This window comes from Schistocerca americana, chromosome 2 (assembly GCF_021461395.2).
Source record: "Schistocerca americana isolate TAMUIC-IGC-003095 chromosome 2, iqSchAmer2.1, whole genome shotgun sequence".
NCBI classification, from domain to species: domain Eukaryota; kingdom Metazoa; phylum Arthropoda; class Insecta; order Orthoptera; family Acrididae; genus Schistocerca; species Schistocerca americana.
The window spans coordinates 137883715-138027893 of record NC_060120.1 but is presented as its reverse complement, the minus strand read 5'-3'; the positions used below and the strand labels follow the sequence as shown (position 1 = coordinate 138027893).

Genomic DNA, 144179 nt, shown 5'->3' with positions numbered 1-144179 from the left:
TTATTGCATTTGGATGTACATCTTCCTCAACTGCCTGTGAGGAGCTTTACAATGAAGAGAACACCAGGATATGGATCAATACATCCAGAGCTCGGGAAAATTTGTTCCAATGAAATTCTTGGAGATACTATTATAGGAAATAGGATTCCGAGCAGGAACATCAGTAATGGATAACGTCTTCCCAAGAAAACTAATGTGTGAAAAGCGCTCAAAGGCTGGAATGGAGACACATGTGGCTTTGATTGACCTAACGAAAGCATATAATAATGTACCCACCAACAAACTGTGACAAAAGTTGAAACAGATAAAGATGAATCAAAGATGGCCAAAGGCTCTTATGAAATTGTGTGAAAATAACAGTGCGCTTAAGACTGGGAGTACTTGGACAGAGTTAGAGGTGAATAAGGGTCTGTGTCAAGGATTTGGGTTGTCAGCGACCCTTTCTGATCTGTATCTAGCAGCGATACTGCAGATTTTGCGTAGAAAACGCCAGGTTGTAGGAACTGATAGTGTTTACACGTGTGTTAATAATTCAGCAAGGGACTGATTAACAGCATTGCTGGTTCTAAGGACAATTCCAAACACTTTGTGCGTGCACGAGTGGTGGTTTATGGACTTGCTATATTCTCCGCAAGACTCTTCGATGGTGATTGTGCACCTGCACAGTCGCAACAGCTGGCTGCTGGCCGTCTCTACAAGGACTACAGTGGGTCTGCATCTATGATGGCCCACCAATACCATTATTTCTACAAGGACTAAAGTGGGTCTGCACCTCTGGTGGCCCACCAATACCATACTCTCTACCAGGACTACAGTGGGACTGCTCTGTGATGACCTACCCACCAATATTCTTCAAAACTTCGAATGACTCTGCAGTGGGTTTGCTCTATTGTGGCCCATTACCTGTCTGCATGTCAAGAGTCAGCACTGTCTTTCCGTTGGAAGGACAACACGACTTCTTCAAGACTGCATGGAAATCCACTACTTCCGTGTGCATTTTCTTTTACTGCTCAGACTTTGAGAAAAACACTGCAATTTTACTGTGATGAATGATCAGAACTGTCTTTATGGACTGTGAGAAAATTTTAGCTTTTGACCAACATTGCATCGATAAGTGTGTGCATTTGATTTCTTTGTTATTGTAATTATGAAATTTTTTTCAAATCTGTATTGGCCACTGCCCAAAACAATTTGTAAAATTAATTGTGGGGAGCATGGGGGCTATGTAAGTAGGCTGTTTAGGTTTTCTTATTGGTAACGCCACGTAGAGCTGTGTATGAAAATCACTGGCTGTGCTGTGTGCAGTCTGTGGCTGGTTTGCATTGTCGTTTGCCATTGTAGTGTTGGGCTGTTGGCTGTTAACAGCGCGTAGCGTTGCGCAGTTGGAGGTGAGCCACCAGGAGTGGTGTATGTGGGGAGAGAGATGGTGGAGTTGTGAGAGCGGATGATCTGGACAGAGATAGTAAATTTGTAAGACTGGATGTCATGAACTGATAAATATAATATGACTTTTATTTATTTTTTATTTATTTATTTATTTATTGTTCCGTGGGACCACATTTAGGAGAAGTCTCCATGGTCATGGAACGAGTCAATACATGAAATTATAACGCGACTGTAGAAACAGAATAAAATGAAATATAAGAAACATATTCAGGTGACAAGTCGTTAGTTTAAATAAAGAAAATCAAGAATGTAACACTGGAATTTGCTTAATTTTTTAGCTCTTCCAGGAGCTCCTCGACAGAATAGAAGGAGTGAGCCATGAGGAAACTCTTCAGTTTAGACTTAAAAGTGTTTGGGCTACTGCTAAGATTTTTGAGTTCTTGTGGTAGATTATTCAAAATGGATGCAGCAGAATACTGCACTCCTTTCTGCACAAGAGTCAAGGAAGTGCATTCCACATGCAGATTTGATTTCTGCCTAGTATTAACTGAGTGAAAGCTGCTAACTCTTGGGAATAAGCTAATATTGCTAACAACAAACGACATTAAAGAAAATACATACTGAGAGGGCAATGTCAAAATTCCCAGACTATTGAATAGGGGTCGACAAGAGGTTTTCGAACTTACACCATACATAGCTCGAACAGCCCGTTTTTGAGCCAAAAATACCCTTTTTGAATCAGAAGAATTACCCCAAAAAATAATACCATATGACATAAGCGTATGAAAATATGCGAAGTATACTACTTTTCGTGTTGAAATGTCACTTATTTCAGATACTGTTCTAATGGTAAATAAAGCGGCATATAGTTTCTGAACAAGATCCTGATCATGGGCTTTCCACAACAGCTTACTATCTATCCGTACGCCTAGGAACTTGAACTGTTCCGTCTCGCTTATAACATGCCCATTCTGTCTGATTAAAATGTCAGTTCTTGTTGAATTGTGGGTTAGAAACTGTAAAAACTGAGTCTTACTGTTATTTAGCATCAAATTATTTTCCACAAGCCACGAACTTACATCATGAACTACATTATTTGATAATGTTTCAATATTACACACAAGATCCGTCACTACCAAGGTGGTGTCATCAGCAAACAGAAATATTTTTGAATCACCTGTAATACTAGAAGGCATATCATTTACATAAATAAGAAACAGCAGTGGCCCCAGCACCGACCCTTGGGGAACGCCCCATTTGACAGTGCCCCATTGGGACTGAACATCATTACCACTCTCAATATTGCGGAGGATTACCTTCTGCTTTCTGTTCTTAAAGTAGGAGGCGAACCAATTGTAAGCTACTCCCCTTACTCCATAATGTTCCAACTTCTGCAGTAATATTTTGTGGTCAACACAGTCAAAAGCCTTCGTTAAATCGAAGAAAACACCTAACGTTTGCAACCTTTTATTTAATCCGTCCAAAACCTCACAGAGAAAAGAGACCATAGCATTTTCAGTTGTTAAGCCATTTCTAAAACCAAACTGTACATTTGACAGCAAATTATGTGAATTTAAATGCTGCAGTAACCTTGTATATACAACCCTCTCGATAACTTTAGCAAACACCGATGGCATAGAAATAGGTCTATAATTGTCAACATTATCCCTGTCTCCCTTTTTATAAAGTGGCTTCACTACCGAGTACTTTAATCGGTCAGGAAACCGACCACTTCTAAAGGAAAAGTTACAGATATGGCTAAGTACTGAGCTAACATACATGGAACAATACTTCAGTATTCTGCTAGATACCCCGTCATATCCATGAGAGTTCTTGGTCTTTAGTGATTTAATTATTAACTCAATCTCCCTCTTGTCAGTATCATGGAGGAGCATTTCAAGCAACAGGCTCGGAACACTTTTTTCTAAGAGCGCTATATGATTCCCGGTTGGGACTAGGTTTCTATTTAGTTCACCTGCTATATTCAGAAAGTGATTATTAAGTACTGTACATATTGGCGACTTATCAGTAACACGGACATCCCCACTACGCACTGTTTCTATATTTTTGACCTGTCTCTGCAGACCAGCCACTTCCTTTACGACTGACCATATGGTTTTAATTTTATCCTGAGACTTAGCTATTCTATCTGCATACCACATATTTTTTGCCTTCCTAATAACTTTTTTGAGCACCTTACAATACTGTTTGTAATGGGCTGCTGCATTTAGATTTTGACTGTTTCTAACGTTTTGATATAATTGCCACTTTGTTCTACAAGATATTCTTATGCCTTTAGTCAGCCACCCAGGCTGCCTGTTTGTGCTAGTACCCTGTTTTGAACGTTCTAACGGAAAGAAACTTTCAAAGAGCACGAGAAAAGTCTTGAGGAAAGCGTTATATTTATCGTCTACTGTATCAGCACTATAAACATCTTGCCACTCTTGTTCCATGATAAGGTTTACAAAAGTCTGTACAGCAACTGGATCAGCTTTCCTAAAAAGTTGGTAACTATATTTAACATGTGTTGCAGCACAAAAATCTTTTAGACTTAAAATTTGTGCATCATGATCTGAAAGGCCATTCACCTTTTTGCTAACAGAATGCCCTTCTAATAATGACGAATGAACAAAAATATTGTCTGTGGTTGTTCTACTGTTCCCTTGCACTCTCGTTGGAAAGAATACGGTTTGCATAAGATTATATGAATTAAGGAGGTCTACCAGCATCCTTTTCCTTGCACAATCACTTATACAATTAATATTGAAGTCACCACATATAACTAACTTTTTGTATTTCCTATAAAGTGAACCAAGAACCTCCTCTAGCTTTAGCAAAAGTGTTGTGAAATCGGAGTCTGGGGATCTATAAATAACAACAGTAAGAAGTTTAGCTCCACTAAATTTAACCACACCTGCACAACATTCAAACACCTTTTCAGTGCAGTACTTTGAAACATCAATTGACTCAAATGGGATACCGTTTTTCACATACATGGCTACTCCCCCAAACCGCAAAGAGCTCCTAGAAAGGCTGCCAGCCAACCTGTATCCTGGTAAAGGAAGCCTCTGAATTATCTCCTTATTTAAGAAGTGTTCAGATATACCAATAATTTCAGAGTCAACATCTATTAGCAGTTCACTAACTTTATCTCTAATACCTTGTATATTTTGATGAAATATACTAATTCCCTCATTAATCGGATACCCAAGCTATGTAGAAAGTGGTTTCTTTGTTAGAGAGACTTCCCTTAAGCAGGAATACCTATCAGCTGACTTCAATCTAAAAACAACATTGAACAACATTGAACAATATTAAGGTAAATACATTGTTTTTCTCTATCAAAATCTTTCATTAGCTAACTGTGCCTATCAGTAGTTAGTGCCTTCAGTAATTTGGATCTTTCATTCAGCTGGCAGTAGTGGCGCCCGCTGTATCGCAGTAGTTCGAGTAACGAAGATTTTTCTGAGGTAAGTGATTCATGAAAGGTATAGGTTAATGTTAGTCAGGGCCATTCTTTTGTAGGGATTATTGAAAGTCAGATTCCGTTGCGCTAAAAATATTGTGTGTCAGTTTAAGCACAGTCATGTATAATTTATCTAAGGGGATGTTTCATATTATTACTGACTGCATTTGTTGCTATAGGTACACTTTTCTTCCTAAGTAAGAGAGATTCATCGATGAATTTTTCATAGTATACAAACAGTAGTTACTGGTGTATGAAACTCTAGAATTTTCCAATTCTATTAAAAACTGTGGAAAATATTGAGATAATTAACTATAAAACTTGAGGTTTTTCTAAACATGAAGTTTAAAATGTAACAGCTCATTCATTTTTTCATAAATTAAATACCTTCTAGAGTTTCATACACCCGTGACTATGGTTTGTATGCTGTGCAAAAGTCATCGAAGAATCTGTCTTACTTAGGAAGTAAAGTGTGCCTATAGCAACAAATGCAGCCAGTAGTAAGTGGAAAAATGATGAAATTTCACATGTAAAAAAATGTGTTTTGTTACGTTTTTGAGCTTCCACTGCTGTGAGTATGATTCCTGAATCCTTCCCAGTAATGCTAATAAGGTTTTATTAATTTACTTGTAAAAGTATAGACAGTGGAGATTAAAATGTCCTGTGGTGCCTCTCCTGCTCCAAGTCGGCCCGTTTGACGGCCTATCCCCCTTAATAAACAGGTCACAAGCAAATGAAATCATTAGTAGGATAAATAAAGGACGAGTTGAAGTAAGAAGAAAATGAAAAGGAGGACATTAAGCTCAAGCTGTACTTGCTGTAACTATATGGACGTAATGGATGAAAATGGATGGAAAAATCTGTGACGACATTCTACAAAAACAGGTGATTTTGTTTGGCCATATTAATAGGGTGAATGAAGAAAGGATACCAATAGGATACTATGATGGATACCATCCCAGCTGAAGAAAAGAGGTCGCCCACGGCGCAACTGGCAAAATGATGTTTAGGAGGCAATGGAAGCCAGGAATATGTAACGTCGGAAGACAAGGGGTCGCTACGAAACAACTGGCAAAATGATGTGCAGGAGGCAATGGAAGCAAGGGATATGAACGTTGAAGAAATTCAAGACATAAAAAGATGGCGTCTGGGAAGGAGAAGCTGCACCAGCCGTAGTTAATCCGGAAGAAGAAGAAAAACTCATCCGAAACAGGTTCCTGCCAAGTCCAAGTGCGCACTGTGCAACATTAATTTTTGCACGCTGCCTGTTGACGATCTCCAGCCTGAGAAAGGTGGAATACCCATGTCGTACAGTTGACAACACTTCCATATGATCACGGAACTCTATAGTACCAAACCTAAAGATTAGCCGTGTTATACCTCGGACAGTTGGCAACACTTCCATATATTCATGAAACTGTATAGTTCCAAACCTACAAATTAACTGTGTTGTCCCTGATGATACCAAATCATTATTTCCCTTTCCACTTAATGTATACCTTGGAGTCCCTAGTCTTCTACCAACGACGTCTAATCAGAGGTATATGTGCACCAGTATCGACTAAATCTTACATTCTTTACCAGTTAAAAGCGCAATTGGTGTCTGTACACTGACGCCCTGGGAAAATTGTCCGACGGGCGAAACATTTCTGTTTAATGAAACTTCCTGGCAGATTAAAACTGTGTGCCGTACCGAGACTCGAACTCGGGACCTTTGCCTTTCGCGGGCAAGTGCCCGAGTTCGAGTCTCGGTCCGGCACACAGTTTTAATCTGCCAGGAAGTTTCATATCAGCGCACACTCCGCTGCAGAGTGAAAATTTCATTCTGGAATCATCCCCACAGGTGGCTAAGCCACCGCAATATCCTTTCTTCCAGGAGTGCTAATACTGCAGGGTTCGCAGGAGAGCTTCTGTAAAGTCTGGTAGGTAGGAGACGAGATACTGGCAGAAGTAAAGCTGTGAGGTTGGGGCGTGAGTCGTGCTTGGGTAGCTCAGTTGGTAGAGCACTTACCCGCGAAAGGCAAAGGTCCCGAGTTCGAATCTCGGTCCGGCACACAGTTTTAATCCGCCAGGAAGTTTCATATCAGCGCACACTCCGCTGCAGAGTGATAATTTCATTCTGGAATCATCCCCACGTGGCTAAGCCACCGCAATATTCTTTCTTCCAGGAGTGCTAGTACTGCAGGGTTCGCAGGAGAGCTTCTGTAAAGTCTGGTAGGTAGGAGACGAGATACTGGCAGAAGTAAAGCTGTGAGGTCGGGGCGTGAGTCGTGCCTGGGTAGCTCAGTTGGTAGAGCACATTCCCGCGTAAGGCAAAGATCCCGAGTTCGAGTCTCGGTCCGGCACACAGTTCTAATCTGCTAGGAAGTTTCATATCAGCGCACACTCCGCTTCAGAGTGAAAATCTCATTCACTTCTGTTTAAGTGTAACGTATTCCGTTGTTTATTATTTTACCTTGATTTCTATTCCCACACTTGTCTGCCTTATGGCCAAATCGTCCACATCTGCAACATTCAGCTTGATGCCCTTTCCGCTCGCATGATAACAATTCCTTTCAGAATCAAGAATTCGCTTTTCACTAATTACTCGAGTAGGAATATCTGTTTATTGCAAATGTTTGGCAACATTTAGTTCAGCAGCCTAATCCTACGGGTTTTCTATTTGAATTCTTCGTGGAAACTCCGCAGGAATTCCTCGCAAAATCACATAGAGCCCTGTTTTCTGCCTGTGATACACTTCTCGATTCCCTGTTAAGTCGATGCTTGCGCATTTGCGCTACAGATTCTATCCAAAAGAGTCTCCACAGCTTCATTTGTCTTCTGTGTGAAACCACTCAACATTTCTCTAAAAAAAAGTCTAGCACTGATCTGTTTACGATCTCTCCGAAGCAGACCTCCCACTAAATTTTCAAATGTACTTGCCTAGCTCAGCGTTTCGTGATACATCTCGTATGTCTTGGCTTCATCCGTTGGCAATTGACACCAACAGTGTAAGTTAATCCGACCAACTACTCATTCCTGCTGTAGCCAATATGTTATTATAGAACACCGTTACGGAGTCTTTCATTTTGCCGGAGAAGGGTGTGATTAGGGTTAGTTACTGAAGAATCTACTGAAAAGTGGGGCACTGCAACTGACGACTTAAACTCACTAGAATCTGACTGTGACTCTAACGCAACCTGCAAAGATTGTAACTGATCCATTAATACATCGTGGCGTACATCTAGTTGAGCTATTTCAGCTAACAATTGTGACACTCGCTCCATTAGAGCGGTTCTACCATTACTACTAGAAGCTGACCTTGCGCCTAGCATTGTTGTGGAAGTTTCCATTGTCTTATAATGAAACTTTCTTCAAACAAAGTAATACATAAAAAAACGGGAAAATACTGTTTCCAATGTACGAAACTAAACTTAGTTACTTCTTTTGCCTGATCTTCGCACAGCGACACTCATTACACTCGTATGGTGCATGATCACAGGTCTACAAGTATAGAACAAGTTATTGGTACAAACTAAGTGCATTACATATATTACATCTGACCAGTACCAAATATGTCTCTTTACAATTTCTTCAAAAATCTGATAGATCAACAAGTTTCACTATAGATTCTTAAGATTTAGCACGCCCATAAATACGCCTAAACTCCGCCATATCTGAGAGTTGTTCCTTATGTCGACATGGTTACCCATCTGGTTTCTTGTATTACCTGTGGTTTTTGTTCCTCTTGCCTTTTCCTTTTCATCTTTTCTTTCTGGCGTTTTTGGTCATCACTTGCAGTTTGGCTTCTACATTTTTTCTGCATCTGGGGAAGATTTCCCTCCGTAGCATCTATGGCATGGATGGGGTTGAACTTCCATCGCCAGGTATCAGAAGAGCAATCACTGTGCTGGCAGGGGCTAAGCGAGATGGGTAAGTGGCTGAGTTCCCTGGCAACACATTGATTGCATTTCTGATACCTGAGCTGTTGCATCCCTGCATGTGAACAGAATTAGTTGCTTCTAATTTTGATGCATCTGAACTCCCAGCAATGACCACCTTCACAGATGATAGTTGCTGTGCTGGGAGGAGCCAACAGGGAGAGTTTCCGATCGGGATGGATGGTATCAGGATGGATGCCTTGCATACGAAATGTATTACACTTCAAGACACTGGCTATTCTTCTACAGAAGTCTCTTGCGTTGACAATGGATCAGTTAATGGTGCTTCTTATCACTCTACAGCATTCCCTTCCCTCGCTACACCCTGGCAGGACTACCACTTGCCAGCTTGGGATGAAACACTTTCCCTGCTGTTTAGATTGATCCAGGACTCAAGGGGACAATTTCACCGTCACCAAACCATCGTATTTTGTGGAAGATACAGAAGGTAAGTTTGACAAAGTGGAGTCTCTCGATAAGATGTGTCAGGGTCGCTGTTGATCAGTGCGCCTTTCATACTTGTGACTGTCTTGGCGACCACCCCAGTGTCCATTACTCCTCACCAGTCTTTCAATATGCTTCAGAGAGTAATTTTTCATGGGGACATAATTCTTAAAACTGACGAGGAGTTCTATCCTAATCTTAATCAGGTGGGCATTCATTCTGTTCGGTGTGTTCAGAAAGATCATAAGGACAGTCACATCGATACTGGCACCTGTATTTTGGCATTAGAGGGAGATGGCCTTCCAGGTGCCCTCCCTATCCTAGTGATGCCCTCCTCTCCTCTCTCACTCAACTGCAGTTCCCATGCACTCCGCTCTGTGTGCTGTTCCCCTCCACAGACAGAGAAGTGTTCCTCTTTTCATTGTCTGCCTGTGATAGGGCTCCCTTTTGGTACATGCCCACCTGGGATCTCCCAGGCTAGAGTTCTGCCGTGACAACTCGGCCATGGGACCCACAGTTTGTGCGCCCTGATGCTGACCCTCTCAGCTTTGGATATTTCAGAAGCCTGCTCTCTTTTCATCATCTGCTCTCCTTGGTATAGAAAAGATGAGAAGAAGAAATGTATCTTCCAGGACAAGACCACTCCAGTGCACCTGGAGGTGCCATTTCCCTCTCACAATCTCAGTCTGACTTTGTATTTATGGATGTCATCCCATCTGCATTGGCTCAGCACCATGATTGGCTGCAGCACATTCTTCTCATTCTAGATTCTACATCCCATGCTCATTCAATGGAATCATAATGGATACTACCATCACATCCTGGAATTGCACTCCCTCATGTCCTTTTACTCAGCAGCATGTATCGTTCACCAGGAGGCTCATATTACCCATGCTCACTCACTGGACCTTCATGGGTTTCATGTTTTCTGTTGGAACCTAGTGGACCTTCGAGGGCTTCTGTTGGTATTTGCACATTGGGCCCTACAGACGTTGTTAATACATGGATCTGTCTTCATCTGGGTCCATTTTTACTCTGTGGTCACAGCTTCCCTCCCGACACCCCATCTACCCCCACTGCCCCAGCTGCCCCCTTTTCAGCAACTCCCCTCTTCCTTCCTCGTCCTTGGGGATTTTAATGCCAATCACTCTTTTTGGGACAGTCCTTTCTCGACTAACAGGTGCCCCTACATTGATCATTTTTTTGTGGATCACAATATGTGTCTCCTTAATGATGGTTCCCCTACTCATTTTTGTAGTGCCAATGGCACTTACTCTGCCAGTGATCTTTTACTCACTTCCTCTCCCCTGCTTTCTCCTTACACTGGTCGCCACATGATGATCTCTACGATGATACCCACTTCCCATTCATTCTGTCATTACCGTCTCGCCTCCCAATGCCCAGGATACCCCAGTGGGCTTTCCATCATGTTTATTGGTCTCAATATACCTCCCAGGTCTTTGTCAGATTGTGTTGATTAAGTTGTTTGAGATCTGTCACCTAAGTTGATTTACGCTAATGGCATTGCTGTTCCCAACTCAACAGCCTTCATTCCCCTTCAGCCACTTCCATGGTATAGTACGGCCATTTCCACAACCATCTGTAATCGGAAACGCACCTTGCAACACCTTACGTGGCACTCATCCTCTACCAGTCTTATTACCTTTAACCGTCTTCACGCCAAGGCCCTTTACTCACTCAAACGGAGCAGTAGGGTATGTTGGGAACACTTTGTCCTCCCCAGGTTTTTCTGTCTCTTCGTGACAAGTGTGGACTACAATCTGCATCTCCAAAGCTGTCAACAGCAATCCTCCATTCTCACCCTGCCATTACAGGTGGTTTTGTACTGTTCCATCAGTTCTCAAGGAAAACGGCGAGACAGATGTGGCCACAGCATTGGCATCAGCTTGTAATCAGCTGCTTGCTTCCTCCAGACACCGTGGGCTGAAGTTTACCACTTACGTTTTACCTCTTGTCCGGCGGAATCACAAAGTGAACCTTTTACTAAATGGGAACTTCTTCTGGATCTCCCTTCTTCCTACGACTTAGTGCCTGGGCCTGATCCCAACTATATGCAGCTACTTTAACATCTCAGTCCTCCACATAAACTGCAGGTGTATTACCATATTTGGCTCCAACGCATTTACCCTTCTTAATGGAGAGACAGTCTTGTGCTTCCAGTCCTTAAGCCTAGCAAGCAACTAACATCCCTTGATAGTTACATGCCAGTCAGTCTAACCAATGTCCTCCCATGAGTGCAGCTTTCAGTCGCTCGTCTGACTCAAATTGAAACCACAGTTAGGCAGCCTTTTTCTGAACACCGCTATGAGTTTTCTTCGAACTCAGTAAGGTCTGCTAGACAGCTTCGCACCATCGCAGCCTACTTATATTCCACGAGTGGGGTCTTTTTTTTATCTTATTCGCCAGGTCCTGTCACACCAGTCATTCAGAGAATGATCCAAGAGAATGGTGTTCCACAGGGCTCTGTATTAAGTGTCCATCTTTTCCTCACAGCTATTACAGGAATTGTGGCCTCTGCCGGAGCACTGGTCACATCTGCTTTGTATGTGGATGATTTCTGTGATTGGGCTAGCTCCCACTCGGTGGTCTCTGCGGAGTAACAGTTCCTGTGGGTCATCCAGCCTTTTTAGATGTGAACATTCTCACACAGTTTTCATTTCTCTCCCATTAAGCAACCATTCTACAGACCACCCTGATTTGGAGCTTTACCTCAACGTCCAAATCCGACTATGGTCCTCCAGTTCCTTTTCTTGGGTCTTCATTTTGATAACAATTTCATTTGTTGCTCCATTCTGCCTTCTGAAAGTTTTCTGTTTTCGTAAATTCAATGTCCTTCGTATCCATGTCTGCACCTCGTGAGATGAGGACCGTTCGACTCTTCTGCTCTTTCAGGCAGTTTCTGGAAGCTATTGTTTTTTACACTGATGGGCTCTAATTCCGCCAATCACTTGAGAAATGTCTCTGTATATTCTGTGGGCACGGAACGACATTTCTAGCCTGCCACATGTGGAGTTTAACGTGGAAATGATGGTCATTTATTAGGCCCTCTGATTTGTTAAATGGTTCTCCCTAACCCGAGTTTTGCTATTTACTGACTCAATTAGTGGTCTTTAGGCTATTGCTTGGTGTTTTTCCATGCCACCCCTTCGTGTCTGCCATCCATGACTTCCTTCTCGATCTTGATGATGCTGGTTGCCCAGTTGATTTCCTTTGAATTCCTGGCTGTGTGAGTATCCTGCGTAATGAATTTGCTGATAATTTGGCTGTGGTGGTGGCTAGCTACCTCTAATTCGCCAAGACCTCCTTTGAGGGAGGATTTGCGGGTCTACATCAAATCCCTTTTTGCTCAAACGTGGGCCTAGATCTGGCTCTTGTAATGGGAGTCTACCACCCTTTGCTGTCTCTGTATCAGTCTTACTAGTTTCACCCACTGTTTTTTGCTCCACAATTGCTGCAGTTGTGGGGCCCTTCACAGTCATCCATATTTTGTTGGACTGGCCATGCCTATTCGCCATTCACATAAAATGGAGCCTCTCACCTTCCTTGTCCTAGGTGTTAGAGTATGACTCTTGCATGTTCATGTTTGTCCTCACGAAAGTGGTTTGTTCTTGCAGGTTTAAGTTCCTGAATTACCCTCTGGAATTTGGATCCTATGGTCAGCGCTGGCATTGGTTATGAAAGCCATGGCCATGTCTCCACGACAGACAGCTCAGCTTCTTCCCCCATCTCTCTGTTATCTGGTCTCTTATGCCATTTTGTGTCCCCTTTTCTTGTGTCTTCTTCCCCAGGTGTTATTCCTACTGTGTCATGATCATTGTACGGTATGGGACTAAGAATGTTCAGCGAAGGTGCTTGAGCCCAAAGCTTGCAGCTTCTCTGGGGCGCCCTGCTCTCTCCATTTCCCTCCGGTTCGTTGCTCTTCCTGCTGCCCCAAAGTTCCTTTAACCTCTTTGTCTGCCTTTTCCCCTTCCCCTTGACTGCTCTGAGTTGTTTGTGTTGTATCTCACTTAGTTTATGCCACCTTAGGTCAAGGATCATTGATTTCATTGTTTAGTCCCTTCCACTAATCAACGAATCGACCAACCAATACCTTTGGCTAGATAATAGACTATGCTGGAGCATCTAGGATCTAGGACACAGATGCACTAGAGTAAGGTAATCACTATCAATGCCATCAATCCCTATGATCAACTCATGGGGGAAGCTGGAGCGATACAGTATTTCAAGACAGATAGCGTGAGGTTATGACATTAGGCTCAGTCCATAATGGCAGCACGTGCCCTCCTCATTCTGCTAATTCTCTTAACAAGCTGTACGCTCTTGTGAAACAGATAGAGTTTCTTGTATCATGCCTTAGAAGCTAGCAAATATACTTGTCAGGCTTCTTCGTCATTATACAGTTAAATATTTGAGAAAAAAGGCATGGAACGTGTGAATGGTTGTGATAAATACAGTTTCATCCCTACTATCAAGTAATTATCACATGTAGTAAGATCAGGTAGGAGACGAGGTACTGGCAGAAGTGAAGCTGTGAGTACCGGGCGTGAGTCGTGCTTCGGTAGCTCAGTTGGTAGAGCACTTACCCGTGAAAGGCAAAGGTCTTGAGTTCGAGTCTCGGTCGGGCACATGGTTTTAATCTGCCAGGAAGTTTCATATCAGCGCACGCTCCGCTGCAGAGTAAAAATCTCATTCTGGAATGCTAACATAGGCGGAGAAGACATTCCTCCCAAATGTAGTCTACTAGTACGAAACATACGACTTCAATTGAGCAATAAATTTATCAGGATTTACGTTTTGAGAAAAGGATCGTATGGAAGTGTGTCATGAACTGTGGGAAACAATAACTGGTGGGAAACGAAGCGTCAGAGATGTGGCGCTACAGACGGATATTAGGTTAGATATTATGACAGAAAGAAAATTAGATGGACTCTTAACAGTACGGTAAGAAATGAGGAGGTTATATGATGAATATACGAGAAAAACAACGTACGGAGAACACTGAGAAGGAAGGACATCATGACAGGATATCTCTTAAGACGTCAGGATTAATATCCGAGGTACTAGTGGAAGCTGTAAGGGGTAAAAGTAGTAGGGGAAGGCAGAGATTGGAATACATCCAACAAATAATTGAGGCTTAGGTGGAAGCGGTAGTGTGAAGGAGAATGTTTGGGTAAGAGAGGAAACCCTGGCGGGCGCCATCAAATCTGCTCACCCAATACAGACAAATGTTTACTTACAGAAGCAATGCCAAAGTCAGGTATTCCATAGTTGCTACGTACCATTAACAAGCATAAGTTGGTCACCTTAGCAGACATTGCGCTGACAACGTGTAACACCTTTGCTATCCTTGATAAAGGCATTAATTCGGCGAGGAAGAAGGTGCAGAAGTTACTTTCGGTATTACACATGCAGTTGAGGCAACGATAATTGGAACTCAAAGAGCCACCAGATTTCGGGACTTTGGCTGTTATGTTTACCCGCTGTTCCAAAAAATTTTCAGTGCGGCCAAGGTCGGATGATTTATCGGGCCTGTTGAGCTGCGATCAGTGTTTGAATGTTGGTGAAACGAATCGTTTATTTTAGAAACCAGTCATGTACCAACTTTGTCCATTTTGGACAAACACAGAAAACCATCTACCATATGTTTCCGTAGTGACTTCAATATTTTCTTCTGAAAGTAGTATATATTGCAAATAATTGTGTGAAAGAAAAAATATTTTGGGTTATATAGAGCAAACGTAGTTTTACGGCATAATCCTCCATATTCTTAGGATTTACAAATAAAACTCTTATATTTGGAAATGGACAGAATTTTTAATGATATTGAGACTACGTTATTAATACACAGATGAAATAATCAACTACTTCAATCATCACGGTAGGAGCTACTCAATTCTCATAAACAAATTCCACAGCCCATTCTGCCTCTGTAGTAGGCCATTGTAAAATGCTGTTGTAAAATGCTTCATCCCGTACCAGGTAATGTCTTACGGTATTTAGGTCTCGCAGCTTCTGGATATTGATAGGAACCTAAAACAATAACGAAGGAATTTGGGCTCAGACCTAAACACGAATGGAGAATGGCCAAAAAGTGTATTATTTCAGACTGCTCTACAATATTTTAGGTAAACATTTGAATGGAAGAAAATAGTTACACCTAACAGTAATTTTTGTGGAATTTGCCTAATAATTATATTATTTATAAACTGACTTCCTGAAGGGTAGGTAAAATTGGTGCGTAAGTCAGGAGCAGGTTGTGTTTTCAGCAGTGTGAAAGTTGACTGAATGATTCCATGAATATGTGGCTTTACTGCCACTTTTCCAGGTGTATTACTGTTGTCATAATATTGTCATCTCTACCAGAAGTTTCGTCTGAGTTTCTAAACGTTTTGTATGCATGAGGCCACCATGTTTTGAAACTTCTGATACCTAGGAAGGAAACTTTGTGTACAGTAAAACGATTTGTTTTACTGGCTTTCGGTAAACGCTCCATATATTGCTCTGGTGCTTAAATTCGATCCACTTTTTACACGATAGGCTTTATAGCCCCACAGTCTCTGTCAGATGGTGAGTATGACTGACCACGAACAAGAAAGTTGTGGGTGATACTGCCAAATCGCCCTATGTCACAGAGGTTCATCAAAACCTAACAACTATGTGGTTCTTCTTTTTTCCTGATGGACCATCACTATGAAGAGTCAGTCTCTTTACAGTACTGGATATTTCAGTCTCTATGTAATTCAATAAAAAACTGCACACCTCATCTGGAGACTTGTTACCTTCACCCTCACGATAAAGGCAGATTTTGGACTCGTTGTTTTCCAAGTCATGGAAACCTAAAACGTTAACCCATAACTGCCGCATGTAAAAAATTTCCTGAACAGGAATATTCTGGAGCGGCAAGTTCTGCATATAAAGAAAACACAAAGGGCGGTTCCTTCGTCATCATTTTGAGACGTTCCTTTCATACTCATAAAAAACTTTTGGCCCTCTTCGTGTGAACAATGAGTTCTGCAGGTGCCGTACTTTTAGCATTATCATTCAAGGATTCATCCCTCAATTTTGCGTTTATGCTTTCTCATTGACGGCATACATCAACCTGTGGTCGACCCAACGAGCACCCAAAGTTTTCATGAAAATAAAAATATTAACAAATGGCACTTGGCAGTTTCTTTTAAGTCAGAATTGTCATTAATGAACATCTCATGAAGTTTTGTGACATTTAAACGCGATCCAATTACTTTTTGTGTGGCCCACCATAATGGGTCTATTTAACTTCATGTATTTCAGTATGACAGTGGATACGTACACAAATATAGCCAGGAAGAGCTTTGCCACTCCTGCTCTGTCCCATCATGTCTTTAGAGGAAGTATTTTGAAGTAATAATTGGCAAATTCTGCCTAATCTGCCACTTGATATACCATGGATTTTCATAAACACATTTACATTCTTGCAAACATGTTTCAGTACACCGACAATCTTTACATTATGTCAGTAAAAGTGATTCCTTTTAAAACTGCCTTCAATATGCATACCACTTTCTTTGCCTGACCTTTTGTCTGGACCCTGTTTTCCCCGTCTACGCTTAACTTCATTAACCTCAATCAAAGTCTGAATATAGATATCTTCACAGTTTTTATTTGCAAGAGAATGAAAATATCTCCATGTTTCATTAATGACGTCCTGGTTAGTGTTTCAATAACAATTTTCATTGCTCCTACAAATGATGCTGCTGGGTTTCTTTTTCGTAGGTGCTTCTTTGCCAGAGTAAGAAACATATCCTTGTCCTTTCACCCTTGAATTCCTAATACGATTACGTTTGTATGAGTCATCGTTTACTACTCCTCGTTTCCTTTTGTGTTGAGGTTCGTCTTCTGAACTTGGAGACATCTCACTTTGATAATGGCTTACTGTTATCACAAACCTATGAACACTGGAAAACAGACCAGACTTATTCGAAAAGCTCAAGGTAGCTGATCAGTGACGACAGTGAAACCTTTTGAATATCTGACTATTGTTGATCCAGAACGCGAGTACCAACTGACAAAAAGAAACATAAAGTGTCCCCACAGTTTACTGCCACGCAAGCAAACGGCAACAAAAGTTGATATTTGATTGCTTTCTGTACAGAAATGTGCAGTTACCATCAAAGACAAATATGGTGCCATTACTTTATTTTTTCTTGTTTTGGAGCTTGATTGGTTTCTGAAATAAACCTTTCAAACATGGAACACTTGTAAATAAGGCTGTTGAAACCTAGGAAGACGAGCTGGTCCATAGTATACTCATCACGAAGATTTAGAGGGAACGTTAGTTCTTGACTACCGAGTACGATAAACTAAAAATTCTATTTCATGTTCACGCTACCCTGAATGAGTGGGCCGAAATCATGGTGCAAAAAAAAAAAAAAAAAAAAAAAAAAGTCAGGAAACGTCTCTGGACGCCTGTGGTCTTATGTAGAACGTCAAATTCGGATTAAATGCTCCCTTTGGCTATCGCTGCATTCGAAATTTTGCATCTTTCCGTAAGATGCCATATCTACTCGCCACACCAAACTACTGTGTAGCGACTGTGTTGAATTGCCGATTGAAGGGGTGCAGCTTTATGTGACGCTTTGAGCAATGACCTTTGAGATATCCCACTCCCTAAACAATACACAGATCGAAATATTGCAGCACTTTTGAAACCTCATTATGGAGACGTGGAAACTCTACCTGAGGAAAGCAATGTCAACGCGCTCGACAGTTATAACGTAAACGGATTTGTCATTAAAACGGCAATTCCATTGCTGGTCAATCTGTTACATCTGCACACACACAGGGGCACTTTCAATTGGATCGGCAAGCAGTCTCGAAAACAGTTGCAAAACATATGTCCGACTGACACTATCCTCAGAACGTTTAGGAAAAATCTTCTTAATTCTTTAAAGGCCACAATGAATTCTTCAAACCTCGCAAGCTTAGGGAACTGGGCTGTAGTTCTCAAAATTTGTTCCTTGTACAAAGCGATTTGTTTTTAAACGCATCCGCGGCACATCAGAGAGAAGTTCTTTCTCACCTAGCAGTGTCTTACTGTGAGCAATGTGCAGTCAAATCCACTAAAAATGCGAGGTCTACAATCCACTCCGGATGTTCTAATTTTCATTCATGCACTTCTTTTTCCGTCATAAATTCAACAAAAACCCAGTTCATACGTACAGTTCGTTCCAAGCTTGTCCCTTGACTTAACTAACGTGCTTTGCAAAAAAAAAAAAAAAAAAAAAAAAAAAAAAAAAAATGGCTCAGGGCACTATGGGACTTAACTTCTAAGGTCATCAGTCCACTAGAACTACTTAAACCTAACTAACCTAAGGACATCACACACATCCATGACCGAGGCAGGATTCGAGCCTGGGACCATAGCGGTCGCGCGGGTCCATATTGTAGCGCCTAGAACCGCTCGGCCACCCCGGCCGGCCGTGCTTTGCAGTTTTGTATGAAGTCTTCTACTGTTCTTTCCATTCTATTGAAAACAGTTGCAACTGACAGTGGAACAATGCGTGCGACATCAGAGATTTTAGTGTTCACACCACCAGTGCTGGCCGGTGTGGCCGAGCGGTTCTTGGCGCTTCAGTCTGGAACCGCGCGACCGCTACAGTCGCAGGTTCGAATCCTGTCTCGGGCATGCATGTGTGTGATGTCCTTAGCTTAGTTAGGTTTAAGCAGTTCTAAGTTCTAGGGGACTGATGACCTCAGATGTTAAGACCCATAGTGCTCAGAGCCATTTGAACCAACCAGCACCACCAGTATCTTAACGCCTTGCATGGCCGCAAATTTAGCATACAATGCTTCCTGATGTGGTGAACAGTGAATCCCTTCTGTCGATCGTCCTGTTTCTTTACTCTTTTATGTCAACTAAATCTTGAAAGTCTCTCAGCATGGTATTGTAATATCGTTCGCTGGCAACTTTGCAGTCGGTGTCACATATGCGACTACATAATATATATTGAGAATTCTCATCCCTCTCATCTGTCATTGTCCTTCATTCTTAAAGGCTTGTGACGATAGACTGCCTCTTTTTGAACAAACATCCACGGGACCTGTGAACTTCTTCATACCACGAACGAATAGCGGTGGGTAAACAACGCCGACATCACGAATCTTTCGAAGTGAAGAAAGTGGTGCAGACTAAAATACTACATGAAATGGCGCACTGTACCGACTACTTCCGGGAAGGAACGAGGAACGGCGATACAGGTGGATCCTCGGTCGGCCCGTGGCCCGCACACTCGACACGCACTAAGTTATGAAGCCGTGGCTGGCCATGACGTAGGGGACTGAAGTGCATAATTGACGAATACTTCCATAGAAAAATCTTCTTGAGTCGGACACGCGTCACTTTATACAGTATTTGTGAAAATTCCTTCTGATTTAAGTAACTGATAAAATATTGCTTCAGGCTGTGAAACAATATGGAAGGCAATCTGTATCACTTGTAGTGCAAGACAGAGTTCATTTAAAAGAAACAAAAGCAGTTGCTGAGGAGATACTGAAATCCCTTATATAAAGTATCGAATCTCCCGACTGCCTAACACCGATACGTCAAATCATGTAACAGTGAAAGAAATCTACGTCATACTTGCCACAACTACCCGCCATTCTAAGGTTCGTACGAGCAGTTGCCAGCGGGCTTGTGCGCATGCGCAGAGCTGAATTCGCGTATGAGCGGTGCCTTCCTCCCGCTTCTTGCTACCTGAAACGTGGCTGTTTGCTGTATGAGCTGTAGCGGCAAGAAGCCAGATGCTACCTGGAAAAATTTTTCCGGCGCGCCCAAGCTGCCAGTTTCGCGCATGTGCAGAGCAAGCTGAGTTATATTGGGGGGTGGGAGGGTGGGGGGGGGGGGGGTCCTTCCCAACGTGACCCGCCTATGTGTTTCGTGTCTTCGTAATATTGTAATATTGCTGGTACCTTCGTTTACAGCTCCCACGTCAAATTAAATCAAAACAGATTTCTGTGGTCGGGAGCCATCAAGTGAATTAATATACATTCTCATAACCATGAAAGACCAAAATAAGTTTGTACTTTCAATTTTCTGATTTCATATTATTTCCACGTTATTAGCAATCAACCATTAATGTCTTAATGACGCTATTTCTACCTGTTTTATAGGGAAATTTGTTTCTATTATTTTTTTTCCGCTGAGGCAGTTAGTTTGTTTGAAAGGAAGTGTTTCATTCCGCACTATCGGCTACTTTAAATTTCTTCCAATTTCAAGGCAAATTTTCATCTTCTGGGACAAACGCCATTATACCATAATAGAGAACCAAACATTAGAATACAGTACTGGACCTCAAAGAAAATTAGTATCACGAAAACCACATTAAAAGCTGAATATCAGGTACTTCAGAGTGCATCTTGACATAGAAATGTGCAGTTAGAGTGGAATGAAGCACTTTAGTACGGTTTATGAAATTCCGATGCTGCTGGCGTAGTCGTTGATGTTCTGTTCCTTTTATGACACTGTAAGATCTACACTCCTGGAAATTGAAATAAGAACACCGTGAATTCATTGTCCCAGGAAGGGGAAACTTTATTGACACATTCCTGGGGTCAGATACATCACATGATCACACTGACAGAACCACACGCACATAGACACAGGCAACAGAGCATGCACAATGTCGGCACTAGTACAGTGTATATCCACCTTTCGCAGCAATGCAGGCTGCTATTCTCCCATGGAGACGATCGTAGAGATGCTGGATGTAGCCCTGTGGAACGGCTTGCCATGCCATTTCCACCTGGCGCCTCAGTTGGACCAGCGTTCGTGCTGGACGTGCAGACCGCGTGAGACGACGCTTCATCCAGTCCCAAACATGCTCAATGGGGGACAGATCCGGAGATCTTGCTGGCCAGGGTAGTTGACTTACACCTTCTAGAGCACGTTGGGTGGCACGGGATACATGCGGACGTGCATTGTCCTGTTGGAACAGCAAGTTCCCTTGCCGGTCTAGGAATGGTTGAACGATGGGTTCGATGACGGTTTGGATGTACCGTGCACTATTCAGTGTCCCCTCGACGATCACCAGTGGTGTACGGCCAGTGTAGGAGATCGCTCCCCACACCATGATGCCGGGTGTTGGCCCTGTGTGCCTCGGTCGTATGCAGTCCTGATTGTGGCGCTCACCTGCACGGCCATCATTGGCACCAAGGCAGAAGCGACTCTCATCGCTGAAGACGACACGTCTCCATTCGTCCCTCCATTCACGCCTGTCGCGACACAACTGGAGGCGGGCTGCACGATGTTGGGGCGTGAGCGGAAGACGGCCTAACGGTGTGCGGGACCGTAGCCCAGCTTCATGGAGACGGTTGCGAATGGTCCTCGCCGATACCCCAGGAGCAACAGTGTCCCTAATTTGCTGGGAAGTGGCGGTGCGGTCCCCTACGGCACTGCGTAGGATCCTACGGTCTTGGCGTGCATCCGTGCGTCGCTGCGGTCCGGTCCCAGGTCGACGGGCACGTGCACCTTCCGCCGACCACTGGCGACAACATCCATGTACTGTGGAGACCTCACGCCCCACGTGTTGAGCAATTCGGCGGTACGTCCACCCGGCCTCCCGCATGCCCACTATACGCCCTCGCTCAAAGTCCGTCAACTGCACATACGGTTCACGTCCACGCTGTCGCGGCATGCTACCAGTGTTAAAGACTGCGATGGAGCTCCGTATGCCACGGCAAACTGGCTGACACTGACGGCGGCGGTGCACAAATGCTGCGCAGCTAGCGCCATTCGACCGCCAACACCGCGGTTCCTGGTGTGTCCGCTGTGCCGTGCGTGTGATCATTGCTTCTACAGCCCTCTCGCAGTGTCCGGAGCAAGTATGGTGGGTCTGACACACCGGTATCAATGTGTTCTTTTTTCCATTTCCAGGAGTGTATTAATGCTATGTATGTACGATCATACGTAAACATTTACTTGAAGCTGACTAAGTAGGCAAATTTGGTCAGTAGTTTTGAACAAAATATTTTGTTTCAAATTTAATGACAGCTTTAGCACAAATTTACAAATCTGCCTTCTGTGAAAGTGTTTTTTGAAAACAAGCCGCTTGTCTTATACTTCCTCTAGGCCTGAAGATATTTCTTAATTTGTGTTTACCTCTTACATTTATAGAATGCCATTCTATGCTAAATTGTAGACTGGCAGCATACCGTGTTTCATTGTTTTAACTCTCCACATGGCTTCATATTTATTCCTAGAGTAGAATATAAATTGTCAGTTGGACAGTTTTTTTGCCTCACAGACAACCTTGTTAATTTTTTACACATTTTGAAACAGTCATGAAATTTATTGTCCTTTATTCCGGTGTAAGCTACACAAGAAGATGCTTTCTTTTTTTTCTTTTTTGCAAGAAATTTGTATTCCATCCTACTAGCTTTTTGCAGTGCTGTGTACCTGTAAACCTGTTGGAAAAGCTACATAACAACATTGCAGAGTACGAATTAAAAAAAAAGAATCTGTCAAAGTCACCCATTAGCAAAATGTTATGGTACTTCGAGCTGTGGAGTCTTAATTTTGAAATGATATTTTGCCGAGAACTGCTTCCTTATTTGCATCCTTTATCTGGGTGGGATGTGATAAAACAATTGCTCTAAGTACAACTCTGTATGTCCTCTCAACAACATGCCGCAGAGCTGCACATGGTCACGTGATGCCCCACCACGCACGAAATTCCACCAGAAATGCGACGAAAAGCGAATGAGCGGAACAAGCACCAAGCACGGGCTGCCTACGTCATCGTAGCTGCACATGCGCAGTATAGCCTGTTGTCTGGCCCTGTCTGGCAACTGCTCAAACGAACCACTAGCCACTAGGAAGTCGGGGACAAGGTCGATGCTGCGGAGAGCGAATACCACCGACACGTTAATATGTGGAAACTGAGCTGCCGGCAAGAACCAGTAAACGACAGTTGACTCAGGTGATGGCCAGTACGGGTGCCTTAAGGAACGCGTCTACACCAGCTACGGCAATCCCCTGCAGTTGGTGTCCTGGGCGTGCACTAAAGGTGCTGCACAGAAACGTGTCTACCGGCCAGCGACACTCGTCCTGTTGTGGTTAAAAACGGATCTAAGGAACCCTCTGGAACGTCTGACAACACTACCATACATTTGTAACTGCCAAATTCCCTCAAGAGGATTCTGGACCCCATTTCACACATGAAACAATCAGAAGAGATGAGGTTCTCTTTCTGTAGTAGCGGATGTCTTTCGCAAAGCGAAATTCCTAACATAGTCACCATCAGTGAAGAATGCATTGCCTGCAATTTCAGAGAAAATTTATTCTCGTAAAAATGCCTCTGAATAACTTAATACTCTTTTCCGCTATGGGTGTACCCCCATCACCGAGGAACCAGTATCTGATTCTATTCTGTGTCTAGGCCGTACGGTGCACTTAACGCCGTCCGAATGCCTGATATTGACAGCAGATACGCCCTGAAAAATTTAAATCGCCATCTCGACGTAATTCGAAGTACTTTTCTTTCACCTTTCACGCAACAAATGAATTCTCAGTTTTCTTTTCGGTGCTCAAATAATATTTTGCACTCTGTACACATAGATCAAAAGTCTCCCCCTGAAACGTAAGTAAAGACTTCAGTCAGAAAATCACCCGACGTCGTTTTAAAGTATTACCTTCTCCGCTACTTACCCAACGCCCCACACAGATGATGCATTTTTAATTCAGCTCTGAATCGGTGATCAAAGTAAGTTACGGCTTTCAATCTAGATAATAACTTCAAAGAACTATGGAGAAGGTTGGTTTTAAACGTAAATTAAATATATGAAGCCCTTTATCCTGGTCAACGGCCTTTTCTATGTTTCACGAAGTCTGTTCTCTAACTCGGAAAGCTTTATTCTACTCCGAGCTACTATTTACTACATTGGCAATACCATTTTTAAAAAGTATTATGAATCAGCATTTAAGAAACATTTATTAACATTATGTACTACATCATATGATCTCGTGTCTAATTTCTAGCTACGGTATTTCACATTCACCATGATAACAGGCCATGTACCATCCCGTCTAGGGAAAATATATTTTTCTTTTGATAAAAGGAGTAAAACCGGAAATCAGCTAAAATTTTTCGTTAAAATTTTCCCATATAGCTTCTGTTGTATAACGATAACTTTTATTTCATCCTTTCTATACGCTGCAAATGAACATTCTACTCATTTCATTAATCCTTAGGAAATAAACATATCGATCCTTTGGTCACTGACGTGGAAAGAAACTTATAAAGTGTTTCACTAAAATCAGAGTAATCATGCACATTAGAATGGTCAACAGCAGTGTATAGGCTACGACATAACACGAAGGGTGCGTTTCACTCCCAGTGAGCTGACGTCTGCATCTCGTCCCCTGTCAGAGTCGACTCGGATTTTGTTACATGCCGTCATGGGCGACGCCTCACCACAACCATTGCCCTCCAATACGTCATGGGAGGACGATACTGAAGCAGCTGAGGTGTCGACAGCCGAGGATAAAACGCATGAGGATGCCCACCGTGCATCACAGGAACATCGACTGCAATAACAGGCAGCGGTGGTTGCGCCACAGCTAACACGTCACCTTCGCACCTTAGTGGCTAATGGCGACGTCGAATTCAGGTAGATAGAGGTCATCGTAGCAGCCTTCCGCAATGCATATTGTTACATTGCGGTTACGCTCAACATTTCACTCACCAACAAAAGCATCACAGTACTCCTCAAGGAGGGATTACAGGCTTATGACGTGTTCTACCTTCCCAATGGCTCACAGTGGTGTGACTTATCAATTTCTGCGCTCCGGCAGGTTGCACACACCGCCGACACCACATGCGATCCCTTCCGAAAGACGTGGTTCCTCTTTTTCAGGGCAGAAATGACTAGATCGTTCTTGTCAGAGAGTTTAACAGCGTCCTAGTGCCAAACTACCAGCTACCGCTACGTTCTCCGTGTACGAAGCTAGGAGCTCTTTTTTGTGGCCTTAAACTGGTGGGTACTGAGGACCATCTAAGCGATCTTCCCAGATACACCCAATATACAAGCCATTTACCTAGTGGCATTCAAAGGATACATGTCTCGTCTCCTTACACCCACGTTGCGAGATTCAGAGCTGTGACCAATTGCCTTTTTTGACCAAATCGTTTGCATACCAGCGTTTGTCCTCCGCCACCAGCAGGTGTGGCAAGATCATGCCCCTGGAAGCTTAACACTGCTCGTCTGACTTCCTACTGACAGTAAACTCCTCATCGACCTAGCCTGGCACTGATGTGTCAACCGTATATGAGCATAACCCGCGACACTAGAGTGGTGGATTGCTTGTGTCAAACTAATTAATTGAATTGTGGTAAGGACTGTGAGACGAAACTGCTGAGGTCAATGGTCCCTAGGCTTACACATTAAGTATTCTAAACTAACCTAACTTACACTGAGGACAACACACACCCATGCCCGAGGGAGGATTAGAAACTGTGAAGGGGGGGTTGGGGAGGGGGCGAACCCTGCAGGACGGCCTGGACCGCGCGGCTATCCCGGGCGGCAACTGATTATTCCGGACACGATGATTGTGTACAGTCCTGACGCCGCTGCATGGAACTAGTGGTGACTCCAGTTCTTTTACAACATCTTACGAGACTACACTTCAATGCCACCCTCACTAGAGAGACAGATTGTGGTAAACCGGGCCAAATAACAGATCATGGTACACGTCAACGACAGTTAGGAGGCGAGGTCGTTTGATCTCTGACCCCTGATAGGCTTACGATCGAAAGGCCATTTGCGTGTCATGTTGGCAGAGAACGCAGATGTGAACGCCTACTGTGCCAATGAGCACTGACCAATCTCTCTGATGCGGACGACGGGCGGTGCTTTGCTACACAGCGTGCCACCAGTGCAGCCTTCCACGAACTTTACATTACTCTCTACTCCTGTCAAGACGCTGACCAGTACCAGCCACGACTGCGCGACGTAAGTTAGCAGTCTTCGAATCTCTCGTCAACATATGTTAAACTCTACGATTGTTATGAAAGGGAGAGTAAATACTAGAATGGCATGGTAACAAATGTCATGCCAAAGTCTACTTTTACTTTGAGGGTGCAAGACTTTAATTCTTTCAGAACGCGGGAAAAGTCAAGAGTTGGAAAAGTTTCAGGCAGAAATATATAAAAACAAACTTTTGGCAAAAACGCAAAAACGAGCAGCAGGTCCTCAACTCTGAAGAACATATGTAGAGCAGAGCCCGACGGAAAGGAAGAGGTGACACAGTTCTAGATACGGAGTGATTTTGCTCTGTGTCACACAATGAAACCAAATATAATGGAGGGGGAGAAAATTTCAGACCTAATAAGGGGATTATCACAGTAAATCTTCAATAGTCTTGTTTTGAAAGATATCACCACAGCTGAGAGTCTTAACAGGTGGTGCCAACTCATAGAGGCAGTGGACGAGAAGCAACCCCGCCGGAAAACCTTCCTCAGACTTCCGGTTATCCTACGGATGACATTTCTGGAAGACCATCAGAGTCCGCACCACTAATACCGCAAATTGTCAAATAAGTAGGAGGGTTAATGACGCCTATTTACATTGAACCTAAATAGCGGGAAGTAGCACCGATTAATGAGGAATGCAGTCGGGAAACAATAGCACAGCTTCCTGAAGATGAAGTTCGCCGATCTTTTGCACCTATCCCAAAAAGGTGGAACAATCAGGTATAAAACCTTGGTCAGATTCCGTAACCGTCACACAAAATCCAAGTTTCGCAATGACGCTAATACTATCGCCGCACAAAGAAAGGGACGTTTTGAGAACAGAGGGCCGACCTAGGTATGGAGTAAACTACTTTAATCAAAGAAGAGTACTGTTCGACGGCTTATACGCTATTAGATGTAAAATAGCTGGGTATTCCATGCTTTCCGGGCAACCGCAAATGAGTAGATCCGACCTGCTGTGTCAACGCCGTACTCTGATAGACGTCGCTCTCCCACGTCTCCGTGATCAGACGAACTAAACGATGCGACTGTGGCCGCCAGAGATAAAAATCCTCGACGACACACTGTTCCTAAGACATCAAGAAATCACAACGATATCATCATCATCAACCAACATGTCTCGTCACTAGGGTCCGCGCTACCGTTTTCTTTCGTAGTGGATGCTTATCATCGCCAGCTGAAGGAGGTAATGTTCAGAGACTCCACTGCTATTGTAATGAAAACTGGCAATTAAATATATATATATATATATATATATATATATATATATATATACATATATATATATATATATATATATATATATATATATATATATATATATCCAGCCGCGTCGAACACGTGTCGTGAGAGCACCTGTCAAGGGTGAATACAACAGTTCGAACTTAAATTTTACCAGAACTCCCCATAATGCTATTGGACTTCTTTCAGGCATCACAAGAAACCACAGATGGTGGAATATTTGACCATCAGGCTGATGAAACTATTTTCACAAGTTCACGCAACAATGACTATTCTTTCCAGAAAGGAATTGTCACTCTGCAGTGGAGTGTGCTCTGATATGAAACTTCCTGGTAGATTAAAACTGTGCGCCGGATCGAGACTCCAACTCGTGACCTTTGCCTTTCGCGGGCAAGTGCTCTACCGTCTGAGCTACCCAAACACGACTCATAGTCCGTCTTCACAGCTATACTTCCGTCGGTACCTCGACCCCTACCTTCCAAATTTCACAAAACCTCTCTTCCGATGCTGCAGAACTAGCACTCCTGGAAGAAAGGATATTGTGGAGACATGGCTTGCCGCAGCCTGGGGGAAGTTTCCAGAATGAAACTTTCACTCTACAGCGGAGTGTTCGCTGATATGAAACTTCCTGGCAAATTAAAACCGTGTGCCGAACCGAGAAGTAGAACTGTGAATACGTTCCGTGAGTCGTGCTTGGGTAGCTCAGACGGTAGAGCACTTGCCTGCAAAAGGCAAACATCCCGAGGTCGAATCTCGGTCCTGGACACAGCTTTAATCTGCCAGGAAGTTTCAAGTTTCAATAACTATTTTTATCCAGTGTCTAGCGCTAAAGAAGCTCTTATTCCATCGACGTTAGTGAGACAAGTTATAGCGAACAATTCAGATACATTGTTAAACTGTAAAGTTTTAGTCCAGAGCCAAATGTTAGGCACCTAAGAACACATAGCATACTTCATAATCATCACAGTGGAACAAGGAGATCTCAGGGTCCCCAGCTCCCTTGAAAAGCTGCATCATATTACATGAGCCTATTTGCAGAGGTCTAACCAAACGAGGCTTTGATAACATCTAGTATTATTGAAAATGAAGAACAAAGGTTGCAAGCAACATAATTAAACCATCAGAATACTCTTGGTTCACCTCGTGGTGTTCGTGAAGAAGAAATATTCCGGAGTGCGTTTCTACATCGATCACCAAAATATATTTATACTCATTTTTGCGAATTTATAACACCTAAGAAACAGATCACAATTTACTACCGATAAAGAGCAGGCTGATGTTCAAGACATCAGTCAGGAAGAATTAAAGAGTAAAGAAGCGAAACACTGAAGTCCTAAGGAATAAACAGACGTGCTTGAAGTTCTCTGAAGCAATAGATACTGCGGTAGTAAATAGGTCAGCAGGGACTGCAGCTGCATAGGAATGGACATGTTCAAAAAGGGCAATCACAGGAGTATTAGATGTTTAAAAATTCTTCTTTCTCGGAAATGCTTTCCCTGTTATTTCCAGTCTATATTTTGTATGCTCTCTACGTCAGCCATCATCAGTTAATATAGTTCCCAAATACTCAACCTCGTCTCATATTTCTTTTTTCCTAATCTACTTCGCTCGACATTACCTGATTTACTGTCTATTACACTTCATAACTCTGGGTCTACTTCTTTATGATATTCTTATAATCCCATTTCTAGTCATTATCTAGCCTGTGAAACTGTTCTTCAAATTCTTACCGTCACTGACAAAGTGACATCGTCAAACCGCAAAAATATTCACGGAATACTCAATGTACAGAGTTAATAACATCAGGGGTAGATTACAAACGTATCGCGTTCTCTTCTCCACTACGGCTTCCCTTTTCATGTCCTTCGAATCTTATAACTTCAGTTGGTTTTGGTACAAGTTTTATATAACTTTTCGATCCCTGTATTTTATCACCAATTTTTTCACAGTTTCAATGAGTGTAGTCTAGTTAACATTGACAAAAGCCTTCTCTAAATCTACAAATGCAATAAACGTTGGCTTGCGTTTCTTCAACATATTTTCTACAATAAGTCGTAGGGTCAATACAACCTTGAGCTTTCCTACACTTCTCCTACGTTTTCATCTTTCTCTAGGATGGTTTCCATCCTTTTCCATTCTTCTGTAAATAACATGTTTCAATTTTTTGCCACCAAGACTTATTGACCTGACGATTTTGTCGTATTCATACCTGTCGGCAGCCACCTCTTTGGTACCGAATTATTACATCCTTCCAGAAGTCTGCGGATATTTCGCCTGTCTCAATTGTCTTGCACACTTGGTGGAATAATTTAATTTTCTCATGGCCGGTTGTCTCAAGGATCTCAGCAACTCTGTGGGATTATCGACTACTGCAGAGATCTTGTTACCACTTAGGTGTTTCAGTGCTCTTTAAAATTCTTCTCGTTCATATCTCCCCTCTCATCTTCATCAGCTTCACCTTGTGTTTCTGTAACCCATGTCGCAGATACAGGTATCAGATTTTGAAGCTGGTTATTTATAATGAATTCCAACCTGCACAGTAAAACGGAGTAACTTTGTAATCGATGAAACGTATCAGGCTTTACTACAGCAGGTGCTTTCGGTCAGTTTCGTCAACGTCGATGTGCCAGTAGGCCCGTGGTATGCCCGTAGCGGATTATTCACTCCCTTAAGACAGTACACTTTTTATTCACTTTTTTATTTTGGATTATCAGTGTTCTAACTGATTTGATGCGGTCCGTCACGAATTCCTCTTCCGTGACAAAAAAAAAAAAAAAAAGAGTTCAAATGTGTGCGATGTCTTATGGGACTTAACTGCTAAGGTCATCAGTCTCTAAGCTTACACACTACTTAGCCTAAACTATCCGAAGGAGAAACACACACACCAATGCCCGAGGGGGGACTCGAACCTCCGGCGGGACCAGCCGCACAATCCATGACTGCAGCGTCCAAGACCGTTCGGCTAATCCCCCTCTTCTGTGACAAAACATTTCAACCAAGAGTAGTAGTTCCAGCCTACGTCCTCAATTATTTTCTGGATGTATTCCACCCTCTGTTCTCTTCTACAGTTGTTACGCTTTACAGTTCTTGCCCTCTAGTACCTTGGAAATTATTCCGTCATATCTCCTTAGATATCCTATCATTCTGTCCTTTCTTCTTGCTAGTGTTTCCTACATATTCCTTTCTTGATTCCTTACCGTCTCTGTCCACAGAATTTTCGATATTCTTCTGTAGCACGAAATCTCTAATGCTTCGATTCTCTTCTGTTCCGGTTTTCTCACAATCCGTGTTCACTGCCATACAATGCTGTGCTCCAAGTGTACGTCTTCAGAGCTTTCTTCGTCAAATTAAGTCCTATGTTTGATACTAGTAGACTTGTCTTGGCCAGGAATACCCTTTTTGCCAGTAACAGCCCACATTTTGTATCTTCCTTACTTTGCTCGTCATGGGTTATTCTGACTGCCTAGGAACAAATTCCTTAACTTAATGTGCTAGGTGATCCATAATTCTAATTTAAGTTTTTCACTGTTCTCTTTTCCATTACTTCATATTACTTTCGTCTTTCTTTGGTTTTCTCTCAGTCTACATTCTGTACTGTTCATTCCGTTCAGCACATCCTGTAATTCTTGTTCATTTTGCCTCAGAATTGGAATGTCATCAGCAGATCTTATCGCTGATATCTTTTCATCGATTTGCAGACTGAACATTTTTTTTTTACTTTATTGTTATTTTCAAACCCGTACAAACAGGCAGGCTGTCAGCAGCATGTTACGCCGCTCTTCAGCCATAGAATAGATAAAAAAACAACAGAAAGAATACACATAAGTGACATAAAAGTGGGTAAAAAAAACAGTAGACACGTAAAGACAAACACGGAGCCGTTCACACTCGACAATAATCCACACTACAAACTGTTGACACGACGCACAAACATTGAAGATGGCGATGGCACATGTGAACGATGGAGTGCGACGGTGAACACTGAACACTAAACACGACGGCACACACGAGACACTGACGGCGATGATCTCCGGCGCGCGAATGTCCACGTAGCGTGTGTGAGTCTGGGCAACTGCCAAGAGGGGAAGAAGGGTGAGGGGGAGAGGAGGGGAGAATAAAGATGCCAATGGTGGAGGAGATGGGGGGAGGAGTAGAGGGACAGGGGAGGGGAAGCACAGGGGAGGAGTGGGGAGAAATTGAGGAGGGAGGGAAGAGGGAGATAAGGGAGGGAGGGTGCCCAAAGGAGCAAACACAGGAAGAGGGAGGGAGGATCAAAGTTGGTAGGAGGGGTAGATGGCGGGGAGGAGGGCATCATCAGGGAGAGGGAGCTGGCGGAAGCCACCTTGGGAGAGGGTAAGGGAGGTGGAGAGATGGAGACTGGGTGGGACGTGGGAATACAGGCATGGCAGTGGGCCGGGGTGGGAGAGGATGGGGGAGACAAGCGGGTGAGGAAGATCGAGTTTTTGGGAGGTGTACAGGATCTGTATCCGTTCAAGGAAAAGGAGGAGGTGGGGGAACGGAATGAGGTCGTACAGGATCTGCCTGGGGGAGGGGAGACGGATGCGATAGGCGAGGTGGAGAGTATGACGTTCAAGGATCTGAAGGGATTTGTAAAAAGGAGGGGGGGCGGAGATCCAGGCAGGATGAGCGTAACAGAGGATAGGTCGGATGAGGGATTTATAGGTGTGGAGTATGGTGGAGGCATCCAGACCCCACGTACGGATTGAGGAGACGGAGTCGGGAGCGTGCCTTGGCTTGGATTGTCCAGAGATGCCGGGTCCAGGAGAGGCGACGGTCGAGGGTGACGCCAAGGTACTTAAGGGTGGGGATGAGGGCGATAGGACGGCCACAGATGGTGGGATAGAAATCAAGGAGGCGGAAGGAAGGGGTGGTTTTGCCTACAATGATCGCCTGGGTTTTGGAGGGACTGACCTTGTGGAACCACTGGCTGCACCAAGCGGTGAACAGGTCAAGATAGGATTGGAGAAGGTGTTGGGAACGCTGCAGGGTGGGGGCGAGGGCAAGGAAGGCGATGTCATCGGCAAACTGGAGAAGGTGGACGGGTGGTGACGGCGGCGGCATGTCCGCCGTATACAAATGGTTCAGAAGGTGGGAGAGGACAGAGCATTGGGGCACACCGGCAAACTTAACAGTAAGGACGGTGGTTAAATTACTGTTTTACGCCTTTTCTCCATCCGAGCACTTCATCCTTGGTCGTCCAGTGCAATTATTTCACATGTTCAAAATATTCAAATGTGTGTGGGAATTCCTAATGGACCAAACAGCTGAGGTCATCGGTCCCTAGGCTCACACGCTACTTAAACTAAATTATGCTAAGAACAACACACACGCCCATGCCCGAGGGAGGACTCGAACCTCTGCCGGGAGAGGCCGCGCAATCCGTGAAACAGCGCCTCCAACCACGTGGCCACTCGGAGCGGCTCAAGTGTTTCCTCTTGTTTGTTATGCATATTGTATATTACAGATCATTCCCTGTAGATTATCCCAATTAATTTTCATTCTTCTTCTGTAGTACTATGTCTCTAATGCATCGATTTTCTTCTGTACCTTAGGTGCGTTTCCCTTGTACAGAGCCTCTATTTACTCCTTCCATCTTTCTCCTCTCTCTTACAGCTAACCATCTGATCTCTTAATTTTCTGACTTGTGCTTTTGTTTTCTGCGAAAGTCTTGTTTACGTTGACTGGAAAGACTAAAGGATGCTTCAGAATAATTGGCAAACAAAGTCTCAGTGCTGTACAGAGATTATTGCAAACACAATGACGCTGCCTTTCTCAGAATTCAAAAGAGAATAAATTCAGCACTCTTCATACCCCAGTCGTTCCCCTTCTTGAAAAAACACAGCTGAACAACGGGGAGATCCACAGTACTGAAGATCAGGGGAGACTTTCACACCTGCTGCTCAATCTATACGTCAAAGAGGCAATGACGGAAACATAAAAAGGTTTCAAAAGTGGGACTAATATTCAGGTCGTTGTCATACGAAGTATAAGATTCGCTGGAGACGTTGCTACTCTCAGTATGAGTGAGCAACGGTTGCAGGATCAATTGAATGGAATGAACAGTCTAAGAGCACTAACGGTGCATTCGGGTTAAACCAAGGGAAGATGTGTAGTAAAATTTAAATTAGCGACGAACTTAGAAAAAACAGTTGAAGACCATGAAGTACAGAAACTGAAGGAATACTGCTACATTTTTTTCAATGGTTCTGAAGGACGTAACAGACTGTTCAGTTGGCAGCTGTGTGTCGAAAGACAAGGTACCGAGGATTTTCTTGGGATTCCCAATTTCCAACAGAAGAGTGAATCAGGAGTTCTTAGGAAACGGACAGGTTCGCATGATGGGGCTCAGGGGAAACGTGTTAGGACACAGCAACTTTTCTGTAGGACCATGAGTTATACCAGGAAGAATGGGATAGTCGTGAGAGATAAGAAAGATGACAGTTAATACAGTAGAGAATAATGCTAAAAATAAACGGAGCGAATGACTCGATCAGCTGGAATCTATGTGGTCACTACCCATAAATAATAAGTTTAGGAATTCCGGACAAGGATATTAGGTTCACTGCCAAAACAATACGACAATTTCAGCGAGATAAAGTCTGAGAAAGCAGGTCTTGATAATAATCCATACCGTTGCTTGGAACACGGATCATACCTGAGGGGTGAAAAAAGTAGAAATTCGTTGGGAAATAGTGTGTTCAGCTCTTGAAGTTTCTACAGAATTTACAGCTGAGGATGGTGTCAAATGACAATGGTGTGGCCTTAGCCTGTCAAAATGTGTGATTACAGTGCGAGTAGCTAACTGCAACTCAGCATTCATATGTGATGTGAGCTGTAACACCTGGTATGGTCGCTTATAAAACAAGGAGAATGTATTCATTATCGCCTTTCTCAGTAGAACCCACACACTTTCTGATAAGATGAGTAAATGGCATCTTTTTTATTCACCTTTATCTGCTTCGTGATTCCCCAAGAGTTATTCTGCTGTCCTTTCATCCAAATAGCTTGAACTCTTCCGACCATTCCTTCAACCTCATTGACTCATTATATGCTGGTAAGATTTTAATTCGAAAGTGGAACTCATTCTCCTTCCATACGCAACCTCATAATGAGAGTGCTCAGTTGTCTATTATAGGCTGATATACACTGACAAGCTAGAACATTATGACCACTTAACTAATGGCAAATATGTCAACCTTTGGCATGGATAACAGTGGCGAAACGTCGCGGCTTAGAAACAATGAGGCCTTGGTAGGTCGCCGGAGGGAGCTGGCACCACATATGCACACACAAATTACCTAATTACCGTAAATTATGGGGAGAGGGACGATGAGTCCTGACGCCACGTTCGAACATATCCCAGATGTGGTCGATCGAGTGCGGATCTGGCAAGTTTGGGGACAACTCTCCACTGTGTTCCTCGAACCATTCCATCAGAATGCTAGCCTTGTGGCATGGCCATTTATCTTGTTGAAAAAGGCCACTGGCGTCGGGAAACATGATGGTCATGAGAGGGATGTACATGGCCGTCATGGTCCTACCACGAGCTCCGTTAGACCCACGTATACCAATGCGAATGTTCCATAGAGCATACTGGAGTCACCGTCAGCTTACCTCCAACCCGAAGTATAGATGTCAAGGAGCTGTTACACTGGAAGACGGATTTGCACTTTCCCTTCGGCATGATGAAGAATGTATCGGGATTCATCAGACCATGCAATACTCTGCAACTGCGTCGACATCCACTGCCGACGGTCATGTGCCCATTTCCGTCTTATTTTCTGATGTCAGCACTCCTTGAACACTCGGCAAAACGTGCAGTTTCCGAAACACTCGTGGATTTCGAAACTTTCATTGTCTTAAGACATTTCCAGAACGTTAAGACATTTTGAGGCCTTCAGCCTTCTGATAACATCTTTGTTATTTGTAGTGATACGACCTACCGGTTAGGGTATTTACTTATTTATTGCAAATTTAAGACCTGTTAACTTAAATTTTAAAACAGCTGATACATACTACCGATTTCGTTTCTCATTTTGTTTGCATACTTTGTCTTGCTTTCATCTGCAATATTTGGCAAAGATCAAACCTTTTTTGGAATACAGTAATTTAATGTTGAAATATAAATAAAATTCTGTTGTTTTAAGAAGAAAAAGAAAGATGTTAGGATGGTGGAGGCATTTCTTAGTGCCATCACCGATTGTGGCTGATAGTGAATACTTGAGCATGGTTTCTTCGAGCTGTTGACCACCAATATAAAAAAATAATTTAAATTTTGTAGCAGAGAAACTATGAACTATTTTGTGCGACTGGCGGTCATCAGCTCGAAGACACCATTCCGAGATATTAACCGCCAGTCACAAAAGGTGATGGCACTAACAAATCTCTCTTCTACGATATCTGGTGTCCTTGTTAGAATAAGTGCATTGTAAGATCAGTAGTGCATATTTATATTGCGCGACTATCTCTGTTTATAGTATCGACACGCCTATGAAGATCGCAAGCCACTTACATCCGAATAAATTCATCTACGTAATCAGTTCTTTGTGAAAACACAGTTTAAATATCGTCAGTTACACATGTGTGGGGTTTTTCAGTTTCAATTCCGTCCGCTGCTGTAATCCTGTTCACCCTGTTGCCACAGGTACCAAAGATCATTGGTAATTCAGGTAACTTAATATGCCATATTCTCGGCAAACCTCAATGCCTTTACATATTTCAAATCAATCTCAGACTATCTTCGAACGTAATCAGAAAAATTACTCACTTATCTTCGGTATTCAGTCATTGGCGATAATTTAAATGTTAATTTCTTTAAGGAGTATTTTCATCTCTGTTTTCGACTATATTAACTGAAAAAGACTTCCACATAGTTCATAATTGCTACTAGACAACTAAATACTATTATGCGAGTCACAACTTTTGACTTTCAAGGAATGTTTAAAAGGCAACACAAAATTTAAAAACTCACATCAAAATTGTATTAAAATTTCCAGTTCAGAGTTAATTCGTAACAGCACTTACAGATTAACCTTTTCTTACTAACATAGGTTATTCCACTACAAGTTGATTTCTCATGGCGTAGTTTTATAAAACCAGAGATTAATTTATTTGCCAATTTTCTTAAAATTAAACTTGACTTTAAATGCAATATTCCTAACTTGAAATTAATTATACCGTTTCATATAATTTAGATAATTCTTCGTTTCACATACTTGCAGCAAACGTAAATCAGAGTCTTCAACTAGATTTTAAAAAAATACAGGACATTTTATTGTATTCTTGTTGTACACATTGATGTCACATACTACTTTAAGGCAGTGATATGTAGTGACTGCTAATACAGCACTATACAATTAATCCCAGTTTACCGTTCCAGTTCGTAAAACCGATTTTGCTCTACCTAATACAAAAATAGAAGTGTTTATTCTTCAGAAATTGGCGGGAATTTTATTTTCCCAAGATCTTCTTTGTGCCTGTACCTGTTAAACATGATGCGAATATGATCAGTGCCTGCAGTGGTTTAGGAGGCGGCCGAAGACTGTCGTAGTTGCTAATTTCTTTCTGTACCGCTCGTTAAACAGAAGAAAAACTCCGTTAGCAGTTACATTGCATTAGTACTCAATACGCTAAATGTTAACAAATATTAACTGTAATAATCGCAGCTTTTAAGAACCAGAATCACTGTCGCTGGATAGGCAGGTGATGGCTCCATGAAACCTTTTGCGTCACTACAGTTAATAACCGCAAATTTTACGAACCAAGTATTGTTGTCGCTGGGTAGGCAGGTGATGACTTCATGAAACCAATTGTGTCACTGCATCTTTCAGCATCCAAGAAGTGTCTTACCCCCGCTGGAGAGGATTCCTTATATGTGGTACAATAAACGTACTTATTAAAAACGTGTGTACTTTTCCTGTGCCGCCTTCGGCGGACACATCATAAACATCATTTTAAAGCCTGGTGCACACTGTGTGAAGACCTCTCGTCGTGGAAAACTTTGTCACTCCAGACTAGCATCAGAGGTAACAGCTTGTTGCGACATCACGCTCCTACCACCCAAATTGAAAAAAATTATGAAGTTGAAGTGCCTTAATAGTGTTATTTGTACACATCCTGAACGGCCGTTGTCGACAGATAACAAGCTGAGTTTGAAAACAAGATCTGAATGTACTTTAATGTCGAAAAGAGATTGCGGATGCTGTTCTGCCCATCATGTAACACAGCGAAACAAGACTATATAGCTGGCCTGGCAAGGAGTTATGCTCCTGGAGAATGCTCGAGATAAGCAAGCCAGCTGAATCTGCACTGCTCTCCGGCTTCTCCCACCACTGTGTTACTCCAAGAAGGGGTGTGATTGGGAGGGGTATATTACGTTATTTACTATTTTAATTTTTCTGCTGAGCAATAGCTTAAATAAGTAGTAACTTAAATATATACTTCAGATAGTGCTAATATGGCGAGAAGAACTACAAACCCTTTACATACAGGCATTCATCATTAAGTTGTGATATTTTTCTATTTAAACGTATTTCGACTTCAGAATATGAGATATGTCTGGAACTATGTTTCGTGATACAAACATATGGAGGTAAACAGATTAAAATCTCCTAACCCGAACTTTGGTGGGACGTTGTGAATTTCACAATAGGAAAAAACACAATATTTGCACACATGTGTTGAACCAAACACTGAAATTACTTTATCAGATTGTCTATACAGTCTAGTATATTACTCTTGGGGTGACATTTGGTTTGGATTGGACAAACAGATCGTTGACTTGGGTGCTACACTGTACCTATAACACTCCAAGTTGGAAGTAATGAAGTACATCAGCAGCCTAAAGCGACAACGGTCTCACAAATAAATCGACATCTGTCTCCAGTCATTCAAATCCTTGAATATAATATAATGAAATGTTTTAATTACTGAAACGTAGTTAATGATACGTGGTTCGCAAATGAACTTTAAGCTGCTTTTTTCCACAAGAGTACTATTGGTACTTCACATTTATCACCAAATGATTTTCTCCTTACGTTAATAAACTCAATGAATTCAAATAGTAAATTGTTGGTATCTACCACAAAAGATTTGGTCACCACTCTACTAACCTTTAACTCAGTCGTGTACCTGATGGCCGCTTACAGTTCAGATATCATTCATTGTCGTTCGTGAGAAGACAAGTGCGTCTCATCATCTTAAGACACATCTGAACAATGCTGTCTACGAAATGGTGGTGAGAAGAATAATTGTTTTTGAGCAAAGGTACGATATTGAAATGTTTTATCTGGCACCCGCAGCTACCTATTACGTTTCTAGAAGTGCTAAGTTATTATGGGCTTTTTATTTTTGTATTTATTGTCTTGCTTAATGAATGTAAGTTCGTAGACTTTCGTTTTCAGAGTCAACTTACTCGTACGTAAAATTATTCACGCTAGTAGGCCTCGTCTTGTTATACAACAGTGTATTGAAATTAAAGCGCCATAATAGTTTTATTTGTGTACATCCTGAACGGCCGTTGTCGACAGATGCCGTAAAATTTCTAAACATCTCATCTTACAACGTAACGCCGTCAACAACCCAGAAGAACTTTTGTATTATTAAGTATTATGTTAATCCTCTCCGTCACCTAAAAGCTTCAGTCTTAACTACAATTAGGTTTACACATATGTTACTTGTTAAGTGTTGGGTATTGTGTGAACACTGTCCTGTGCTTTCACTGTACACATATTTAGGTATAATATATTCATTAGCATTGATTAAATAATATATCTGAACAGCATTGACTGTACCTGGTCTACCTGGTAGAAGGGGTATGTGAAAATTCCACAAGATCTTCAGTGCAGCTGCATATGGCGACTTCTGAGATGAAATCTGATGTACTAGAATGAGGCATTAACATTCTGTCATTATATGCTGTAATAGTCGGTAGTGTGGAAAGTTAATTAGTATTGTTGACCATGATTTGTAATATTTGGCTTACAGTCATAGACCATGCAGATCTTTCAATACAATCAAATCAGTAAGTGGCGTAGGCCTTTTTGGCAACTCATCCTTTTATTAACGAATATTCTCACATCATCATTTATACTGCAAAAACTTTGAAAATCTGGTTTTTTGGCCTTCGTGTTTCAGATCTTATATACCAAGATAAAACCATTCAATCATTTTACAAGCGATCGTGAAAGGCCACTCAATCCACGACGATTGATGTATTGCGATTTGCTAGTCACATTCATCAAACTCCACACTTCAAATATTTGGCAAACATTTCCCATTCTTACGTAGGCGCCAATCGGTAATATTCACACAGCTAACATTACGTTATGCTCACACTGCGAACCACATGTTATGCTGTTATGTACCCTTACTGACCAATAAATATACTTCTTTAATTTGGCCGAAAGTATTATTTCAAATGTGGCTTTGTGATGCACTGAAGCTAATAAGTATTCTATAACGAGATATTTCAGAGCAGACTGTACAAGTGTATGTCTAATGCTGTCTGCTCAGATCTGTCAATTGGTTGTTGTCTGCTCTAGTTTTGTATCCCGTAAGTAGAACTGAAGTTTTCAACATACAGCGAAAATCCTTACGAAAGTTATTTCATTTACTTTCAGCTTGCTGTTTCATAGTTTTCAAAGTTCCTTCTTGAACACTTATATCTCTACTTGCCTTTAGACTGAATAAAGTTTCTTTCCATATTTCATTAATCGACATTTGGAAGTACTACACTGCCAAGAAGCATATAGAAAACGGATTTTTGCCAGTTTAATGCGATTGTCAGAATAAATTGAGAGAGAAACATTTTTTCATGCCTTGAAATGCTTCACCTAAGACAAAATTTCTGTTAGGTTTTAACTATGGGAACCGGATGTAAAGACCCCTCATTTGCTTATGATACAACAGTTTTCCAACTTTTGTGTATTACATAATAATGCTTTTAAGAGATGCATTTCAAGACTTCGAGGTAAATACCTTATTTCATGCACATCTGTAATAAACTGAATACTTAGCATCATGACATACGCTTTCTGAATATGTTCTACAGTTATGTAATAAATAGCTCAATGTTTGATACATTTATGTAAGCGCCTTTGCACTCTAACACAAATGTTAATCTTCCTGATACTTACTATCAGATCATGGATGGTCGTCTGTATAGCGTTTTCTCCAATTCATTCCACTAACTGAAAACCCTATGTCACTGTTCGCATTTAAAAAATGACGACCAAAATAATTAATGGTAGGCGATTTATTTATATCTTCTTTGACCGATTCCTTGTTGAGCTAAAATAATAAGTCGCACATATTGTCATGTATGTCAACTATATGTACACATATGTTTCTATGAATGAGCCCAGTCGGCTGCAACATTGGGACGCAGCGTCTTCAATAAAGGTGCTTGGGTATCATCCTTTCAAATCATTTTTGAAGCAATAACAATGGAAAATTAGAGATGCCCTCCGTGAAACGTTTTCAACTCCATGAAGACTTACAGAGATTTCTTCTCATTACATAAAATTTGCTTGTACATAAAAATTCTTGCGAAAAGTTGACAACGTAATACAAACATAAATGCTGGGAAGATCTTTCTCGGGTGCTATCACAATGTTGCTTCTATAGTTACAGACACTATAAAGAATTCAGCGTGATTCAGCTGCCCCAGCATTAATGCAATCCTCAACACCTTCAAAAACCATCCAAAACATTTTTATATTTTCTCACTCGTCACGTGAAAGATATCAGTCCAATAGGAAAAATGAATGGGAACTTTTGGTAGAAACTTTAATGTAGTTAAATCTTGTACTGTTCTACTTTTCTACCAGTTGCCACAGTTGCAGAGTTATTCAAAAAAGACACATCTGAAGAATACTGTTGTACGTTTGTCTTGAATAATTCGAAAACTGCGGACTCCAGACAATACGTAGCACAATACAAAATTTAACTACATCACATTTCCTACAAAAATTTCCTGGTCAAATTTTCTGTAGGACTAGTAGTTTGCATGTATCAAGTGAAGGAATATGAAAATCTTGTGCATGCAATTTTAGAGTGCTGTGTATTCCATAAAACCCACAGGTAGGTACAACTGAATCACACTATAGATGAGTTACACTTCCCTTAAATTCTACAAATAAACTGAAGTCAACCATTTGGCTTTCCTACACATAGTTCAAGGCCTACTTTACGTCAGATCGCCACCCCATTAACTGCAATGTGGATATAATGAATTTATTTATACCTTAACCGTAATATGTTTGTTCTCCTTCGTATTGATTTGTAACATGACTAATACATATTCAATCCATGTGTATGGCTCAAGAAACACACTACTAATACAGTTTCTCAAATATTAGAGGTTTGTTTTTGCTACCCACTAGCATTAACTTAAACTGGTCCACATTTAGAGGAAGCTGCCTATTAGATATCCCATGTAGGCCATATACTATACTCCCACAGTCCGCCGGCGATGACATCTTTCCGTTCACCACAGAGGCGTCAGCAAACAGTCGGAGAGTGCTCTTTACCCTTATTCACCAGATCGTTTATGTATGTAGAGAACAAGATCACTCTTACCAAACCTTCGTGGGGATTTACTGCCATGATCTTCATTTCTGATGAACATTCATCATCCAGGGTAGCGTGGTTGCTTCTGTTTCTTTGGATGACTGAAATTAGGTACCTACGTCAGTTATAGAGGCACCTACACTAATAGCCTAGAAGTAACTGGATGTGATTTCGGCTGCAGATGCCTCTGCAATGATTCTACCCCTTCCGCTTATGGTATAAATAAATCCGTGATCCCTTCATTGTAGTTGACGGCACGGCGATGTAACAGAAACCAGACCTCGATCCACAAAGGCGAGGAGACTTCCGATCGTCAAGCATTTGTGTGTCTGAAAGGATACTCTCTGTGACGTAAAAGATACGTTCTAGACAAAGTTGGCGTCGGGACCGGTAATTATTTTGCAATCTCCGATATCCTATGAGCCAGGGGCCTTGCAACGATAACGATCGCACGCTGGAAGAAGGTTGACTCGTGACATACTGCCACATTCATTGTTCACATCTCTGGATCAAACTGCTCGGATATTGTGTTTATATTCAGTTCCTACGCGTCATCAATCTGCTTCAGTCGGGCGTTATATAGATTATGGACTGTGCTGTCCATCCCGTGATATTCGATTACCCAGTTCATTTGATTCCACATGATTCATGACGGATTAATGATATTAATTATTCTGTATGCACTTAGCAAACACATATACTGCATTAATTATATACGTATGACATCGTTTCTCAAATTAAACAAGTATCCTCTCGGTGAGAACCACTTCTGCCGTAAAATGAAACATAGTTAATAAGGTATATTAAAAGGTCATCTATGTATGTCCGACACCGCACAGAAGGCGAAACAAAGAGGCTAAATGGCGTCGCAGTGTCATACGAGCTTTGATCTCTGGATCCATTGTTGTTGTTCCTGCGCGCAGGACACTAACTGGAAGGAACGAACTGCGCAAATTCTGGGCCAGGACATCCATGTGTATAGAAATAATCCAACCACATTATTATTTTCGCTTAATTCTGATGGAAACTGAGGTAAAGCACTTTCCTGCAAGAGGAAGATTTTTAATATAGTGTTAAGGTTTGCGAAGTACGGTTTTGAAGAGACTGCAGACTGAACAAAGGCGCTCAAGCTCAACATAAACCAACACCCACGTTCCAGAAGAAAGGGCCGATTTTGGATTCAGGCGGGCTTGCCACGCGTGTCATGACATACCGGTGCAGGTGTTATCGCCAAAAACCTCCACTTTAAGGTCGGGCGATAACATGGCACGTCCTTACCATTCGCTTCTAATGAATGACAGAATGCATATGTTGGTCATACTTTCCCTAATATAGCGAGAGCGCTCAGAGAAAGTAAACGATGGCGAACTGGTTTCGTAAGATTGAGCGCACTGGAAAAGCGGATATTTTCCAAGCCATTCATAGTGATTTAATGCTACTGTTACATAAATTCCTAATAGTGTGGGCACATTTCAGAATTCGTTGTGTAGCCAATTCCTTTCTTCTACAACCCAGCAGAAAGGAGTCACTAAGGACAGATGATGGAGGCACCTACCTACCGGGGGCCGCTAGTTCCAATAACGTGTAGCGGACTGCCATAGAGCGACGTAGCCACGGAAGACGTTTTGTTGGCCTCAGTCACCAAGAGTGACTCACTCTACCCTCGACACAATAAAGGTTCTTTAGTAAATTGTAACGTTCTTATAGTGTGCCTGGCAAGAGAATCCTCTGGGTAAACTCCGAGAGTTTAACAAGCAGTCCATGAGTGTATACCTGTACAGAAGAAGCTAACAGTGTGACCAAACTAGTTGACTTCCTCTCTCACGCCAAAATGACTGAATGACTGAAAAGTAATGTATGCCCTAGAAACCTAAAAGATAAAGTGTACTATGAAAGTCTTTTCGGGTTTGCTGCCGGATCCTAAAATCAACTTGACTCGATATTTCGGCGATCCAACTGTTCGCCATCTTCAGGAAATGCTGCTTCTGCTGATGAGTCCCGCTGAGAACTGACGCAAGATTGCAATTCAACGTCCTATATAGGCCACCGTTCAGTACAAGGCGCATGCGCCGCCCATCACGGTTTCTGACTTCCAAAACAGGGAGGTGGCGCCGCCCTTAGTGAAACACTGCTGGCAACGATATATCGCAATCAAGGCCGCATCGAAGAACGTTCAGTTTTGATGCGAGATAATACAGGATTCCACGTTTTGCTAAGAGGAAACCCATTGTCCCTGTTGATTAAATTATCAGCCAACCTAATTTCGATCGCCTCTTTATACACACAATTCCAAAAACCGGAAATGTTGGCAATTATAACAGTTTCCTCAAATTTCATTTTATGTCTCTCATTCCGGCAGTGTTCTGCTACGGTCGATTTTTCCGGCTGTTGAAACCTCGTGTGACGGCGATGTTCCACACACCTGTCATTCACTGTGCGAATAGAGCGGCCAACGTAAGCTTTCCCACATTGACACAGGATTTTGTACACCCCGGGTTTCCTAAGTCCCAAATCATCCTTCACAGAGCCGAGCAGAGCCCTAATCTTAGAGGGTGGACGGAACACAGTCTTAATGTTAAAACTCCTTAAAATTCGTCCAATTTTAAACGATAAGCCTCCAGCATGAGAAAACTGTTATAATTGCCAACATTTCCGGTTTTTGGAATAGTGTGTATAAAGAGGCGATCGAAATTAGGTTGGCTGATAATTTAATCAACAGGGACAATGGGTTTCCTCTTAGCAAAACGTGGAATCCTGTATTGTCTCGCATCAAAACTGAACGTTCTTCGATGCGGCCTTGATTGCGATATATCGTTGCTAGCAGTGTTTCACTAAGGGCGGCGCCACCTCCCTGTTTTGGAAGTCAGAAACCGTGATGGGCGGCGCATGCGCCTTGTACTGAACGGTGGCCTATATAGGACGTCGAATTGCAATCTTGCGTCAGTTCTCAGCGGGACTCATCAGCAGAAGCAGCATTTCCTGAAGATGGCGAACAGTTGGATCGCCGAAATATCGAGTCAAGTTGATTTTAGGATCCGGCAGCAAACCCGAAAAGACTTTCAAGACTTATTACGCCGGGACAGCCTACGTAGTCACATAAAGTGTACTATATTTATAAAGTTATTTTCAATCAGAAGAAAACCATACATTAGCTCATAGAAACTTGATGCTGTCTTTTCCCTGATGTCTGTGTTAGTCTAATAACATGATATCAAAATTGTGACGTGACAAATTTTAATTTGCATATTTATTCGTGTCTCCATTACTACAGTATTTCAGTGCGAACATCTTAAACTTACAACTGTTAGCTTTTACATTTCTTCGAGGCTTTATTACATGAATGTTTCTACGCCAGCATCTTGGTCTTACAAATGTTAACTTGTACAATTATTTGTATCCTTATGATAACGACATTTCTATGCTAACACTTCGCCTTACAAGGGTCAATGTTACATTCATTCGTGATTCAGTTCCAACAATGCTTCTATGCCAAAATCCTGGCCTTACAACAAAAATTTTGAGAACCTTACAGTCGAGCTATTTCACTGTAACGTTCTTTCTGGCTTCAACTGAGATAGCAACCTTCTTTCACTATTGTTGCAACAACTATATTTTTAAACATCTCTCCTTTCACTCCCTTTGCATAATTTTACAGAACAGGAAGTAAGTAACTAGCTGTTTTTCGTGTACAGTCTAGCAGCTCATGACATTATGTGTGATGTAATCGCCTTATGTCTTTGCACATTCACGTTTCTAAGTAGGAACGCTCGGCTTACAGAGAGGATCAAACATACCAATAGCATGCGATCATGTTATGAGCTGAATCATTTAAACATTGTTAATGTTAAGCCATGTGCCTATCAGTAATGAATATGTTCATGTAATTCAGTAAAGTTTCCATTTTGTGCCTACTATTGGCATATGCTATGATGTACCATTTGCCTGTTTTCGCATTATACGTTCTTGGTGGATATAGTGAGATAAAGTTATCATACGTTTTCGTGCTTCTAAATTTTATACTTATTACGGCATCATTGCATACAAGACATATTTCGGGATACGCCATTGCATGTAATTCGAAAATGAAACGAGATAGCAGCTTATAAACCCTTCATCCTATGATTACTTTTTAACTGCTGTCTACATTACTGGCCAATAACACATAAAAAATTATTTATTATTCTATACAATTAATATTGAAGTTTCCAGTAGGTAAAATTTTTCCTTAGAAAGTCGATAACATAACAGACGCCAAGTAATTAATATGGAATTAGTATGTAACAATATCTGAATAGTTAATATCGTGAATGCTGCTAGCTGAATTTAAGATGTATATATAATATAACCTGCGTTTTGCTAAACCTGTAGTTACTGTGCGTTCATGTTGACAGCAATCTTGATCAACGTATTTACCCATGACACTGTTATATGATGTCCACAAAAACCAATTTCGAAGAGTAAAAGTGTCATATTCATTCATCGAAGATTTCTAAGACGTATTAGTTGTAAGATATGTGGTGGAATCTGCCGGATCTATGGTTACAAATAGTATTTACAGTGAAAGGTTGATACTTCTGCGGACAATAGGCAATTAAAATGAAGGACAAAAGATGGATATTAAACAGAATACCACCCAAGCTGCCTCATTAAGTACAGAAATTTTCTTCACACACAACGTGGCATGTAAGTACCACACATGGCGTTACTTCACATCCTCTACTTACAGAGCCAGTATCCTGCACCACGATACGAAAATGTAATTCAAGTTCTACATTTCACTTCTTAAGATGAGCCTGAGGAGTTGGTTACGGAAAAAATTAATATTTCATCTAACTTATCTCAATGATGCTATTTACATTCGATTACCAAGCAGGCACTTTATCTGAAACATCTACAATGAATAAGCTTAACCCAACCTGTATTCGAACTAGCTGGATTGAGTGCAGAATATATAGAAGTGGGAGAGTGCGGCTAGGAAAATCTTAAACAGTGGCGTTAATATAAAGATGATAATCGTGGTTGTCATGTACTGATGGATGATGCCATGACTGTCAGTGTCAATCTCGACTAAGACCCCTGCGACGAGGAGGATGGAACATCGACCGTGCTGAGAAAGGACCATCCAGAGAGGAAGCTTTTCGCTCCCTTGAGACTTCTATGACGCGGCTTGAAACATAAGAAGCCTGCTTTCCAATTGCTGCATGTGCGTTGTTTGCGAAAGTAGCAAAATAAGGAGTCTGACATTTTAAGAAACATTTTATTGTGCTCTCCTTCTCTTAAACTTTCCGGAAAGTTTTGTGAAAATTTGTGGTAAGATCTTATCGGACCAAACTGCTTAGGTCATCGGTCCCTAAGTTTACACACCATTTAATCTAGCTTAAAGTAACTTATGGTAAGGATACACACATACACACACACACACACACACACACACACACACACACACACACACTCATGCCCGATGGAGGACTCGAACCTCCGACGAGGGAAGCCGCATGAACTGTGGAAGGCGCCCTAGACCGCGCACCTACTCCACGCAGCTCTCTTAAACTGTAGACCTACTTGAATAGCTATTTTGAACTTCTCAAACTAGACTATGCAAAGTAGTGTGAAAACTTTGGGAAGACTGTAACAAAGGAAATTAACAAATACATACTCGGGATGACGAATATGGCTTATTTCAAAGTTTAAAAACTAATCAGCAAGAATATTGGAAAACCATCAATGGCAAATTGATTTTACGTAAACGTACGTGAAAAGTAGTATAATGCAGCAGTGATTAAAGCTATTTTAACGAAACATGGTTACAGAAGAGTACCTGTCTGTTACTACAAATTATTGCGTAATAACAGATATATAAGCCAACATTTAACAATTATATATAGCCTACAATAAATGGTCTATAGAATGCTTACGGACCAGCAAAGTGAAAGATACGTTGTATGCAACCCTACCTCCAACGAACTCCATACAAATAAAACAATATTTGAAACGATGGGCAATTTCTTTGTCCCAATATCTTAATTCTGCGAGAGCCTAAGGAGAACCTGTGCCGCTATATAAAGAGAATGGATCACAAATGAAGATTACGGAACGTATCTGTAAATGGTGACCACTTCTAACCAACTTAGTGAACTTAATGACGATCCACCTGCATTGGATTTGCCCTCTTATTGCCACTGCATTGCGACGGGACCTCAGAGCATACTAGTACAAACAGTACAGTGCATTCGCTAGTTCTCCGTGTTGTTTCTAAAATGTGTTACGCCAAATATACATTCAGACATTCTGAGTAGTGTTTGTTTGTTCTAAGTCGTGTCTCCTTACCACTTTCGCGCAATGACGCTCTGAGCGTGTTTTTTAAGGAATTGACTAGTTTGAACCTGGGACCTGTTGCTGGTAAAGAGACGCCAGACCACACATGACATGTAGAGTTCAGAAGAGTTCAGTGAGACTAGCGATGATATAACCAAATACTTAATGATTTCCGCGTCAACTCCACTGCAATCCCTGTAACAGAATCTTAATACCAACTAAATTTAGTGGAAGGGGTTCAAGGCTTTCCTATTTTTAGTTTGCTGGTAAACTAACGTCGAAAAAGTAGTTAAGTTTACCATTGGAATTTTTATTCTACTCACAAAACATTGTTTATAAATTGCACTATTGATAAAAGGAAATATTTTATTACAGGGTGATAAAAACCAACTGCATTCAACAAAAATGTGAACGAATATTCCCTGAATGGGTTTCCAAGTTCTACAATGGATCGAAGGATGACCTATGCCATATCACATCTATAATCTAGATTTAAGTTAAGTTTCATAAAAGAGGAAACTATCAAAATGGTCCACAGTGGCCCTCAATTATCTTTAATTACTTATTTAACTTGTCGTAAATTACAGTGGCTGATGTGGCTTCTCAATAATTATATAACAGAAAATCATTGTGTTTCAGATTTTAACTTCTAGTAGCAAATGTGAATACCACGAAGTTTAATTGATGATCGACACTAGTATTGCGTAAAAAGGGGATGTAACAGATGAGAATTCTGCAGTTCTGAGTGAAGCCTTATGGAGGCACCGCGTGTGTTCATTACCTTGTTGGTGTTTAGGCAGCGTCAGGAGGCAGCGGGCGACGCAGCTCCACGCACCACGCCGTCTCGGAAGCAACTCTCTCCAAACTTCTTCTTACTACAATTTTCCGAAGTTGCTTTAAAAAAAAAGGTATCTCGCTGTGTTTTCAGCTGATCAATCAGGGTCTCAATGTTAACCATAAGCTCTGCCTGCAAAACTTTTGTCTATCCAATGAGAAACGTTATACTTTTCGTGGTGGGGCAATGTTTTTAATGTTTGCAACGTAACAGAGATGCGTATAATCTCACGCTAAAACTTTCAGCTGGTGTGGTCCTTTTAGTGTTATCGTAAGATCTATACTGTTCTTCTGGAGGGCTCTATCTTGTAACATGGGCTGGGGGGGGGTGGTCCTGGCGGTCGGCTGGCTACGTGGGTGTCCGTCCCTTATCGTAGGGCCTCCTAGCTTACACGACTCTGCTCTCGGCTTCTGTTCTCGTTTCTTCCCTCAGAATTGCGTCTGTTTCACGGTGGGAAGGTATGACATGCATTTAGGCGTTCTTGTGTTAGTCTGTGGTATTCCATTTGCTCACTTGTTGATCGTATTACTTTGGTTAATTTAATGTCAGGATTTACTCGGAGCTGTGTGACATACTGCCGGATTGGCTATCATGTCAGGGATTTCATGCAATGTGTTGAATTTGCCTGACACCTTACAACATGTACACTTTTGCGTTTAAATGGAGGTTTCTTTATTTTATACCTGTCAACACTATGAAGATAAATTTTTAGAAACGATTGACCAATAAAGTGATTATCTGACCATTCTACTCCCGTTCACAATTGTTTGAAAAACGATATTCTACGATACTCACACTGATTGGATTACATGAACTAGGAGATTAATGTGGTAGCACAATGGAATATTGAATAACAAGTGACACATTAGTAGATGAAGTCGGTAACGCCTCCGCTGTTTCGCCGACGACCGTGTGCTCGTGACGCTGTTGACTGAACCCCCTTTTCCAGCCGGGCTGCTGAACGGCACACCTCCAGCGTCACTGTAATCGAGGATCTAAATTCCAGCTGTGTGGTATCGTTGGTCTTCCAGTGAACGGCAGTTTCCAGCACGAAGACGACCAGCGACACGCAGAGTCCGAGCACCAGTAGAGCGAACTCTCCCTGCACGTGCGTCAGCTGCAGCTTCACCGGGCCATCCGGCGCCTGGGCGTACGACCGCATCCCTACTTGGGCGGCCAGCTGCACTCGTGGGACCAGCCACTTGCGAGCCACCTGCGGAAAACATTCGCAGCACTCAGAGCCTGCCTACGTATTACCAACCTAACAAGTACATTTCTGGGAATTAAAATTGCGAGACTTGGAAGGGTAGCAAATAATTTACGTGGACAGTTTAGCGGGAAGTATAGATGATTTGGGGATACACAGGGTAATGCAGCTGCCCCTATCGATGTCATTCTATGCAACCCGCAGTGTTATATCTGCTCTTCACAAAACACGCATGAGAGCTTCATATTCTCTGATTCTTTACGTGCAAACTATTAGGCCTACAGTAAAAATGAACGGGAGCTCTTTGTAGGAAATGTAATGCACTGAAATATTGTACTGGGGTACTGCTTCGCTAGAGACCGTATTTTCGAGTTATTGAAGAAAAACGTATAAAAGTGACTTTCAAAAGAAACCCCATTCTCTGACTCAGCCCCCATCAATCAGGATTTCTAGTATTTTATCTACGGCTCTCAGTCCTATCACAAAAAAATTGCGACAGCACGTATTATTTCCCACGTTCGACCTTTTTTGATCTTCATTGACTGGCCGTCTTACACCACCGGTTTGGTCGAGGCAGTTAAAAATTGTAAAATTGTTGTTTGACTAAACTTTAACTAGCCCGCCGGGATGGCCATGCGGTCTAACGGGGGGCTGAATCGCAGAATAACCCTGGGGGGTCCATTGGGGGGCTGAACCGCAGAATAACCCTGGGTTCGGTGAGGGCGGCGGAGCGATGAAGTGGACTGCGGTAGTCGTCTTGGGTTTGCGGACCACTGCGGCTGCGGCGTGGACGGAGCCTCTCCGTCGTTTCTAGGTCCCCGGTTTACATAACATAACATAAACTTAAACTATCGGTTTTGTAAACTTTAACAGCATATAGTAAACAACTACATCGTTACATTAGTCCGGCCTTCTGACTGCGAAACAACTGTACTTGTAAATAATAAGTCTGGATCGAACTATCTACGTAATTAGTTTTAGCGGAACATTTTAGAAAGTAGCTTTTAATTAATTACGGGCACTTTTAAATTATCATTGTTAAGAAGTAGCCTACTATGCTGGTGGCGTAACATCCCAACCAATACAGACTGAAAAAGATCGAATATCGGGAACAGTTCGTGCAGTCCCAAATTTATGTACAGTGGTAGGAAGGAGCTCCACGGATTACATACGCGAAATCCTGGCTGGTGAGAGATGCCTGTCGGGATGGAGGTGCGACTGAAGGTTACTTTTGTACTTTTTATTGAATAAACCGAAAACCGTGGCCTCTAGCAAAAACGTATCCCAGTACAAACATTAACTCTTAATAGTGGACTCTGGTCTCCTCCTAGAGCCTAAGATCAATGTGATTCGAAATTTCGGAGATTCATGTCCGCCATCTTCAGATGAACGCTGCAGCTGAGGCCCAATGAAAACTGATGATGGTGGACAGATGGAGACTACACTAAATTACAACACCGGGAAAGCCTACGAAGTCACATAAAATTTAAGTACACTACATTTTCCACAAAAATGTCCTCTCCATTTTTTCTGTAGGTCTAATAGTTTGCATGTAGCGAGCGAGAGGTCGGAAATCTCGCGCATAGTTTATGAAGGTGTACTATTTCTCTTGGGTTGACTTGGGTTTAAAGAAAATGTAAACTAAATATTACGACAGATTTTATAAATAATCGACAAGTACGTCAAAGAAGAAGAGATAGAACTACAATGGACATGTTATTCCATGGAGTCTTGCGCTTCTATGCATGAGCTATCTTTCCTTTGTCATTCGCTTATTTTATCTGCTTGGATTCGGATCTAAGAAGACGTGCTTGTGTAAAACCCATCTCGCTGTACCAGCTGATAATGTAAGACGTACTAAAAACCCGAAAAATTTAATGGTTATTTTGTCAAAAGAATTTGTGTATGTGGTCAGTCTGTTGTGAATCTGACACCTTTATTGTCTTAAGTACATATGGACCTTAACAAAGAATTTTCATTGTTAGGCGCCATCTTAGAAAAATCTTTACCATTTTTCTTTTAGCTCATCTAGGAGACGTGCCGTCGGTTAGGACAGTTAACTTTATTTCAGATCCCACGCGACCGGAGGCAGCTACTAATAATTTAACAATTTTATTTACAGATTTTCTTTATATAACGAGATAAAATCCCAGGCAGAAAAGGTCTGGTCACAGGATTCCAGTTCCATTATAGGATTTCGTTTGTAGATGCTACTCTTGTTATCTTATATTGGGGAATCGAGACGAAACCACGACATTAACTTACGTACTACAGTAGTGTACATGGAACGATCCTAGTGTTGGATAAATAAGAAAAGGAAAATTATTTATAGATGATTACGTAACTACCCTGAGAACTGAACTAGTTTACTGAGTGCTGATACACGTCGGGCAAAATTAAACAACATATTACACTGCTAATAATATTCCCACATTAGTTATTTCTCTTTTATGCTGAGCCATTGCATTAATGTGTGTTTGTTCTTTGTATAAGTCACGGTTGATTTTATTTTATTAGATTGCGTTAATAGTCACAAAACAAATATTTTTTTTATTTTATTACATTACAAAGGCCAGATATAACATTGCGGATTGAATAAAACGATTTTGATAGGGGCAGCTAAATCACCCTGTCTAGTGTGGCAAACTCGGTATACTGAACTGCAGATACACTCGCTCTAACCGGGCCGCTATCGAGTCAAACTGAGACTGGGTAACAGATAGGGGTACTTCATCACAATACTGCTTCCGTACCAGAGTACATCACTAGTAATTGCTGAAGAGCAGTGGCATTTCAGTCTGCTGGTAGCCCGTGACTACGTCTGTTCACTGGGTGAGAGATCTGGAGAGTGTACTGGAATGTTCAGTACTCCCAGTATCGAGGTTGATCAGGACGTAACAGGCATCACGATCTCTCCCTATAAATGTCATAAGTCAATGATCACGCGATATTGTTTGTGGTTAAGAGATTTCTGAGACTTCTGCAATTAGCAACAGTCCTATGGAACATGAAGAAACATACAAAACTACATTAGTCAACATTAGAGAATCAATAAATCAAATAAGGATTTAACAATCTGTATAGATAAATATATATATGTCCGTTTCCTTCAAAATCTTGCGTCTCCAAATGTTCTTATGTGCTAGATAATACGCACTTAAATATAAAACTACCTGTAAGAATGAAACTGTCGAACAAAGTAAGTGAAATCTTCACTGAACTTTACCTAAACTCACCTTTTAAACAATTTTTAAATGCAGTGTTTAACTGTATTATATTACTATAATGTATTACGTACAAGTGGCCCTAACTAATTAGCTTGGCTTACCTGTGGCAATGGAGACGAGTTATTGCTCGAAGTGTTGAACATAAAAATACAGCGCAGTGGCATATCAGCTCAATATCAGGAAGCTTTGCGAAGTGCAATTCAAGGACGTGCCACTATTGTTAGCAGATCATGCTTCAGTTTTAACCACTGTGTTCCGCAAAGTACAGTGTGTCCATTCACACATCAAATTATTAGACGGTGGTGGATACTGAGTTTGCTGATTGAGGCAAAGGGGCTAGCATTCAAAAACTATATTGAAACTCAAATATCCTCCTTTGCAGTTGTAACGTTTCTTACAAAACTTACTTATTTTTACAGATATGACTCTGTCATGAAATTAATTAATGAAAAGGTAACGGAGTGATAATTCTAAACCTCTGAGTGCAGTCCATGAGAATAGGTTATTCAGATCTGTACAATGAAACTACTAACCCGAACCTAGAAAGAGAAATCCCAGTAAAACTTTCGGTTTTCCAAACTCATCGTAAATTACAGATAAGCAGGCAGTGCTCAGCAATGTGTCCATCACACGACTCATTCACTTCTCACAGAATGCCACTGGCAACAAAATATCACAGTGATTGTATTCATAATCTCTGCGGCATAACATATCGGCTGTTGAAGACTAGTGTTTGAGAAATGTCCACCCTACAAATATCGAGTACGAGACATCGAATGAAAACATTTAGTCTATATCACATTTCTTGAATACCAAAGATAAACTACAGGTATTACACATCGTGAGTGGAGATCGAGATGTGGATGATGGATCGAGAATGATGAGGAATATATTTGTGGAAAGTGAGTGAAACCTGGGATTTAAGTGTTAGGATAGGGGTGGGATGACAGCTGGACAAGGAAAGAGAGGGTTAGAGCCTTTCTTTGTCGTGATTTGGGCACAGTAGGTTACTGTTGGTTGGTAGAGTGATGGATCCCGAAAATGAGTTAATGGTCTAGGAGGGAAAAGCGATTGAAATTCCTTTGGTGAGTAAATGGAATGCGTGGAGATGAAGGGGAGGTGCGGCCTGTTAATAGAGGTGCGGTAGCAGGGAGGGTTCTCAAGGATGCAGAGGGGGGGGGGGGGATTATCGTGACTATTGGGCGTCGAGTCTCACGTTTACAGACGATGTGTAAATGTGATTAACTGGTACAGGAGGTGGGTGTGAATGTGTAAGCAGATGGAGAAGGCAAGGCCGAATAAACGACGTTCTAGGTTTGTGTGGGATTCGTAGTATTTAGGATGGGGATGAGGTCCACGCAACACTGGCATAGGTAGGATGGGACAGATGAGGGTTTTGTAGGTTTCGTAGAATGTTAAGGAAATTAATCCCTGTGTCCATCCTGTTAGCAGTTTTAGTCTATTGTGGACTTTCTTTTGTCTGGTGAATAGTTTTGGATTTTAGGCTGCTTTCCGATCGAGTCGAAAGTATATTATCTGATCAAAAGTATCTGGACAGGAATTAGTGGGTATTAATGTGTGGCCTACATGCCCTTCGCCCTTATGACAGCTTGAATTCTGGTGGGGATACTTTCAGTGAGGTGTCTGAGTGTTTGTGGAGGAATGGTAGCTCATTATTTCTCAAGTGGCGAAATCTGAAAGAATATAATGTAGGTCCCTGTGGTCTGAACTGTTGTCGATGTTGTAACTCATCCCAAATGTGCTCCTTTGGGTTCAAGTTGGGACTCCTGTGGGACAGTCCATTTCAGAATTGTGATTGTGCACGAACCATTGCCTCACAGTTGCAGCTTTATGACAATCTATTATCATAATCATGCAATCATTGTCTCCTAACTGTTTCTTTACAGTACACAGAACGTAGTGCTGGAGAATGTGTTCATACCGTTCCATATTTACATTTCATTAAGAGCAGTAAAGGGACCAAACCTTAAATACGAAAACCATACCCATACAGTGACTTTCGTACTTCACTGTTGGCTTTAAAAATGATGAGAGGTACCGTTCTCCCATTCATTCGCCAAACTCAGACCTCAGACCGCAGACCTCCCGCAAGGTATATGTCGATTCTTCACTCCATAACACACTCTTCCAGCCACTCACTGTCCAGTGCCAAGTCCGCACTACGTAGGACGTCCCGCTGTTTTTGGTCCGAAACGTATTATAGTGTTTTAGGTAGGATGACTAGGTAACTGTGGACTGTGATATAAATGTCACGGGGATGAGTGGTGGTTATAGCCGGTGGAAGCCATTATATAGATGTCTCTATAAGCAAATACAATTTCATATGTATGCCAGATCAGAATTAGGTTGACTTAAACTGAAGTACAAGAGTACGTTATATTATTAAATTACTGACGCGAATTATAAAAAATTAAAAAAGATATTACTAAATAACATCGCCACATGTACTCGTATGATTGACTGCAGTCAATAGCGTGTAATAAGTTGTGATTTCGGAGATAACAAGGGTGTGAAAGACGTTATCGACGTAATAAGCGAACGCAGATACACACGCTAGACATATAATAGATTTGTGGCATAGTGTTAAGAAGCAATTTTTGATATTGCAGACAATCCAGTGACGGGACGTCGATTGCAAATAATGTATTGCCGAAGTTACAGTTTGAGTTCATTGAGGATTCTGACCTAGAGAAAGCTATTAACACGAACAGTGAGAATGTACTTAATTCATTAGGTAACAGATTTGAAGCTACTGGCATTTTCTGCGACCCCTTAAAATCCGCCGGCCGCAGTGGCCGAGCGGTTCTAGGCGCTACAGTCTGGAACCGCGCGACCGCTACGGTCGCAGGTTCGAATCCTGCCTCGGTCATGGATGTGTGTGATGTCCTTAGGTTAGTTAGGTTTAAGTAGTTATAAGTTCAAGGGGACTCATGACCACGGCAGTTATCTCCCATAGTGCTCTGAGCCATTTTTTGAACCTTAAAATCCTTTGAGTGGATGAATCGCAGCGTTCTGTTCAGTAATATTATGTTGCTACCGGCACTGCTGTGAAACAGTACGAATCTTACCTAACTAACACTAAACACATGATGTCGTTGCGAAATTCCTGTAGAGTAAGTAATCACTCTTCATCCGATTGGTAATTAATTACCTGTGGTATTCCTCAGGGTTCGATCGGGGTCCTGCTACTTTTCTTGAATCTATTAATATATCTCTCGTCTATTACATTGCCAGACTTGTTTCGTGTGCAGATCATACAAACATTTCAATAAATAGCAAGTCAAGTACATATTTGTGAATGTCTGGTAATCAAATTTCTCTAACATTCGTAAATGCTTTAAAGCTAATGCACTGTCACTAAACGTTGAAAACACCATCTATATTGAACTCAGAACCTGGAAGACATTTTCTTCCAGCATGTGTATAACACGTGAAGACATGCAGATCGAAGAGGTTGACTGTGTTAAATTTCTGGGATTATAACTCGATATTAAATTCTGTTGGGGAGGGCATACTACAAAGTAGATGAAGCGTCTAAATAAATATGTACACTCCTGGAAATTTAAATAAGAACACCGTGAATTCATTGTCCCAGGAAGGGGAAACTTTATTGACACATTCCTGGGGTCAGATACATCACATGATCACACTGACAGAACCACAGGCACATAGACACAGGCAACAGAGCATGCACAATGTCGGCACTAGTACAGTGTATATCCACATTTCGCAGCAATGCAGGCTGCTATTCTCCCATGGAGACGATCGTAGAGATGCTGGATGTAGTCCTGTGGAACGGCTTGCCATGCCATTTCCACCTGGCGCCTCAGTTGGACCAGCGTTCGTGCTGGACGTGCAGACCGCGTGAGACGACGCTTCATCCAGTCCCAAACATGCTCAATGGGGGACAGATCCGGGGATCTTGCTGGCCAGGGTACTTGACTTACACCTTCTAGAGCACGTTGGGTGGCACGGGATACATGAGGACGTGCATTGTCCAGTTGGAACAGCAAGTTCCCTTTCCGGTCTAGGAATGGTAGAACGATGGGTTCGATGACGGTTTGGATGTACCGTACACTATTCAGTGTCCCCTCGACGATCACCAGTGGTGTACGGCCAGTGTAGGGGATCGCTCCCCACACCATGATGCCGGGTGTTGGCCCTGTGTGCCTCGGTCGTATGCAGTCCTGATTGTGGCGCTCACCTGCACGGCGCCAAACACGCATACGACTACATTGGCACCAAGGCAGAAGCGACTCTCATCGCTGAAGACGACACGTCTCCATTCGTCCCTCCATTCACGCCTGTCGCGACACCACAGGAGGCGGGCTGCACGATTTTGGGGCGTGAGCGGAAGACGGCCTAACGGTGTGTGGGACCGTAGCCCAGCTTCATGGAGACGGTTGCGAATGGTCCTCGCCGATACCCCAGGAGCAACAGTGTCCCTAATTTGCTGGGAAGTGGCGGTGCGGTCCCCTACGGCACTGCGTAGGATCCTACGGTCTTGGCGTGCATCCGTGCGTCACTGCGGTCCGGTCCCAGGTCGACGGGCACGTGCACCTTCCGCCGACCACTGGCGACAACATGGATGTACTGTGGAGACCTCACTCCCCACGTGTTGAGCAATTCGGCGGTACGTCCACCCGGCCTCCCGCTTGCCCACTATACGCCCTCGCTCAAAGTCCGTCAACTGCACATACGGTTCACGTCCACGCTGTCGCGGCATGCTACCAGTGTTAAAGACTGCGATGGAGCTCCGTATGCCACGGCAAACTGGCTGACACTGACGGCGGCGGTGCACAAATGCTGCGCAGCTAGCGCCATTCGACGGCCAACACCGCGGTTCCTGGTGTGTCCGCTGTGCCGTGCGTGTGATCATTGCTTGTACAGCCCTCTCGCAGTGTCCGGAGCAAGTATGGTGGGTCTGACACACCGGTGTCAATGTGTTCTTTTTTCCATTTCCAGGAGTGTATATTAGGAATAAGAATTATGTCAGATGGAGGAATACAAATTTAAAATATTGCATGCTTTGCTTTTTTTCATTCCATTATTTCATATGGGATCACAATCTGGGGCAACTCATCAAACTAAGCAAAAGCGTTTAAAGTGCAAAATCGTGTAATAAGACTTATTTGTGGTGTAAATGCAAGAACATCATGTAGAAAGCTGTTAAAGGAACTGCGTATTGTAACCACTGCTTCTCAGTATATTCAATCCTTAATGACGTTTGTTGCAAGCAATGTGTCTCTATTTCCACCCAATAGCTCCATATATAGCATAAGTATTAGGAATATGAACAATCTATATAAACGCCTAAAATCACTTTCCTTTGACCAAATAGGGCTCTAATATGCAGGAACACACATTTTCAATAAATTGTCAGAAACGGTTAAAAACTTGGTTTCAGATAAAGCACAGTTTGAAAGACTTTTCGATACGCTACTACTTTTACTTTGAAGATAAATATCTTAACAGTAGTCTTAGAACAGTTTCAGTATAAATATCTTTTAGTTACTAGTTTTGATAGCACTTGGTCACAACAGTGAAGATTAGCTGTTTTGTGTGTTTATGAATTTATTAAAAATGCATAACTACGTTGCATTCTGAAAGTGCATAAATTCTGTAAATATTAGCAGTTACAAATTGCTATATTTATTCACATACTTCGACAATCTATTGACAAATTATGAGAAAGGTGAGTATCATATTTAAATGTTCTATGTTTTTCATGTTATACTTTCTGATATATCCCACACTCACGAGAATCATCTCATTTTTGGTCTATGCAACGAAAACTAAATCTAAACTAATCTAAAACAATTAGCAATTTTTAATAACTGGGAAATGGCTTGGGTTTTTAAAAACAAAATGATAGTCACAGGCATACATCATCAATTCGAGATCGAAGATCCACAATTGAATACATAACTGTTAACCAAAAAGAATCATTGTGGGTAACTGACATAAGATTACATTAAGGAAGTGACATCTTTTCCTACGAATATTTCTCAGTTTCTAAAAATAATATTCTGGACAATGGAGAAGAAATAATAACACTGATAGAAATAAAAATACGACACTTAAAGTACACTTACTAAAATGTAAAGGCATACAACCATTATATGCAAAAAGAGGAAATGAATAAATGCTAATGAAAGTTGCTACCGCAAATATTAATGAAGAATGAGAGAATATAAGTAGTAGCTTACAGAATCCTACTTTCGAAGCACTGGGAAAAAGATTTAAAACATGTGATAACAAGAGGTTAGGAGGGAATTAAGAGCAGAATATTATTAACAAAGAGAAATTGCTAAATAGAAACAAAAGAAAGCACCTAGTGCAATTTGTGCCAAATATATAAGTAAACCAGAAAATTACATTTAGGGCAAAAAGGAATTGCCTGTACGGAAATGAAACATTTGAACAGACAAGAAAAAGATGTATCAATCATTAACATAGTCAAAAATAAACAATGTGAAGAAATTTATAAGAACTTTTCTTATGACCACAACTTGATGGAACAAACAGAAATGTATGTAGGTGGGAGAGAAATAGATTTGCTAATATTAACAGAATTTGAAGAATCTTTAAAACGAATGAAGAAACAAATGTGGCTAATATAAATGACATTAACAGTGATTTATTAAAATATAGCAGATTCTCCTACAACTACGAAATTTCGGATTTCCTAAGTATTTTCTTGGAGAATACGGGATATAGTCGAAACAATTTTAACTAGAAACCAGAGTGATTTCAAATTATGACGAACAACAATGGACCATACATTTATAAATAGAAGAAGAGAGCTTAACAATGAGACATACATAGCTTCTAGCAACTATGTCAAGGCGTTAGATAGAGTTTAATTTTAAACGAAAATGAAATTCCACAACACTTAATCCAGAATATAAAAATCTGTACAACGAAAGTAATTTGTTATAGAAACTGCTAACAAAATAAGTAAGAACTGGATTGTAACCAACCATGGAGTTAGGCAAGGTTTGCAGTCTTTCCCCAATCAAATCCAGTTTATATATAAATTATATTATTAAAATGTGGAATTAGGAAAGAAAATAACCACGAAGAAACAGAATGAGATGAGAACCATTATACAAAACCATTAATGTATGCTGTCTGTCAGTTTTCAATATCCACCTCAGAAGAAGAAATAAAGAGAGATATTTTCAAATTAATCCAAACTGATAAAAATTGTAAGTTAATGGCATTAAAAAGATGCGATCATTAAATGGTGGTAGAAGAATAAATAATCAAGAATTACGTCCTTCTAACTACATGACCAGCCACGATTCTTTGCACTATGATGAAGTTATAAAGAATGAAACACCAAAATTATGGGGTGTCTGTACGACAAATAAAATGGGATTATACGTAACAAATGTAAAGATATGCTAAAGAAATTTTATAAAATACAAACTCTCCCATTGAGGTTTCATGGGTCTGAATCATAGACCGCAAATAAGAAAAATGTAAATTTGTAGTGACGTCATAAATACAATTCCTCAGATCAGTTAAAGGATTTAAACTAGAAGACGAATTAAGAAACGAAGATATTAAAAATGAGATTAAACAACTTACAATAACAGATGAAATCGACTCATATAAGTAGAAATGGAACACATAAACAGTACGCAATACGGCAGATATCCTATAAAAACTTTGAAACATATACCAAAGGGTTAGAAAACGTAATTCAGCCCAGGGAACTATGGAGCTAAGAAAACTCAAACTGGAACGCGTTCCTTGAACCAAACCCATGAACTTAAATGATCATGGTGATGATCATGACAATGATAATCACCTGATTATCGAATAAAGAGCACTGTGTAAAGTACGGCACGTTATATCAATATTTGGCAGTAACAATCCGTAGAGGTATGAAGTGGAACGAGAATGTAGGCCCAGTTGTAGGTGAAGCAAACGACAGGCTACGACGGATGGATAGGACATTGGGAATATGTTATTTGTTATTTTTTTCAACACTTCTCACATCTCCGATATAGGCATTTCGCTTTAATTGCTAAAAACGCTGATTCCAAGAGCAATTTCGAATCCAAGATCGTTATTAAATGGCTAATTTTATGTAGAGTGTAACAAAAAGATACGACCAATCTTTCGGGCAACATTCCTCGCACATAGAGAAATAAAATGTGTTACTCTGACGTGGGTCTGCTAACACTATACTTATATTCTATAGCTCATTTTCTACTTCCCTTCATAATGACAGTAATCACGGGAAAACACACAGAAACAGAACGTTCCACGTTACATGAAATGTTACAGTACGCTTTTCGTTATGTTTCGTTAGAAGATGTAGTAATTTGTAACCCTTCGGTTCACCGCCAGTATTTGCTGTTGCTATAGAACTAAGGTAATGTTATCATGTGACTCGCTACATTGCTCGTGTTATAATGTGTTAGTTGCCCACATGTTTTGACAAGCAACTAAATTCATTGTTGACATGCTGGTAATTTCATTGCTCTATTAGCATGTATCACTTTGCATAAACTGCTTAGAGTTCGTCACGGATTGTCTAAGCACGTAGCATGAACTGTTGGCTGTGCATCAGAGACTGTGCACACACATAGACTCAAGCCTTTAGTGTTTACCACTGATTCACCACTGACTTGGTTTCCAGTACAGTTCAATGGACGTGTACTCAGATGTGGAGTTGGCAGATGCCCATTTGCTGTAGGAATCTGCAGATGCTAATGATCCTAGCGCTACGAGAGGAGTTCGTTGGAAGCAATTGATCGTCTTCTTAGGGAGCATGGGACGTTTGAGCCTGCTATTCGCTTCTCGGGGAGGCCATAAAGGACTGGGACACATCAACTGGAGAGGGAACTTCTTCGTGCTGTTGGGAGGCGTACAAGGAAATATCAGCTGGAGGAGGAACGTCTTCGGGCAGTTGACGAAAACCATAGTGTCAGCGTAAGACAGTTAGCGACAATAAGCAGCGTTCACCACATGACTGCCCTCAAGAATGATACATAAGAAACTCGTCTATGTGAACGAAGTACAAGGTTTTCAGGCAATACACTGTAGCTGATGTTTCTGCGCGGCTGCATTTCAGCGAATGGTTCATTCAGCAATGTCAGCCCTCATTTTATCGTAAATTTGCTCTTCACAGATGAGTCTCAGTATTAACCTGATCAGATTGTAAATGTTCTCATTTAGCACACTTGCGCCATCGAGAATCCTCACGAAATTGTGCAATCACGTCATCAAGAAAGATTTTTTGTCGGCGTTTGGCCCGTCACTACTGGTGGCCGTTTGTTAGGGCCTTATATACTTCCAATCAGGCACAATGGAGAAAGTTTCAAGGGAGGAACCATTCTTTCTCGTAGAAAGACTTCACAACAGCGGCAAAACCTGTACTTCGTGACTGATGGAGCTCCTCCTCATTTAAGTGATAAGGTTCTTGGGCTTCTAATAACAGATTCCGTGAACGACGGGTAAGAAGAGATAGACTAATTACTTAGCCTCCACGCCCTACTACCCTAAAATCACCAGAATTTTATTTGCGAGAGCATTCGAAAACTTCTTCATAAAAAAACCCGATACTGCACGTACAGAGTCTTTGAGTCCGTATTGTGGAATGCTGTGAAACTCTACGCAATTCTCTACGGATGCATCATCCAATAAGTCATTAATTGCTTGTATCATTGCTAACGGAAAGTATTTTAAACATTTCATTTAGGAAATAGTTTCATACTGTGCGGAAACGTTCTTTTCCTGTTTGTTTCCCAAGATTAATGTATTGAAGACTTGTAGAAAGTGAGCTACAACATGGAAATAAAGCATTTCTGTAGACTGGTTTATATAACATATTTTCTCTTCTACGTGATTGAAATGTTTCTTGAAAATTTGGACATCCCTTTTTTTTGCATACTCTGTATAACAGCTGGAGTTGTGTGAATCCATGAGTGCATAGGACTAACGTGCATTAGAATCAAATCAGGACACCTGATGTCACATGTAACTGGACACCTGATAACAGCCTGGGGGTAACCACAATATTACAGGGGCAGGCCAAGATTATGGAGAGACATTACGATGCCTAATACGATGTAGGGAAACCGTTAGCATTCAAAAGACCGCGGATGCAAACCAAATGGGTCCTGCTATGAAAAGAAAAGGCATCCCAGACCATCACACACGGTTGTCGGCCATAGTATGGCCGACAGTCAGGTTGGTATCCTAACACTCTCCAGGACCCCTCCGGACATGTACTCGGCCTGAAATCCCATTGACTGGAGTAGAATCGTCTCCATTGATGAGTCACAGTTCTAACTTATTTCCGATTACCAGTGAAGTTACCTGGAGACACCCTGGACAGTGGTGAAATACGGATCTGAATGTCCCTAACTTTTCTGCTTGATAACCAGTACTGCCATTCCTTTTCATAACAAAACCCCTTCGGTGATCTTCCGTGGCACCCTAACAGCAGAGTGGTATATCGACGATATTCTAGGCACCGTTTTATTCTCCTTCAAGGGAAGGCAGCCTGGGCTTACATTTCGGCAAGATAATGTCCGCCTGCAAAAGGCGAGAGTTTCTAATGCTCGTTCCGTGCTCACCAAACCCCACCTTAGCCAGAAACTTCCCCGCATCTCCCCCAAATTAACAACGTTTGTAGAATTATGGACAGGGCCCCCCAACCAGCTCCAGATATTCACAGTCTAACCCGCCATTGGGCATAATTCGGCCCGATATCTCTCAAGAGGAAACCCACTATCTCTGTCAATGAACGACAAGCTTAATAGCTCCTCGCATAACGGCTATAGATGCAGCAACTAATTAATAACTTGCAAGATTTGTAAAGCTCTTTCTCGTCAATCAACCAGCCAAGTTTTCTGAAACTGTGAACGTTTGTTAGTCTGTACACATACATCATATCTGTACCAACTCGGATAATTCTACCGTGGTCCATTCCAATTTATTTAGTCTTAAGAGTGCATTTTAGGACAAGACGTAACCATGGCTTCTCAGAGGAAGGATGCTGATGGAGGAACTCAGTTAGGGTCATTAATATGCCTGTAATGAGAGATCTTTGACAAGTACATGCCAGTAAGAGCTACTGTAACTAATGAAATTAATATTTTGACATAAATTAATATTACTTTGGAATGATCTATAACTTTTAGGCATCTGACATCAGCAGAAGCTGGTTTGTAAACACACCTGTCCCTCCCACGTGCTTATTATCCCAGCCTCGAAGAGTCTGTCGATGATATCATTGAGCTGTTCAAGGTAAGGCCAACCTTTGCGGACCGCAAACACCACGTTCTCCCAGTAGATATCCTCGCGCATTGGTCGCAACCATTTGCTCAGCGCTTCCTCGTCCATGTAGTCACCAATGGCGAAGTACTCTGTGGGCAAAGAAGGGATCACTTCACACCAAACTAGCCTTTACACTAGCTATCAGTGCAGTTCTATGATACTTTCAAACTTATCTAGCCGGAGAATAAAATTTATTACAACCTGTTGCATTAAATAATACGAACACGGACGTTAATCTGCAAAATAAATTCGGAAGTTTTGTATTTCTGTGAAGGTGCTAAGGTAAATTCACATATCAAATAAGAGAATAATATTGTTTTTGTTAGCTGTGCCTCGAACATTTAGAATATACACATACATGGCACATTAGTTTTGTAGGTGACTATCAGCTCTTCTCATTGCTGCTATCCGGATTTATGTAACTAATGGAATTTGAGCTATGGACGAAAATCTGAAAAACTGTAATTATGTATTTACAATCGCTAGTATTACATACTGCAGAAAACTTAGGATCTAAATTTTGTTTGTGATGTGTGATAATGTTTACTGACATCTTCCACCATGCGGTCCATGTCTCTGTCCTGCGTAATAATTACGCTAAGTTCAATTAAGTACCTTATTCTGTCGCCTTACTTTAACTCATTAAGTACAGGGAAACATTATTCAACTGTATGAGAAAAAGTAAATTAGTTACAAACTACGACGTGCACACACTTTATTGACCATGCAAAGTCACTACAGGTATACGAATTTAGGTTATGACATGTTCGATATGCCTGCCGTCATTGGCTGTGATGTGGCGCAAACGATATTCTGCATGACGCGCTGAAGTGTTGGAACATCGATGCTGTCGATGACCTACTAAAAAGCAGTTTTCAGCTCACCAATGGCTTTGGGGCTATTGCTGAACACCTTGTCTTTAATATAGCCCCAGGAAAAGGAGTCACTTATGTTCAGATCAGGAGAATATGCGAGCCGATCGAGGTCCATGCCAGTGGCTTCTAGGTACCCCAGAGCCAGAATGCGGTCCACAAAGTTCTCCAGGACATCAAACACCCTCCTGCTTACAAATGGTCGAGCTCCGTCTTGTCACTTGGATAATTGGTATGAAATTATTTCTCGAGACCTCCAATACCGTTGGGCAGTCACCGTGCCATCAAGGAATATCGCACGGATAATTCCGTGACTGGACATTGTACACCACACAGTCACCCGTTAAGGGTGAAGAGACTTCTCGATTGCGAAATGCCGAATCTCAGTCCTACCAAGTGCTCCAATTTTGCTTATTGACTGACCTATCCTAATGAAAGTGGACTTCGTCGCTAAACCAAACCAGGCATGCGCAAACTTATTCCCATCATGACCCGCTGGGCCAACGATGCAGTTTGAATGTCCTAATGTAAACCGTTCAGAAATATGACGATTTTATATCATATAGTTCAATAATTGTCACCCTGTACGCAAATAAAAGTTATAGTCGACCGTTTGCGTATCTCGATCAGTGCCTTCTATCTTTTTGTAGTTTACTTGTTACAGTTTTTATTAGGGATATGGTCAGGATCCGCTGCAAATATGTCATTGGCTCAATAACAAATTAAATTCATTTCATTTGCGTAGTCAGTCTATACATCAATCGGAGCATCTCGTTTTGCCATTAAATCTGTGTGCAGTACGCTGCTGTAATTTCAGATGTCTACATCCACATACCCAAAAACGTACAGAGCTATCTAGTGTACTGCGGGTGCTGCAGCAGGTGACGTGACGTCAAGTCCAGACCAGACCGAGTTTAACAGAAGGACATCAGTGACCGGCTCCCGCATGGGTCATCCTGCCAAGTGTCAGCACTGCGTGATGTTCAAAACAAAACTACCTCCGATTTCTTTAATATCTGTCGTGTTACAGTACCTCCACCTACCCTGTTTTTCGCACTGTGGTTCAGACAAGGAAATTTGCACTAAATCTCATCGTCCCACCAAAGAGAGCCATAGATTTGTTGAGAAAAAAGTTAACAAGAGCATTAATTTGGGCAGTTGTAAAATCAGCATGTGCGGCACGTTTCTTATGCCTTAAAATCCTAACATACATTAAATCTTGCGTGTGACTCTTCATACCAAAACATGTACAAAGTAAACCATTAACCTTGTGTGCATCTGTGTATATGCCAGTGCGACACTTTCTAAACAAGAAAGAAAAATATTTAATTATTGGAACTCTATCCCAATCAGAGCCAGTGCTCAAAACTGTACAAACTGAGCTTCTGCTCAAAAGAATAAACAGAATAATCTTCTGAAACCATAACAGTTTTCGGCCTCAAATACCCCTTCCAGATTGATTTGCATATCATTTACCAACGGTTTGCATGTTGCTATCATACACATTTTGACTTTACACATGCTACGAAGCACTAAAGTGACATTTCTCTTAAGCCACGTAGCAAATGATGCAATCCGAATTGCACGCACTACGTCTGACGTTAGCGCACGTTTTGTTCAGATATCAGGAGGCTCAGTGCAGCCAACAGCACTGCAAGTGCAGCGAACATCGCTGCGTCAACCTTCAGGCCCGCCAGCCCTTTTCTGTGTGACCGTTCTCTTCACACTGAAAGAACACCGACCATAGCCTGCATTCGTTAGAGAACATATTCTCACACCTAGCAAACGCGATCGCAAAGAAGATATTACTCAGAAACCAACACATCAGCCGTCACATCACTGCAACGAATTAAAAGAAAATGTAAACCTGATTTACATCTGACACTTACACAAAGAAAGAAGTACATTAAATCTAGTGCCACCTCCACACAACAAAATAAGTTTGTCGACTAATCAAAACATTATACATAACAAGTCATTAATACCTGTGGTGTCACCGCCAGACACCACACTTGCTACCTCCACACAACAAAATAAGTTTGTCAACCAAACAAAACATTATACACAACAAGTCATTAATACCTGTGGTGTCACCGCCAGACACCACACTTGCTAGGTCGTAGCCTTTAAATCGGCCGCGGTCTGGTAGTATACATTGGACCCTCGTGTCGCCACTGTCAGTGATTGCAGACCGAGCGCCGCCACACGGCAGGTCTAGAGAGACTTCCTAGCACTCGCCCCAGTTGTACAGCCGACTTTGCTAGCGATGGTTCACTGACAAATTACGCTCTCATTTGCCAAGACGATAGTTAGCATAGCCTTCAGCTACGTCATTTGCTACGACCTATCAAGGCGCCATTATCATTTGCTATTTATCTTGTGATGCATGTACTGTCAAGAGCTATGTTCACCACTTATGGATTAAAGTTAAGTATTCCAACAGCTACGTACTTTATTTGATAGACTCAAATCCTTTAACTGTTCCAGACCTCACGCTAGCCTGCGTGAGCTTAAACGCGTGCCTTTCGGCTTCCTCTCATAGTGACTTGACTGTCTTGCCAAGTCACAACAAATGACGACGTGGATTTTGCGTTACTTGTGTAATGGCTTCGCCACAATCTCCAGATGTACTGTCCGAATTTTATCGCTTACAGAATCAGCAGAAGCAGGCCTTGCTGGATGCCCTTGGACAGCTCGTCCAGGGTCAACGTCCAATGCAAAACGATGCGGCAGCCGCCGCTCCACCACTACCGCAGCCACAACACGCAGTTGCACCACCTTTTCGTCCTTTTGATGCTGGACTGGAAAGCTGGAAGGAGTGGTCACGCCAATTTGTATTCCATCTCGCCGCCTACAGAATTCAAGGTAATGAGCGGCAGCCTTTTCTCCTTTACGCCGTAGGCGTCCAGACGTACCGTGTGATAGTGAAATTATTTCCCCGAAGCGACGTAGCAACTCTGTACTAAGACGAAATTTTGTCAGCATTAGATGCTTATTTCAAAGAATCAGTCAATGTGATTGCAAAAAGGTATACGTTCTTTCGTACAAAACGTACAGCTGGTCAAACTAATCAGGAGTGGGTTGCAACTTTGCAAGGTCTTACTAGGATTTTTCTTTTGAGTGTCAATGTGGACTCCCTTATTCAGATACTATGATACGTGATGCAATTGCACAGAACGTTTCTGATGTTCGCATACGGGAACAGATTTTGAAACTAGTCAATCCCTCCCTTCAACAAGTGATGGACATATTGGATCGGCAGGACACACTTGACTTTGCTCAGGAATCATTTGAAACTTCGGCAGCCGTGTGTCAGGTTAACTGGCCCGCCGCGCGCGCTGCACAGAACAGTAAACAGCCCTCGCACCCGTCCGTGCAGCTGCCGCCAAGCTCTCATCCACGTGTGCCGCGCAAGCAAGCAAATGCAGTGCTAAAATCATGCCCGCAGTGTGGTACTAGACATTCGCGTGAAAATTGCCCGTCACGCCAGGCTATTTGCTTTTTCTGCAATAAAAATGGACATGTTCAGAGTGTTTGCCAGAAAAAGCTCCGATCGGACACTCACAACCATTCCAAGCCCTCTGCTTCGCGCCGGAATCGGAATCGAACCCAGAATACTCAGGCTCGTGAACCTTTGCCCATGGAAATTCATGTCGTTCATTCCACTCCGCCCAGTGCCAATCTCTCTAACAGTGACTGTGTTCGTCCCACAAATAGTGTGCGTCGACGTCGCCGGACATCACGTCAAGTCGCAAGTGATTCTGTACCAGTGTCAGTTCACGTTGCATGAGACAGTCGCTCTTGTCGTCAGCAGGACAACAAACTTTTTGTAGACTTGGACATTACTGGCAATGTGATACCATTCCAGCTCGATACCAGAGCTGCCGGTTCCTTGATCAATCACGACACGTACAAACAGCTGGGCACACCTCCGTTGCGTGCCGCAAATGTTAAGCTAACTACATATTCAAGTCACGGGCTCCCTGTGTTAGGACAGTGCAGCGTTCTTGAAACATACAAGGTACAAACTAAACTTGTGTAATTTTAGGTCCTTCATTCTTCTTCTGCAGTGAACTTGTTTGGTTTAGATTTATTTCAGTTGTTTAACTTGTCTATGGTCAATCAGGTCCTATCAGTGAACCAGACTGTGACTTCAGACAGTGTTTCTTGTCTATGTGAAGAGTTTGCAGACATTTTTGCTCCGGGCCTTGGTTGCACTAAGAACTATAAAGCACATTTGGAACTGAAAGTAAAGGCGCAACCAAAATTTTTCAGAGCGCGCAATGTTCCCCATGCATTGTGTGATGAGGTCGCAAGAACATTATACGATTTGGAATCACAAGGTGTAATTGAACGTGTGCAGGCTTCTCTCTGGGCATCACCCTTAGTAATTTTGCCAAAACCTTCTGGAGAATTGAGACTTTGTGTGGACTTCAAGGCAACAGTGAATCCACAACTAGTGACTGCAACTTTTCCTTTACCCCGCCCGGGAGATCTTTTTGACAAACTGTGCCCGGGTAAATATTTTTCGAAGTTGGACCTAGCAGATGCATACTTGCAAATACCGGTGGACGAAGAATCCCAGCGCGTTTTGGTGGTTAACACGCATCTTGGTTTGTACCATTTCAAACGACTGCCATTCGGGTGTGCATCCGCCCCTGCATTGTTTCAGCAATATTTACAAACTGTTTGTGCGTCGGTCCCTACTGCAGCAATCTATCTGGACGATATTGGGATCTCCGGAAAAACAGAAGAAGAACATTTAGCCAATCTCAAAACATTATTTCAGGTCTCGCGACAAAATGGTCTCCGCTTGCAGAAGGACAAATGTGTGTCTTTGGCTCATGACTTACCCTATCTGGGCCATGTAATCAATGCCCAAGGCATACATCCTAGTCCCGAGCAGCTCCGTGCCATACAAGACTTGCCTTCGCCGCAGAATTTGAAGCAGCTACAGAGTGTGCTGGGAAAAATCAATTACTATCATAAATGTGTGGGCCACGCCTCTACCATTTCAGCTCCGCTTCATCGCTTACGCCGTAAAGGTGTTCCGTTCGCCTGGACGACGGAATGCGAACGCGCCTTTCGCCAGTTGAAATCGGCATTGCTTTCCAATACTTGCCTTACGCCATTCGATCCCCAAAAACCCCTTTTGTTGATGGTGGATGCATCGGATTTCGGGATCGGTGCTGTGCTTGCACACAAAGATGGATCGCATGATCGCCCTATTGCCTTTGCGTCCAAATTGCTCTCGTCTGCGCAAAGAAATTATTCAAGGATCAAGAAAGAAGCTTTGGCTCTCGTATTTGGTGTTACTAAGTTTCATGATTTCTTGTATGGTCGTCACTTAATCATCGTCACAGACCACAAACCTTTGACATCCCTTTTTCACCCGAACAAGCCTGTACCTCCACGTACAGCGCAGAAATTCATTCGCTGGTCAATTTTCCTCTCGCAGTACCGCTACGATATCTTGTATCGGTCCACTGCTAAGCACGGAAACGCCGATGCGTTGTCCCGTTTGCCTGTTCCTGAGGATAGAGCATTCGATTCCTCCGAACTTGCTGATTCGGAAACCGATGACGTGGTTGAATCGTTTCCGATTGATTTGCGTCGTGTAGCTAGAGCCACAGCTGCAGACCCTGTCCTTGCTACTGTTTTGCGTTTTATTGCCACGCAATGGCCTTCGTCCAAGTCTCGGATCGAGGATCCGTTGGTTCGCCGATTTTTTGCTCTCAAGGAGAGACTTTTTGTTCGACGTGGTGTTTTGTTGTTGCGTTCTGATAATGATCAGTCCCAAGTCGTGGTCCCACGTTCGTTACAGTCCTCTGTCTTGTGGCTTCCCCACCAAGGACATTGGGGTATAGAGCGAACGAAACATCTTGCTCGTCAGCACTGTACTTCGTTCGGAATCGATGCTGCGATTACGAATATGTGCTCTTCTTGCATGGCGTGTGCCGAACAACAATCCGCACCACCGCGGAAATTCTTTCCATGGCCAACAGCCACTTCCCCTTGGCAACGCTTACACATCGATTTTGCTGGTCCATTCTGGAATGCTCAATGGTTGGTTGTTGTAGATTCATTCAGTAATATTCCTTTTGTTGTCCGGAAGTCTTCCACGGCGTCTTCTGCCACCATCCAAGCGTTATCTGCTATCTTTTGCGTTTCCGACAATGGTCCACAATTCATGTCCGCAGAATTTCAGTCTTTCTGCAAGGCCAATGGTATTCAACATCTGACGTCCGCGCCGTTTTCGCCGCAGTCAAACGGTGCCGCTGAACGTTTGGTCAGGACTTTCAAGTCACAGATGTTGAAGTTGAGAGAGTCTCATTCTCGGGAGAACGCGTTATTGCTCTTTTTGTCCACGTATCGCTCTCAGCCCCGAGATAGTCGCTCTCCGGCTGAGTTGTTGCACGGTCGCCATCATCGCACCTTGATGTCTTTGCTACATCCGCCGCATCAGGTTCCTGTGCAGCGGCAGACACCTGCTTTTGCCCCACGCGACGTTGTATACTATCGTAACTATCGAGGTTCACGGCGTTGGCTCGCAGGGCGCATTCTTCGCTGCCTCGGCCGCGCTATGTATCTGGTTTTGGGGGCCTCTGGTGAGGTGCGTCGGCATCTCAATCAGCTGCGCCTCTGTCGTCGCACGGGTTCTGCCGCTCCCCGCCTGCTTTCAGCGACGGTGCCGTCCGGTCAGCGCCCTGGGGACCCATCTACTGCCTCGCCTCATCCCCAGGTGTTACCGACATTGCCTTCCATTTTGCCCCATGGCCGCCGCCTGTTCTCCCGCCGGCGACGCCCGCAGTGGACCAGTGGACGCGTCGCTGCAACCGCCGGGCGCCTCCCTGGGTCACGCGCCGCCGATCGCTTCCCGTGACCCGTTGCCCTCCGCCAAGGACTTCTTGCCCGCTCCGGACCACATGGCGTCTTCGCCGGTCGGGTGCCCCGACCCGATGGAGGTCGACCCTTCGGCCGCTCCTGTCTCTCTACGGGCGCATACACCGCATGTTGGCGTGCACCCTGGACTAGGTTTTCAGGCGTTTCCTAGCTCCCCTCGGGCCGAATGGCAGGTTGCGGGTGGCACGCCTCGCCTGTTGTTAGACTCCCCACCTCGTCGCATACGTCAACATGGGGTCCTCCCAACGGCGGGCGGAAGCCTTATAACACAACCGTACGCCGATTTGTGGGGGAGGAATGTGGTGTCACCGCCAGACACCACACTTGCTAGGTGGTAGCCTTTAAATCGGCCGCGGTCCGGTAGTATACGTTGGACCCTCGTGTCGCCACTGTCAGTGATTGCAGACCGAGCGCCGCCACACGGCAGGTCTAGAGAGACTTCCTAGCACTCGCCCCAGTTGTACAGCCGACTTTGCTAGCGATGGTTCACTGACAAATTACGCTCTCATTTGCCGAGACGATAGTTAGCATAGCCTTCAGCTACGTCATTTGCTACGACCTATCAAAGCGCCTTTATCATTAGCTATTTATCTTGTGATGCATGTACCGTCAAGAGCTATGTTCACCACTTATGGATTAAAGTTAAGTATTCCAACAGCTACGTACTTTATTTGATAGACTCAAATCCTTTAACTGTTCCAGACCTCACGCCAGCCTGCGTGAGCTTAAACGCGTGCCTTTCGGCTTCCTCTCAGTGACTTGGCTGTCTTGCCAAGTCACAACAATACCTATTACCCAAACAGATACTTGGCACCATTTTCAGTCCTGAAGGTGCAGCCTTAAAATTGACGCGCTTGCGATTGGAGACAGGATTCAACTTAATAAACTTGTTTGTAACTGATATATGCCCCTTGCTTATAAAATCTATTCCCAACAAAAGTTTGCTGCACAGATTTGGAATGATGATCATTTCTTCGCGGATAACCACAATCTGTAATGGACTTACATGGCTCTGAGTTGGAGATTTAATTCCGAATCTTGTCGCAGTACCAACAACACTTTCCCTATTTCTAATACGATTAAAAAGGATTTGAACACACATAACACATTACTATCTTTGTCGACCAAACCGTCTATTTTAATACCGTTTCCTGTAAAATTCATGATAGGTTGAAATTTTACTTCTGGCTCCCTTTTCAATTCTGTCTCTTCAGGCAGAACACTCTCAGTTCTGCTAAAAGTATCAACAGCCACTGCATTTACTCAGCTATCACTGAGAGCCTAAGTTTCACTGTCGTCATAAAGCTCTTTCTAAATTTGATCAGAATTTTTCCGATACCTCACAACTTTCTGGTTATTTTGAATTTTTCCGTTGCCCATTACAAAGGTACCAACCCTTTCACCATCTCGTCTTGTACAAGGTAAACTTTAGGACAGTAATCACAGTCATACATTTATCTTCACCAAGCCAAAATCCAGTGTATGGATCGTTGTCAATAACATACTGTTCTCTGTCATCTCTAATGAGGAATGTTTACATTTGTTACGTAACGGGGAAATTACAGTGTTCCAGTCAGTGAATCTGCAATAAGGTTGATTGCAACAACCTGCTGCACAGTGTTATTTAAGTCAGCACACGCAAACTACATTGCGTGCCCATCCTCCGTAACTGATGCCATAGGTTCCACATCCTGTTTGTCAGTAGTTAGAAACTGTGACTCTGAAACAATCTTTATCTCTGCCATCAGAATAACGGTTTACTATACCCTCTTTTGTTGTCCACGTATCGTGCTGTCAACATTAGCAAATCATAATCGTTATTAAATAGATATTTTAAATTTACGTCCACTAAGGTTCAACTTCGATTACACTTTTTATTGACTCAATGATAGTTGTCTCCAAACCACCATAATATCTCGCTGCTCATCACAATCTCGATAGCAAATATATGTGCCTTCTTCCTTCCTTCTAATCGTCACTGCTACCTTTTTTTCTCATCACTTATCTGGTCCTATTCTTTGCAAAGTTTAACCTACTTCATTCTTTCTCCGCAGGTGGCAGAAAAGTTAGCTTCCTGGTTTCTGCCCGCCCATTACCATTATACCAACCATCATCCATATTTCTAGTAACTCATGATTGCCAGAGTTCCCAGAATCTGGGTGAAATTTATACACGTCCCACTAAAATCGCTTCCTATACGAATCTTACACATCCCGCCACTTCCGTGCTCCCCGATTGTTACCATTATTCATTCGACAACTGTTTCCGTTGTCACTGTAGCATACTACATTACGCATGTCCTCCGTGGAATCAAGAAATTCGTTCATCGATACTGTAGGGCCATGGACTAAAGCCCGCAGCAGACATTCCGGTAAGCGGCAGTTCGGAGTAGATGTCTCTGACAGCGTTCCCAACGGGTTACCTAAATGTACTAGTATCTGCAACTGCGGCCTGACAGAACTCGCTCACATTTCCCCTATCATTGTGATAGCACAGCCCATTTAGAAGAGGGTTCTGCAATAGCAGCTGTTTTCTTATCCCGCAGTAGGTATTTAACAGTTGCTCCTCGAATGTTTCGTCATCAGAAAACCGCGGAGAGTTCTGATTCGCCCATGTTTGTGCGCTGCCACGACGCTGGAGATCGATGAACTTCATTTGGTTAATTACTGTGGTAGCCTGCCCTCTCGTGTAATATAAGATGCCTAGGATGCTGCTTTCTCGGACAGCTAAACAATTAAAGCAAATCACATTAATGGTCCTCATTACGATAAAGTAGATTGACAATACTTAAATTGGCGTCTTTACAAAGACTGGTCGCATGCAATTGGCGACATGCAGATGATCAATGGCCTTCAATGAATACAATTTCCATGCAAGTATATGACACTGTTCACAAGTCACGGCTCGTCTTCCTGTGCAGCTCTTCTAGTGCGGCCGCGGTTTTTTTTCTGTGTTGTGTTTCAGTGCCCCATATGGGGTGTGCTGGCAGCAGCATAGGCGCCGCTTTTCAGCCGAGAGACAGACAGTAAGTACAGAACATGGAGACACTTAAAACAAGATAAAGGAGAACATACGGCAAAACAGACACATAATAGGGGAAACATAGTGGAAGATAGCGTAAAAAAGGGGGTGACTGTAAAAATGGTGATACAAATCTAAAAACTGTACACCAGAAACCACACACTGTGACGATTAAAAGAAACACAAGGCGAAGTACGGCCGGAGCATAAAAGTAGCGATGGGTGGCGTAGCACATAACAGTCACTGACAGCAACAACATGTGCAAGTCCAGCATACGATTACAATCACAGATCTTGATTTCACTGGAGAACAGCACCAAACACAACACTGACGTAGCAGCCGCGGCTAGGCGGCGCGCCGCTTTTACTCTGTTCGTGTAGAGGCCGCTCCCGTCGTGGTGACGTCTAGTTTGCGTGCTACTGGCTGACGTCATCTCACAGCTCACAGCCCTCTCTGCTGTATCGTTCTTGATATTTGTGCCGGCGCTTGTCGTTACTCCGGAACAATTACTATCTTACTTAATTTAGTTTTTACTGAATTTTTCTCCCTCCTTACAGCTGTGTGCAGTACTGTTCTCATTACTGCCTCGCACTGTATCACCTGTCCTTCACTTTTACCAGTTCCGATAAGAGCTTAGGTTTGTTCCCATACTCCGCCTGCACAGCATTTATTCTCTACGCCAAGTCCTTCACTGTCTCGGTTATCTGCTCTACCACCTCCTTTTAAATATGAGTATCTCGAGAGCTGTCCGGTCCGGCAGCAGCCTCTACCTGCCTGCGATCCAGAGGCTAGACACAGGGGGCGCTTCCACGACGTCATCGGCGAACTGATATTTGAACTTTTAACCTTTATGAAACACCACCATAAAAGACATTTTCTACCTCAGATGCAATTAACGGAAGTATAAAATTAGCGTTTTCAACACATTACTCGTTGTCTTCATGTCAAGCCTGATAATTAAGAGTAGGTAACTGTAATTTCTTGAAGCCCCTTGGACGGTTTTATTCCCGGTTCCCGGTTTTCCGAGTCCAGTGAACCTAAATTGCGGGGGGGGGGGGGGGGGGGTTAAGTTACTCCGAGAAGTATCCGCTGCTTTTTCCGACACTGTACAGTTACTGAAGCGATTTAAATACTCAACTCAACACTATTTGTGTCATGTATAAAACAATATTGTATCTGAATATTTCCATCATGAGAACAATGAACCTTCATGGATATGGTGGTCTGATAAAAAAATACAATATACAAACTATTATTTTTCTCAGTCCAAGCGGCAATGTAATATCCACGACACTCTGTTCTAGCTACAACATATTAAAATGAACTAAGTGTACAAATTTCAACAAATATTGTAGATACTACGTATAAAAAGACAGTATCGTGTGAAAACGACGATAATTATTTCATTATTTCTGTAATAATTTAATTTCAGTGTGAATTAAAACTACTATCAGAGAAATACATTCATAGAGAACGACAATTATAATCTTTTCTTGTTATCTGTGATAATTGTGGTTCAGTTGTTCTTCCTGTGCTAACCGATGAAGTGTTCGGACGTGAAACGTGTGAGGTCTGTAAAGAGAAAACCTGTAACTATATATATTGTTAATTACTATTTGATAAATAGAGTCGCTATTGTCTAGACGTGGATTTGTATTTATTTCAATTGTAATCCAATCTAATGAATGTTTTTAAGTGTTAATTTTCAGCTCCGCAATTAGGAGCGCAGCCATTACAGCTAGTAATTTACAGTGGAATTTACTAGTAGCTGGTATAAAAATTGTTAGTATTAATCATTGAAAATGATTTTAAATGCTAAAGAATAGCGATAAAAGGCTTAAAGAGTTATATCGAAATATATTACCTTGATAACATAAATCGACAATAACAACAGACAAATTAACCATCGTCTGTCTGCCGCCATCTTAGCAAAGATATCTCCGCATAAGTTTTGAGTCGAGAATTTTAACAAACATAAATTTTGTTAGAAATAAATGAATGGAAATAAATGTGCACCGGTGGTCCCGAATCTACTTTAAAAGACAGAATTCAATTTAGATTGAATGTTTAAAATTAGTGTTCACAGCACATTACGTAGTATCAATTTCTTATTTGCTGATTTATGAAGCCTAATTATTTCTCACGATTTACATGAAATATTTTAATAGGAGACATGCGTCAGTGTTGTGCGCGGGTAGTATTTTGTGACTAAATGTTCCCTTTGCTAGAGAAAAGAGCTTTCATGTTAAGTAACAGTTGTGTAAAATCTGATAAATGATATGCAATTTAGTGCCACTCACACGACCTCACAGACAACATTTCTACATAACGTCAAGTGAAGACTTCTTTAACAGAGTGACAAATATTAGCCGGGATAATCATTTTTGAGATCAAACGAATTATTACGCTGACAGTAGGTAACTGGTTTTATATTTTCTTGATCTACCTGAAATATCATTTATAAGCAATGAAAGTCACCTAAATACTGTAAACCGGTTTCGCCACACCCTGTAATACAGGCTGGGTTTGTTCGATCTGATCATTGATGTCATTTCCTGCCCACTTCACCCTAGAGAGAGGGCTCTGGTGTATTTTACGATGGGTGCGAGAACAGTAAGTAGTCTGATATTTTATATACCACAGTTTTTACTTTTTCAGACACCAATATGGTCCGCTTCAAAGCAGTTTCCTACGGCGGACTCGTTGCTCCCAGTCTGGGTAGCACAGCTGATAGCCTTCAACTAGTAGGGCCTTAAACAAGTCGGTCATATCTTTTTGGATATTCTCCAGAGTCTAAAAATGATGTCCTCTTAAAACATTTTTCAATTTCGCGTACAGAAAAAAATCACAAAGACCCAAATGAAGTGAACAGTGGTGGGACGAAGGGTTGGGGCTGTGGGCCAACAGGTATGCCTTTTGAGACCTAAGATTCCGCGATGAAAGTGCCGTTGTTATAATGCAGCAGCCACTTGTTTGCAGTGTCCGATCTCATTCGATTCGCCATTTCCCTTAGCCTTCCAAGGACATCTTTGTAAAATATTTGGTTGACAGTTCGGTCTGGATGAACAAATTCTTCATGCACGACAACCCTACTTTCGTAAAAACAAACCAGGATTATTTTACCTTTGATTTACAAATCAGGTCAGGATATGTCCCCGTGTGCCAGTCTTCTCTTTGCTGCGTTGTCTCAGGATCGTACTCAACAATTTGGAATTCCGATCACAAGGCTGAACCATTCACGCTCATTGGAAATACTCTGAAGAAGATCAATGCACACTTTGTCTCCCCTAGTTAATGAGTTTTTCGGCACCATTTCGGCACAAACTCTTCACATCTCCCAAACTTCTGTCAAAATTAGATGTACTGTGAAAGTGTTTAACAGTTCACACATCATCCATATTGTTAAACGTCGGTCTAATGCCACAAGAGCACGCACACGTTCGACGTGTCACCGGTTTTTGTAGTTGAAGGTCTCCCTGAACGAGGCTGATCTTCAAGGTGTTCTTGGACTTTCAATAATTATTTGTGCCAGCGAAAACTGTGTGCTCTTCATAACGAATGTTCACCCATAGGCCTGTTTCAACTTCTCAAAGTTCACACACAAAGTGATTAAATAACCTTCCTCTAAATTGCGTTCTTCCACTTTCGTAACATACCACAAAACCCCAGCTTCACTAATGGCACTCTAAAAAACCACTTGGAGGCTGTACGGAGCTGAAACTTGGAGTGAATATCTGGAAGGGATGAACACACTGGTATATACAAGTAGAACAACACATCGGCGCCAGATCTCTCGCAATGACACCAGTCAGTCTCATTACTTTTCTCACACATCTGGTATACGTCAGAGAAAACGCCAAGCCTTATTTGCCATCCTATTGTTGACATCTTTCAAGTGGCCGCCTGAGGTGGACGAGCGGTTCTAGGCGCTACAGTCTGGAACCGCGCGACCGCTACGGCCGCAGATTCGAATCCAGCCTCGGCCATGGATGTGTGTGACGTCCTTAGGTTATTTAGGTTTAAGTAGTTCTAAGATCTAGGTGACAGATGACCTTAGGAGCTAAGTCCAATAGAGCTCAGAGCCATTTGAACCATTTTAACCTTTCGAGTCATTGTTTAAGCTTAAGTTTAGTTATGACAGAGCGATTGTAGGATCAACAAGTCAAGGGTAACGATAAGCTTTTCCCAGAACCATGCTCCAGGTCTTGTAAGTACTATTTCACTTCCTACGTCATCTCTTGCATATTTACACGGAGCGGTGTGCTTAAGAGCAGTGTTTTGGAGGCGTCCGTTATTAAACTTCAATTACTGCTAACAGTGGTTCATGTCTCCAAATTTAGGACCAAATAGAACTAGACCCAGAAGGAATTACAGCAGACTCTTCTAGACGTACGTGTGGAAGAAGACCACTGAGGAGATACTGATGTTTACTTGGTAATATTCCTCTCTGTCAGCAAACAATTATGTTAGTCACTCTGAATTGAGTGTGACAAAGGTTTGCCTTCCTTTGATACAGAAGACGATGTATTTATTGGTGGGGAAAAACCAACAAAATGAATGAAAACTGACCTGTAAAAAAAGACATCCCACGTAGCAGCAAAAAATATTATCAAGACTTCTCTAAGCCGTACAATGATATCATGAGGCATTGTAAAGAAAACTGATTCGCTCCATAAAATTATTAGTACTGGTATGATGGTTGAAACTGTGAATTTAGAGACGTATACATGCAGAGAAAAAGGCTAGATTAAAATTGTGCTAGAGTTATGGATGCTAAGTTGACCTATCGAAATGATATGTGGGCACTATTAGATGTTTTTGTTTTGTTGACGTTAGAAGTGAAAACTACACAAATCCATTGAAACTTTGCCCAGATGACGGAATGTTAATGATTATTTTGAGATCGTACATGAGGTACAAGAGCTTCTTGTTACTTTTAAGGTGTATTAGAATTGATGATTAAAAACTAGGGATATAAGACATAAAACGGATAGGTTACCAGCTATTAGGAGATTTCTTTATGCATTTGTGAAAGACTGCGTGGCTAGGTACACTCTTGTAGAATTTGTTACTATGTACGAGAAATTAGAAGCATTCAGAGGCCATTAAAATGTATTCCTAAGAAACCAGATAAATATGGCATAAAAATGTTTGCTCTGTGACACGCTGTTATTCTACACTGGTTTCTTGGTAGCATACTATGGATATCAGTCATAAGGACCAATTTGTGTTTCTAATAACCCATTTGAAATTGTATATAGGCTAGAAATGTGGCAGTGGTTAACTGATATACTAGCTACCCTCTACAGTGTCTCTCTGCCACAAAACTAAGTCGCTTGTGTAGGAACCCTAAGAATGGATACCACAATGGATACCACGAAGGCATTACTATGGCACACGTAACAAATCTGCTGTACTCCTTTCCAGTATGCACAATGAATGAGCAGTAAATGAGGCCACTAAAAAACTTAACATAACATTAAATAAACTGTAGTAAGACAAAGCGTGGGTTTGAAGCTGTTGACCAAACGTGCCATAAAAAGAATAACATTAAGATGGAAATAATACGCAGGCTTCGTTTCAAGCAAATTGAAAGGGGAAATACATCCATGTAGAGTTTTTATAAAGAGCCTTTCTTTTCAACGCACGAAGCCACATTTTATTTTTGGTGTAATAATGTATCTGCGTCGTTACATAGTTCAAGAGACGCATATATAAGAGCAACTAATGTAGAAAAATTTTGATGTGGAATTTGTAGAAGGGCCAAGAATAACTCCGAAATGATAAGACTTACACTGCTGGCCACCGTAAATGCAACACCAAGAAAGACAAGAGGTAGCACATCAAAATTTATTTTGTAGATAACATGTTGACCAAGTATCAAATGATTACGTTTACAGACGTCTGTGACATGTAGTTCCTGCCAGAATCAGTAGCCAGAGTAGCCGCCATTGTTGGAGATCACCGCTGCCACACGTCTCGGCATTGAGTCAAAGAGACGTTGGATGTGTTCCTGGGGTACAGCAGCCCAAGCAGCTTCCACACGTTGCCAAAGATCATCCGGTGTGGCAGCTGGGGATGTAATCTGGGTCACTCGTTGAGCAACCATGGACCACGTGTTTTCTATCGGCGAAAGATCCGGAGAGCGAGCCGGCCAGGGAAGCAATTCAATCTGGTTATTGAGGAATAACCTTTGGACAATGCGTGCCACGTGTGGTCGCGCATTATCCTGTTGAAATATGGCTGTGGCCGAGCCCTGAAGGTAAGGAAGGACAACTGGCTCCAGCACCTCGGATATGTAGCGCCGGCTATTTAAAGTACCGGCAATGCGTACTAGAGGCGTGCGAGAGTAATATCCAATACCGCCCCATACCATAATACCCGGTGCAAGACCAGTGTGGCGGTGCATAATGCAGCTGTCCAGCATCCTCTCTCCACGGTGTCTCCACACTCGAATCCGACCATCGTGGTGCTGCAGACAGAAGCGTGCCTCGTCAGTAAAGACAACGTCATTCCATTCTGCCGTCCACATCCGTCTGTCATCACACCATTGGCGACGGAGACGTCTATGGTTCTGCGTCAATGGTAGACGAAGCAATGGACGTCTTGCGGACAGACCACTCTGCTGTAAACGGCGTCGAATGGTACGCGCAGACACTGGATGATGAGTTACAGACGCAATGTGCTGTGCTATGGTTCGGGATGTCACTGAGCGATCCGTCACTGCCATGCGCACAATTTGCCTATCAGCACGTGCAGTGGTGCACCGAGGTGAATGCGATCGACCACGTCGGTCCGTCGTACCCTCCTGCATCCAACGGTCACATATCCGCATTACAGTTGTTAGGTTTCGTCCAACACGACTAGCGATTTCTCTGTATGATAATCCACAATCTCGGTAAGCCACTATCCTTCCTCTGTCGAACTCGGATACTTAATCAAAAGATGTTCGCTGTTGTCTACGAGGCATAACTGATCGTCTTGTGAAACAACCACAAGGTAAACACACGTGCCGAACGTACACTCGTCGAAATTGCCAAGCCTTAAATGGCGCTATGAGGTGGCGCCACAGGCGCGCGTGATGTGCGTCTGCGCTGAAATTCTAATCAGATGCATATCTCATCGCTGCAAACTCATGGTGTAAATTTCACTTGATTCGGATGCTTCCTTCAGGTTGTTGCATTTACGGTGGCCAGCAGTGTAGTTCTTGTGATTAATTTGTTTGCAAAAATTATTCTCAAACAACCGTTCGCTGCCAAAAATGCAGTGTGCGTTAACCCAAGTTTAGAGACAATCAACTTAGTTATTCCAATGGAGCAAATTAGAATTTATAACATGAATGATACTATTTTTAACAATAAGCTTAAGTGTTACTTGTAATTATTGTAAATTACTGCAATAACTGTTAAATCAATGACAATAAATAGCCACTTATCATCATTGGGTACGAAATACACCAGACGCTTGCTACTGAAATACTGAAATATTAAAGAGAGCCCTCGGCTGACTGTTCATCGGCTCCTTTAAACTCTCTATAGCTGTCAGTTTCTCCATGATATATCTCCATCGTGCTTAAACATTATCTTTAACAGAAATGTGTTTCCTTCCCCTGCATAACTATGTGAACTCCAAACATCACGATCTTCTGCGCAATCGGAAGCAAACCCGCTGGGCGACTGATTAGTAGCCCGGAAAGGCTAGCATTCAGCAAAGGCAATACTAAAACAATAACAACTGCCGCTGGGACTTTACTAGCGTATGCCCCCACCGATTAGTGCTAGTGTAGTGGCGGTGATTGCAAGCTCTGCATGGCCGCTACTATGGTGCACTGCAGTCCCGGACCATCTGCCTATGCATGGTCATTTTGTGCTGCCATGGTGACTGCTGCTTCTCACTGCTATTGTGCCGGCAACATTCGTGAGTGCAGCATGACAGTTTCTGCTACTGATGGTGCCAGATCTCTGCGTGTTTGTGATTCGTAATACAGTAACAAAGTGGCTCTCTCGTGGCTAGGCATATGGGTGTCTCTAATGAACATCTCACTACAAGACTACTCCTATTATCTCGCACTTAAGTAAATGTAATCGTTGAATGTGGTCAAGGTATCTAGTGAACTTAAATGAAAGAACGAATTACATATCACGACAGATTTATTCATAGAAAATACCTGTAAAAAGCGGGTTGTAAGTCAACATAACTTCTTGATTATGCACTGTCTAATATTCATACAGTAGAATGCTCTCGTTGCCAGATGGCAAAGTAAACCAAGGGTGATGACTCAACTTTAATTTCGAATTGAAAAGAATAAAGCTACTTATCTTTAGTTAATACGACTGACAGATGTGTAAGCTGAGCTTAGAGGCAAACTTCTACAATGCACAACAACAACTACTGCTTCTGTGGGCGAGACTTCACTCCCAAGTTTAGTAGTGCCAGTGCTGTGCATTGCTGACCGTACACGTAGTAAAATCGAGATGCGATGCATTGTGCGCCTCGGCGTTAGGTAAGACTGTGGACCTTTCGTCTGCATTTTCGTCGGAGAAAGACCGAATCTTCCTCTTCCATTCTCTCACCAGTATTGAACGAATATCCTGTCGCCCGTAGTCCCCCGCGGACCCCAGACCGAATTGTCTTCTTCCACATCCTCCGGCTGGGGCAATCTCGACGTGCATTTTTCACCAACAAACTAAGCTGATGATCGAAAGCTCGGAAAACACTCGTGCGTCAATTGCGTATCAGTTCGAATACTGTGCAGCCTCCCCTCCGGCTAAAGACTGTTCCTCCTTTCCTAGTACAGGGACATGTCTCCACTGTGACGATTTCTTGCGTCGGGGACTGCAGTCCGATCAACAGACTATTCTTTTTGACACATGGGGAACAGCGAGGACCAGAGCACGTACGTGACCTTGAAGGAACGCAACAGCCTTCTCGGCCACCCAGTTTCCGGCTACCAGTAGTGTCTCTGAGAAATATTTGTACCAGCAAGTGGATACCGTTCTAGTGGAAACAAGAGACAATATGAGACCCCCTCAGAAAATGCTGACTACGACTCTCTTAGCGGGGGAATAACTACCGCTCTCTCATTCCTACGCAACCTCTGTGAAAGAGGTTGGGCATTTCTCCTCTGGTTATAGGTACAACACAGCCAAGCACCTACTGCAGCGTCTCCACTATGTGTGACCAGCGACTCCGTATGACTCGGACTGTGTCCTCTTGTGACAGCCACTGTTGCGTCGAAACGCTAGCCAGCTATCTTTCACATAACTGCGACCTACTCTTCTCACAACTCGCGCTGTTCAGTCTGACCTGCTACATCTGTGCGATGGAAAACAATCATTCGTCTCATCCATTTGAAGTGACTTGCATGCATATAGGTACGATGGAATTCAGCGTTACCACCACTGTCTCAATAAACATAGAACAACACCAAATAAATTAGAAGAAAGGCGTGTCGAAAGGACCTGCCGTTTACCACAGTGTCATGAAAACTGCTGCCTCTCGCTGCTGATGTACCAATGACATCTGTGAGTATTGCGCGACCATAGTTACGATGCAATGGAGCTGAACCTATGAATGTGTGTGATCAGAGACGCACTGTCTCGAAAACCGAAAAAGATATTGGTACGTGCTGCTCCTGACGTGCAGGCAACGTTAATGCATTTGCGGCGGAAGCAATGAAACTTGTGCCCCACTTCAGTTACATCTTACGTGCGATGTGCAGCTAATTCAGATTAACCCTCAGGTGTAGTTGCAGGGCATGCTAAATCCCCGATGAGAACCCACAATTGCGACAGTACATTAATAATATATATGGGTATTTTGAATGTTTTTCCCTCCTCTCATGTCGTAGGGGTTGTTGCTCGTACTGATAACTTTATCTAAAATAAAAATGTAAATGAACTACTGAGACACAAATCCAGAATATAAAATATTGGATTGGGTTATGAGGTACGGCAAGTAAATAATGTTCGCCACCAACGGCTTTAAAGTCAAATATCATTCACAGTTTATTCCATTCTTGCACAAAGTAGATAGCAGACTGGTGAAAACCTAATTACCATGTCTATTTGAGATCTAAAAAGGCTTTAGACTCATATTGTAAATATATCTGGTATCATTACTTAATTTATTAAAACGGCAGAGTTCACAACTCCGAAATATTCTTTGTCCAGGCCAGCATTAGTCATTGGGAACAAAAGTCCATTCCACAAACAATGTAATGTAATGTAATGTCAATGTGTCGAGTCGAGTGAAAATATCCAGCTTGTTTAAGAATATCTCTTTTTAATTGCGAGTCAGACCCGTTGTCAGTATTTTGTAGGTCTCTTACAGAAATAGATGTATGCTCTCTTCTTATAGTTCAGACCTTATCAAACCTGTAATTTATTAAAAAAAGTTTGTATTTGTCAGGTTTTTCTTGGAATATGGATACAGTCTGTTAAGGAAGAGTGCGGTTGGCATTAAGCATAGATGGAAAAAGATACCGCCTTAGTTCTTTCGCAGTCCTACAGAGGGAGCCTTTGTCCTTCATGGAATGTACATAATGCATTAGTTTAATTCGAATTCTTTACGAAGATACTCATGAAGAGACATAAGTGACGCTTGCGCGTCGCTTTTTTCAAAGCTGTTTGATGACGACTGCCAATAGCTGGTTTATCGACAGAAATAAAGATTTGATACTGCAGGAAGACAGTGATCCGTAGCACCGCAACAGGATTTGAAGCGACTGGAGAAAGAAGGAAGCTGTATAAGTACTGGACTGGCCCCAGAGTCGCCTGACGCTGATGTAGTGAAAATGTATGGTCTTGCATCAAAACGAAGTTGCAGGGAAGAAAGATCTTTACTTTGAAAAGCTTGTTAACACAAATTCGACGAATTTGGAGGCCCCTTCCACGTGGATCATTGGACAATTTTGTTTCAAAAATGTCACGGAGATGCCAAGCAATTATTGACACTGCATGTGAGTGGACGCATTATTAAGCGTAACTGCACATTTCTTCCGTTAATGTACACTGAATTCTAGGGCCCCACCACACGCAGAAGTGCAGCAACACAACATGGCACGGACTCGACTAATGTCTGAAGCAGTGCTGGAGGGAATTGGCACCAAGAACCCTGTAGGGCTGTCCATAAATCCGTCAGCGTACGAGGAGCTGGAGACATATTCTGAACAGCAATTTGCAAGGCAATCCCGGATATGCTCAATAATGTTAATGTCTGGAGGGTTTGGTGGCCAGCGGATGTGTTTACAGTCAGAACGGTGTTCCTGGAGCCACTCTATAGCAATTCTGGACGTGTTCGGTGTCGTATTGTCCTGCTGGAATTGCCAAAGTCCGTCGGAATGCACAATGGACATGAATAGATGCAGGTGATTAGACAGGATGCTTACGTACGTGTCACCTGTGAGAGTCGGATCTGGACGTATCAGGAGTGCTGTATCGCTCCAACTGCACACGCTCCACACAATTAGAAAGCCTGCACAGCTTGAACAGTCTCCTACTGACATGAGACGCCCATGGATTCATGAGTTTGTCTCCATACTGGTACACGTCCATCCGCTCGATACAGTAGGAGACGAAACTCGTCCGACTAGGCAACATGTTTCCAATCATCAACATTCCATTGTCGGTATTGACGGGTCCATGCAAAGCGTAAAGCTTTGCTTCGAGCAGTGATCAAGTGTACACGAGCGGGCATTTGGCTCTGAAATCCCTTACCGATGATGTTTCGTTGAATGGTCCGCACGATAACACTTGTTGATGGCCCAGCATTGCAATTTTCAGCAATTTGCTGATGGGATGCACTACTATCACGTTGAACGATTCCCTCCAGACGTCGTTGGTCTCATTCTTGCAGGATCGCAGAGGTGTCGGAAATTTGATGTTTTACCGGATTCCTGATATTCACGGTACACTCGTGAAATGGTCGTACGGGAAAATCCCCACTTCATAGCTTCCTCAGACATGCTGTGTCTCATCGCTCGTGCGTCGACTATAGCACCGCATTCAAACAGACTTAAATCTTGATCACCTGCCACTGTAGCAGCGGTAACCGATCTAACAACTGAGTCAGACATTTTTTGTCTTATATAGGCGTTGCAGATTGTAGCGCCGTATTCTTCCCGTATACATATCTCTTTATATTGAATATATGCCTATACCAGTTTCTTTGGCGCTTCAGTTGTTGCAGTTTGTTGTCAAATACATTTTCCTACTGATTAACCCGGGCGTAATCTTAGTTGACAGAGTGTATAGGAGTAAGACTACGCTTATATTTGTAGTATCTTTAGTTTCATATTTCTTCGCTTTAGTTTGTTTTTAAATAGGTTCTAAATAGAAAAGCTTGTTTCGTTATACGTCTTTCATTACGTATACTTCCCAAAACAAAAGCAGTAAAATATCGTTGCCAGACACAATATTCTTTTCTCTGATGTCTCCAGAATGCCGCGACGCATTTAAGTGAAAACCTCTATCCACACTGGTTAAGAGTTAAACGTATAGGTATCAGCAGAGGCGCTCAAAAATGCTGATCAAAATAATATACAAAAATTGTTCTCAGCTCAGTATCTACAGAAACTGCACATTTCAAATGCCGAGAATAATATTCAGTTTCAGTTTGCTGTATTTTTACAATATATGCTCACACGGTGCATGAATTTTTTTCAAAATGATCTCTTTCTACTGCTGCTGTCCAAATTCATATATGTGTAATAGAATAGCACTTGTGGGTGTCGCTACGAAAAATTTTAATATTTCCATTCAAGCTGGTAATTAAATATAGGAGACATATGATGTAAAAGTTGTTTTTCTAATTGCGATTTTATTTATCAACACAGACTGCTATGGTATTCATGTATCTGTTTTGTCTAATTAATAATACGGACTTTAATTAAACATTTCAGTCATTCACATTTCATTGGCTAATTAAGTATGTAAATAAACATGTCAGTACCTCGCTCGATGTCCCTTGATGAGTGCTTATGTAATGTAGTTATATACTCTTTCTCGACAATTTGTTACAACTGTTATTTAAAATGTTGCGAAAATCTTATTTTCTTGGTTCAATAACATACTAAATATATCCTTTGGGTAGACAGTCTACACTGTGGTGACAAAAACCGTGGGATAGGAACATGCACATATACAGAAGGAGGTATTATCATGTTCCCGAGGCTGAGCTGTCATTTAATGACATGCATCGTGCTGCTCCACTCGCTTCGTATCACATAGTTGCTGCTGTCGCCTGTCTCGCTCGCCTACACATGCCAGGAAACGGATAGGGAGGGAAGTCGCTGCTTTGGTCGAGTTCCTGCTCAAGCTGGCCGGGAACGACAGCGGCAACAAGAAGAGCAAAGCGAAGAAGGAACAGTGATAATGCTGCCAGATGATCGGGCATGTGGCCGAGACCTACAGGGGCACAGTTCCATGTTTGAATTGCGCGAAAGCACATGATGCACGCGATTGTGACAAACCGAGAGATGTCGCTGCCACACGCGTAAACTACGGTGGCGCCCACGCTGCTAACTCATGCAGCTGGAGCTACATAAAGACGGGGGAAGAAGCAGGAGAAGGAAGGCGAGACCGCCACACGAGAACAGGCGGTCCCATGCGATAGGCAGCCGCCCGGCCCTCTTTCCCACCACATTGCTGAAAACCACTGACGATGCATTTACAGCACCCAAGTTCTTTACGGCGGAAGGGGGAGCGGCACTGACGGCGGAGTCAGGTGACATCCCCACCAGGTCGGGGCGGATGCAAGGTCGCAGACGATCGCCACCTTGAACGCTGCGGAAACGCAGGCAGCTCGGGTGATGTCCATGGAGCTGGAGATACCTGCCTCAGACAAAGCCACCATGGACACAGTCGCCTCACCGGCCCCTGCAGAAGTGCAGGAGGCTGAGGGGGTAACCATGGGACTTCCCCGCTCCCCCGGGAACAGAATGAGGGGGGTCCTCCACAATATCGCCATGTCTCTGTGTGACGCTTCCTATCCACACCATGACTATCCCTACCCCTTTGCACAGATCTACATTCCTGGACTCCCACGGCAACCCCATCCGACCCAATGGGGGAGAGAACACGTAAATTGGGTGTTCAAGAAGCAGATGTTTACCCTAAGACGAGACCTCAGGCACATTAACTCCTACCCTGCTAAGGAGGCGGTCAAGAGTCTCCAGAGAAACACTCCACAGAGTCTTTAAGTCGACGATCTTTCTACATCAAAGCCACCAATGAAAAAGACAGGAAGGGTAGGGGGCAGCCAAGGCCTTGAAGCCCCTCATCGCTATTGTCAGCCTTACTGTCAGCACATGCTTCTATTTGTTTTTCTAAATCCACAGATCACAAACGCGGATCCACCACGAAAGGTAATCAAACTCGGACCAAAAGAAGAACCACGAGGAATCGTTCCTAATGAGCGTGAAATGCAGACACCTCGAGCCAAGAAATGGCTGTTCATTCATCGAACGAATGAACGGAGCTGTCATTTTTAATCACATGATTCGTTTAGAAAGGTTTTCGACGAGGTTATGACCAAACGCCGGAAATTAATAGACTTTGAACGCGGAATGGTGGTTGGAGCTAGATGCATGGGACATTCTATCGCGAAAATTGTTAGGTAATTTTGTATTCCACGGTCAAGAATGTGCCCAGAATACAACATTTCAGGCATTACCTCTCACAACGGATAACGCAGTAACCGATGGCCTTTCGTTTCCAAGAGAGATCAGCGGTATTAGTCAGTGCTGGTAGACGAGCTATATCGGGCGAAACGAGCGCACAAATCGATGTGGGTCTCGCGACTACCGCATCCGTTAGTACAGTGCGGCAAAATTTGGCGTTAGAGGGCTATTGCAGCAGACGACCAACGAGAGTGCCTTTGCTAACAGCTCGACTTCGGCTGCTGTGGCTCTTCTAAGCTCGTGACCATGTCGGTGGGACCCTAGACGGCTGGAAAACCGTTGCCTGATCAGAGAAGTCCAGATTTATTTGTAAGAGCTGACGGTAGGTTTCGAGTGTGCCACAGACCACAAAAAGCCATGGACTCAATTTATCAACAAGGCACTGTGCAGGCTGGTGGCGGTTCTATGGTAGTGTATGCCGTGTTTGGATGTAAAGGACTCGGTCCTTCGGATGTTCCGCTACTTGGAGACAATTTGCAGCCATTCATTGACTTCATGTTCCCAAGCGATGAAATTTTGAGGGATGACAACGCGCTGTGTCACCGAGCTACAGTCGTTCACATTTGGTTTGAAGAACATTCTGGACAGTTTGAGCGATTGGTTTGTCCACCCAGATCACCCCACATGCATGTCATCAAATTTGTGATACATAATCGAGAGATCAGTTGGTGCAGAAAATTCTCCATCAGCAAAACTTCGGTGACTATGGGCGGCTATAGAGGTAACATGGCTCAATGTTTTTGCAGGGGATTTCCAACGACTTGTTGAGTCTGTGCCACTTCGAACTGCTACACTATGCCATGTAAAAGTCCGACACGACATTAGGAGCGTCACATGACTTCTGGCACCCGCTGCAGCTAAGCTTGTTCGCACTGGCTCCTGTCTTGACAGAAGAAAGTTCGCTGGGCGGCTCACTCCTCGCGCTGCACCACGGCTACTTGGCTCCTCCTATCAAGCATCAGTGTGGCACGTTGGCCGGTGACCGCAATGCAGAATACCGACAAGATGTAGCCTTAAAACAAAACAAAACCACCCCGATCTCATTACTGTCTGTCTTGTTACGAGTGCTTCGATACTCATCATCGTAAGCCGCTAAACTACTGTACTCACTCACTACGTTTTTCCAAAGAAGTCCGTAAATGATTTCAGTAATTGTTGACCAGGGTATGGTATGTCTGGTCACGTCACTTTCAGTTTCTTCACTCTACAGGGTGTTTCAGAAAGAATGTACATACTTCGAAATCATTTTTTATTAAACCGTGTGACCTACGATTATGAAACTTAGGACACATGTTGACGAATATCTCAAGTTTAGATAATAGATAATCAATACGTCTTCCGCCAGTTATACGAAATATAACACATCGGAACAACCAGTTTCGTAACACAGCAGGACGCTGCTGACCGTTAACAGTGTTTCCGCTAAAGAAGAATGAGCCGTAAACAAATGAGTGGGATATTGCGCAAAACATATTGGCATTGGGTGATTCTCGTACATGTTCAGTCTGTGCATGTGAGTTCTGTACACCATAATTCGAACACTGAGTTTCTTTACTTTACCGCTTAGGTAGAAATTAGCTTAATCACTGAACACGATGAGCTATGCGAAAGTGTTGTCATTGTCAATAGTAATCTGAAGCGCGTTAGAACGTGGCACGCCGCGCGGGATTAGCCGAGCGCTGCAGTCATGGACTGTGAGGCTGGTCCCCCGGGCGTCGGTGTGTGTGTTTGTCCTTAGGATAATTTAGGTTAAGTAGTGTGTAAACTTATGGACTGATGACCTTAGCAGCTAAGTCCCATAAGATTTCACACACATTTGATTTTGAGAACATGGCACACGTCTGCTTTTGTTGACATGACGTAGAGTCTGTAACAGCTGTAGCTTGCACGGCTTCGTAACCAACCGATGTCTCAGAACTCAATAAACTGGAGTTAAAATCAGTTGTAACTTCCGACCGGTACGACGAGTTCAGTTTGGTTTTAATTCGTGCGACATTTTCGTCGGAAAGATAAAGGCGGCCATTACTCTTTCCTTTAGATACACATACTGTGTGTACAAACTGTCGATATCATGTGCGAATATTGCTCAGCGTTAAACGTCTTTGCACTGTAATCACGGAATTAACGTTCAAAAAATCGAGAAAACAAAATGATTTCAGCTGCGGAGCAGCCATTTTGCAACAAATGAGTGTAACCAAGCAAACAGGAGATAACCGACATCTAACGACAATGAACTAGACAATGTATTCGTCTTTCCATTAACCGACCATTGGGGCAGCGCAGTATAGTTTTGACAGCATAATATTTTGTAGTGCGTATATTCTTTCTAAAGCAACCTGTACTTCATGTGTAATTGTAGTAGACAAATAATGGTAGACAAATGGTGGCTGTCAGTACTCTTGATAGGCAACGTGGTATACCTTCTGTATATGTTCATTAGACCACGAGATGAAGTAGCCATTCCTGTATGAAAATCAGCTATTCAATGTTATATTGCTCTGTAATGAGGAATTTAATTGGACTGACAAGAAATTAGTGGGTTCTTCACAGAATTGGCGGGGGAAACTATGTATGGGAAACATTGTCGAAAGGACATCGTAATAGGTCAAATCATGGACTAAGCCATAGGGGATAAGAACTATAGGGGAGGACAGAGATTGGAATATAACCAATAAATAAATGAGGATACTGGGTGTAAGAGGTAGTCAGAGGTCCGGAGCCTGGGACAGGAAGTCGCGGCCGGCAACATCAAACCAATCGGACGACTCATGACTAGAGCGAATCTTACTTCTCAAGATAGAGATTTTTCTTTGTGCTTCAGGGTAACAAAAAAAAAAAAAAATAAAAATTCAGAGAAAATCTGAAAAGTAACATACGAGAGCTACGATGATGATAACCCCATTAATACATACGAATAATTTAATTGTGGAATCCGCTAACAGTTTCGATGGTAACTGGTAAAAGCTCGCTACGAGGACAATTGCGAGATCTTATGAATATATTTTTTATAATTACAGATAAATCAAACAGTGATTTGTTCAGTACTTGGAAAAAAAACGATGCACCACGAATGAGTGGTCACAAATTGATAATAATTAGATATCGACGGATAGCGCGAAATTGTAAACTTTTGCGGCCGATGGATGAATGTGTGACGCTGCAGCGCTATTTCACCGTGCAGGTGGCAAGGATAGCAAACAGCGGGCACGTCGATACCAGAGCTAAGATATTTGCGAATTTCGTTCTGTGTACTGAGTTGGACAGTAAGAGTGCCTCGAAGGCAATGGCGTGGACACACCGTCAAGAAGGAAGCACTAGACCTAGAGAGGACCAAGCGATTGTCAAAGAAGGACTCAAAGCCCCGGGTTCATCATCGTCATCATCATCGATCAGATATGCAACTGGTGCTCCAGTGACCAAAAATACCATGAATAAGTAGCAGACAGAATGGAGGCTGCATCTACTGCGCCGACGACCATTGACCTGTGTACACCAACAACACCGTTTGAAATGGTGTCTGACACATTCGCGCGGAAATCTCGTTGATTGGCATTCAGTTGTCGTCAGGGACAAGTCCCTCCTCGAACTGAGCCTCGACGATCAGGTAAGACGTGTCTGGAGACGTGTCTGGAGACAGGTCTGGAGACGCCTTGGTCAGCGGCGTGATGCCAAGCGGACTGTCGCCCTCCATATGGTCCTACAATCAGGAATCATGATCTTGTCATTTCATAGCAGAAGGGCTTTGGTTGCTTACAGCATGCGTTTGCCGAAGACATTCTACTCCCTGTTTTGTTGCCCTCCATGGCAAGCCATCGTGGGCTTACATTTCTGCCAGCTAATGTCCACCCACACACGACGAGGGTTTCTACTGTTTGTCTTCGTACTTACCAAACCCAACCTTGGGTAGTAACGTAGCCACATGTCTCTGCAATTGAGAACGTTTGGAGCATAACGGTCAGGCCTCTCCAACCAGCTCGGGACTTTGACGATCTAACGCTCCCTTTGGGCACAATTTTGGACGATATCCCTCAGGAGGATACCCGACAACTCTGTCAGTCAGTGCCAAGCCCAATAACTGCTTGCGTAAGGGCCAGAGGTGGACCAACGCACTGTTGACCTGGTCAAGTTGTGAAGATCTTTCTCTTGAATAAATCATTCAGTATATCTGAAATACTGGTTTGTCTGTACGTGTACCGATTTTCGTGCAATTCAACTAATTGCTTCATGGTGAATCGTTTTAATTTTTTTCTTAGAGTATTAGTGAATATCGAACAATGATCTATGATAATATCACGACGAACACAGCATAAGGTATGCATAATCTTTGTGGTGATTATCGCGCTGAAACTTTTTAAACCAGTTCCAAAGTCTCAGAAGACTCAAGATACACGAAAAATCTAAATAAAGTTTCGTTTCCTTAACTTTAGTTGATTTCATCATTTGTAATACCTATTTCTAGAATGTGTAAAAACATAATTTTGTTCAGTTTATTTTCTGGTCGGCACTGTAAGGACAATGAGATATCGTTTCCACTTCGGAAAAAAGACACCTTTTGCAGTTTAATATTGGCAATTTTTTCATTTTACATACATCTTACGTCAACATAGCTCATCCCAAATCTATTAGTGAGTAGGTAGGGATTATGGAAAGTAAGCTAAATATCCATCAACGACTGCCAAAATCTTGTCATTGGAACGTAAGATGTTTCATTTCGAGATACGTGGAAGCCAAACGATACCAAATCTGGTTTTCTTCTTTTATTTTTAGGACGCTTCTCACATATTTTTTTCAGCCTCCTAGTTCAGTATTCCCCAGATATTCTAGATCTAGCACTAAGTACTAGATAATACGTAAGAAGAATCGCTATGAAGAGAATACTAATAACGACTGACATAGCCTAGACAGTAATTAATCGATGTAAATATGTAACTCAATTCTTACATAAATTTCTACGCATCTAACATTTTCGACTGTCTAAAAATTCACTACTTGCTGTGCACGCAGATTTTTCATCACTAATTATTCTGTCATGACATTAGAAACGTCATACACTTTGAATCGTTGATGTTCCGATTCCACATAATCTATTAAATCTATTCGTTTTTATCTGTGACTGCATTTTACCAAGGCCATTCACACCTCTAAAAGAGAAACGGTCGTATCTGCACTCACTTACACATTCACACTTTCACCAGCTTTTGGATATATTTCAGTTAGCCACAAATTGCTTAAAACAAAAGGGATTTTGCGCCCAAAAACTTTGATGAGCTGTCCTGTTGAAAGGAACTCTTATAACACAGCTGCTTCAAAAGCGATGTAAACACAACGGTTTTGTAGATAGAGTTGAAACACATCTTTCATTACTGCAGAACGGTTACCAACATGACAAATACAAATGCCAGTGACGTTTCTGTGACCCTGTGGACTTCAAAACTTTGTAGTAAACTGGAATTATTGGGCTGTTTGTGGCTTCACTTACTCCAGCTGCAGTTGTGAGATTATTTTCTTTGAAGAACGCATTCTACACTTGTAATATTATTTTATTTAAGGTACTTCTGGTTTCGACCCCAAACAGAGTCATTTCCAAGTTAACTTCAAGTACTGCTTCATCCGCATGAAGAACATTTAATGTAGACAGTGTGTTTGGCGTCACATAAAACTGGTCGTGTATGAGGCCAAAATCGAGAGTGCTTACCAAATAAATATTTTAAGAAGAAAAGCTGCTGTTATTAACACCGATTATATACAGTTGTGGAACACGCCATCATCACAGTGGAAGATATAAATATTTACCAGTTAATTAACATTACTTCTACGGACAAATAAGTGTTATCCATCTACACAACATCCTTTGAACATTTCTTCGTGTTTTTTGTACTTTACGTGTCTAGTTCCGTAGGACCAAATTTAGCAGCAAATCTCCATGACCAGTGGAGAAGTCAGTACATAAACTTAACATAAACAAATTAAAATGGAGACGGATGCTATGAAGATGACAAGCTGCAAGCATATGTTACCACAATCAACAGTGTCACACAGGAATCACCTTAATTTTCCCAGAAACGCCCTGGCAGAATAGAACGAGTGTTTCATACGGGAATTATTAGGCTTAAATGAGCGAGGATCACTGCTACTAGTTTTTAATTCCTGTGTTAGCTTACTGCAAATGGATGCAGAAAAACGGTCAAGGTGGTACGATCTAAATGCAGAATGGATTTCTGCCTAGTATTAATTAAGTGAAAGTTTATAATTCGTGGGAATAATCTCATATTTTAAACAATAGACGACGTTAAAGAAAATGCCCAGACTCCTGAATAGAATTTTTCAAGTTATCCCACATACTGGCAACGGTGTCGCCGCAGTGGATACACCGAAGTTAAGCACTGTTGGGTGGGCCGGCACTTGGATGGGTGACCATCCGGGCCCCCCTGAGCTGTAGGCATTTTTCGGGGTGCACTCAGGCCCGTGATGCCACCTGAGGAGCTACTCGACCGACTAGTAGCGGCTCCGGTCAAATAAAACCGTCATAACGACCGGGAGAGCGGTGTGTTGACCCCACTCCCCTCCTATCTGCGTCCTCCACTGAGGATGACACGGCGGTCGGACGGTACTGGTAGGCCACTTGTGACCTGAGGACGGAGTGATATATATATATATATATATATATGTATATATATATATATATATATACCCCACATATTGCTCGAACTGCCCCTGTCTGAGTCAAAAATACTCTTTATAAATAGGAAGCCATCCGCCCCCGGTAGCTGAGTGGTCAGCGCGACAGAATGTCAGTCTTAAGGGCCACCGGCACGGTAGCTCACCGTGTTCGGTCAGAGGGCTGCTCGCCTTCTGTAATAAAAAATCTGAGTAAGGGAATCAACTTCAACGGATGTCTTGTGACGCCCGCCCAGACCAGACGCAACGAACAATACCGAAAATGTGAAGGGCCCGGGTTCGATTCCCGGCTGGGTCGGAGATCTTCTCCGCTCAGGGACTGGGTGTTGTGTTGTCCTAATCATCATCGTGCCATCCCCAACGAGGCTTAAGTCGCCGAAGTGGCGTCTGATCGAAAGACTTGCACCCGTCGAACAGTCTACCTGATGTGGGTAAATATAGCAGCATTCAGATTTTGAACGAGGACCTGAACGTTAGCCTTCCGTGACTATCTGTTGGAACAACTTAAAACTGGTATTGTGTAAACTAACTAACCGTATACCCATTCTGAGTAATCAAAATGTCAGTTTCAGTTGAATTATGTGTTAGAAACTGTAAAACCTGAGTCTTACCGTGATTTAGCATCAATTTCTTTCCTACATGCCATGAGCTTATCTCCGGGACTGCAGTATTTGATACATTGTTGCGATGCACTCAGTATCCTTCACTACCATATTAGTGTCACCAGCAAACCGAAGTATTCCAGAATGAACTGTCATATTAGAAGGTATTAGACAAACATGTGGTTTCTGAAGAAGGGCAGCAGCATCTTCAGTAGTTGCAGGAACTACAGTCTAGATGACTGAGTAAACTGGCATTGTAACACCAACCAAAACAATATTGCTGTGTTGGTACTGCGAACGGATGAAAGCAAGAGGAAACTACAGCTGTAATTCTTCCCGAAGACATGCAGATTTAGTGTATGGTTAAATGATGATGGTGTCCTCTCGGGTGAAATATTCTGGAGATAAAATAGCCATTCATTCGGATCTCTGGGCGGGGACTGCTCAGGATGACATCGTTCTAATGGTTCAAACGGCTCTGAGCACTATGGGACTTAACTTCTAAGGTTATCAGTCCCCTAGAACTTAGAACTACTTAAACCTAACTAACCTAAGGACATCACACACATCCATGCCCGAGGCAGGATTCGAACCTGCGACCGTAGCGGTGGCGCGGTTCCAGACTGTAGCGCCTAGAACCACTCGGCCACCACGGCCGGCGACGACATCGTTATTGGGAGAAACAAAACTGGCGTTCTACGGATCGGAGCGTGGAATGTCAGATCCCTTAATTTGGTAGGTAGGTAAGAAAATTTAAAAACGGAAATGAATAGGTTAAAGTTAGATATAGTGGGAATTAGTGAAGTTCGGCGGCAGGAGGAGGAGGACTTCTGGTCTCGTAAATATAGGGTTATAAATACACAATCAAATAGGGGTAATGCAGGAGCAGATTTAATATGGAATAAAAAAGTAGGGACGCGGATAAGCTGTACGAAAAGCATAGTGCAAGCGTTATTGTAGCCAAGATAGACTCGAAGGCCACATCTACCACAGGAGTACAAGTATATATGCCAACTAGCTCCGCAGATGTTGAAGAGACTGAAGAAAAGTGTGATGAGGTAAAATAAATTATTCAGATAGTTAAGGGATATGAAGATTTACTAATCATGGGGGACTGGAATTAAGTAAGGAATGAACGAGGAAGCCGCCTAGTTTAATTTTGAACAAATTGTAACTTAATCATAGATAAAACTAGGTTCAAGAATCATGAAAGAAGCCTGTACTAGGGGAAGAGATCTGGAGACACCGGAGAGTTCGAGACTGATTATATAATGGTCAGACAGATAATTAGGAAACAGGTATTAAATTTGAAGATATTTCCAGGGGTAGATGTGAACTCTGACCACAATTTATTGGTTATGAACAGTAGATTAAAACTGAAGAAACTGTAAAAAAGTAGGAATTTAAGCAGATGGGACCTGAATAAAAAGAAAGAACCTGAGGTTGTAGAGTGTTTCATATGGAGCGTTAGCGAACGATTGAGGAGAACAGCGCAGAGGTATACAATAGAAGAACAATGGTTGGCTCTGAGAGATGGAATAACGAAGGCAGCAGAGGATAAAGTAGGAGAAAAGACGAGGGCTAGTAGAAATCCTTGGGTAACACAACGGATGTATAAATTAATTGATAGAAGAGGTAAATATAGAACTGCAGTAAATGAAGCAGGCGAAAAGGTGTACAAACGTCCCAAAAATGAGATCGACAAGAAGTGCAATATGGCTAAGCAGGAGGGCTTGAGGGCAAATGTTAGGATATAGAAGCATATATCACTGGGATAAGGTAGATGTCTCCTAAAGGAAAATTAAACAGACCATTGTAGAACGGAAACCACCTGTATGAGTATCAAGAGCTCAGAGGGAAAACGAGTCCTAAGCAAAGAAGGGAACAGAAAGGTGGAAGAAGTATATAGAAGATCTATACAAGGGCGATGTACGTGAGGCCAATGTTATGGAAATGGAAGAGGAAATAGATTGAGATAGGAGATGTGATACAGCGTCAAGAATTTGACAGAGTACTGACAGACCTAAGTCGAAACAAGGGCCTTGGAGTAGACAGCATTCCGTTAGAACTATTAATAGCATTGGGAGAGAAGACTATGACAAAACTCTTCTATCTGGTGAAAAAGGTGTATGAGACAGGTGAAATACACTAAGACTTCAAGAAGAATATAATAATTGCAATTCCAAAGAAAGCAGGTTTCGACAGGTGTGAGAATTACTGAACTATTAGTTTAATAAGTCGCGGTTGCTAAATACTAACTCGAAGTCTATACAGACGAATTGGAAAACTGGTAGAATCCGACCTCGGTGAAGATCAGTTTGGATTCCATAGAAATGTATTAACACGCAACACAATGCTGACCCTACGATTTATCTTGAAAGAGAGGTTAAGGAAAGGAAAACCTACATTTCTAGCATTTGCAGACTTAGAGAAAGCGTTTGACAATGTTGACTGGAATACCCTCTTTCAAATTCTGAATGTGGCAGGGGTAAAATACAGGGAGCGAAGGATTATTTATAATTGGTACAGAAACCTGGTGGCTCTTATCAGAGTCGAAGAGCACGGAAGGGAAGCAGTGATTGGGAAGTGAGTAAGACAGAGTTGTATGTAGCCTATCCCCGATATTATTCAATCTGTGTATTGAGAAAACAGTAAAGGAAACAAAAGAAAAATTTGGAATAGGAATTAAAATCCAGGGAGAAGAGATAAAAACCTTGAGGTTTACCGAAGACATCGTAATTCTATCAGAGGCAAAGGACTTAGAAGAACAGTTGAATGGAGTGGACTGTCAGAGGAGGATATAAGATGAACATCAACAAAAGCAAAACAAGGATAATGGAATGCAGTCGTATTAAATCAGGTGTTGCTGAGGGAATTACATTAGGGATTGAGACGCTTAAAGTGGTAGATGAGTGTTGCTATTTGGTCAGTAAAATAACTGATGACGGTAGATAGGACATAAAACGTAGACTGGCAATGGCAAGGAAAGCATTCCTGAAGAAGATAAATTTGGGAACATCTTGTGTAGATTTAAGTGTTAAATTTAAGTGTCAGGAAGTCGTTTCTGAAAGTATTTGTATGGAGCGTAGCCATGTATGGAAGTGAAACATAAACGATAAATAATTTGGACAAGAAGAGAACGGAAGCTTTCGAAATGTGGTGCCACAGAAGAATGCAGAAGGTTAGATGGGTAGATCACGTAACTAATAAGATGTACTGAATAGGTGGAGAATAGGTATTTCTGGCACAACTTGACTAGAAGAAGGGATTGCTTGATAGGACACGTTCTGAGACATCAAGTGATCACCAGTTTAGTATTGGAGGGAGGCGTGAAGTGCAAAAATCGTAGAGGAAGACCAAGACATGAATACACTAAGCAGATTCAAAAGGCTGTAGGTTGCAGTAGTTGCTCGGAGGTGAAGAAGCTTGTACAGGATAGAATAGTATGGAGAGCTGCTTAAAACGAGTCTTTGGCCTGAAGACCGCAGTAATTTTCGTGATCCACAACAAATGCATAGCTAAATCAAAGCAGATTCCTAGTGTTCACAACTTTTGCTTTACTCATCGTTTGTCTCACAGAGAAAGCGAATATAGCATTTTGAGTTTTTAAGACTCTTCTGAAACCAAAATCTGAATTTGGCAGCAAATTATTTGAACTGTTATGATAAATTACCCTTATAAACATGGTCTTTTTAATAACTTTTGTAAACCCTGTTGACATAGAAATAGGTGTCAAATTGTCCACATTACCTCCTTTTCATTTATTATAAAGTCATTTTAACGCTGAGTACCTTAATCGTTCAGGAAACTAACCGTTCCAAAAGGAAAAATTACTAATGCGGATAATTACTGGGCTAACATAAGCAGCACAGTGCTTCAGTATCATGTTAGACACACCATCGCCGGCCGGTGTGGCGGTGCGCTGCTAGGCGCTTCAGTCTGGAACCGCGTGACCGCTACGGTCGGAGGTTCGAATCCTTCCTCGGGAATGGATGTGTGTGGTGTCCTTAGGTTAGTTAGGTTTAAGTAGTTCTAAGTAGTTCTAAGTTCTAGGGGACTGATGACCACAGATGTTAAGTCCCATAATGCTCAGATCCATTTGAAACATCTTTTGAGACACACCATTGTATCCATGAGAGTCCTTAGTTTCCAGCGATTTAATTATTTATTCAATTGCTCCCTTTGAGGCGAGGGGCCTTATGTCACTCCTGTATAGAGCCTTTGTATCGAGAGAAAGACTCATGCGTGTTCAGTAACAGAAGGTCTGAAGTGAGATCGGTCGAGTACGTAGTTCTAATTTTTATCCACCAGAGTACAGTAGCGGACTGTGACATTCAAGGAACAGGTGAAGAGAAGGTTTTTGTGAATTGTTCTGTTTATTTCTTGAAAATTTTTGTGTATTTATGTTTGTACATGCTTAGTAGTGTGAATGATGCGTGTATGTGGACTAAAGTAAATACGTAGATCATTGTTCTACTAATGAACGCTGAAGTGCGAGAAAGTTTTAAGACAGTGCGAATACAGACGACGGGGAATTTTGTATCATAAGGTAAAGTGTAAACAAAATACCATAATGATAAATATTTATTTCGGAATAAAGTACAGTTAGAAAGTGTGTTATGTTTTGATTGTTTAGTCATGAAAAGCGCGGACTAACGCTGGAAAATACTGTTTTTCTATTGGCCTTAAAGAAAATCGACCAATCAGAGCAGAGCACGCTCCGCGCGTCTTTTCTCTTGGAGATAGAGAATGTGTACAGCAGTATAAGTAGTCAGAACCCAGTATTTCAATGAAACGGTCTTGTGTAGTACGACCTCCGAAGGAAGTTATAATTTGCCGGTTTTAGTTGTGCTACATGTTCCAAAAGTGTTTTAAAATGAAGGCATAATTTTTCTGGTGTGTTTTTTAGAAAGTGGAGAGTTTTTAAGTAAATTTGTGCATGAGGAAAGACGATAATTCTGCGTGGCATATTGGGCAGATCGGTGATTAAAAACCTGAGAGCATTGACACCGATAAATTTAATAGTGGGGCGAGCATTTTCATTTAAGAACAATTCTTGTTAAGTAGCTGTTCAGATTTCGCGGAATACGTTACCGTAAACTTCCTATCGTGAATGAAAGGGTTTGTACATGACTGTGTTAGTATCAGCACGGGCTTGGCAGTTAACTTGTAATTCTCTACTTCAGAATATACGGAAGTTTTGCCAGTGTTCCCACTTTTCATCCAAAATGAAGATATTTTCCCGATCCTTAGAATATTTACGTTGTATGCAGCCTGGTGCGAGTTGCAGTGCGGTAGGTTTCTGCTCGGCTTTCCTAATGGCGATCTACTGCAAAGAGTTCAAAGGTAGGTGCAGGATGAAAGGAACCGCACCGCCGCACCTTGTTTGTATCACGGAGGCGTATTTTACACAGAAGTCTTGGAAAGCGATTTATAAAACAGTTATATGATTCCCTTTAGAAACTACGTTCTTATTCAATTCACCTGCTACATTAAAAACGATTTTTAAATACTGTAAATATGTTTGACTTAACAGTAATGAAAAAATTATTACTACGTATTGATTTTAGATCCTCGACCTTGAGCTGTTGGCCACACATTTCCTTCACCCTCAGAATTATCCTTTCTGTTCTCATTCTTAGCACCCGAAAACCTCAAACCACACACACACACTCTGTTCTCATTCTACATGCTTTTTGTCTTTCTGGTGACATTAGAAGAACTTTACAGTAGTCTTTGTTATGGACTACTACAGATCGATTTCTGCTACCCGTAACGTTTTGATATAATTCCCACTGTGTTCTACATGAGACGCTTATCCCATTAGCCAGTCATCCATGTTGCCTTTTACTGCCAAACCACTGATTAAAACGTTCTTATGTCCTTCAACTTCTGTTAACCACAAGATATGTGCTCAAGCGATAATGGAGGAGATTGCAAGAAATCAGGGGTAGTTTATGATCACTATTCACAAAATATGGAATATATCCCTATTTTTTCAATTTTTGTGAAGACTATACCTGCAAAATATCATTTTGCAGATCATACCTCCTGGAAGCCGCTCTACGGCAAACGCCAAGTCTCGAGTGGTGATCCGAGAACGCAGGATGTCTGGTGTGAGCACCCGGAAGCGGTCGATCAGGTCCAAGGCGATCTGATCTGTGCGACCTCTGAGCGACTTGAGGTACGCAATGTCCATTCCTGCCCACTTCAGCCCGCTGCCATGCAGGTCGGCCACGGTGTCTATGGGAGGCTCGTATCTAGAAACATATTAAAATTAAAATTGCTGTATTAAACAGTAACTTTCGAAAATTTAAGGAATCAACTATATTAGTAAATTAACACTATGTGTCAACACTTCTCCTGACGGCAGTAATGTTGGCTGCGGTGTTCTTATTCTGTTGGCATTTGATCAAGTTTCACACATATTATGTGGCTGAAACCCTCTTCGAAAGATTATGCAATAACTGATAAAACCAAACAAAAGCCGTTCTCACCCTGCATGTTTGGGGGATGGTCTGTCTTACAAGAGGAGGTCACGACGTTTGGAACGCGGATTTAGTACAAAATTTGCACACTCGTAGCACTCCATGAGGACAACAAAACGTGTAAACAGTAGCGCGTACTTCTCAAGCGTTATTGAGAAAACCTTAAGATAATTTAGCTCCTCAAATATGTATCTGTGTGTTGTCATTTTTACCATGAAGCGGCAGCAGCCGAGTGGTGTAATTTTGACTCCCATTATCTGTCACCTTATTTATCTCATTTCATTCTAGCTATTTTTGTTACTGTTTTTGTGGAATTAAAAAAAAAGTGGTTAGCGTTGAAGCCCCGTAATCGGTGGATCACGTCCCGTTCGTCAGTTTCTTTCTTTTTTTTGTTTTCAACACAGTCATTTTCTTTACTATTTATATTACAGTTATATAATGGGAAAAATATGTGTAATCGGAAGAACTTTTATTAAATTTACAATGTTATTTGGCAGTCTACAAATTTTTATTATCACAAATAATGTAATAATCATAACAATCGATTAGTAAAGGAGCAAACGCATAAAGTGATACTGAAAATGTATGCTTGTCCGTGTCTTCAAAATTATTCGTATTTAATCGAAAGAGAACGAGAAATTACTTCTCGTGAAGACGCTATTAAAATACACTCGATACCGCATGACCAAGTATCAGCGCCTATATTTAAGGAAATATTGCGTTATGCATAGTTTGCTTCCGAATTATCGGCTGTAAGAGGGGTTTTTGAAAGTGTTAACGAGTTTTGTTTTTCCACGGAAAACCTCAAAAGACCTTGCGTATGCGGAAACATAGCATTTATTCAATGCAGCTGGTGGCGCTTAACTTTATACACTCCTGGAAATTGAAATAAGAACACCGTGAATTCATTGTCCCAGGAAGGGGAAACTTTATTGACACATTCCTGAGGTCAGACACATCACATGATCACACTGACAGAACCACAGGCACATAGACACAGGCAACAGAGCATGCACAATGTCGGCACTAGTACAGTGTATATCCACCTTTCGCAGCAATGCAGGCTGCTATTCTCCCGTGGAGACGATCGTAGAGATGCTGGATGTAGTCCTGTGGAACGGCTTGCCATGCCATTTCCACCTGGCGTCTCAGTTGGACCAGCGTACGTGCTGGACGTGCAGACCGCGTGAGACGACGCTTCATCCAGTCCCAAACATGCTCAATGGGGGACAGATCCGGAGATCTTGCCGGCCAGGGTAGTTGAATTACACCTTCTAGAGCACGTTGGGTGGCACGGGATACATGCGGACGTGCATTGTCCTGTTGGAACAGCAAGTTCCCTTGCCGGTCTAGGAATGGTAGAACGATGGGTTCGATGACGGTTTGGATGTACCGTGCACTATTCAGTGTCCCCTCGACGATCACCAGTGGTGTACGGCCAGTGTAGGAGATCGCTCCCCACACCATGATGCCGGGTGTTGGCCCTGTGTGCCTCGGTCGTATGCAGTCCTCATTGTGGCGCTCACCTGCACGGCGCCAAACACGCATACGACCATCATTGGCACCAAGGCAGAAGCGACTCTCATCGCTGAAGACGACACGTCTCCATTCGTCCCTCCATTCACGCCTGTCGCGACACCACTGGAGGCGGGCTGCACGATGTTGGGGCGTGAGCGGAAGACGGCCTAACGGTGTGCGGGACCGTAGCCCAGCTTCATGGAGACGGTTGCGAATGGTGCTCGCCGATACCCCAGGAGCAACAGTGTCCCTAATTTGCTGGGAAGTGGCGGTGCGGTCCCCTACGGCACTGCGTAGGATCCTAAGGTCTTGGCGTGCATCCGTGCATCGCTGCGGTCCGGTCCCAGGTCGACGGGCACGTGCACCTTCCGCCGACCACTGGCGACAACATCGATGTACTGTGGAGACCTCACGCCCCACGTGTTGAGCAATTCGGCGGTACGTCCACCCGGCCTCCCGCATGCCCACTATACGCCCTCGCTCAAAGTCCGTCAACTGCACATACGGTTCACGTCCACGCTGTCGCGGCATGCTACCAGTGTTAAAGACTGCGATGGAGCTCCGTATGCCACGGCAAACTGGCTGACACTGACGGCGGCGGTGCACAAATGCTGCGCAGCTAGCGCCATTCGACGGCCAACACCGCGGTTCCTGGTGTGTCCGCTGTGCCGTGCGTGTGATCATTGCTTGTACAGCCCTCTCGCAGTGTCCGGAGCAAGTATGGTGGGTCTGACACACCGGTGTCAATGTGTTCTTTTTTCCATTACCAGGAGTGTATTTTCTACGTTATTACGAAATATACCATCCTGAAACTTGTAATGTCGAAAGCGACGATTAGTAATACATCTTTCGAAAGCCGTCTGCGCCGGCCAAAACTTGGAGGTAACAAGTCGTTTCGAGCTCCTTGCAGGTATAAGGGATTTCACAAATCACGGACAAGCACACATTTTCCTTACCAATTTATGCGTTTGGTTGTTTACTAGTCGACAAAGATGAATATTATAGTTTTTGTGATAGTAAAAATTTGTAGACTTCCAAATAACATTGTTAATTTAATAAAAGTTCATCCGATTACACGTATTTTTCCCATTATATCAATTGTAATATAAATAGTAAAGATAATTACTGTGTTGAAAATTTGAAAAAAGCTAACGAACGGGACTCGATCCAGCGATTACGGGGCTTGAACGCTAACCACTCCTCTGCTGCTGCTTCATGGTAAAAATGGCAACAGCCTGGTACATATTTGAGGACCGAAATTATCTTGCGATTTTCTCAATAACGCTTGAGAAGTACACGCTACTGCTTACACATTTTGTTGTCCTCGTGGAGTACTACGAGTGGACGAAGTCTGCAGTAAATCCGTGTTGCAAACGTCGTGGCCCCCCCCCCTTGTTAGCTGTTTCACCCTGTGTGACGAGGATAGTAAATTTGCCTTTGGAATGCTCGAAATTGTGTTCAACCACCACCTGTTTTAACGCCCCCGTTCTTCTCGTGAGCCTAATCAGCTGACTACGAATCTCTTTTGTACCTGGGTATGGTGAGCATGGAGGAGAGTCCGCTGCTGTAGCTTACGGTGACGAGCAGGTAGGCGAGCAGAAGCCAGGACAGCACGTGGCGCGTGGGGCCCACGACACGTGTGTGGCGCCGCTCCATGTCTGGCGTTTGCAGCACCAGCAGGCCCAAAGAACGGAAGAAGCAGTCCTCCACCGTCGAGTACCTTCCGCCTGCTGGCCCATCGTCTTTACCTGAAAATTTGTCAACGGTGAGAGGTATAGGTTACATTCAAACGATAACCGGAGACATACTAAGATATGTACGAGGGGTAGCCAAATGAAATCGACACAGGTGGAAAAAAGTAAATGAACTGTTTAGTTTCTAAAAAGCAATAGCCAAAATTGTCAATACGCTTACAAAACTGTGAGACAAGATGAAAAATGTTCCATAAAAACACGGGAGAACTGCCGGATGTCAGTAACGTCCTGCCACGATATTTCGGCAGCCGGCCGAAGTGGCCGTGCGGTTAAAGGCGCTGCAGTCTGGAACCGCAAGACCGCTGCGGTCGCAGGTTCGAATCCTGCCTCGGGCATGGATGTTTGTGATGTCCTTAGGTTAGTTAGGTTTAACTAGCTCTAAGTTCTAGGGGACTAATGACCTCAGCAGTTGAGTCCGATAGTGCTCAGAGCCATTTGATATTTCGGCGCAGTCTTCCAGCCACTGTAGTAGTACTTGCCATTTTTAGACGTCTTGGTGCGACGTAAGAGTGATGGCACACTTGGTTACTCGGTGTTCAGAAAGCCAACTCATACAGACCTGTATCCACAAGCTACTAGTGGCTACCATCTAGCACAAACAATGGGCGTTCTCAAAACCTTGATCCACCGTGCCCATACCATCTCTGACGCCGACAGTCTTCAAGAGGAACTGGAACACCCGCAAAAAGTGTGTCTGAATAATGGCTTTTCAACTAGGCAAGTGATCAGAGTGATGCAGACCTACAAACGACGAAACAAGGAAGAGGAAGAGGCCTCCAGGTCGACCGCCTATCTACCATTTATTGGGAATATTTCTTCACAGATAGGCAGAATATTGTGAAAGTATGAAGTGAGAGTCATCTTTCGCCCTACTTCCAAAATTTCATCACTGGTGGGATCCGTTAAAGACGACCTGCGCCTGCGTAAATCAGGTGTTTACAAAATTCCGTGTGAATGCAGCAAATCATATATAGGGCAAACAACACGAACCGTGCAGCAACGCATTGTGGAACACCAACGGCATACTCGCCTTCTCTAACCCACCAAGTCCGCAATCGCCAAACAATGTATTTCCACAGACCATGCTATGAATTACAACGACACAAAAATTTTGGCCCATCTTTTGGAGCTCGATTATCAATGAATCTGTGGAAATATGATTGTCTGACAACGAGACTCTCATCATTCGAAATAGTGGCTATCAGCTAAAATCTGCTTGGAATCCTGTTATAGAGAAACTTCGTAGTCGACGTAGTTATCTGCATAAAGATGAAAATCGACCTGATATCGATACGCCAAGCTTTCACCGTGGAGGGCGCGAGGCGCAGCGCGCGGAGTTGTTATGAACGCGCACGCTGAGCAGCGCATGCGCAATGTCACCTCAGTATGGCTTTAAATAGAGCTCAGCGTCCACTCGCCAGTACTACTACAGTGGTACTCACCTGAAGATGGTCAGAAGACTCTGCGCCGAAATATCGTGGCAGGACGTTACTGACATCCGACAGTTCTCCAGTGTTTTAATGGAACAATCAGTACTCCGGGAAAGCTTTAAACATCACAAGATAAAAAATGTTTCAGGTTGCCTGTCGAACTATGGTCGTACCCAGACGTGCAACTCATCATCTGAAGAGCAAATCGAGTGCCTCGAATGTCTTTCTTCACGACTCCGACAAAAAGGCGAAAATCACATGGGGAGAGCGAAAGATCTGCACCACAATGGAAACAATCTTGGCAACATGTGTGCAGGTATTATCCTGCAACAGAATGATGCTGTCTGTGAACATTCCTGGAGGTTTGGACTTGACAGCGCGCTACAGTTTCTAAGTATCCACGTACCACTGCGCGTTAAATCAGGCACCGTATTCCAGAAACACAATGAGCAGCAGGCCGTTGCAGGAAAAGAAGAAGGTCATTATGGTGGTTCTTTCGACTACGCTGTTATTTCCATATATTTGGAGCAATGAAGAAATATGGTTGTGGCCGTCGATTTGCTTTCAACGAAGAGATGCAAGCCTCGGTATGATCTGGCTCAACAGGCAACCGCAAGCATATTTCGATAATGGCTCACAGTGGGATAAAGGTTTTAACAGCTATGGAGATTACTTTCTAAATAATAAACAGTTTACATAATTTTTCTCCATCTGTCTCGTTTTCAATTGACTGCCCTTTATATGGGCTACTAGAAATAACTAAATCACAATAGACTAGAATTATTATTTCTACAAACAATTAATTTCGCCATATTAAGATACTAAGAGGTTTTCTGCAGAATGAGCGAGGCTAGGAGTATGTGACGAACCTTGATGAGAAGAATGGACATGATGCTTGGACATGTGTTAAGTCCTCAAGGAACTAATACCATGGTAAAAAATTCGACTGTAGTGACAAAAAAGCTGTATGGAAGGAAGACATAAGTGACAAATCCAACATACACTCCTGGAAATGGAAAAAAGAACACATTGACACCGGTGTGTCAGACCCACCATACTTGCTCCGGACACTGCGAGAGGGCTGTACAAGCAATGATCACACGCACGGCACAGCGGACACACCAGGAACCGCGGTGTTGGCCGTCGAATGGCGCTAGCTGCGCAGCATTTGTGCACCGCCGCCGTCAGTGTCAGCCAGTTTGCCGTGGCATACGGAGCTCCATCGCAGTCTTTAACACTGGTAGCATGCCGCGACAGCGTGGACGTGAACCGTATGTGCAGTTGACGGACTTTGAGCGAGGGCGTATAGTGGGCATGCGGGAGGCCGGGTGGACGTACCGCCGAATTGCTCAACACGTGGGGCGTGAGGTCTCCACAGTACATCGATGTTGTCGCCAGTGGTCGGCGGAAGGTGCACGTGCCCGTCGACCTGGGACCGGACCGCAGCGATGCACGGATGCACGCCAAGACCTTAGGATCCTACGCAGTGCCGTAGGGGACCGCACCGCCACTTCCCAGCAAATTAGGGACACTGTTGCTCCTGGGGTATCGGCGAGCACCATTCGCAACCGTCTCCATGAAGCTGGGCTACGGTCCCGCACACCGTTAGGCCGTCTTCCGCTCACGCCCCAACATCGTGCAGCCCGCCTCCAGTGGTGTCGCGACAGGCGTGAATGGAGGGACGAATGGAGACGTGTCGTCTTCAGCGATGAGAGTCGCTTCTGCCTTGGTGCCAATGATGGTCGTATGCGTGTTTGGCGCCGTGCAGGTGAGCGCCACAATGAGGACTGCATACGACCGAGGCACACAGGGCCAACACCCGGCATCATGGTGTGGGGAGCGATCTCCTACACTGGCCGTACACCACTGGTGATCGTCGAGGGGACACTGAATAGTGCACGGTACATCCAAACCGTCATCGAACCCATCGTTCTACCATTCCTAGACCGGCAAGGGAACTTGCTGTTCCAACAGGACAATGCACGTCCGCATGTATCCCGTGCCACCCAACGTGCTCTAGAAGGTGTAAGTCAACTACCCTGGCCAGCAAGATCTCCGGATCTGTCCCCCATTGAGCATGTTTGGGACTGGATGAAGCGTCGTCTCACGCGGTCTGCACGTCCAGCACGAACGCTGGTCCAACTGAGACGCCAGGTGGAAATGGCATGGCAAGCCGTTCCACAGGACTACATCCAGCATCTCTACGATCGTCTCTATGGGAGAATAGCAGCCTGCATTGCTGCGAAAGGTGGATATACACTGTACTAGTGCCGACATTGTGCATGCTCTGTTGCCTGTGTCTATGTGCCTGTGGTTCTGTCAGTGTGATCATGTGATGTATCTGACCCCAGGAATGTGTCAATAAAGTTTCCCCTTCCTGGGACAGTGAATTCACGGTGTTCTTATTTCAATTTCCAGGAGTGTATAATCGGGGTCGTTGGAGGAACGTGCTACATCTCCATGAAGAAGCTGGCACACAACAGGAAGTTGTGCAGGACGCATCAAACCTGTCAGAAGACTGATAAAGAGAAAAGGATTTTGCATGCATTACTTATGCCCTTCTTCAACCACCAGCTATTACTAGAGGGAACCCTGAACCCATATCCAGGTCAAATTCACGTTATACGTTCGGAAAGGCGATACATCCCGCAAATTTGCAACCACACCACGTCATGCACAACCTTCTCAGTGACTTTATTTCCAGCCATGCCTGTACCAAAATATACGTCCTTCAAAGTTCGTAGACTACTGGGGGCGAAATCAATTTGCACAAAATCCCTCGGGTTTGTTGTCGTCGTCACTGTGTAATACTGTATAAGACCTGGATCGCGCTTAACATTAAAAATAGAACATTTTATAATCGTTGAAGAGAGAATAACACACTGTATTCCAAATTTACTTAGGAGTCTACCGATATTTCCAGATACTGGGCCAGCATAATGTAATTAAGTGATTCTTGGACTGCATTGTCAGGTCAGTCTCAACCTCTTTCTAAGGCGTTCCTGACTTTGATTGTAACGCCACTTCAGTTTGATGATCGGAGTACCCATTCCTCTGGAATACTATTCGTAGGTGTTGTAATTCTTCTGTGATACTCTCCTTACCTAAAAGTGTTTTAGTTCTATGGAATAGAGTCTGACGGTAATGGCCTGAGACCTGGAGGTTTTCTATAAACACTGTGACCCAGGGATCCATCCGTTCTTCTCGTAATTAAAGCGTCGAGGAAAGGTAGTTGCTCCCTTTTCTCAAGTTCGATCTTGAATTTTATATTACGATAGACAGCGTTTAGGTACATGTTCAAATACCTCTTGAAACTCTTCCACTCGTTGTGGCCACACCACAAATGACTCTTCTACGTACCGATAGAAGTATATTGCTTTCGATTTCGCAGATTCTAATGCCTTTGCTTCCAAGTGTTCTGTGTACAGGTTCGCCACAACAGCCGATAGTTGCATGTAAAACGAAAACAACAACTCGGCAGAACACTTGGAAGCACAGCTTTAATCAACCGTGTTCAGAATACAGGGAGCGAAAGGCCATTTACAATTTGTACAGAGACCAAAAGGCAGTTATAAGAGTCGAGGGACATGAATGGGAAGGAATAGTTTGGAAGGGAGTGAGACAGGTTTGTAACCTCTCCCCGATGTTATTCAATCTGTATATTGAGCAAGCAATACAAGAAACAAAAGAAAAATTCGGAGTAGGTATTAAAATCCATGGAGAAGAATTAAAAACTTTGAGGTTCTCCAATGACATAGTAATTCTGTCAGAGACAGCAAACGACTTGGAAGAGCAGCTGAACGGAATGGACAGTGTCTTGAAAGGAGGATATGAAATGAACATCAACAAAAGCAAAACGAGGATAATGGAATGTAGTCGAGTTAAGTCTGGTGATGCTGAGGGAATTAGATTAGGAGATGAGACACTTAAGGTAGTAAAGCAGTTTCGTTATTTGGGGAGCAAAATAACTGCTGATGGTCGAGGTAGAGAGGATACAAAATGTAGACTGGCAATGGCAAGGAAAGCGTTTCTGAAGAAGACAAATTTGTTGACATCGAGTATAGATTTAAGTGTCAGGAAGTCGTTTCTGCAAGTATTTGTATGGAGTGTAGCCATGTATGGAAGTGAAACATGGACGATAAACAGTTTGGACAAGAAGAGAATAGATGCTTTCGAAATGTGGTGCTACAGAAGAATTCAGAAGGTTAGGTGGGTAGATTACATAACTAATGAGGAGGTATTGAATAGAATTGGGGAGAAGAGGAGTTTGTGGCACAACTAGACTAGAAGAAGGGATCGGTTGGTGGGACATGTTCTGAGGCATCAAGGGATCACCAATTTAGTGTTGGAGGGCAGAGTGGAGGGTAAAAATCGTAGAGGGAGACCAAGAGATGAATTCACTAAGCAAATTCAGAAGAGGGAGATGAAGAAGCTTGCACAGGATAGAGTAGCATGGAGATCTGCATCAAACCAGTCTCAGCACTGAAGGCAACAACAACAACAACATCACTGCCAGTGGTATGAGAACAGTTTACGCTTGCATTTTCGACTCGTTCGTTTTCGGTGCAGGATCACTTGACTCAGACTGATAAATTTACCGTTCTCCATCACCCTGTATGCACGTATATTTACAGGCGCCGGCGCCTATATCTTTGAGCCTCGGTAGCTTCGTTGGATGACGTTTCCGGACATTAGTTTCTATTAAAAACGTTATGTACTCACACCGCTCTATACGTCCTAACGAGAATTTCCGAACACCTTGTATGTAAAGTGATGGAGTTGTATGAAATCTTCAGTTCTGAAATCAGGCGGATCTGGATACCTTGTAACAAATCGTGTTATCCCTTCTTCTGCGAAAGAAACTACACCGATTGCAATTTTTTTCTCAATATCTTTGGGCATGTTCACAAAATTCAAGAAGACAGAATTATATCAGTCATAAAAACTTCCGTTGTTGTGAGAAATAGTTGTTAATAAATGTCAGATGTGCTGCGCTTTTTCTGCGTTAATTGCTATTAAAATTAGCCATGCAGGCTAACGCGTGGGCAAATTTAAGATACCCACTTTCGCCCAAGGACTCCTTGGCCGTTTTGAAGTAGTATAACTGCCAGTCGGCTGTTGGCACGCCCTTTATATACTCTAGCTGCCTGCTGTTGCGTCACTGGCGCCTACGGCATCGCCATATATGGGCACACGTTGACGCGGCGTTCGATGTGTCCGCTTCAACCGCGTGTTCGCGGATCCCACGCCGTGCTGAACTGCAGGCTCGTTGTGTTGTCGCTGATTTTTATTTCAATGACGTCTTTAATTACACAATCCCAGAAGCCGTTAGCGCGAGCCTCGACGTTTTCTAAAGCAAGCTCACAATTCTCGGGATCGTGTATGCGATGAAACCACTCAGGCACTTTCCTGCGTTATTTACAGTGCGTTCTCGGGGTCCAACAGCATTGGCGGCCGAAGACTTCCTACATAAGAAGTCACCCTCATTCTGCCAACGGCCTTGTCAAAGAGGGCGGAGGAGCGGATAGAAGTGCAGGGCACTCTCTTGTCCTAGGGGCGGGAAATTACCCCTAAAGGCGGAAGAATCAGCAATGATCAACGACATGACGATGCAGAAGGCAATGGAAACCACTGCATTAAAGACACGTAACGTGTATCCACAGGACACGTGGCTTGCAATTGAAGAAGTGTCATGATGATCTCTCCATTGGCAAAAGATTCCGGAGTAGTCCCCCATTCGGATCTCCGGGAGGTGACTGCCAAGGGGGAGGTTACCATGAGAAAAAGATTGAATAATCAACGAAAGGATAACGTTCTACAAGACGGGGCGTGGAATGTCAGAAGCTTGAACGTGGTAGGGAAACTAGAAAATCTGAAAAGGGAAATGCAAAGGTTCAATCTAGATATAGTAGGGGTCAGTGAAGTGAAATGGAAAGAAGACAAGGATTTCTGGTCAGATGAGTATCGGGTAATATCAACAGCAGCAGAAAATGGTATAACAGGTGTAATATTCATTATGAATAGCAAGGTAGGGCAGAGGGTGTCTTACTGTGAACAGTTCAGTGACCGGGTTGTTCTAATCAGAATCGACAGCAGACCAACACCGACAACGATAGTTCAGGTATACATGCCGACGTCGCAAGCTGAAGATGAACAGATTGAGAAAGTGTATGAGGGTATTGAAAGGGTAATACAGTATGTAAAGGGAAACGAAAATCTAATAGTCATGGGCGACTGGAATGCAGTTGTAGGGGAAGGAGTAGAAGAAAAGGTTACAGGAGAATATAGGCTTGGGACAAGGAATGAAAGAGGAGAAAGACTAAATGAGTTCTGTAACAAGTTTCAGCTAGTAATAGTGAATACCCTGATCAAGAATCACAAGAGGGGGAGGTATACTTGGAAAAGGCCGGGAGATACGGGAAGATTTCAATTAGATTACATCATGGTCAGACAGAGATTCCGATATCCGATACTGGATTGTAAGGCGTACCCTGGAGCAGATGTAGACTCAGAGCGCAATATAATAGTGATGAAGAGTAGGCTGAAGTTCAAGACATTAGTCAGGAAGAATCAATACGCAAAGAAGAGGAATACGGAAGTACTAAGGAATGACGAGATACGTTTGAAGTTTTCTAACGCTATAGATACAGCAATAAGGAATAGCGCAGAAGGCAGTACAGTTGAAGAGGAATGGACATCTCTAAAAAGGGCCATCACAGAAGTTGGGAAGGAAAACATAGGTACAAAGAAGGTAGCTGCGAAGAAACCATGGGTAACAGAAGAAATACTTCAGTTGATTGATGAAAGGAGGAAGTACAAACATGTTCCGGGAAAATCAGGAATACAGAAATACAAGCCGCTGAGGAATGAAATAAATAGGAAGTGCAGGGAAGCTAAGACGAAATGGCTGCAGGAAAAATGTGAAGACATCGAAAAAGATATGATTGTCGGAAGGACAGACTCAGCATACAGGAAAGTCAAAACAACCTTTGCTGACATTATAAGCAACGGTGGTAACATTAAGAGTGCAACGGGAATTGCACTGTTAAATGCAGAGGAGAGAGCAGATAGGTGGAAAGAATACATAGAAAGCCTCTATGAGGGTGAAGATTTGTCTGATGTGATAGAAGAAGAAACAGGAGTCGATTTAGACGAAGTAGGGGATCCAGTATTAGAATCGGAATTTAAAAGAGCTTTGGAGGACTTACGGTCAAATAAGGCAGAAGGGATAGATAACAGTCCATCAGAATTTCTAAAATCATTGGGGGAAGTGGCAACAAAACGACGTTGGTGTGTAGAATATATGAGTCTGGCGACATACCATCTGACTTTCGGAAAAGCATCATTCACACAATTCCGAAGACGGCAAGAGCTGACAAGTGCGAGAATTATCGCACAATCAGCTTAACAGCTCATGCATCGAAGCTGCTTACGAGAATAATATACAGAAGAATGGAAAAGAAAATAGAGAATGCGCTAGGTGACGATCAGTTTGGCTTTAGGAAAAGCAAAGGGGCGAGAGAGGCAATTCTGACGTTACGGCTAATAATGGAAGCAAGGCTAAAGAAAAATCAGGACACTTTCATAGGATTTGTCGACCTGGAAAAACCGTTCGACAATATAAAATGGTGCAAGCTGTTCGAGATTCTGAAAAAAGTAGGTGTAAGCTATAGGGAGAGACAGGTCACATACAATACGTACAACAACCAAGAGGGAATAGTAAGAGTATACGATCAAGAACGAAGTGCTCGTATTAACAAGGGTGTAAGACAAGGCTGTAGCCTTTCGCCCCTACTCTTCAATCGGTACATCGAGGAAGCAATGATGGAAGTAAAAGAAAGGATCATGAGCCGAATTAAAATACAAGGTGAAAATATATCAATGATACGATTCGCTGATGATATTGCAATCCTGAGTGAAAGAGAAGAAGAATTAAATGATCTGCTGAACGGAATGAACAGTCTAATGAGTACACAGTATGGTTTGGGAGTAAATCGGAGAAAGACGAAGGTAATGAGAAGTAGTAGAAATGAGAACAGCGAGAAACTTAACATCAGGATTGATGGTCACGAAGTCAGTGAAGTTAAGGAATTCTGCTACCTAGGCAGTAAAATAACCAATGACGGACGGAGCAAGGAGGACATCAAAAGCAGACTCGCTATGGCAAAAAAGGCATTTCTGGCCAAGAGTAGTCTACTAATATCAAAGATCGGCCTTAATTTGAGGAAGAAATTTCTGAGGATGTACGTCTGGAGCCCAGCATTGTATGGTAGTGAAACATGGACTGTGGGAAAACCGGAACAGAAGAGAATCGAAGCATTTGAGATATGGTGCTATAGACGAATGTTGAAAATTTGGTGGACTGATAAGGTAAGGAATGAGGAGGTTCTACGCAGAATCGGAGAGGAAAGGAATATGTGGGAAACACTGATAAGGAGAAGGGACAGAATGATAGGACATATGCTAAGACATGAGGGAATGACTTCCATGGTACTAGAGGGAGCTGTAGAGGGCAAAAACTGTAGAGGAAGACAGAGATCGGAATACGACAAGCAAATAATTGAGGACGTAGGTTGCAAGTGCTACGCAGAGATGAAGAGTTTAGCACAGGAAAGGAATTTGTGGCGGGCTGCATCCTCGGTGGCTCAGATGGATAGAGCGTCTGCCATGTAAGCAGGAGATCCCGGGTTCGAGTCCAGGTCGGGGCACACATTTTCAGCTGTCCACATCGAGGTATAACAACGACACCTGTCGGCAGCTGAGGTTGTCAGTCATCATTTATTCCAGGGAAAAGCTGCACGGTCATCAACAGTAACTGTTCTTTCGAGAACTAGTTACTGTCTTCGCATATATAACTTTTGGTGATCATGTGTCATATAGTGCTGTCCGCGGTAGAAGCTGCGTTCAGTAGGGCGCGTCACCTCGGAGCTATGAGGAACGAGTCGGCCGTTCAAATCGACACCCGCGACTTTGTGGCGAGGCCCAAGTACGATCTCGGGCTAGTCTGCCTGTTGTCGCTTGCGTGAGCGAAGCTGTGTTATTACGATGTCTGAAGGCTAATGTTGCCGATAGATAGACGAGCCCCCATGTGCTCTTGCTTCCTCGCTGACTCTTCGAACGTTCTTCACCTCTCATCCACCTCTCTGCTTAACAATTGGTCGAAATTTTCTTGTCTCACGATCCTGTCATTGGAAGACTAAATTTGCAATTCCGCCCGATGACTAATAGCCATTTCATGACTACGAATCTTGATGGAAAGTGGAAATTTCGTGCATCACTCTGGTATTGCTGCCTTTCTCTTTTTTGCAGGCTGACTTCTTTGACAGGCCTCCCTGTGTGAATTCTTCGCGCTTTGTGTACGCTGCTCCCAGTGCATGTGGAGTGCTGGAATTGTCGACACGTTCTTGCTTTCGAAGGCAGGTACAACGTCAGCTGCAAAGCCGGAAGAATTCACATGCCTTCCCCTGTGTATTCTTGACGCTCCTCCCTAGTGCCTGCAGGTGCCCATCCGTTTTTGTCCCACTTCTCACTGTTCGCCAGGCACTTCGCTGTGTGTCCAGTCTTATGCGAGACGAGAGAATCATCACACCTATCCCCCGTGTATGTGTAGAATGACTCCAGTGTCAACGTCTCGGGCGTTTCCACAAAGGGTGTGTTTCCTTTCTCGCCCTGGTCCGCTGTTACTTTGAGACAGCGGAAATGGTAGCCAGCGAAGGTATTCCGGTAGTTATGACAAGGGATCTTAAGAGCTGAAATTGAACAATGCTTTTAAGCTCACTGGTTTACAATTTTTCGGATTTTCACTATCTGATCGATTTATGTGAACGTTTCCTGATCACATACATATTCAAACAAACATTATATTGATTTCCATCACATCATAGTTGAATTCAGGATGAGGAAATTGTGCCTTAGTTTCAAGAACAAACGTATATGAACTCAGTAGTGAAAGTGAATGCAGTGTGGCTATGGTCTCCCGTCGGGTAGACGGTTCGCCTAGTGCAAGTCTTCCCAGTTGACGTCACTTCGGCGACTTGCGCTTCGATAGGGATGAAATGATGATGATAAGTTCAACACAACTCTCAGTCCCTGAGTGGAGAAAATCCCCGACCCAGCCGGGAATCGAAACCGGGCCGTTAGTTACGACATTCCGACGCGCTGACCACTCAGCTACCAGGGGTGGACTACTTAGTAGTTATCTCCCTTGACCATTCATCTTTCACTGCAATTTCATTCTAACGCTGAGTCATCCTGTTCCGGTCCTCTATACCTCATAATAATCAGAGGTGACACCAGAAACCGAATCTGGGTCCTTCTGCGCCAAAGACTGCCATTTTTAATTTAAAATATCCTGCAATCCGCCATTTTCAAGTTTTTTTTTCTCCACCGTCCACCAGTTAGCATATTTTTTATTCCCTTCCACCACACACCATCAACCTTCTTGGATTTTTGAAATTCCAAATTCCGTTGGAATATCAAAAATCAAAGATGGGTGATGCAGGAAAATTTAAGGATCATGGATATTAGTGATAGGAAATAAAAAAATTTTCAATGGTGACGTCATAGTGCAGTGCCAACAAGTGGCGGATGCTTGAACTCTGGCCCCAATTCGGTATGGTAATAGAACTGGAGCCCCAAAGGTCATGTGAAAATCAGGTCTGAAATAGAGTCCAAGCGTGGTACTCACATCAGAAGATGGACAGAATGGCAATGTAGGTATCTCTGATTTAAAGCAAACATGAGAATGCTCCAGTGAGCTGAGGCTGTTACGCCTGTACTAGTGTTTTAGGTCCACTATCAGGATGGTAGTGAGCTGGAGCTCCATAGTCCACTAACCTCATTGCCCTTCTGTGCATGAAAGGTACATCTTCAACAAGGGGAAAAGAGGAAACAGGAACGCCCCTCGTCTGTGAGGCGCTGGGGATGGATCACTGATCCCACCAAGCGGTTGCCAAAAATTCACACCCAAAGACTGAGGTTGGACCTGTGAACCATACCATGGAGATTTTTACTGTAACTGCAGTGTGACAGTTGACAATACCGCTCCTGGTAAAGACCGCCTCATCTGCGAGAAAGACGGATGACAAAAACTCCAACGCAGTAGTGGCTTGTATAAAGAACTACTACAAACCCGTCGCCATTAAGGTAAGTCCGCAGATAATCAGAACTGCACGCATTGTAAAGAGTACAGATAATGTCAGCTGTTGTGGAAAATCCCAACTGTCCAGCTTACCCGATGCAGGAGGGCCACCTACCGTGTTGCTGATAGTGGTCTCACTGTCAAAGATCGTTTATCTCCACCTTAAAGTACGTGAATCGTCTTTGGAACGCATTTACGGCCATATGTCCATATGAACTCTTTTACTCCTTATCTTCTCTGGGTTCGCTTCCTTCAGTCTATCCGCATTTACTAAAAACATACTGCAGTTTTCGCCTCCATTCAATGCTTATATGTTGTTGCATATGAAGGCGAACACCTACTTGAGGGAAGGAAGGAAAGAAGGGAGATAAGACTTTAACATCGCATAGACAAGTAGGTCGCTAGAAACAGGGTACAACCTTTGAGTGGACAAGGAGATCGAAGAAAATCAGCCACACCCTTTCAAATTATCCATCCCAGCATTCATTCGGGATATCACGGAGATTCTAAATCCGAGTGGCTGCACGCAAGTCCAGTGTGCAAACCACGGCTCCATCTGGTTCAGTAACACACGCTCGAAACTGGGCACTACTGTTCAGTGGAATACTCTTTAAAGTAACTGCCTAGCAGAAATGATGTCGTTCTTTATATTTACGGAGACTATGGTGCCCACACCGAAGAATTTAAACGAATTTTCAGAATTACTGCTGTACAACTCTACGTTACATTTAGTATTGCACGTGGTTACAAATAATGGAGTGTAAAGCCAGGTGTCGAAGCTAAAATTCGATATGTTAAGAGTACTCGTAAAACTAAAGAATGGTAGACTCTCAAATGCACTAGTTGCTTAGGTGGAACCTAACATACCCCACAATGAGAAAGACTCCCACTGCAAGTGGCACATGACAGCACCATGGCAACCATAAGTAATTAAACGACGACAACCAAGCTGTAACTCACCAAGAACCTGATCAGAGAGCTTCTTTGCAGCGTACAGTGCGGCCGTGGCGAAGATCACAGAGCATCCAACGACCGCCCACAGGGGAGGTGAGAAGGGCAGTATGGGGACCTGCCAGCCAGGTAGAAGCAGCGGCCGAGGAGCCAGGCACGCGATGCCGGCTCTCATGTAGGGACGCGAGTACTCCACGAACAGGTACTCGGGGTACCACGTGTAGAGCCCATCGTCCGCCAAGTCCGCCTCGTCCATCGCCACGGCGCCCAGAACGCCATTTCCAGAACCGTTCTCCCATATTGTGCCCCACTTACACGTTGTATCTTCAAGCAGGCCCCACGTTGCATTCTTCTGCAAACATCCATGAACTGAACATTAATAGGCGATATCAAGGCGTAGTGATCCCGCGTTTCACAGCGTATTAGACGTAATCATCATGGTAGGTTAATAACTATTAGATAAGAGTTTTTCGCAAGTCCTATTAAAGGCTCCTTGGGATTGTAGAGGAGACTTAGAAGATAAGGTTATGATCAGGAATCCATGTCCGTAAATGTACCACTTTGATTTAAAAATCTCCCGCTTCAAGGCACGCACTCAGAGAACAGCGGTCGTTAGTCTCTGTTGTAATTATGACATCACATACCATCTTTGTCCGACTACGACAACAGCCACGAGAAACCGACACTTTCGCAGCCTGGATAGTTGACTGTTGTGCTGCATGGACGCACTTCACTCGCAATTTTGAAGAGAACGTTCTTCGTCAAGTAGAAGAGAACAGGACAGCGAGTACTCGAAACTTTGTCTACGCGGTGGACTCCTGTAGATCACGCAGGTCAGAGGTCATTGTCTCTGCTGTGTGCGTACCGTAACGTTGAAGATTTGTAAATGATCTGACCTTCAAACTTACTTTACACCAAAACGGTACTTTCCGTTCATGGATTTTTCACCGAAATTTTATGTAGCGAGCACCCTCTAAAACCCTTAGAAGCCTGTAATAGCAAATGTGGGACAAGCTGTGTTTATTTTCACAGGTTATCTCTCTATCCGTGTTTTGCTTTAACGCTGTTCATTGTTAGCTTGATTACAACAGACACATGAATCAGATTGCAGTACGTATTAATACAAATAACAAATGTTTATTACATTTCAGAGCAGTGGAAGTATGATGCAACTAGCTGATTACTTAACGAAATGTAACATATAAAACCTGTTTAGTGACTATAATTTATTTGCATAGTGGGTGGTAATGACTGTTGTGCAGTTACCTGTACAATTATTGCAGTTATCAGAAAGATGACGTCTATTGCCATTCTCGTATCATTAACAAATCATGAATTGAAGACTATGCTTGTTAAATGAGATTATTCAAATGGATGCAGCATACAAATTATATATGAATAATTTGCGGGAATGGAATCAGGTGACATCTTTGCTGGCCAAAGATATTTCGACAAGTGCACACGCTGTCATTTTCAAGGCACAAATGCAGCAAGGTAATTAAAAAGTATGATTGACAAAATGTTTATTAGAGTATCATCGGCTGCCATTAAAGACGTCTTTTTATGCAACCGGCAATGTTATATATGCCCTTCAAAAACCACGCTCAAGATTTTCATATTCTCTCACTCGCTACCCATTAATTTCAGTGCTTTTTGTAGGAAATTCTATTTTGTTAAATTTCGTACTGGGATACATTTGCATTGGAGGCCACGGTTTTCAAGTTATTCAAGAGAAACTTACGAAAGTGACATTCAAATGCACACCCACCTCGACACTCATCCTACACCAGACAGGTTTTCCACTATGTTGTTCGAGGCAGTTCCTCCCAACACTGTGCAAAAATTTCCGACTACACGAACTATTGCCGATATTCAGCTTTTTTGATCTCTATTGACAGGGCTATAACGCCATTAGCATAGTCGAATACTTTGTTAACATTATTAATTCAGAAGTATACAAATGAGGATAATGGCAGAAAAACGACTTTTGTAAACGTTACATTAAAGTTAATTTCATTGACAATTCGATCCAATCTCCACCCTGACAAGCACGGAATATTCGTATTCAGAAATCTTGACGTATACATCGATGTCATTGTTTATTTTATCACAAAACACTTAGGCAAAATTTACACTAATGGAAGTTTTAGGTCTGTCAATGAAGACCAAAAAAGATCGAATCTGAGAAAAAATTCGTGTAGTCGCTAATTTTTGTGCGGTGATAGAAAGGGGGTGCAATGAACAACACACTATAAATTCTGTGGCTAAGTGTGGGAATCACTTCTGTACGAGAGAATATGAAAACCTCACACTTCATTGTGGAAGGCCACTGTGGGTTTAACGCCATTATTAGGGGCAAATGAAATCGGACAAAAACTACTCCCAATTTTTGCTAACAAAGTATCTCATATATATGTTCCAAATATATATTTTTATACAATGAAATACATTAAAAATTATGCAGCCTATGTCCCTTCTCTGTGTTTATTAGAATATCGTGTAAAAATTTGAAGTAAATCGGTCAAGTGCGTTTCAGGCTTTTTGCTAACAATGTACAACGTTTCACTATACATATTGTCCCACATAACGTAGCTATCCCCCTACGTATTCCCGAAACGAAACTAAACTTGAAAACTGCAATAGTCCAGGGACGCACCTTTGTCTACGGATCACACAGCGGGCAGCAATGCAGAATCCCTACAAGTAAGCAAACATCACGCACAAAGAGGCGAACATTTATGTATGTTTTTTTCTACAATAACGAAAACAAAAGGTAGAATTAATGGAGGTAGACTTGGTCTCACTGCTCTAAGCGTTATACCTTCCGGGATACTGATAAGTTAAATAATGGAAATGGTCCACAGTTTCAGCTATAGCACAGTTATTCGTAATGCATGTTGCCTGCTCTGTCGTGGTCCCTGTTGTAGGCAGCCCATGCTCTGCGCATTATGGCGGAAATTATGGCGCCAATGCCATCATACATGAGCCACTAAAAGAAAGAAACAAAAATATAGGTAACAAAAAGGTAATTTGCACAGAAAGTGATGATTGTTTACCTGTCCAATTGCATGTTGTTTAGTTTCGCAAATATAGGAGGTGACAGAGGTGGGGGAGGGGGGGGGGGGGGACATCCGGCATATATGTTCAAGAGATGACGCTGCAGAAGGTAACAAAGATATCCGTTGCTTCAAAATATCAAAGCAAACTGTGAATAGATTTCGGAGATTTAAGATTTTCTACAAACAAACGTTAACACTTTTGTTTGTATAGATGTACTGACTATACAAAGTTATATTTGTAATTTTATTTTGTGATTTAGTATTAAAAGATATGATGGTATATATACCAGCATGGAACATTTTTGAGCTTTTCCTTTAGTGACAAGTGTATTTGCCAGTGAAGGAAGGAAGCAATTTTTTCCAACTTCATAAGTAGCAATTGTAATGACCTCACGACAAACATATACTGAATGTTGTGGCATTTCTTATAAACCTGGTACAATCTGCTGGCACAGGATGTCAGACTCGAATTAAGGTCGTAAAAACTATTACCAAAAGCTTTGTGAAACCACTAAGTTGACGGGAAGTATACTTCCTGAGGTTCACAATAGAAATTTTAATTTTATGGTAAGTATGCTTCTCAAGGCTCTACGAGAAAATAGTTTGGTGGTAAGCATACTTTACAAGTGTTTTTAAAACATAGTTATTTGATGGCTTGTACATGTGCACTTCCCATGGCCCTAAATGATAAGTTTCACAACTAACAAAAGCTGCAAGTGATCCCAAAAACAAAGTAAAGAGAAACGTTTATCGGTAAGTATACCCTACACAGTCTGAGATAGAGTTAACATGTTACATAAAATGTGGAAATATTATTTGCGAAACAACGTGATCAAAGAATCTTTGCACATGGGAAAAATACTAAAACAGGCGAGTCAAAATGTGAAACAAGCTGTGTTGAGAAATACTTTTTACAGCAATTACTTACTTCATGAAAAGTTTCAGCTACAGTATGTAAGAACTCATCTGGGTAAACTACACTGTAAATACGTGTTGCAGATATGCAGGACAGTTTTTTTTTTTTTTTTATTTTGTCTTGCATCAGTACTCCATTTTACAACTGTGGCAGAAGTTTCTCAGAACCTAATAACAGTATGCAACACAGGTAATATGTAGATCTGTAATTACTCATCTGTCAGACTGTATAACGCCTTGTTACAATCAAATGCGTATTTTCCAGGAACTTCAACAATTTCGATAACAGTTTATTTCAATTTGTCAGAAGCAATACACATCTCAGGGCCACATACAGTCTTTACTTTCGGAGATAGAAGATTACAGGTAATCGTTCAGAACCACAGTATATAAAAATTAACCATACAAAAATAGTCATTATACGGCAGTGAACCCGATGCTAATTAAAAATATAACTTATTTCATGATACACTTGTAAGAGAATTTGAAAACTGTTTCCCCAAGAAAGTAGTTAAATCTAATATAAGGAACCATGCAAAAAACCTTGGCTTACTAAAGGAATAAAAACATCTTGTAACCACAAAAGGGAACTGTATCTAACAACAAGAAACAGTAATGACCCAGAAACAGCCAAATATTATAAAAACTACTGTGCTACATTAAGTAAGGTTATTAAAAAGTCCAGAAGCATGTGCATCAGGCTCTTTTAAATGTTGCAGAGAAAGTATGATCTGAATGTTCACTACAAGAATCAAGGCAGTTAATGGAAGAGGCCTTACCCACACAATCTGATGCAATTGAAATTCCACACACCTTGAACACCCTTTTACTCAATGATTAGTTACCCCAGAATATGATGCCATACGAAAGCAGAGAATGAAAATAGGCTTGGTATGCTAATTTACTCAGATGTATATCGCCAAAATTTGCAATGACCCTAATAGCATAATTAGCTGAACTTAAACGTTTCAGCAGATCCTCAGTGGGTTTTTCCAGTTGAACCCCTCATCAATGTATACACCTAGAAATTTTGAATGTTCTAACTTCGCTACCGATTTCTCATCGAAGTCTATCTTTATTAATGCGGTCATTCCATTTGCTGTGTGGAACCGTATATACTGTGTTTTGTCAAAGTTTAATGAGAGCCCTTTTGCAGAGAACAACTTAGTGATTTTCTGAAAAACATCGTTTACACTTTCGCCAGTTAATTCTAGTCTGTCGGGTGTGATAGCTACACTTGTATCATCGGCAAAAAGTACCAGCTTTGCATCCTCGTGAATACAGAATGGCAAGTCATTAATATATATTAAGAACAGCAGAGGACCCAAGACCGAACCATTCTTGTTTGTTCCCCAGTTTGAGAATCACCAGTTTTTTTGGATATTATGTGAACTGTTTATCTCAACTTTCCGCGCTCTTCCAGTTAGGTATGATTTAAACCATTTGAACACTGTCCCATTCATACCACAGTACTTGAGCGTATCTAGAAGTATTCCATGATTTACACAATCAAAAGCCTTTGATAGATCACAAAAAATCCCAACAGTTGACCTCCGGTTGCTCAGAGCATTTAATATTTCATTAGTGAAAGTATATATAGCATTTTCCGTTGAGAAACCCTTCTGGAAACCAAACTGACAAAATCAAAACAATCTTCACTTTAGCCTCACAATATATATATTCACTTATGAAATTTGTTATTAACAATCCAAACAAATTCAAAAGTAATAGCAGTGTACATGGCTACAACACTAGGAGAAAGGATTATCTTCACTACTCAAGGTTATATCTAACTTTGGCTCAGAAGGGGTAAATTACGCTGCCACAAAAGTCTTTGGTCACTTACCTAATAGCATCAAAAGTCTGACAGACAGCATTAAAAAGGAAATTAAAATAAAATCTTAATGGCAACTCCTTCTACTCATTAGAGAAATTTTTGGATATAGTAAGTGGGTAATATCCTAACTCCCACAAAAAAAAGATTGAGTGTCATGTAACATTTTGTCTAACGTAAAATCTTCTCTAGACAGCTTCTGTTAACTTGACATGTTCCACATCATTACGAAGTGTCCTATTCATGATCTATGGAGCAAGTACTTTTTTACTGGCACAAGTAAAGCTGTGAGTACCAGGCGCGTGTCGTGCTTCGGTAGCTCAGATGGTAGAGCACTTGCCCGCGAAAGGCAAAGGTCCCGAGTTCGAGTCTCGGTCGGGCACACAGTTTTAATCTGCCAGGAAGTTTCACATCAGCGCACACTCCGCTGCAGAGTGAAAATCTCATACTGGAAGTACTAATCTAATTTAATCTAATCATTAACGTTTGTGGTGAATGTAACTGTAATTTGACATAGCATCGCTTTCTCTAACAGTACAACAATAAAAAGCTAACATCATATAAAAAGGAATACATAATATCAGTTCATAGCTTATGTTCAATTCACAACACGATTGATCTTAGGCGAACATTTATTTGGTGAGTTACTTGGTTGTAATGTCTTTTCCTCTTCACTCAAGAAATTGAGGGTAGCTCACCGTCTTGAGCTGCATATGTGCTTGCTTGGTCCTAGTGATATATGTGCTTCATATACTGGTTTGAGTACTATGGCGGCAGGTGTTTCCCCGTTAGCAATTTTTGGTTCTATTCTCTGCTCGCACTTAAGGGAAAAGTGCAGTGATGTAGCAGGGTAGGTATTCCGATTTCCACATCAGCAGAGTGGGTATCATCTTGTGGAGCAGGATAAGTAGGTAGATCTCAAACAGAGTTGTTGCTCTTAAGAAATGATGACAACATGATGTTATCTTTACTTATGTCGTGAGAGCTAGATTGAGTGCTTCATCAATAACGTCATTCTAAGCAGTTAGACACCATAGCAAGACATCATTCACTGAGCACCCTAAGCTAGTCTGCATGATCGAAACCTCGAAATCTAAATGAAGATCTACGTCTCGAAGTGTGCACGTGCAGTATTTTACTGCAGACGTTAGCTGGATTTACACCCTAGGTAATGAAATACAAAAATTGTGGCAATCTTTAAACGTAATATATCACTGGATCTCCCCCAGAATTCTCGGCCAGTTTCCCTACTTAGTTGCACCTATAAGCGCTTGGAAACGCTTATTTACAGTAGAGTTGGAGGTAGTATTTTAGAACAAATTTCAATAGAACAAGCGGGATTTAGACTTCACAGAAGCTGCAACGACCATTTGCCAAATCTTAGAACTTTCATAGGCGCCGGTAACCAGGAGACACTAAAAACGTTTGTGGGCTTTATCGACTTCACGGCAGTATCTGAACCACCATCTAGAAGGAAGGCATAAATTACAAACTACTGAGACTAATTAAATACCGAAGAACTTCGTCTCTTATTAATATGATAAGTAATCGATATTCTCAGGTTCGCTTTGGTGATAATCTAAGCTCGATTAGTAAACTAAATAAGGCCCTGACACAGATCTCAGTTCTCGCACCCCTCCTGTTTAGCCTTTATGTTTCTGACATTCCAAAATCATCTTCAGGGAAGAAAAATGTTGACTGTAGTCCAGTACGAGTAAAAGAGAGGTTTATTCGTTTCACCTTAACAACAAACAAACTAACATGGGGCTCAAAGTGCAATGTGATGGAGCTATTCTCCGCCAAAACAAGTAGACCAAGTATCGTGGCATCACACTTGACTGCACACTACCTTATAAAAATCATTAGGAAAACATATCAGCCAAGAAAAGAATTCCCAATTACATCATTCGGAGGCTGTGTGACACAACCTAGGGCGCGTCAATGGAGACTTTGCGAACATTGGCTTTTGCAATGTTTTTGAGGCCTCAGACTATTGTGCTTCAGTATCGTGTAATAGTTGTCATACCAGCCTCATCGATGCGCCGAACAAGAACACAATGCGACAACGCGTATGATTACTGGCACAATTCAGACCAACTTTTGTCTAATGGATCCCCCTGTTAAGAAATATCTACCCACCACAGACTCGCAGAACTGGGACCTTGCTTAGAGATTACCACACTGTACAAGAGAAAAAGGAACTACCCTTTCATCATGACGCACCTGTCTTACGAGGAAACAGGCTTCATTTGAGACACCCGCCATTAATGTACTCTGAAGACCTAGCTGCAAGTAACACCAAAGCAAGAGATCTCTGGAGCAAGAACTGCATATTCATCGGAAATTACCAAGAATGGGAATGGTTCCACAAATATGACTGTGATACTGCGGGTGTCGAACTAGACAGGAAACTGGTGGTCAAATTAAATAGAATCCGCACTAGATGTGGACGGTGCTCTGACTCACTTTATAAATGGAGTATTGCGGAGTCTCCGAGATGTGAATGTGGTGCCCTGAAATAGACTGTCGGACATGTAAGGGAGGAGTGCGTCCTACTATGCTATATGGGCACGTAGGGTGATTTTATGAATGCTGGACCACAGAGGTGGAATGTATTAAAAACCTAAATATCAATATTAAGTTGATTTAATTTGTTTTATGCAGTGATATTTATAACGTATTATAAACATTATCCATGTTTGTGAAATACGTATAGTAATAGTAACTGAGCAACCATGCCAATTTGATTATACAGTTGTTAGTATCATCTACTTATAACCAGTTACTGTTATGACTGAAACTGCTGCTTTGCCTAGAAAAGCAAAAAGGAGTACGCCCAAGACAGACACAATCCCAGAGGGCAATAAGATGTTAATGAAATTGAGAGATATACAGAGTCTAAGCATTTCCTCAAGCTCTTGGGGTTACACAGTATGTCACAGGAGAAGAGTTCCATATTCACGGAATGAGAAGAAGAATCATTCGAACCAAAAAGTCTAGTAAACAACACCTCTACAATACATTTGTTAAGGACTATGAGCACTTTTTCATCTTCTATATTGTGAAACAAATTTCTTCTACTGCAAGCTCTTTACTTTCCATATTTTCAGAGGTGGTAGTACGGACTAAAACAAGAGAAAAGTTACCAGTAAACATGCGCTCTAAAGCGCACATCTTTGAGCACCTGTTCCTCTTCTCTGGAACGTATCAGTTGCACTGAACAAGTCCCCATAGCCCTCAACGTTTGCTACATTTCCTTTCTTCGAATGATCGCTCCTGTCATATCCCTGAATATTCACATTTCGTCTTGGGAAACCCTGTATATATTAATTTAGTTGCTTTTACATTCACGCTAATGGCTCCTTTAGGGTATCAGAATATTCATAGGGAATTACCCAAGAGTAACTGTAATAACAGGTACTACATTTAGAAGTATCCCATTTGATGTTGAATATGACTCGGAAAGAGATGTTAATATGACTTTCAGCACATCTCCGGATGAGTCGCTGAATATTTTTTAAAGTGCTATGACTGCTGTATATCCTGCCTCGTGAAACTGGAAAAGTTTTGTCGCGGCTGCTTGTAGGAGGTAAAAGTCTACACAGCATGTTTCTCATGCCGTAGTAATTAATCTAAAGTAGTACTAATTCTGCTTCAAAACTCAGTTCTTAAATAAGAATCTGCGAGTGATAAGAATGAGTCTATGAAAACAGATTGATGGACAGAAGCGTGGAGACTGCTGTTTACAACGTTTTCTGCAGGGGAATGTAATGATATTATCTGTGAGCTAATTTCTCAGAAGCTGCGAGTACTTACCTTTCTGACGAGCTCTAAGATGATGCGGGTGTCGACACCGTCAAATAGGTTAGCGTCGCTGTTGAGCACGACGTACGGCGGGTAGTCGAATGTCGCGATTATGAACGAGCGCCCGGCCAGGTCTGCCAACCTGTCGGGGTAGAGGTCTGCAGACGGCGGGTGCAAGCCACGTGGCCGGCTCCACCGCGCCACAACCAGCTCGTTGCGCCACGTCTCCTCCCCCGTTAACATCAGCGTCACCAGCTCAAAACTAGTGAACAGAATGATGTCTCAGCGAACACATCCAGTTTTCTTATACAAGCAATGTAATACACCTCGGGTAATTATATGAAATTAAAACTGCTGAAGACCGCACAGCCAAAGCACCTCCTTTTGTACTGTAAGCGTGACAAGGGAATTTTATGTTTATCGACGAAAGACAGTTTTTAATGACAAGTTGACTATTTTTGATACTTTTTTAGATTGATATTTAGTTTTGATTTCTAAATTTTTGCTAACATTCAGAGTAAATGCAGGATTGCCATCATAATTTTGACGCTCGTCACTGTTCACAAATACAACAGTGATCAGAATGAACCAGAATGAGATTCTTACTCTCCAGCGGAGTGTGTGCTGATATGAAACTCCCTGGCAGAATAAAACTGTGTGCCGGACCGAGACTCGAACTCGGGACCTTTGCCATTCGCGGGCAAGTGCTCTACCATCTGAGTTCGAGTCTCGGTCCGGCACACAGTTTTAATCTGCCAGGGAGTTTCATATCAGCGCACACTCCGCTGCAGAGTAAGAATCTCATTCTTTAAATGCAGGGTTCGCAGGAGAGCTTCTGTAAAGTTTGGAAGGTAGGAGACGAGGTACTGGCAGATGCAAAGTTGTGAGGACGGGTGAGGAGGGGGGGCGGTTCAGTCATGCCTGGGTAGCTCAGATGGTAGAGCACTTTCTCACGAATGGCAAAGGTCCCGAGTTCAAGTCTCGGTCCGGCACACAGTTTTAATCTGCCAGGAAGTTTCGGATCAGAATTAACTTTATCAGCAAACAGGAAGTGATAAAAACGTCATGTTATTGAATCATGATTTAACTTTTTAAACGACAGCGACGTGGTAAAATAGTTTCATGTGAGCAACGGTATGGCATTTTGAAAACAACTAGAAAAACATGTACTAGTGTAATAATGTAAAATGTAGGGCTCGGAGAAATTGATACCAAGTGACAACTGTTACTGAGATAGGCGGCTAAAATTCGAGATTCCTGAGATCCGTGAATGGCTCCATGAAAGCAAAAAATATTTTAAAACGACGATGTGTGAAATGAATATTTTAAAGATAGAATTTAGAACCAAACAAAAGAAAGGAAAGTGCTACTCACAGAAAACAGTATACATCACGGAAGAATAGCAGAACGTTTTCTCTTGTAGACCAAATGGTAAAAAGTCAATGGAAGACCAAAGAAACGTTGGCAATAACTTTCTCCAAGAGTGGAACAGGCGAATCTCCAATTGCTTGTAAGAAGAAGACCAAGTAGATCTGACTGATTTCCAAGCGACGGATAGCCGCAAGGTGTTTACCTTACTATCGTTACAATGACAGTGGGAATACTTTTTTGATAGAAATTTCATAGCAACTATCGTTCCAGCAGAGAAACGTCTGAAGTTGCCACGACGACGAATACATTAAACATGAAGCATAGTATTCACTTTCTTTTGCAAACATCATTTTGTGTCCTGAGGCATCAACACTGTTCGACAGACGACTGTTAATGATAACAACAAAACTACAGTTTACCTATTTATTAAATTTGTTTGGTAATAATTCACATTCAGTGGATTGTTCACATTGAACACTCCATCCATTCAAATGTTCCTCAATTAGATTATTGTCGAGGATGCGGAAAAATCAAAAAAAATCAAACAAATTACACATGAACCAATCTACTAACGTTCCTTCCACGCATACAAAGTGACAAAGTAGTTAATGATGCGGAAATATTAAACTGAAATGTAATTGGATTCTTCTATTACATATAAAGAAAAATACGTAAAAGCTTAAGATCATGCATTCTAAGGTGTCTATAAGATAATTCAAGTGTTACTGCGGCAAAATAAATGTAGTACCAAGGCTCACCGTGGTGTAGCGGTAGCGTCTTTGGTCACTGTTCACAATGTTGTGGCTTCTGAACTCGCACTCAGCCATAATTCAATTCTCAATAAAACTCATCGGCAACGGCAGCCATAGACTCCCAGTACGGCGAGTCACCCTGGTCCGTCCAGCGGCCTTGTCAAAGAGAGGCAAAGGGCAGATGGAAATTTGTGGCACTCTACTGCCCATAGGGTGGAAAATAGCGCCCAAAAGGCGGAAAAATCAGCAGTGATCAACGTGATGAGGAAGCAGGAGGCAAGGAAACACATAACGTATATCCACAGTACATGTGTCTGCAACTGGAAAAGTGTCATGATGATTTCTCCACTGGGAAATGATTCTGCACTACTCCACCATTCGGATCTCCTGGAGGTGACTGCCATTAGTGAGGTAACAAAGAGAAAAAGAGTGAACAACGAGCGAAAGGATAGCATTTTATGTGTTGGAGTGTGGTACGTCAGAAGTCTGAAAGTGGTTTGGAATTGACAAAATCCGATGAGGGAAATTCAAAGGCTCAGTTTAGATATAGTGTAGTTCAGTACAGTGGAATATAAAAAAGATATCACGAGACGATTATAGGATCACAAGCAGCAAGTTATGGTGTATCGGGAGTAAGATTTGTCGTGAACAGAAAGACAGGGCACAGACTGAGATAATGTCAACAATTTGGTGATAGGATTATCCTCATCACAACCGATTGCAAACAAACGCTAATTTCTTAAGCTTCAGATGAAAAGACAGACAAAGCATTTGAGGACATCGAATGGCTAATACAGTACCTAAAGGGAGATGAAAATCTAGTAATCACTGGGGTTCCAAACGCAGTAGAAGGGGCCCGATAAGGAGACAGATTCAATGGAGGTTATGGGGTTCGCAATATGAATACGAGACGGGAGAGACTAATTGAGTACTGCAATAAATTTGTATTAATGACAGCGAAAATACTGTTCAAAACCCACAGGAGACGAAACTATCAATGTAAAAGGTCTGGAACCACTAGTAGTTTGCTGCTGGATTACACCATGGTGAGGCACAGATTGATAAACCAAGTAGTGGATTTCAGATACACCTAACTCCGAATGTAGACTCAGACTTAAAGTTAGTATTACTGAAGAACAGGGTGAAGTTGTAGAGAGTTTTCAGGAAGACTCAGCTGGATATTGAACTTGTAAGTAGTGACAAAATGCATTTGAATTTTTGTAATTCTATAGATACTGTGATGATGAATACCATAGTAAATGGTTAGGTCGATTAGGAATGGTCCTCACTAAAAATGGCAATCCCATTTGGTGAACAAATACAGGTATTGTGAATAAATCTAGGGTGAAAAAAGAAATTAATTGATCTACGAAAGAAGGAAGTACAAAAATTATCATCAAGAAACAGGAATACTGGAATGTAAGTCATTTAGAAACGAAGTAAAGAGGAAGCGCTGTTGAGAGAAAGCGAAAGGGTTTGCAGGAAAGATGTGATAAACTGACTCAGCAAACTGAGTAGTCAAATCAACCATCGACGAAATAAAAAGAGCGTACGTCGATATTATGATTGCAAGAGGAATTCCACTTTTAAATTCAGAGGAAGGAGCGCATAGATATCAAGAGTACAGTGAAGGCCTTTACGAGGGGGAACTTTTGTTTGTTGACGTGATAGAAGAAGAAACGGGGGTCGATCTGTAAGACATAGGATGTCCAGTGTTATAGCAAGAATTAAGCTACGAAAAATTTGACATCAATTAAGACGGGAGTCATAGATAACATTCGTTCGAAATTTCTAAAATCATTGGGAGTAGTGGCAACCAAACGACTGTTCTAGTGGGTGAGTAGAATCTATATGAATGGAGCCCTACCATCAGACTTTCGGAAGAATATCATCCACGCAGTCTCAAAGATAGAATTGGCAGACTAGTGCGAAAACTAGCATAGCATCACCTTACCATCAGAAAATGGAAAATACAATTGAGAGTTTGTTAGACGGCGGTCAGTTTAGCTTTAGGAAAGTTAAAGGCCCAGAGAGGGAATTCTGAGGTCGCGTTCACTTATGAAAAGCAACGCTTCAATAGATACTGATAGGATTTATTTACCGTAGAAATCGAATTTCGCAATGCAAAATGGTGCAAGGTATTTGAAATATTGAGAAAAGTAGGCGTAAGCTACAGGAGCAAGGCGGTTGATATGAAATGTATGCAGTAATCAAGTGGGAACAATCAGAATGAAACAACAAGAACGAAGTGCTCGGATTAAAAAGAATATAAGACAGTGAAGCAGTCTGGCGCCCCTACGGTTCAGGTTATACATTACTGAGGCAATGCTGAAAATCAAACAAAGGTTCAGAAATGGTATCAATGTTCATCCTGAAAGTATAACACATGATAACATTCGTTGACAATCTTGCTATTCACAGTCAACATAAGAAAGAATATCAGGACCCGTTAAATGGAATAGTCTAATGAGTGCACAATTTGGATTAAATTTAAAGCGCAGAAAGTAAAAAGTAGAAATAAGATTAGCGATAAACTTAACTTCGACGTTGGTTAGTACAAAGTACCTTAAGTAAAGCAATTCTGATACCTTGGCAGCAAGAAAACATAGGATGGATGATGCGAGGACGACTTACAAAAATCCACTAACATAGGGAAAGACGGCATTCCTGGCCACGAGTAGTCTACTAATCCGAAATATAGGGCTTTATTTGAGGAATTAATTTCTGGGAATTTTCATTTGGAGCGAAGGGTTATATAACGGATAGGGGACAACGAGAACAGAAGGGAATGGAAGCGTCTGAGATGTGGTGCTGTAGAAACATATTCAACATTGTGTGGGGTGCTATCAGTAAGGTCACAAACGAGGAGGCTCTGCGCAGAAGCGGCAATAAAAGTAACCCACAAAGAATCCTGAGATTAACAAGGGATTTAATGATAAGATATGTGTTCAGACGTCAGCATAAATCTCGTGGTACCAGAGGGAGCTGTAAAGTTAAAAGAAGAAAAAGAAGTAGGCAGAGATTGGAACATATCCAAGAAATAATTGAAGACGTTGGATGGAAGTGGTATTTTGAAGGGAAGAGGTTGGCGTAGGAGGGAGTGTCGGGCCTCAGCAAACCAGTCAGAAGACGATCCATCGCCCCCCACCCCCCGCTCCCACAACCATCAAACCAAAAATAAATAAATAAATAAAAGAAAAGAAAAATTCTTACATACAGAAACTTTGTCGAAGTCAGATACTCCACAAATATTACGTGTCGTTAAGAAGCATCTGCAGCAAATGTTGGCCACTCTCGGAGATATTGTGCTAACGCCATGTACTCGTAACAGTGACTCTGATCTTCATAGACACCCTATTCCGGCGAGGAAGAGGGTCCACAAGCTGCTTCCGGTATTCTGCCCCCTACTGAGGCATCGATGATTGGATCTCGTAGAGCTGCAGAATTTTTGGGTGTTGACTACTACGCTTCCCCGCTGTTCCAAGCATTCCTAAAAATTTTCTGTGTGACCGTGATCGGGTGTTTCAGTGGGCCATTTGAGCTGTGATGCGGTGTTTTGAGAGTTCGTCGAACATGGCGAATATGTGTAGAAGATGAAAGAGGCTGTTTACGTGTTGGAAGAAAGGCTTGTCCACAGGATGTTCGTCATGTAGATAGATAATCAGTGGACATGCCTGATTACCGCGTATGGTGAAATAAACAGCCTGATTAGAGTTCAAACTAACCTGAAAGAATGGGCCGCAATCATATTACGAAAAACCTCTGTAAACCTCTCTCAATAGCCTGAAATCTCAATCAGAACTGTGAGGTGTGTTAAAAGTCTCCTTGTACTATCGCAGCACTCAACATCTAGCGTCGTTCCAAAAGAGGCAATATGTTGTCGCAGGAACAGATTACTGTCTAGTGACTGGGTGACGACATATGGAAGTTTTGGTCTGGCCGTGAGTTGTGCACGGATAGCCAAATCGCAAGGCGGCCGCCTTCGATAAGGGGGAAATCCGGGCTCGAATCCCGGTCTGGTACAAATTTTCATTGCCACCATTCCATTCTACAGCATGGTGGTCCATATTCTGAGTTGCAAGTACATTTCATGTACAGGCAAGTATCGGGGAGATCCTCGGTCTCGGAATGGATGAAATGTCTATAATGAAATTAATATTTAACCCTCAGTACGCACATGTCCAATTCTTTTCACCACCGTAGCCTATATCTCACAACATTCGTGTTGGAAGCGAAGATTTTTTCAACGGTTCCAGCAGTTATTTTGCCTGCTCCTCTTTACTTAATTGATTAACAGCTTTTCATAATTTATTATTATTATTATTATTATATACCCACTCATATTTTGAAACATATTAATCGCTGTTGACCAATACTGCCTTAGTTACTTCCTGTAGTTGGAAGGGAGTATTTACTAAAAACATTCAAGTCACAAAGTTTATATTTCCCAGAAATTCGAGTCTATGGACAATAAACTATCCAACAGATGGATCGATGCGGCAGATGATAAATTTGAACAATAGTAATTGTATTAGAACAAATTCATTCTTATCCACACAGGAAGTTTCGAGCCTACGGATTGAAAGCTCTGTGGCATTCTATTATTCTCAAATTGACCACGCAATATATTACTGTTGCTTGTTACCAGTACTAGGATACTTTCCAAATAAATTTTACACAAAATGAGCTATTTTTCTTTTGTTAAATATGACACGTCAGATTCTATACACACTGAATTTCACCACAGATGCAATCTGAATTACATGCAGTAGATAGCAGGCCTAAACTGATTATCCAGCACTGGGAAAACTTATGTTCAACGCTTTATACGATTTGACAATGGAAGAAATACAAAAAAAAGCTACAGAATGAATATTGTAGTGAAAGATTGAGAGATTGTTTAATGGCAGGAGGGGTGATGTCCACTGAAATAATAAAACGAATTATTCCCCAGTATAATTTCGAATTTTTGTCATTTCATAGAAAGTATAAGATATTTTACTGCCATTTCTTTTCCATCGCTTGTCCTGTTAGCTTTTACAAAATATCTTCATTATTTTTGCAATATAACATAACTTCTACCATATATCCTAGCCTTATGCCATTTCAACAATGATAACGTTGATCAGTCCGGTCACATGGGACACCATAGCCATGAATTTAATTGACAGATAGAGATGTGATTCCATCTCGTCTTCTTTTCCTAAATGTAGGTATTTTTATTTACTGCATATTACACGACTGGTCAGTTTCGACTTTACAGGCCATTTATCAATTGCTGCCTGTATTGTGATACGTACAGCACTTGGTAATGGCCTAAGTTGTCGAAGCTGTCCATTTGTACAAAATGCATTTAAGCATTTGCAACTGAGGTGTAACTGTGTCTCTAACCTTCACTTATAATGCTGGGTTCCCCCCTTCTCTACAAACCTGTCAGTGTTCACATTGTGACAAATTGCTCTTCGTAATGTCAGTCACGCGTAAGGTGCTCATATTCTGATGTAGCGCATCTTCAAATGCATATTAATTTTATTAATTGTGAACGGTTGGAGAAAATGAAACCGAATTTCTTCTGCGATGATACTCAAAACTATTGAGAAGTTCTGTTTGTTAATCACCAAATATACTTATGCTACCACCATACTCGTACAATAGGCACATACTAACTGCAACGTATATAACTGAGAGGGTATAATTTCATTGAGATTTCGACACAGTAATTTGCTCTCGAGCAGATACCTTTCAAATAATCATATTTTAGTAGTGTATAACACTGTCAGATAACACGATAAAAACAATACTGATTGAAAGTACATTGCCACTGCAAGTTAGTAGAATTTAGTGTTGTAAGGATAAAAGCAGCGGCCGGTAAAAAATGTCTATGGGTACATACGCTACAGGTCAGTGTCCTTTACATGCTGTGGCTTTCTTAAACTTGATGATGCATTAATTGCTCTGTCTGTGTGGTATGTTTGTCAGGCTCTTTTCTAAGGCAAGTGGCAGCTACCATCTCCAGCACTATGCTAACTACGCCACTGTAAATGATTTATTTCCCTCTCTGCAATAATGTGGCTCAAATGTTTGTTTGGTAAATCAGATTCACGATTTTATTTCACTTTCACTAAATTCTCTCTGAGCCATGTCGCTTGTCCTGTAGAAAACCCCTTGACTGCTTTTCCAGCGTTCACATCCAATATCATGGAATTTTTCATTCATTCTTTTGAATATATAATTTGACCACTCTTTTGTTACATTTTTCTCAAGAATTTTTCAATTTCCTCTCTCAGCTCATCATTGATTGCTTTTCATTATTGTTAGATTGGTGCCTCAAATACCTCGTTTATCGTATGGTGCATTTTCATATTTAATCATTTCAACATTAATATATCCAAGACGACTGAGATTCAAATCCCTTCCTTGCTGCCCAGATTTAGTTTCTTGCGACTATCCTAAATAACTCACTATATTTCTCCGAAAGCACTTCTTAAACTGAGAAGAATTATAAAATTCACCATTCTTCTTGAGTCAGAGTTTGTGTTCCGTCCTCATGGCGTCATCGTCGACAGAACTTTAAATCTGTTTTTCTTTTCTTCCTTCGCTCTGACTTTCAACATTAAATCTCTCTCTTCCTGCAGCTGTCGACTATCTGATTCAATCGGTAATTATATGTCTGTTACATTTGTACTATTTCATCTTATATGTTCGTTTCAACTCAACTTACTTACCATTAGAGACTTACTATGTTCATCTCTATGATGAACTGGAAGCAATCTCCATATGCGATTAATAAATCCCTATCCAGTGAAAATTTTTTTCACGTGCACCTTTCTGTGTTCTCCAGAAACTCATGAACTCTTGTACGTTGCGGACAGTGAACCTAGGGACACATGTTGGTTCCTGGGCGATGTATTAATCTAGTGGCTGAGTTTAGAATCATATGCAGGTACACGCACTAGAGACCAACATAAGAATTTTCCGACATTTTCTATTATTTTTGATGTTGTCAGATATGAGGCATGTTTTCTGCTGAATTTTTAAATATTTTCACATCTACACATTTTTATGCCGTGTAATACATAAGGTGCTTGGATGGCACAGTTAACGATTCAGTTATATAGTTTTATAGAAAGCAAAAGTCACGTATTTTTAAAACTGGTTATATGAGTACAGCGTGTGGATAATTAAATCATACTATCTTGAAACAAAAGAAGTTCTTACACTACAGAGCATACGATTTTGTAACTCAATCATACTATCATTAATTAAATAAATCATACTATCACTCATTAAATCATACTATCGTGAAACAAAATAAGTTCTTACACTACAAAACATGCGATTTTGTAAGTTACTGAGATTCTTTAATATCTGAACAGTTTTATTTATCTAGAAAAAGGAAGCTTCTCGTAGTGTTCAAAAGCTTCAATATCAAAACGTGTTTAACTTGTTAACAGTTTTTGATAATACCTCTAGCCAACTTCATTTTACTTACTAATTATTGATGTTTAATAATGTAAGAGATAGACTATTATATTCAGTATTGATAAGAATTTCTTGTATGTGACACTTTTTAATTTCAATAAATTAGTTCCTAGGTAGACTACCATGTAGTAACCAGTGATATATTTACACATTGGGAAAAACCTTACCTTTCCACGTTAATTTTTGCAGTTTCAAAAAAGAAAAAACGCAGTGTGCAGATAGTGGATGCCACAATTCGAAAATGGAATAATAACATTATCATATATTTGAGGCGAAAGTCTGAAAATGTTTCAGCTTACAAAGATCTTCTCTACCTACTCTTATATTTAATGAATCAAATAAACAACCTCAGATAACCTTTCGCGTATCTATACTTACAGATCCTGTGTCTTTCTTTCCTCTTGTACTCTGGCAGACACAATAGTTTTATACCTCAGTACCTACACGACATTTCCACCTAAGTTCATACGGAGAAACGATGTAAGATATAAATTTGTAGGCTTTCATGGTCAGTGTGAGTTTCACTAAAATAATTTTGGATGTTAGTACACGTCATAATCAAATACTAAAACAATTATACCATGGGTATTTCGACCGTCTTGCGGCGGTCCTCTACAGTTGCCCTCGATCGCTGCAAAGACAGTCGAAACAGTGCTATCGTTGTTTTAGTATTTTGTAATGATACGGCCTAACAACCTAAATGATTTAGTTAAAACAGCATAGAATATGTTTAGCTGTTATCACTGTAGAAACGTCAGACTACATTACATTTGTGTGGGCGCAAAGAAGATATAAAACTTGCAGTATCCTTCATCCATCTAAGTCTGATATTATAATTTCCAGATTATACCTTACTTTTCAGGAACGTACAAATGGCATATTTGTACTTCAGATTTAACATATTTATAGAATACATGTCGTATATTCGTTCAACGTGGTTCATTTCAGACGAAGTTACACATGTCAGTTCAAGCATCAAAGCGGGAAGCACACATCATGAAAACTTTTCTTTAATAAAATTCAGTGACGATATGGAAACTGAAGTGGACGTATAGTATATTGCGTCAGTAAACAACATTCAGTTCATGTTATGAGTTTGGGAGTTACTTCTGATAAAAGCACATAATTGTCATAATTTAACGTAGAAATATATAGGGTGTAACGGGTATAATTGTAAATATTTCTATGGGTCACTGAGGCCAGTGTACTGAACAACATTATACCGGTATTTACGTAATTTGAAGACTAATAATTATAACTATTAGAAGTCATACGCTTTTTGGTTGGTTAGTACCAACAAGTATGTGTGCCTAGAGCAAGCCATTAATGCTACTATTTTCCCCTGGGACCACGTCAGGTGTCGACGTGAAAACGTATGGACGCAAAACCACTGGTCTATAGTGACCGGTCTAGGCAGCAGTGCGGCAGTTACGACCATGCAGAGACGGTCTGGGAATAAAATTTGTAACTTGTCTGTAGGAAGACTGTTCGACGGAGAGGAAATACAACCAACACACTAATGCGTTTACATATTAAGATACCATATATAAGAAGTTCTGCACTTATTCGCTCTGTTTACAACAATACTACAGAGCTGGACACATGTAATATAACACAGTAGATATGGAAATTTTGTAAACTGTAATACAGATTTTGATTTAAATAGCTGGCAAGTCACAGAGTGAGGCAGGAGGAAAGGCAAATGCGTGGAGGGGTGGTAGTGATTCTGAACGAGAAACATCGTATGAACATACTTCTGTTCTTAAAAGTTTCTGAGTTCATTCATACAGTCCTTAGGTTGAGGACACACATGTAATACACGAGTGAGAAATTCTTACTTTCTGTCTTATAGACTTGACTCTTAAGCCAAGCCCACAAACATTATTATCAGTAAGATCGGCTGACCTCGGTGACCAAGAAAAGACTCCACGGTGACAGATCCAACGCACAAGACACGTGTTAGCGAGCTACTTTGTCACTGGCCGTGCGGGATGTGCAGAACCTCCGTCGTGCTGAAAGCACACACGACGTTGTGTTGCCAAAGGCATATTCTGCAAGTACTCTGGTAACAGATTTTGCAAAGGATCACAGTGCTGCACTCCGCTGAAATGGTTGTCTAAAATAGGTAGATCGATAAGCTGGTCATCATTGAAACTGTCAGTAAAGACAACACTAGTAGGGTACTGTCGCTTTGGTTGTATTCACATGAGAATGCACTTGAAGAAGGACATGTGACTGATTGGGTGAAAGGAAGTAGCAATGAATAAAATCTGCGTCTTACCTGGCAGTATCATCGGCCATTCTAGCCACTAGAATGTCGGGAACAAGGTCGATGTTGCGGAGAGCGAAGATCGCAGATACATTAATCTGTGGAAACTGAGCTGCCGGCAGTACCAGTAAGCGACGATTGACTCGCGTGATGGCTAGTTTTGACGCCTTGAGGAGCGCGTCGACGCAAGCTGCTGCGTCGCGACATCGAACCACCAATCCTCGGCAGTCGGCGTCCAGGGCGGACACCAAAAGGCGCTCCACAGGAACTTCTCCACTGGCCAGCGATATTAGTACAGCTGCGGGAAACCAGAAATTTAAGTGCGCTAAACCCTCTGGAACATCTGACAACGCGATTATACATTTGTAATTTTCAAATTCCTTCAACATAATTCTGGACCCCATTTTTTGTATCAGACTATTAAAAGAGCTAAGACCGTCGTTCTGCGGTGTCAGACCTCCATCGGACAGAGAAACTCCTAATGTGGCCACCATCAGGAAGAAATGCATTGCCTGTAGCGACAGGGAAAAACCAATCCAGTTAAAAACGCCTCTAACTAGACCACTTTTTTTTTTTTTTGCTGAAATAATTCCCAGTCGCAAAAAGTAATATTTCGGTTTACATTAACTCAACATCTGGTTCACTTCTGTCTGTTGTCTGTGTGGTACATCTGATGCCGTTTATATGCGTGTTCTCGGGCACAGTACAATCCTATATATGACGCAAATACCATGAAATATTTAAATCCTCCTCCCGAGCTAATTGGAACTACGTTTCCTTTACATTTCACGCAAAAAATAGACTGAACTCAGTTCTTGGTCATCAAACAATATTTTGCACGATTTATACATAGATCAAAAGTCTCCTTCTGAAATATAAGTAAAGACTCGGGTCAGGCACTCATCCGACGCCGTTTTAAAATATTACCTCTTCCGATACTTACCCTCGCGTTCCAGGCAGATGTTAAATATTTCGTTTCCACTCTGAATTCCAGATCAAAGCAAATGACCGCTTTTAGTCGGGATAATAACCTCAAAGAACCGTGTCGAGATGGCAGCATTCAAACGTAAATTATACATCTGTAGCCCTTCATCCCTGGTCAACGGACTTTTGAGTTGAAAATGTCTATTCGCTTCCTGTCGAACTTTTTGTGTGACAAACTACCGTCCGATTTGAATCGCTGATAACTACGAGACTAATAATGAGCAAACAGTGGTAGAGACAGCAACGGATAGATCATGTCTGTACGTGTTTGTTGCCCAGCGTTTGTTTTGTCTGTGACGTCATCGTACCAGCGCAGGCGCGTGCGGATGCGCATGATTGTTATGACGTACCTTTGAGTAAAGTTAAAAATAAGTGTAGCGTAGAAACGCGTTTAGCTAGGTCATTTAGGACATTGATTCGTGTGTCATTGTGAAGAGCGTGAGGAGTACTACTGGGATCAAAAGCGCAACAATAAAAATTCATGGGGGAATATAAGTGAAAATGGGATTTAATTAAAATTACAATATTATGGATAATGTCGTATCATATGATTCGTAAATATGCTATGAAATTTGTAAAATGCAAGTCAGTAGAAAGGTCTCGTGGAAAGACATCCAAAAGTCTGAAAGAGTTCAGACCGTATGTGAGAGCAGCGGCAGCGCCGATAAGGAAATGAAACGGCGCTAAGC

General features: G+C 42.2%; 1 protein-coding gene across 1 annotated transcript; it reads right to left on the bottom strand.

Moving 5' to 3' along the window:
* Positions 1–50092: 50092 nt before the first annotated feature.
* Positions 50093–143015, bottom strand: LOC124593831 (glutamate receptor ionotropic, kainate 2-like). Its single transcript, XM_047132178.1, has 7 exons — positions 142519–143015; positions 130645–130894; positions 121030–121372; positions 107277–107493; positions 103788–103999; positions 64885–65072; positions 50093–50440 (listed from the first exon to the last, which is right to left on the bottom strand). Exons 1-7 carry the CDS (start codon positions 143013–143015, stop codon positions 50093–50095), a joined length of 2055 nt encoding a protein of 684 aa, XP_046988134.1.
* Between the last annotated feature and the right edge of the window lie 1164 nt (positions 143016–144179).

What these genes read in the sequence shown, in the direction of transcription:
- LOC124593831 (XM_047132178.1), bottom strand. Translation starts at nt 143,015, where the DNA reads ATGCATTTCTTCCTGATGGTGGCCACATTAGGAGTTTCTCTGTCCGAT. An exon ending in TCTTAGAGCTCGTCAGAAAG is followed by an intron (nt 121,373 to 130,644) that starts GTAAGTACTCGC and finishes GGATGTTTGCAG; the next exon opens with AAGAATGCAACGTGGGGCCT. An exon ending in CGTAGAGCGGCTTCCAGGAG is followed by an intron (nt 65,073 to 103,787) that starts GTATGATCTGCA and finishes CTTTGCCCACAG; the next exon opens with AGTACTTCGCCATTGGTGAC.